Source organism: Myotis daubentonii, chromosome 3, assembly GCF_963259705.1.
Source record: "Myotis daubentonii chromosome 3, mMyoDau2.1, whole genome shotgun sequence".
In the NCBI taxonomy this organism is placed as follows: domain Eukaryota; kingdom Metazoa; phylum Chordata; class Mammalia; order Chiroptera; family Vespertilionidae; genus Myotis; species Myotis daubentonii.
The window spans coordinates 203343747-203483043 of record NC_081842.1 but is presented as its reverse complement, the minus strand read 5'-3'; the positions used below and the strand labels follow the sequence as shown (position 1 = coordinate 203483043).

Below are 139297 nucleotides of genomic sequence, written 5' to 3'. Positions count from 1 at the left end.
GTTGGTTCCATGGGCTTCATGACAACTTTTGCTTAAGATGAGCCATCTCATCTGAATATTTCATGTGAAATATAAGGCTGACCCCTCTGCTATTGCTTTTCAAATTTTAACACAAAGCTGTGCTGCTTGAGTTCTCTCAGTCTGCCAGATTTTATTGTTTATTTTCTCTACCCTTTCTATAGTCACCCCACATTATCTTACCACATTGTTTGCCTCTGGAATTGCAATATGGTACTACAATTTAATTTGTAAGATCCTAGTAGTACAGAATTCACAATATTGCTCTCTGGATGCTACTAAAGTTTTAGTGACACTAGGATATCCTAAGGGTGCCAAATGATACCCAAGCCGCTATTCAGGATAATATTGACAATGATGAAAAATGTTATCTATAAATATAAGGCTTAAATAATTGCTCACTGATAAATGTTGAAATACCAAATCTTAGAACTTCACGATGTTATTATCAGCTTTTCAACAACCTAATGAAGGTTATATTGTTCCCCCCCTTTTCACAGAGTCCAAGTGAATGAATGGCAGAACAAGGATGAAAGATACCTTAAACATTATATAGTCCATCCACCATATGCATTTTGAGTGCTTCTAGTGATGAATGTTACATTTAAGATAGTATTTCATATTTCTATGACTTCTTCCATGTTCTAAGCTAAAATGTATATCTCTGAAGCTCCTAACCTTCAGTTTTGGGGAGCTTTTCAGGACAAATCTAATTCTTTTTTTACACAATAGCCTTTCAGGTATTTCAAGAAGGCCCTTAGATTACTCGTGACTTCTTTAATTCTTTCTTATAAGCCAGGGTTTCAAGTCTCCTCACTATCTTGGTTGGTTGCTCTTAATTATTTTCCTCTAAAAGTGAACATGTGTCCGGCCAGCGTGGCTCAGTGCTTGAGTGTTGACCTATGAACCAGGAGGTTCTGGTTCGATTCCCGGTCAGGGCACATGCCTGGGTTGTAGGCTCAATCCCCAGTGTGGGGCGTGCAGGAGGCAGCCAATCAAAGAGTCTGTCTCATCATTGATGTTTCTCTCTCTTCCTTCCTCTCTGAAATCAATAAAAGTATATTTAAAATAAATAAAATGAAAGTGAACATGTTACTTAGATGTGGTCTAGCAGAATGAAGTAGAGCTCTTTCTTCCCTTGTTCCAGATGCTGTATTTCTATTAATCCAGCCTAAAATTGTATTTAATTAAACTAAAGCTCCATATGGGGGGAAAAAACCAACCGGATACCCCACCACCTCCCCTTGCTATGGTTTTCATGTTTAAGTTCCTTTTCTAGTTCTGTCATAATACACCCACATGTTTTCCTGCATGACCTTGATCATCGTTTTTTGTGGAGTTGTACTGATCTATGGGCACATATCTTACATTTATTTTTCTCTTGGCTTCCACCACCTTATTTCTTCCCACTTCAACTCCTGGTTTCTACCTAGTTCAATGTCAGAGAATCCAAATCTCTTTCTAATCATCTTGCTTCTTTATAATGTGACGTAGGCATATTCTGAATCTGGAGAGGTTGGATGTGTCTGTCCTGGTTAGCATTTACAGTGCATATGCTGACAGTTTGAGGCTGGCTTCCAATAATCTAATCTGTGAATGCTTTTCCTAAGCAAATCTCAACAAATTTCACTTTACTGAAGTTCCAGAGGGAAAAACATGGCCCAGGACTTGTTCATTTAGGGGACATCTTAAATGTAAAAGGTGGTGAATTAATGGTGACTCTTCACTGATAACCAGCCTGGATAATAAGAAGCAAAATAGAAGCAGCCTGGGTTCAAAATCCTAGTTCTATAGGTGCCAGTCTGGGTGATCTTGTGCTAGTTACTTAACTCCTATGTTGCCTCATTTTCCTCATCTATAAAGTAGTGGCAACAATTGTACCACATCTTAGGCCGGTCGTGAGGAATTAATTCATATCAAGAACTTAGAATAGTGCCTGGCTCACACATAGTAAAGGACACATATTATTATTTCTACATGTTGGAAGAGAATTTAAAGGTAAAACAGAAAAAAGATGATTTCTCTGAGGGACTTAACTTTTCTGCCTGCATCTTTACAAGCCTTAATTCATTGAGCCACAGTACTGAAGTTTTGGCTTTATAAGGAAGCAAACATTCAGGAGGCTCAAGAGTCATTTGTGAATGAATGCCCCTCAATCTGGGGCTGGTGAGAAACTGGGCAGAATTGTTATTTAAGAGGGAGAGTAAATGTTAGAAGAATTAGAATCTATAGGGGGATGAGATATTTTTCTCCCTATTGAGGGAAAAATAAAAAACTTTCAGACAAAAATGAGTAAATGTGGCTCCAAGTGAGGGCTGTAGTTACAAATCCTATCAAAAGAACTAAGTGGTCTACAATGGCCAATCTTTTTAAATCTCTGGATTTAAAAAAAAAGTGAAAACATGACTTCCTACTCCCCCCAAAACACCCCAATACCACTTTTTTAGTGTTGGCCATAAAGCAGTTTAGTACAGAATTCTACAAAATGTCAAAGATTCCACATAAACTTATGTTTGGTTATGTTGTGCGGTCTACATTGTAGACTCTAACAGAAGAATTTAGTTTAGGGTGTGTCAAATCGTGTTAAAATACAACACTAAATAAATGCAAAGAGCCCCAGAACAAAGAAAATAATTAAGCTGGTTTAACTGCATTCAACCCACTATGCTAAATCCCGGTAGGGGGGCTCGAATTAAACAACAAATTTGGTTTCTTGGCCTAAATCCTTTTCTTCAAAGGAGAAAATTTTCTTGTAATTCTGATAAGTTTGTTTTCATCTTCATTTCTTCGTCCCTAGAGAAGCTGGGGTGAAAAGAACCTCAGTGACTGAGTTGCATTTTAGGAAGAGAGGGACTGTGAACACTGGAATAGGGTGATTCCTTTTGCAGCTAAAGCTGGACCATCCGAGTCACGGGAGGTGTGTGATTGTTCAATCCCAGAAAAAGGCCAGCTAGTGACACCCCAGATTAAAGATTTTATCTGGCAGTGAATCAAATAAGGCTGCAAGGGGGATAATAAGGTGTAATTATAGCAGTGATGTGCCTGTTTATGGGGTCTGGCAGCAATGGTTGAACACCGCTCTCATTTTGAGAAATTTGTAATTTTGGCAGTAAGAATTCTTGCCTTAAAATTTGTACGAACCCTCACAGTTTAATATTGCAACATCTGGGAAATGTTGAAATGTGGCTGCTATTCTAATTGAACTTTTTCAGGCTCTTCCTATTTTTTTCCCCTCTGTTGGATTCAGAAACAAAAAAAAGTCACCAAGGTTTGCCCTGGCCGGTTTGGCTCAGTGGATAGAGCGTGGGCCTGCGGACCAAAGGATCCGGGTTCGATTCCGGTCAAGGGCACGAACCTGGGTTCCAGGTTCCTCCCCGGTCAGGGCCCGTGCCGGACACAACCAACAGATCTTTCCCGCTCTCTCTCAAGATCAATGGGAAAAAAAAAAAAAATCCTCGGGTGAGGATTTTAAATAAAACTTAAAAAATAATGAAGTGGCAACATTGAAAAGTTCACCAAGGTTTTTTAAGCCACGAACTCGTCAGCTTACAAGCAGATGCACTGCCGTAATAAACTCTCATGACTTAAATCTGTGTACATACGGAGAGGAAAAGAGCCGTAACTTGAAAAACCCAGGCTCCTTCTGTAAGTAGCTCCTTTAAAATCCCTCTCAATCAGTATTTTAATTTCCTTTGAGTCAGCGGTACAACGTGGTGTTGTTCTAGTCTGGGTCCTATCAGCCGACTGCTTCCCCCCAGTCGCTCCCCGTTGTTTTAAAGCAGAAGGGAGGTCACGGGCTGCCGCGAGCGTGGCCAACGCCGGCGGGACCCGCGCACTCCGCTAAAGTAACTGGAAGTTTTCTGACAGGAAACTAGTCAGTTGTTCTAAGTTTCGGCTCCGTTTCCCACGGCCCCAGCGGCGGCAGCGCCCCTGACGCCCCTCTGGGGGCCGGGCTGGGGCGCGGGGGCCTGCGGGCGGCAGGGGGCAGCAGCGGGAACCCGTTGTTCTCCAAGCGGGGGGTGGGGCGGGAACCCCCCCAACCCCCGTTTCCGCGCCCGTTCCCTCCCCCCCCTCACGCCTTCCCTCCCCTCCTCACCGGGAAGAGGGCGGGGGCGCGGAGCCCTCCCCCGGGAAGGGGGGCGTGCGCCTCCCCGCTCCCCTCCCCCGCCGGCCTCCCCTGGCTCCCCTAGGCGGGAGTTTCCAGGAAGAGCTCCGAGCGCGGCCGCACTACCGAGCGCACGGAGACGTCAAGTAGTCCCTCAGAGTGGCCTCGTCAGAGAACCCCCGCTGTCAGGGCTGCCGGAGTTGGACTCCTGAGGAGCTCGGGCATGGCGGCCCGGCCTGCGGAGCTCGGGGAAGAGGTGCGAGCTCTCACCCTCCCTTGGCGGGGAGAGGCGTGGGGGAGGTGAAACGAGTGCCGGCGGAGGGCTCGGGCGCGCCCGGGAGTGCAGCGCCGCGCCGCGCGGCCGAAGCGTTCACAGAGTTAAAGTGGGCGGGAAAACCCGGAGCGGACTCTTCCGGACACGCCCAGGACCTCCCGCTCCTCCTCCGTGGGGGAGGGGGACGAAAAGAGCCCGAGAGAGAAACGTGTTCCCGGTTCCTGCTTCGTAACCCCCCCCCCCTGAAGACACAAGTGGCAGCCCGCCACCTGGAGGGGCGCGCGGCGGGACGCGGTCCCAGCGGGGCGGGGAGGGCGGCCAGGCTCCGCCTCCTCGAACGTCCGCGCCGTCGGTGCTGGGTGCGTGGTCTGAAGCCCGGGCCTGGGAGCTGGGGGGGCGGGCGCGCGCATGCGTGCGGGGGGCGCGCGGTTCCCGCCCCTTCCAGAGCGCGTCCGCTTTCCCCTCCCCCCGTTCCTCCGCTGCCGCCTCCGAGCCTCCCCCGCGCCCAGCCCTCTCTTTTCGAGGGGGAGGGAGCCCGTCTCGCCCATCTACTGACAACCCCTTCACCCCAGCTTCGCCCCGCCTTCCCTGAGCTTCGGAACAAACTCCACAGTGAGAGCTCGGCTTTCACATTCCCGCCTCCGCCTCCTCTCTCCCCTCCCAACCCTAAAGCACTTCCTGCAAACTGCCCTGTTCTCGCTCCTCTCGGCGCCACCTCCCACTTCCCACTAACTAGGTGGCGGCTCTCACGTCGGCGGGGGCCGCGGGTTCTAGTCCTGGACTCTCCCCGCTGGAAGTAGTGGTCGTCTGCCCCATTTTGCGGATGGTGAAGTTAAGGCCCCGAGATCTGACGTGCTTGACTCTAATGGCCCCTCGAGTGGTTCCCAAGTTCGAACGCCCTGACGCTGGGAAGATGGGCCCTCGACCCCCTGAAATGTAAGCAGCCTTGCAGACCAAGTCTCCAGTCTTTCTCTTGGAACCCTCAGTCCTTCAAGCCAAACCGTACCCACCCAGTCAGCGAAAGTCACAGAAACGTGCCCTGGCCGGTATGGTCAGTGGTTAGAGCGTCGGCCTGCGGACGCCTGCGGACGCCTGCGGACTGAAGGGTCCTGGGTTCCATTCTGGTTAGGGCACGTGCCCAGGTTGTGGGCTCCATCCCCAGTAGGGGGCGTGTAGGAGGCTGCCATCAGTGATTCTCTCGTATCATTGATGTTTCTCTCCCTCTCCCTTCTTTTAAATCAATAAAAACATATTTTTAAGAAGTCACAATTTACTCCACATAAACTACATATTGGTTACCTTAGAAGAAGAAGGGCCTTGTGGCTCAGTTGTTTGGAGCCTGGTCTTGATACTAGTTTGATCCCCGATCAGGGCACATGCATGAATCAACCAAAGACTTGGCCAGTGTGGTTCAGTGGTTGATTATCCACCTATGAACTAGGAGGTCACGGTTAGGTTCTGGTCAGGGCACATGCCGGGGTTGCTGGCTCCATCCCCAGTGTGGGGTGTGCAGGAGCCATCCATCAACCAGTGGTTCTCTCATCATTGATGTTTCTATCACCATCTCCCTTCCTCTTTGAAACCAATAAAAATTCTTAAAAAAAAAAAATCAACCTATGAATGCATAAGTAAGTGGGACAACAAATCGATGTTTTTCCCTCTAATCAGTAAGTAAGATTTTAAAAAAAGAAGGGCCAATTGGAGATCTTAGTAAGCTTTTAGAGGTGGTACAGGTGATTTGTTCAATATAAAGTCATTTTTTTAAAGGAAGGTTTATTTCCTTAATTTTTAATTTATTGATTTTAGAAAGGAAAAGAGAGAGAAACATCAATTTGTTGTTCCATGTATTTCTGCATTCATTGGTTGCTCCTTGTATGTTCCCTGACTGGGACTGAATCCTAAATTTGGTGTATCAGGAAGATGCTCTAACCAATTGAGCTTATCTGGCCAGGACCAAAGTCATTTTTTAACATGATATATAATATTTTCTCCTAGGTTTTGTAATTCTCTTATTCCTTTCCCATTCAAGGTTATTCTTTCTGGGTTTTTTTTGTGTGTTTGTTGTTAATCCTTGCCCGAGGATATTTTTCCATTGATTTTTTTAGAGAGAGTGGAAGGAAGGGGGAGAGACAGAGAAAGAAACATTGGTTGCCTCCTGCAGGCACCTGCAACTGAGTTACGTGCCCTTGATGGGAATCGAACCTGGGACCCTCAGTCCATGGGCTGATGTGCTATCTACTGAGCCAAACCTGTTAGGACGATTCTTTACATTTTGAAAACATTTTGGCAGAATTTGTCTCCTTGATTTAAATGTATATTTATTTTAAAAGTTAACTTTGTTGATGATTGGTTATTTATTATTATTATTCTGAATTCCCCAGCTCCCCCCTCCCCCATCCCAAAGTCAATTCTTCCCTGGGCTTCTGCTCTGATTAAAATGATCTGGAGTCTATGAGAGACTTGCAAGAGAAGCCATACAAAATCTTAAAGCACTGACTCCAAACTTTTTGTGTACTTTAAAGCTATAACTGGGAATTAAAGGAAACAGAAGACTTGTGTAATTTCATGTACATCTAGAGAGTCATTATATGAGACTCAAATGTTTTCAGAGTCTTATTCCAAGCATTGTAAATATGGATCTGTTTTGTTTTAAATGACAGTTTTATCATGATTTTCCTCTATTGCACATATTTCTAGATTATTTATTGGGCTGGTGTCTTCTAAGCAGAGATGGTCTGAAGAACCAGTCCAGGTTTGTTACGAGACAGTTATATGCTAAATAGACTGACAGGGTTGCATGCTAACACTTTCTGAACATATGTTCAGTAAATGAATGCCTTCTGTGGGCATAGTACTATGTTAGGTCTTTTGTGGAATATAAAGTTGGACAAGACAGGGCTATTTTTATTTTTAATTTAAAAATATATTTTTTCATTGATTTCAGAGCGGTAGGGAGAGGGAGAGAGAGATGGAAACATCAATGATGAGAGAGAATCATTGATTGGCTACCTCTTGCATGCTGGCCGGGCAACAGGGCTATTTTTAAGAATCGATCTAGTAGTGGAGATAAAACTCTCCATCACAGGCTCAAATCAGTAAAAATTCATTTCCAGATTATTTTATTTCATTTTTTAAATCCTCACCCAAGGTTATGTATTTATTAACTTTAGAGAGGGGGGCAGGGAGAGAGAGAGAAACATCAATCAAAGGCCTCCAGTACATGCCCCAACCGGGTATTGGACCTGGAACCTTTTGGTGTCCAGGAGGACATTCCAACCAATTGAGCCACATCAGCCAGAGCTCAGATTATTTCATTTTTAAAATCACTTAAGTTATATATTATTTGCCCTGGCCAGTTTGGCTCAGTGGATAGAGTGTCGGCCTGTGTACTGAAGCTTCATGGGTTGGATTCTGGTCAAGGGCACATGCCCAGACTGCGGGCTGGATCACCAGTGTGGGGCATGCAGGAGGCAGCTGATCAATGATTCTCTCTCATCATTGATGTTTCTATCTCTCTTTTCTTCTCCCTTCCTCTCTGAATGCTGGGGTCCAACCCCAGCAGGTCCAGGGGTCCCCAAAGGTGTGGACGGAGTCGGCGAAGAAGGAATGACACGGAGACAGTGTTCAGTTGATCAGCAGCCTAGCCAGGATCTCCAGCCAGGATCTCCAGCCAAGTTCTGGTCTGGATCTCCAGAGAGGTTCTGCTTCGGATCTCCAGCCAGGTTCTGTGTCCATGTTCTCTTGCTAGGTTCTCCAGGTTCTCCAGCGAAGTTCTGCCAGTTTCTGTACAGGATCTTTTGCCATGTTCTCTCCAGCGAAGTTCTTCTGTCTCTAGGTAACGTTCTGTGTAGGTTCTGTGCCTAGGTTCTGTCTCTCTTGGTTCTGTCTTCTAAGTTCTGTGTTCTAAGTTCTGTCTCCTAAGTTCTGTGTCTTGCTGTCTTGTTACATCTGTATTTATACCAGTTGATTCAATCCTATCAATCTCTATTACAAAGGTTAGGGCGTTTCTTATCTCCATTCCAGGGAGTAAAGATTATGTAGCTTAAGCATGATTGTTCGTAGTTAAAGTGATTAATTACCCGCCTGGCACTTAGTTGAAGGGTTTTATTCCCTCCCTAACTTCAGGGGAAAATCCCTACCTGGGGAAACAACCTTTCTCAGAGACCTTGGTTAAAACACATAGTGCCAAGAAGGTGAGCAAACATATTAAGAACAGTATGCCATATATGCCAGGTCCCTTGAAAACAGCAAGCATGGACCGGCTCCCGGCATCTGAAGTCAATAAAAAATATTTTTTTAAAAGTTATATATTATTTGAGGTTTCCAAAAATGTTCGTCTGTTCATTATGCCGTTCTCAGGTTCTCAACATGTAGATCAAGAGATGGGAACAATGAATAGTTAAGCATCTCAACAGAAAGGAGCAGGCACAGACAGTGACTTAATGGCGATATGAGTAATGACAAGTCCAATATTGGAAAATAAGATTGTAGGAGTGTCAGGAAAGAGAACTTTAAGGATGTCCAGGTCTTCAGATTTTAAACACTGAAGAAAACTGGGATAGACTTAAGAATTATCTACTGTTTAACTTTACATGAGTGTTCAAAAACATAGCTTTTATTTCAGGAAGGATGAAATAACCTTGCATTTAAATACTTGCCTGCATGCATAGATTTGGTGAGGAGTTTTAAGGAAGATCAGTGGTAGAGAAGTAAAATCTCGTTTGCAGTGGAATTCAAACTTCCTAAAGTAGTAGGAGGGGAGAATCCTTTGATTTAATGTTAGATCAAAAACTCTTACCCACCCACCCCCAAAGAAAATCGCTTACAGCCAAGAGATTAAACATGTATCTTAAATTTAAATACTTTTTGACCAATTTAGAAAGCATTGCATTTAAACTTGATTGTTCAAACTTACCCTTCTACAATGATTTTATAGACGTTAGCTTCATTCAGCTATTCTTAATTGTTTTTGCTTGGCTTCTTCTTCTACTCGGAGAGTTCACTGCAACCTTCAACATTGCTGTTATGTCTTGATCTACAAATTGTTGCCTCTCATGCGGTTGGTGCTTTAAGATAATATAACTAGGTTTTTCAGCTCAATCCTGTTTTATTTCTGACATTTAAATCCAGAAGTTAAGTTGTAAGAACCCAACGAACATGGTCTTTCTTTTTATTTTATTTTATTATTTTTTTAAAAATATATTTTATTGATTTTTTTACAGAGAGGAAGGGAGAGAGATAGAGAGTTAGAAACATCGATGAGAGAGAAACATCGATCAGCTGCCTCCTGCACACCCCCTTCTGGGGATGTGCCCGCAACCCAGGTACATGCCCTTAACCGAAATCGAACCTGGGACCCTTCAGTCCGCAGGCCGACGCTCTATCCGCTGAGCCAAACCAGTTTCGGCGGTCTTTCTTAAGTATAATGAAAAAAATCACATGAGAAAGTGTATTATTTAGTAAATCTAGGGATAATTTTCAGAACTCTCTTATGTGACTGTATTCACATTCATTATAGTCAAACTGCTGTGGTTTATTATCACTGAACTGGGAGAACAATGACACTATCTGATTTCTTTTTTATTTTGTATTTTACAAATACAAAAAGATCAGGGAGAGAGAAACATCAATCGGTGCCTCCTGCAACCGATTGTGCCCTGACTTTTATGTGCCCTATGTGTGTGCCCTGACTGGAAATCGAACTCACTCCAACCAACTGAGTCATACCAGCCAAGAATATCTGATTTCTTAAGGGAAAATCATATTGCATTAAAAACTAGAAAAGTTGACACAACTCATCAGCTTTATAATCATGGAATTCAGGCCTTGTTTTCCCCTTTATTTTCAGTCTCTATGTCATATAGCATAAACAGAGCCTTACATCCAAGCTGGAATTCCTAAGGCTTCTATTTCTTCCGTCATTTTAGAATCCACAATTTGAATAGATGCCCATTAAGTCTTTTCATCACCAAGCCTTCTAAAGATGACTTTTCTGGCCATTGCCTATAGACTCTATTCTTCGTCAGATCCTGGGTAAGTTATTCCTTTTATATGGGTTTCAGTTTCGCTGGACCTATAACCGGTCCAGGCCAGTCTTCAGGGGGCTACTTCTTTGCCTTAGTGCTATAAGACCCTGGATTTTTTAAAAATATTTTTTTATTGATTTCAGAGAGGAAGGGAGGGGGAAGAGAGAGAGAGAGAGAGAGAGAGAGAGAGAGAGAGAGAGAGAGAGAGAGAGAGAGAGAGACAACATCAATGAAGAGAGAGAATAATTGATCGGCTGCCTCCTGCATACCCCACACTGGGGATTAAGCCCTCAACCCTGAATGTGCCCTGACTGGGAATTGAACCATAACCTTCTGGTTCATAGCTCAACCACTGAGTCAGGCAGGACCCTGGATTCCTAAAGCAGTTTTTTTTCTTTTACTCAAATTTGTGTCCTTTCAAATCTTATTTAGTTTTTATACATTGATGAGAGAACTTTTATATTGAGGGATTGAAATTTGGGGCCTGAAAAATGATGTGCTATTAAGGTAGACTTAGAGTCTTAGAGAGGTTAGGGGCACAAGGAGACTATATCAGGGATTCTCAGTCTGGCATCCAGGATAGAAGTCACTGGGTCCATGAAGGCAGATGGGGAAAATTCCATCTTTATTGTCACTAATTCGTAATTAAACTTCCACACTGCCTTTTAGTATAAATATTAGTAACAAAACCACAGCAGGATGAGCAGTACCTTACTTGTGACTGTCAGATAGAAAGCACAGATAATTTCATCACATTGCAGTTGTGGCAGACACACTGAGATAGCTTGCACTCATTTCTAGATCTTGTTATTTAATGTGTTGTTAAACAGATTTATTACTGTAACATAAATTTTTAATGTTTTGGTAACTATTTTGGTATAATAGGTTTTCATTGTAAACCTGTGTAATATCCTCATAATTATTTTGTACATTTAAAAACATTATTCTGAGAGGAAGTTTATAGGCTTCTCCACACTGCTAAATGGGTCCATGGTACAAAAAAAATATTAAGAACCCTGCTTTAATAAAAATAAATACTATTAGCAATGGGTTATAAACCATTGAGGATAAAATAAGAATCTATGAGTCCACACTGATATAAATAAGTAGATGAATCATTATATAAATGTAGGAAAAGTGAAAACCTTTCCTTTTAGTAGGATGACAACTAATGACTACCGATGGAATGATGGAGTAAGAAACTCATTTGTGGTGAGGGTATAGGAGGAATAAATGGTGATGGAAGGAGACTTGAGGTGAACACACAATACAATATACAGATGATATATTATAGAATTGTATACCTGAAACCTATATAATTTTATTAACCAATGTCACCCCAATACATTCAACTTAAAAAAAAGAAAGAAACTGTTAGCATCATGGATGCTAAAACTGGTGGGTGCAAGTTTGCTGAGCAGCAGGATACTTACATGGTGAAGTGTCTTTCCTTAAATTACTTAATACTTACAAAGGGAGAATAATGGAAGAATCTCATTAATCACCAGGTTAACCAAGTCACTGATATTTATTTTTATTTTTTTAAATTCTTTATTAAGGTATTACAAATGTGTCCTCAACTGCTACTGATTTTTGGAGAGAGTGGAAGGCAGGGTGGGGAGAGAGTAACATTGATGTGAAAGAGACGCAGTGATTGATTGCCTCCCACATGTGCCCCTACTGGGTCCAGGATCAAACCTGCAACCCAACCCAGGTACCTGTCCTGGACCAGGAATTGAACCCGAGACCCTTTGGTGCACAGACTGATGCTCTAATGTTTTTACGTTATCTGACAAAATTTAATATGGACTGTGAATTACATAATAAATGAATTACCAATATTAAATGTCCTAATTTTAGTATCTATGCCAGTGATGGCGAACCTATGACACGCGTGTCAGAGGTGACACGCGAACTCATTTTTTGGGTTGATTTTTCTTTGCTAAATGGCATTTAAATATATAAAATAAATATCAAAAATATAAATCTTTGTTTTACTATGGTTGCAAATATCAAAAAATTTCTATATGTGACACGGCACCAGAGTTAAGTTAGGGTTTTTCAAAATGCTGATACGCCGAGCTCGAAAGGTTCGCCATCACTGATCCATGCTATGTGTTTACATGAGAGAATGGCTTTGTTCTTTTTTAAAAATATATTTTTATTGATTTCAGAGAGGAAGAGAGAGATAGAAACATCAATGATGAGAGAGAATCATTGATTGGCTGCCTCCTGCATGCCCCACACTGGGGATCGAGCCCACAACCTGGGCATGTGCCCTTGGCCAGAATTGAAGCCGGGACCCTTCAGTCCGCAGGCCGATGCTCTACTCACTGAGCCAAATCGGCTAGGGCGGCTTTGTTCTTAATAAATAAAACACTGAAGTATTTAGGAGTAAAAGAATATGGTGACTCGAAGTCTCATGGTTCAGAAAAAAATGCACATATTTATACCTATGTAAAGAAAGAATAATAAAGCAAATGGAGCAAAATGTAAATAATTTTGAATTCAGAAAAAGGACTTAGGGGAGACTTCCTTCTACTATGCTTGAAAATTTTTTGTAAGTTTGAAATTATATTGCTTGAGATCATTTGTTCCGCCTCCTTACTTTGACGAGGTGACAATTCAGATTTTGGAAGGTGAAGACTTGTTCAAGGCCACATAACAAGTTAGTGACAGGGTTATGGCCAAACCTCAGATCTCCAGATATGGGTCCTCAAGTAAATCCGTTGTTGTTTGTGTTTGAATGACAAAGGTTGAGCCACTCCTTGTTACTTCTCTTTTTAATGTCTTGGTTCCTTAGAGCTAGTTCCTTCTACTAGAGAACCAGAGTAACAACGGAATGCTTCTTTCAGTTCCTTCATGATTAGGCAAGGATCAATTTGAAGTTTTTGAGCTATATGGTTGGGATATCTCTTTCCTCTTGTAGGTTCAACATTTTTCTTATTGCCAGCTTCTTTCCGTACATGATTGGCTTTCTTTTATATGGTATTATTTGTATTCCCTCTCCCAGAGACTAATGTTGCATTATTGTTTAAACTTCTTCCCATAGGCCACTCCATTTCAAGCTTTCTTCAATATTATCTAAAGAAAATTGTATGTTTTCATTTCTGTGATTCAGTTTCCTTAACTGATGGAAAATGAAGGCATAATACACTGAAAAGAAGGGAATATAGCATCTCAGAATTAGTTTTGAAATAAGGAGATTAATTACAACAATAGATGTGGGGCCGTTTAATAGTTTTACCAGTTACTGAGTAATATCAGCTTTATAAAAAAATTAAATAAAATCTATCATTTTCTATGCCAATCAGTATAAATCAGGTCATTGTTTTCAGTGTGAGATAATGGGAAAAAATTAATTTGAATCATGAAATTGTCATTTTTTGGGGTAACAATTGAATATCAATAATTTCATGTGGCTCAACCTAATAGAAGAAAGCATATTATTAGGTAGTAATGTATTTTCTCTTCTCTTATAGCAATGGTAGAAAAACAGAGATAGTTCATGTGGTATCTGCTTTTGACTCTTCAACTTCTCAGTTTCTTTTCCTATCCTGGCTGTTCTTCTGTCCTGATGCACTTTGTGAGAGTCTTCTAGGCTTCAGGTTCCTCCAACTTTCCATGTTGGCTTCTATTCGCTTCCCATGCCTGGGAGCCTTTCAGCAACTGATAGTCAGTTAGAAATGGAACATCAGAGGCATTTTGTTCAATCTTCTTATACTTCAGATGAGAAAACAGAGGCTAGCATCATAAGCTGATATCTCAGAGGTGCAGCAAGAATGCAGTTATTCTAATTCCCAGTACAGTGAGCAGTCTTTCTATCTCAGCACCCACATTCTATCTGGACCTGATATTTTCTACAGCCCAATTTTAAGGACTTGGGTCAATCTCTCTCTCTTTCCTCCTTTATCTTTTTCTTAGCTCTTACTTCTTCTCAGTCACCTGGCTCTTCCTTATTTCCTCATTTTTGCCTTTTTTCATTCAAGAGCAGCCTTAGCTTGTGCATTCTTTCTCTTTTCATCTATGCCATTGGTGAAATGTGAAGAAATAATTGTATTTTCTGATTTTTACTTCCTGGGGTGATACCATGGGGAAGTAGCTGGGATAATTTTATTTTAAGGTAATGAAAGATACCCTTGTACATTTGTATATCTATTGTACATTATTTTATACTTACAGGATATTTTGAAAATAATTTTTAAAAATATGTTTTTATTGATTTCATAGAGAGAGGGAGGAAAAGGGAGAGATAGAAACATCAATGAAAGAAAATCATCAATTGGTTGCCTGCTGCATGCCCCCTTACTGACGCTTGTGCCTACAACAGGGGTGGGCAAACTTTTTGACTCGATTGCCACAATGGGTTCTTAAACTGGACCGGAGGGCCGGAACAAAAGCATGGATGGAGTGTTTGTGTGAACTAATATAAATTCAAAGTAAACATCATTACATAAAAGGGTATGGTCTTTTTTTTTTTTTTTTTTTTTTTAGTTTTATTCATTTCAAAAGGGCCGGATCCGGCCTGCGGGCTGTAGTTTGCCCATGGCTGGCCTACAACCTGGGCATGTGCCCTGACCAGAATTGAACTAGCAACTTCTTGGTGCACTTGGAGCCATACCAGCCAGGCTGAAAATAATTTAAGAAAAAATAGTGGTTGATAATATTTGTCTTTACAATAAAAACTTTCATAGCCCAATGGGAACATTTGAAAGGAATCAGAATATTATTATTTTTTAATGAATGAGTGATCTTTTGTTAAGCCCCAAAGTGTAGAATCTTGAATTGCCTTTTGATTCTGTTGAAAATATGCCATATATTTTATTCCTAAAATATCGAATGGTTTATTTGAAAAAACCTTTGGGAATCGTGTTCAGGGAAGCAGAGTAAAATATAAAGAAAAAAGATTTAGCATGGGGGAAGTGGAAGATTTCAAGGGAAGGAACAAATCTTTGGGTCCAAAGAATATTCTAACAATTTTAAAAGGACAGAGCAGAGGTAATTGCTTTCTTATACTTTATGTGTTGTTAGTTTTTATCCTCACCAGAGGATATGTTCTTATTTATTTTTAGAGAAGAAGTAAGGGAGAGAGAGAGAAACATTGATGTAAGAGAGAAGCATCAATTGGTTGTCTCCCAAAGGAGTCCTGAACAAAGGGGATTATACCTGCAACCTTTTGGTGTATAGGAAGACACTCCAACCAACTGAGACACCCAGCTAGGGCATACTTTATGTATTTTTTAAAAAATAAATATTTTATTGATTTTTTACAGAGAAGAAGGGAGAGGGATAGAGATATATTTTTATTGATTTCAGAGAGGAAAGAAGAGGGAGAGAGAGATAGAAACATCAATGATGAGAGAGAATCATTGATCAGCTGCCTCCTGCAGGCCCACATTGGGTATTGAGCCTGCAACCCAGGCATATAACTTGACCGGGAATCAAACCATGACCTCCTGGTTCAGAAGTTGACACTCAACCACTGAGTCATGCCTGCGGAGCTTAAGTCTTTTTAAGATAGTTCAGCTAGAGACTCAGTTACTAAGTAGCAAACTTGGGAGTGAATGTTTGCTCTATCAATCTGGGACCTTGAGAAGTATCTCAGGTTTTCTCTACCTTTAAATACTTAGCTGTTGATAAGAAGTTCCCTGTAAACTGCTTATTTTGTCAGTATTTGCATTTTGCTGCCCAGGAATTTGGTTTTGTGCGCTTTTCTTGCTTTGGAACAAATTGGCCTTCTATTGATAGGTGTGCTGTATGTAAGATACTATTTCAGCCTCGAATTTGGATAAGCACTGGCTGATGCATATAAGAGTCAATGAAGCCTTTACTCTTAAAGAGAAAAGATCAGCGTTTGTATTCTCTTCTTTCTACCATGTAGCTCTTCTAGAAATAGTATTTGGGTTTGTTTGTTTCTTTATTTATTTATTCTTTTTTAAAATCTTCACCTAAGGATATTTTCCCATTGATTTTTAGAGAGAATGGGAGAGAAAGGGAAAGACAGAGAGAAGCATTGATGTGAGAGAAACACATCGATTGGTTGCCTCCTGCACAAGCCCTGGGCCCAGGCTGGGGAGGAGCCTGCAACCAAGGTACATGCCCTTGACCAGAATCGAACCCAGGACCCTTTGGTCCACAGGCCGATGCTCTATTCACTGACTCCTTCAGCTGGGGTAAATGGAGTTACTATCAATTATTGTAAATGGGTTTTAGAGACTTAATGATTCTGTCTTAGTAAAGTAACAACCTTTAATTCTCTAATTTTATCAACTATAAATTGCAGTTTTCTCCAGCTATCAATTGTTCCTATATGATAGCTAGAGCTGAAAAGATGTGGTATTTATTTCAGGGTACATTTACAATTATATAGTGAAACTGAGATGTGACAAGTGCATCACCAACTACCTTGTTAAAGGAATCAGTTGCTCATTACTCATGCCTCTATTCTGCAGGTATTTCCTACAAATACCGCAGGAAATACGTTTTTAAGTGTGTCACTTTAACTTATTTTACTAATAGTTATTTTCTTTTATTTGTTGAATTTGCTCCAGGACTCCAGAAAAAAATTAAAAAGAGCCTTAAAGATAGCCGAAACCGGTTTGGCTCAGTGGATAGAGCGTCAGCCTGCGGACTGAAAGGTCCCAGGTTCGATTCCGGTCAAGGGCATGTACCTGGGTTGCGGGCATATCCCCAGTAGGAGATGTGCAGGAGGCAGCTGATCGATGTTTCTCTCTCATCGATGTTTCTAACTCTCTATCTCTCTCCCTTCCTCTCTGTAAAAAATCAATAAAATATATTTAAAAAAAAAAAAGAGCCTTAAAGATAAAGTTTAAAGAACGATTTACCATTAATGACTAGCCTTTCTGATTTCTTCTTGACTACAGAGCTTAGCTGATAAACTTGACTTGGTCAAGAAGCTACCAAGATCTATTCTACTTGTTCAGGGTTTACCAGTTGCTTTAAATTTCTCTCAAATGCCCTAACCTTCATGCACACTTCCTAAAAAGTGGGCCAAGATGGTCTTAATCTCTTCTAGCCATCCATTAACACTCTATACATACCAGTGTTTCTGAAGCCAGCAGGATTCCTTAAGATACTACCAGGTGTTCAGGGTGAAATAAATTTGGGAAACACTGGATATTATATTCCTCTCTTGGATATATTCATAATTCATGTTATGAATATAATATGAATGAATATATTAAAGTCTCTGAGGTCTCCAATAAAAGAAATCTGCTTAATTTTCTTTAGCCCAGCATATTTAGTAAATACCTTCTAAATTGCAAGTTGTAATTCAGATGTCACTTTCTACATGAAACCTTTCATGATTTCCACATACAGTATCCAATGTGTTCACCATTGAATTCACGTAGCTCAGAGTTATATTATAAAGTGCTATAAAAATTTAGTTTTTGTTAATATTCTGATGTAATCTTTTGATTGTAAGCAACAGAAAACTTACCTCAAACTGGTTTAAGCAATTAAGGGAATTTACTAGTCATCAACTGAAAATTTAGGTGAAGTTTGGTCCTCATTGTAGAGGCTCAGTGATGTTTCCGAAGAACTGGTTTCTTCTAAAATAGTTGATTTTATACAGTTTGCTCCTTTGTCTCAATATGGCTGTAACAGTTTCTAGGAAAGCTACATGTGCTTCCCTCATCTCTAGTAGGAAGAGAACATCTTTCAAGGAAGCTACTTCAGAACAACAAAGAAGCATCTTTTCCAGGAGCCTAGCAAAGGTCATTTCATATCTCATTGGCGTGAATTAAGGTCACTTGCCCATCGCTAAACTAATCAATATTCATGGAGGTAGGATATGCTGATCTTAACCTAAATAGAGTCTACCCTGGATTTGGTGTGAAGTCAGCTTTCTTGGAAGTGTCCTTATAAGAGAATATAGGTATTTCCCTGACCGGTGTAGCTCAGTTGGTTGGGCATTGTCCAGTGCACCAGAAGGTTGCTGGTTCAATTTTAGGGCACATGCCTGGGTTGCAGGCTCCATCTCTGGTAGGGGGTGTGCAGGAGACAGCTGATTGGTGTTTCGCTCTTACATTGATGTTTCTCTCTTTCTCTCCCTCTCCCTTCCTCTCTCTCTAAAAATCAATTAAAAATATTTAGAAAAAAAGAGAATATGGGTATTGTTACTAAGAAGAAGGAGGAATAGATGCTGGGCAGCCAAAACAAATAAAAATCCACTACATGATGCTTACCACATTCTATTACTTCTGTGTTAATTAATGCATAATTAGTACATTAATTAGTCATTCTGTATTAACTTTGTTTACACAAAAACTTGTAATGAATGTTTGTGGCATCAATATTCATAATATTCATAATAGCAAAAAAGTAGAAACAATCCAAGTGTCTGAACTGATGATAAACAAAATATGGTATATCCATACAATGGAATATTATTCAGAAATAAAAAGGAATAAAGGTGGCCATAATCAACTGAAAGTTGCTATAACATGGATGAAACTTGCAAACATTATGCTATGTGTAAGAAGCCAGTCACAAAAGGCCACATATTGTATGATTCCATGTATATGAAATGTCCTGAGTAAATCCATAGAGACAGAAAGTAAGTTAGTGGTCACCAGAGGCTAGGGGGAGGGAAACATGGAGCATAGTTGCTAACAGATACTAGGTTTCTTTTGGAAGTCGATGATGAAAATGTTCTGGAATTAGATAGTGGTTATGCTTGCACAACTTGGTGAATATACTCAAAACTACTGAATTGTACAGTTTAAATTTAAAAGGTAAAACTTGCCCAGCCAGTGTGGCTCAGGGGTTGAGCATTGACCCATGAACAAAGAGGTCACTGGCTCAACTCCCGGTCAGGACACATACCTGGGTTGGGGACGTGCAGGAGGCAGCTGATCAATGATTCTCTCTCATCATTGATGTTTCTATCTCTCTGCCCTTCTCCCTTCCTCTCTGAAATCAATAAAAATATATTAAAAAGAAAAAAGAAAAAGAGTCAGAATCTGAGAGTACGAAACATAGTAAAAGAAGTTAGGACATTGCCTCCAAAAAGCTATTTTCTACTCTTTCTCAAAACATACCTCTATTATTTATTCTTAGAAGGAAGGAGAAAAGTTTCTTGTAAGTGTTAAGGTCCAGTGAATGACAAACCACCAAAATAAGTTATTTTGGGGAGTTGGAATTTATAGAATCATGAACATAAGATCTGAGAAGGTCTGGCCAGTGTGGCTCAGTTAAATGGAGCATCATCCTATATACTGAAAGGTTGTGGGTTTGATTCCCAGTCAGGGCACATACCTAGGTTGCAGGTTCAATCCCCAGTTAGGGCACATATCACATCAATGTTTCTCTCTTTCTCCTATTCTTGTTCTTGGCACAATTTCTGTCCTAAAAGATAGAATAATTGCTATGAAGAGGTTTATGCACATTACAAAGAGCATGTCTGAGTTTTTTTATTTGTTTGCTTGTTTTTGAGATGCAGTAACAATACTTGAGTTAAGTCTTGAAAAAGAAATAGGAGTTTGCCTAGTGAACAGGAGGGGAAGAAATTTGGCTGAGGAGATAGCATATGAAAAATTACAGAAATATGATATGGGAGGGTAAATGTAGAGAACAGCAAGTAATTTGGTTTTTCTGAGATGCCAATAATTTCTCCTATGCTCACATTCTCTTCTTAGGAACCTGTCCTCTTCATGCCTATTATATATTGAATGACCTTGTATCCCTGGCCACAAGACCAGGAATGGACTCTTGACTGGAGCTGATGAGATTTTCTCTTGCAGGAATAAAATAAACCAAATGGACTTTCATTGTTAGTAATGCTAGACTATATAATTTAAGTCAACCCTCCTACTGAAGACAGCTAGACAAGCTGGATGAAATATTAAAAGCATTATCTAAAAGCATCTAATAACTAACAAATTAGTGAGGAATTACTGGGCCAAGATTTTTGGATAGGTAAGGAGTTTGGAGCGATGAGCTTGGCACTCAAGCTGCTTTTGTCTGGAGGCATATACTGATTCAGAAGAAGTGACTAGGAATGTAAGCTTCACTTTTGGCAGCATTGAGAGCCTATAGGGATAAAAGTTGGGGTTCAGGCCCTGGCCGGTTTGGCTCAGTGGATGAGTGTTGCCTGTGGACTAAAGGATCCCAGGTTCGATTCCAGTCAAGGGCACATGCCTGGGTTGCAGACTCGATCCCCAGTGGGGGGCGTGCAGGAGGCAGCTGATCAATGATTTTCTCTCATCATTGATGTTTCTACCACTCTCTCCTTCTCCCTTCCTCTCTGAAATCAGTAAAAAATAAAATAAAATATAATAATTATATATATATATATATATATATATATATATATATATATATATAATAAAATTGTTTTTTTAAAAAAAGAAAAAAAGTTGGGGCTCAGAACCCATAAAGAGTGATGACCCTGATATATTACCCTCTGCACTTTAGATGTAAGGGAGCACTAGAACTAAACTAAACCTCATACAGACTGCAGGCTGACTTTATATCATCTAAGTGGCCTAGAAAAATCTCAGGGTCTGAACTTGTACTAAATTGGCTTTAATTGTTCATGGCAAGAACAAATAAAAATCCTCTGTGAAGAAAAATATTCTGGGCCTCAAGTAATTTAGATAAAAAGTTTTTCAAGTACAGTGTCCCACACAAAAATAACCAGGCACCTGAGGGGACAAAACACCATGAGTAAGGAGGAGAAATAACAGATAATAGAAACAGATCCACAGGGATTCTGTATGCTGCAATCATTCGACACAGACTGTAAAACAATTCTGTGTACTATGTTCAAGGCAATAAGAGCCAAACTTGAAAACCTTGGTAGAGAACTAGAAACTATAAAAAGTGACATAAAAAACAACATCACAGATTTGTAAATGAACAAAATGGAAACTCTAGACTGAGACTGTGGTGAACACTGAAATTTGTAAGGTCAGAGAGACTCAAATCTGGTGACTTTGTTGATCTATATGCAAGTCCAGGAAGAAATACAGACAGAAACATGAGAAAGCGTGTGACTCCAGGAAGAGAAAAATGGAGAGAGAGTAGCTATCTAAGTATTTTTCAATTCAGCCTCTTCCCACTACAAATGATGCCATAATAAATATCTTTGTATACATATGCTTATGTACTAGTATTTTTATTTCTGTATAAAAGATCCCATATACCACATTAAAATGTGAAAGATACTGCCACATTACTTTCCAAAAATGTTATAGTAATTCTCATTTCCCCCAGTAATGTATGAGAGTTCTCATCTCCTCACGTTCATTCCACTACTAAATGTTATCAATGTTTTGATATATTGCCAATCTGGGGAGTTAAAAATGGTATCTTGAAAAGTCTATATTGCATAAAAACAAACATGACCAATAGAATAAAAGAGAGAATCCAGAAATAAACCCTTGTATATATGGTCAAATGATTTTAAATAAGCACATCAAAAAAATTCAATGGGAAAGGATATGCTTTTTAACAAATAGTATTGGGAAAACTGAATATCCATGTGCCGGGACTCTTCATATCATATACAAAAATTAACTGAAAATGGATCAGAGACCTGAATATAAGAACTAAAACCATAAAACTCTTAGAAGAAAAAAATAGAGGAAAAAAGTAATGTCATTGGATTTGACAATGATATTGATATGACACCAAAAGCTCAGGCAACAAAAGAAAAAACAGATTAATTAAACTTCATCAAAATTAAAAACTTTTGTGCATCAAAGAACACTATCAACAGAAAAAAAAAGGCAACCTACAGATGGGAGAAAATATTTGCAAAAAAAGAAAAAAAGAATTTGCAAATCATCCTATATAATAAAAGGCTAACAGGAGTTCAACTGACCGGGAGTTTGACCGCTCGCTATGACGTGCACTGACCACCATGGGGTGGCACAGAACAAAGGAAGGCCCTGGCCAGCAGCTGGGGAAGGAAGTCCCCGATTGGCCCTGATGGCCAACCAGGCCTAGAGACCCTACCCGTGCATGAATTTTGTGCACTGGGCCTCTAGTATTATCTGATAAGAGATTAAAATCCAGAACACATAAAGAAGTCCTACAATTCAACAAGGGCAAAAAAATAATCTAATTAAAAATGGGTAAAGGATTTGAATAGACATTTCTCCAAAGAAGATATATAAATGATTAGTAAGAACATGAATGATGCTCAGCATAACTGTTCATTAGGAAGATGCAAACCAAAGCCACAATGAGATGTCACTTCACATCCACTAGGATAGCTATGATGAAAAAGGCAGAGATTAACAAGTGTTGGTGAGAATGTGGAAAATTGAAACTCTCATATATAGCTGGTGGGAATGTAAAATGGAGCAATATTTTAGAAAACAGTTTAGTGGTTCCTCAAAAAATTAAACATAGAATTACCATTTGATTTAGCAATTGCACATCTGTGAATATTATATTTCAAAAGAATTGAAAGCAGAAACCCAAGCAGATATTTGTATACCAGTGTTCATGGCAGCAACACTCACAATAGCCAAAAGATGGAAGCACCCATGTGTCTACTGACAGATGAGTGGATAAACAATATGTAGTAGTATACACATGCAATGGAATATTTTTCATCCTTAACCCTTTTCGGTCCAGGTCGAGGCTGACTCAACAGACCAGTTTCAAAAGATACCACACTATGAAATGTTTTAAAGAATAAACTCTGTGATTGAACATGCTTAATAATATAACCAGTGAATTTTTGGTTTAAACTTTAAAATAAGAACATTAACATATATAATACTCTTTGTAATACTTTAAGCAATAAAAAAAAAAAAGACGGCAGGTATATATATATAAAAAAAGAACATTAAAAAGTTCAACATTCAATCCCGTCAATTAATTTGGACCAGACTGTTTGAATTCCAAAAATAAAATTGGACCGCAAAGGGTTAAAATGTGAACTACTGACACATACAACATGATGAACCTTGAAAACATTATGCTAAGTGAAATAATAAGATATATGCAGAAGGACAAATATTATATGATTCCACTGGTATGAGGTACCTAGAAGAGTCAAATTCATGGAGCAGAAGATAGAATAATGGCTACCAGGGCTGGGGGTGGAGAGGATGGGGAGTTGCACTTAATGGTTTCAGAGTTTCAATTTGGGATGATGACATAGTTCTGGGGGTGGATATTAGTAATGTTTGCACAACAATGTGAATGCACTTGTACTTAATGCCACTGAACTGTACACTTAAAGGTGGCTAAAATGATAAATTTTATGTCATGTATATTTTACTACAGTTAAAATATTTTGTATATCCCTGACTACTAGTGAAGTTACGCACCTTCTGTCTTTTTGGACATTTATATTTCATCATTTATAAATTTCCTGTTCTTATCCTTTGCCCATTGTTTCCCTAGCTGGGTTGTTTATCATTTTGTTAATTTATATGTGTGGGTTGTTTTTTTTTATGTTAAAGGTAGTAGCCTTTTGTATACAAGGGCTTTTCCTTTCATTTGATTTAGTTAATAGTGTCTTTTAATATTTAAAAAATTCACAAATTAGCTGCCAAGGGTCCACTACTATTATCGCGTGAATTTAGTGTGGTGAGAGATAAATAGATCAGTTCACAGAAAATAGGATGCTGGATAGAAAACCTATTGAGTACCTACTAAATGAGATTTTGTAAAGATGTAGCCTCTTCAGGAAAGAAATGCAAGAAAATGACAGGAGACACCGGATATTGGTGCTATTAGCTGAATCATGGTTTACTTGTCATGATTTACTCATTAATTTCTCCAATAACTTATTTACTCATTCAACAAATGTTAATTAAGCAGTATACCAAGCACTGTAATATAACAGAATACAAAAATAACTAAGATATGGGTACTGCTTTTTGCCACATGAATTTGACTATTCTAGGTACCTCATATCAGTGGAATCATATAATATTTGTCCTTTTGCATCTGTCCTATTATTTCACTTAGCATAATGTTTTCAAGGTTCATGTTGTATGTGTCAATACTTCACTTTTTAAAAATATATATTTTTATTGATTTCAGAGAGGAAGGGAAATAGAAACATCAATGATGACAGAGAATCACCAATCGGCTGCCTCCTGCATGCCCGACACTGGAGACTGAGCCCACAACCCAGGCATGTGCCCTGACCAGCAATCTAACCATGACCTCCTGGTTTAGGTGGATGCTCAACCACTGAGCCACGCTGGCCAAGCAGTATTTCACCTTTTAAGGATGAATAGTATTCCATTGTATGTGTATACTGCTATATTTTGTTTACAATGTAGTAGTATTGTAGTTTTGTATTCTATAAATAATCCTATCTAATAAAGAGGGAATATGCTAATTGACTCTCATGCTGTCACGAAGATGGCGGCCCCCACAGCCAATAAGGAGGGAATATGCTAATTGACTGCCCCGTCCTCAAAGATGGCAGTGCCAGTCCTCTCAGCACCCCTAGCCCTCCAGGGCCAGCCCAAGGCACAGGTATCCGGGGCTGGCCGAGGCTTGCGCTGCCAGCAGTGGCAGCAGGAGAGGTGATGGGGCGTCACCTTCCCCTGATTGCCAGGTCACCTCCTGCCCCTGAGGACTCCCGGACTGTGAGGGGGGCAGGCCAGGCTGAGGGACCGCCCCCTCCAGTGCATGAATTTTCATGCACTGGACCTCTAGTACATTTATCTGATTGTATTGTTTACAGAATACAAAAATAACTAAGATATGGGTACTGTTTTTGAGATCTCATGGTATATTTGGGGAGGTAGAAATGTTAAATCACCAATAATAGCAAATAGATGAGTACCACACTAGAAAGATGATGATGCCTCAGACTAGGAAGCTGTGGGCATAAGCTGTGGGTTATATTTTATTTTATTTTATTTTATTTTATTAAATTTCTTTATTGGTTAAGGTATTACAAGTGTGTCTGTGGGTTATATTTTAAAGGTTAAAACTGAAAGAACTTGTTGATGTTTGCATATAGGTATCAGGGAAAGAGGAATCAAAGATGTCCTAGGTTTGGGACCTGAGAAATTATGAGTATTCAAAAGAACCTTTTACTCACTTGGAGAAGACTAAACTAGAGGTTTGAAGGAGAAAAATCAAGAGTTCTATCTTAGATATATTAAGTTTGAGATGCCTAGTAAATATCCCAGTAGATTCATCCAGTGTATAATATGAGTCTGGGAACTCAGGGAAGAGAAGTGAGGCTGGTCAATGGCAGTATTTAAAGCTATGGGACTAGATGGGATCACATAGGGCAAAGTCTGGATAGAATAGAAAGGAGCCAAAGGCAGAGCCAATCTTCAGAAATTAGGTAGAGGCAGAGAAGGATCCAACTAAGATGACTGAGGAGTGACCAAGGATTTTGAGAGCGAGAGAGGGAGAGAGAAACATCAATTTGTTGTTCCAGTTATTTATGCACTTATTGGTTAACTAGAGACCCGGTGCACAAAATTCATCATGGGTGTGTGTGTGTGTGTGTACCTCAGCCCAGCCTGTACCTTCTCCAATCTGGGACCCCTTGAGGGATGTCCGACTGCCCATTTAGGCCTGATCCCACTAGGACTCACAATCCAGGGCTGCTGGCTCCCAACTGCTCACCTGTCTGCCTGCCTGATCGCCCCTAACTGCTTCTGCCTGCCTGCCTGATCACACCCTAACCACTCCCCTGCCAGCCTGATCGATGCCTAACTGCCCCCCGTGCCAGCCCGATTTCCCCTAACTGCTCTCCCCTGCTGGCCTGGTCACCCCCAACAGCCCTCCCCTGCTGGCCTGGTCGCTCCCAACTGCCCTCCCTGCAGGCCTGGTCCCCCCCAACTGCCCTCCCCTGAAGGCCTGGTTCCCCCCAACTGCCCTCCTCTGCAGGCCTGGTTGCCCCCAGCTGCCCTCCTCTGCCAGCCATCTTGTGTCCACATGGGGGTGGCTATCTTTGACCACATGGGGGCGGCCATCTTGTGTGTTGGAGTGATGGTCAATTTGCATATTACCTCTTTATTAGATAGGATTCTTGTATGTGTCCTGACTGGGGATCAAACTTGCAAGATATATCAGGATGATGCTCTAACTGAGCTACCCGGCCAGGGCCCTGCTTTTTTATGGTTGTATTGTGTTGTTACACCGTAATTTACTTATTCAATCTCCTATTGATCTCTATTGATGAATATTTAAGTGGTTTCCAATCTTTTGCTATTATAAAGCTGCAATGAATAATTTTGTACAGAGGTCTTTTCACACATGTGACAATATATCTGTAGGATATTGCTGAGTCAAAGGGTAAGTATATTTGTAAATTTGATAGATATGGAAACAAAATGCTTCTCTAATTTGTATATCAATATGTCCTACAAGCAATGATGAGAAGGCCTGTTTCCCTATACAGTGTGTTATCACATTTCTTATCTTTACCAATCTAGTAAGTGAAAAATGGTCTCTTGATGTTGCACCCAAAATGGTCTCTTTTATTTTGTATTTTGCTTCTTTTAAGTGAGGTTGAATATATTCTCAAAAGTTTAAAAGCTATTTGTATTTATTTTTTTCTTTGAATTGTCTCTTCTTATCTTTTGATCATTTTTTCTAATGAATTGCTGGTCTTTTTATTGATTTTTGGAACTCTTAATATATCAAGCATGTTAGCCCTCTACTTGTGATATGAGTTGCAAATATGTCTTTTGACTTTGTTTATAGTGATTTTTTCCCTGCAGAAATTTTTTTTTTTACATAGTTGAGTTTATGTGGGTTGGTATCATACCTTTAAAACCGTTCCTTAAATACTCAAAAAGTATTTTTAAAAATTTTCCAGAATTTTTTAAGTATGGGAATGAGATACTAGAGCATGTTTGCACGTTTTCAATAAAAAGGGAGGAATTTCCCTGGCTGGCGTTACTCGGTGGTTGGAGCATTGGCCTGCCCAACGGACAGCTGCCGGTTTGGTCCCTGTCAAAGGGCACATAACTCAGTTGCAGGTTTGATCCCCTTCATCCAGGTTGGGTGCAGGAGGCAACCAATCGATGTGTCTCTCTCAGATCAATGGTTCTTTCTCTCTCGCCTCTCCGTCTTCATTCCCTCTCCTTTCCACTCTCTCTAAAAAGTCAATGGAAAAAAATATCCTCCTAATTGTTATTGTTCGACTGGGCTCAGTTCCACGGTGTCCGTTTGTCTGGCTTCTCAGCTCCTCTCTCCTGGCTGCTGTTTTCCACAGGCAGGCTTGGCATTTGGAGACCCAGAGCAGTCAGGTTGAGGGGCATGGAGGAAGAGGAGAAGCAGTAGCAGGAGGAGGAGCCGTGTGCCCTGGCACCCAGCAGCAAAGCCATGGGGTATGCATATCTCTTCAAGTACATCATCATCAGCAACACAGGTGTTGGTAAATCATGCTTATTGCTACAGTTTACAGACAAGAGGTTTCAACCTTACTGGTGGTAGAGCAAGCATGTCAAACTCGCAGCCCACAACTAACATTTTTGTGGCCCAGCCAATATAACAGTATGTAAGAAACATTTTAATATAAATTTCGTAACTTAATTTTTACAATATCCTGTTATACATAATTATTAATAACGAACTACAACGTTTGCTAATAACTGATTACTATAATCGTGTTGCATTCATTTACCTTACAGGTGCACCATTTCTCTCCACTAATACTAGCAGCAAATATTTTAGCAGCTGTATAGTCTTGTACTGACTTGTTTGGTGTGCACAACAGGAAATATTTCGCTTTCGGAGAACAAGAACAATAGGTTTATTTGTGTTACACTTATTAATTTGTGCAGTTATTCAGTGTCTGTTCAAGTTAATGTTCAAGAAAAATATTAATTTTTTAAAAAATATATTTTACTGATTTTTTACAGAGAGGAAGGAAGAGGGATAGAGAGTTAGAAACATTGATGAGAGAGAAACATCAATCAGGTGCCTCTTGCATACCCCCTACTGGGGATGTGCCCGCAACCAAGGTACATGCCCTTGACCAGAATCGAACTTGGGACCCTTCAGTCCGCAGACCGATGCTCTATCCACTGAGCCAAACCGGTCAGGGCAAGAAAAATATTAATTTTTATTAAAATGTTTTATTATTTTATGTTAACGATTACTCATTTATTTCAGCCCTTTGTATTCAGCATGTCTCTAATCGAAGTAAACCTACGTTTCTATGAAAATTGAAGCTTTTGTTTTCTTGCAGCCCACATAAACTTAAACCTTGTTTATTTGGCCCATGTTGGTCTTTGAGTTTGACATGCTCGGTGTAGAGTGGTGCTTGAATGATTACTATTAATTAATTAGTTTATTGATTAGAGAGAGAGAGAGAGAGAGAGAGAGAGAGAGAGAGAGAGAAACATCTATTGTTTCACTCATCTATGCATTCATTGGTTGCTTCTTGTATGTGTCCTGAAAGGAGATTGAACCCACAGTCTTGGTGCATCTGGAGGACACTCCACTCAACTGAGCTACCTGGCCAGGGCTCACCCCCTCCTTCTGGAAATGTTATGCTTTATTCACTAGGCTTCCAGGATACTACACTCTCCTGATCTTCTCGGACCTCATTCGCTGGCTACTCCTTCTCAGTCTCCTTTGATGCTTCTTCCTCATTGGAGTGCACCAGGATTCAGATCTTGGATTTGTTTCTCTTCTCTACATTTACTCTATTGGTGATTTCATCCAGCCCAATGGAGGGCTTTAAATATCATCCATAAACTGACAACTCCTTAACTTATATCTCTGCTCCACACTCTGCCTAAAATATTCTTCCCCCAGATATCTACGTTACTCACTCCCTGCTATAGACTGAAATATTTACATGTTGAAGGCCCAATGAAACTATTTGGAGAGAGGGCTTTTATAAAGATAATTAAGGTTGAATGAGGTTATAAGGGTGGGGCCTTGCTCTAGTAGAATTAGTGTCTATATGAGAAGAGACTAGGGAGCACTCTCTCTCTCCATGTACACTCATCAAGGAAAGGCCATGTGATTACACAAAACAAGAAGTTTATGGTCTACAAGCCAGAAAGAGAGCTCTCATTAGAACCTGAGCATGCTGACAGTCTGATCTCAGATTTCCAGCCTCTAGAACAGTGAGAAAATAGATGTCTGTTGTTTAAATCACCCAATTTATTGTGTTTTCTTATGGCAGCCTGAGCTGGCTAATACACTCCCTCACTTTCTTCTGCTCTTGCTCAGATATTCCCTTCTCACTGAGATATTTCCTCATTGTCCTGTATAAAGTTGTAACCCTGCTCAACCCTGGCATTCTCTTTCCCCTTTCCTGCTTTTGCTGCAGTGAATCATTTGACTTATTTTTTTTTTGTATATTTTTATTGATTTCAGAGAGGAAGGAAGAGGGAGAGAGATAGATGAGAGAGAGAATGATTGATCTGCTGCCTCCTGCACCGCCCTTACTGAGGATTGAGTCCACAACCCGGGCATGTGCCCTTGATGGGAATTGAACCCAAGACGCTTGAGTACGCAGGCCGATGCTCTCGCAGTGGTTCTCAACCTGTGGGTCGCGAACAATGAAAATACATTCTGCATATCAGATATTTACATTACGATTCATAACAGTAGCAAAATTACAGTTATGAAGTAGCAGCGAAAATAATTTTATGGTTGGGGGTCATTACAACATGAGGAACTGTATTAAAGGGTCGCGGCATTAGGAAGGTTGAGTACCACTGACTAGGGCTTTAATTATTTTTTAAAAATATTTTTATTTATTTCAGAGAGGAAGGGAGAGAGAGAGATAGAAACATCAACGATGACAGAGAATCATCAATCGGCTGCCTCCTGCATGTCCCCCACTGGGGATAGAGCCCACAATCTGGGCATGTGCCCTTGACCAGAATTGAACCTGGGACCTTTCAGTCCGCAGGCCGACACCCTATCCACTGAGCTAAACTGGCTAGGGCTTAATTATTTTTTTATTGTCTGTCTCCCAGCACTAAAATGTAAGTTTGTAAGCTTACTTTATTCACCTTTGTATCCTTAACACCTACAATAGTGTCAGACAAAACATAGATTTTTAAATTATATATGTTGAATGAATGATTACCATTGTATCTTGAGAATATATAATGAAATTGGGTATATGAAATTGAGACCTAATGATGTTGGCTACTTCTGTGAAGGGTAGAATTCAGGTCTTTATCGTTATTTCATAGGTATAGGAACTGTTAATTACCAGCTTTGTGGGCTTTGTCAGTAAACAGAGCTCCTTGCATAATGACCACTGCAATAAAAGACTCTTGGTGAGCAAGCCACAATTGGAGCTGAGCTGCTCTTTATATCAACTTCATATGAACAAAGCCCAGTCCTAGAGCATCATGCTTGAATGTTCCATTCGAATACCATGTTTACATTGGTGGCTCCTCTGACTTTGTTAGGAGACCATCTTCAAAGCTGTGTGGTCCATTGATGGCATTACTGTGTCCCCCCACCGCCCCCCCCCCCACCGCCTTCCCTTTTTTTGGCTAGATATGATCTAAATGGAAATGTTTGAACATGAGAGTACTTTCAAAGAGTCAGCTTAAATGCTATCTTTGCTTCTTTACCAGGATCTGTGTTTTATGCTGGTCATTGTACTTCAGCAATTTGAGATAAATTTGTTGTTGATATTGCTTTATGGCAATTCTTTTTTTAAAAAAATCTTTATTGTTGAAAGTATTACATATGTTCCTTCCCCCCTACTCCCCGACACCATCACATTGACCTCTTCTAACCTGCCTCTAACCCAGCCATGGGCAAACTATGGCCCGCGGGCCGGATCCGGCCCGTTTGAAATGATAAAACTAAAAAAAAAAAGACCGTACCCTTTTATGTAATGATGTTTACTTTGAATTTATATTAGTTCACACAAACACTCCATCCATGCTTTAGTTCCGGCCCTCCGGTCCAGTTTAAGAACCCATTGTGGCCCTCGAGTCAAAAAGTTTGCCCACCCCTGCTCTAACCCCTATGGCAATTCTTTTTGTTTGTTTGTTTGTTAATCCTCATCTGAGGATATTTTTCCATTGATCTTAAAGAGAGTGGAAGGGAGAGGGAGAGACAGAGACAGAGAGAAACACCGATGTGAGAGACACATCGATTGGCTGTCTCCTGCACATGCCCCGACCAGGGGAGGGATCAAGCTTGTAACCAAGATCTACGTGCCCTTGACCGGAATCGAACCCCGGACCCTTCAGTCTGCAGGCCGACCCTTTATCTACTGAGCCAAACCAGCTAGGGCTGTTCTGGTATACATTTAAAAATATATATTTTTATTGATTTCAGAGAGGAAGGGAGAAGGAGGGAGAGACATAGAAACATCAATGATGAGAGAAAATCACTGCTTGGTGCCTCTTCACACCTCCTGGAGTTGCAACCCAGGCAAGTGCCCTGACTGGGAATTGAACCTTGATCTCCTGGTTCATAGGTCAAGGCTCAACCACTGAGCAACACTAGCTGGGCTATACATGATATTTTAGATGTACTTTTTCCACTGAGAATTTTGTAAATGTTCACAGTAACATAAAATAAACATTAATTTAAAAACTATCTGCTGAGTTTTTGATATCACCACAATGATATTTGCACCCATGGTCATTTATGAGTATTACTGTAAAAACTACAGTCTTGAGGAATTTTGGTCTGGGCTTTACTGTACCGTGTATCATAAATCATCCAAATCCTGTGATCACTTGGACTTTCTAGTCTGTTAAATGGCATTAACTCTCATGGGAGCCTTTCTAATTGCAGAATCTGTACCTAGTATCCTTGAATTTGCCAGTTCAGCATAAACAGGGATAGATGAGACTAGCTCCACATATCTTATGGAACGTGCATTTCCTGTGTTCTCCACCTGCCAAACTGGAAGAGCATTTGGACTAGAAAATGCTACTATCCTTCTTCTGATTTACTGTGTCTCTGAGATGGACCTCCTATTTAAATTTGGTTTGGTCAAGAGCATTATCAGAGGAGTTTATTTTTAATTCAGTATCACTGATACCACAGCAAATCAAAGAATCCTCAAAACTGCAATATTGAGTGAGATGTTATAAATGCAAGTCTTGAATATATCATGGAAAGTCCATCTTCAGTCATTCCACAAATTGATTATGTCTTCATTTATCATTCAGTAGCATTTATTGAACGCCTTTGTGGTGGGCACTTGCAAATACTAGAAATACAAACCTGATATGCTAAGGTCCTTGCCCTCATGGAGCTCACAGATGGCCAACTATTACTTGGTGTGATAATGCTACAGTAGAGGAACATGAATGTTTTAATCCTATGTAAAGGATGATATTGGGAAACACACCACTGCAATATGTTTTAGGGATACAAAAGTTTGGAAGCAACTGACTCTTGGCTTTAGGATTTTTTATTTTGTTTCTTACTAAAAAATATTTGAGCCCTGGCCAGGCAGCTCAGTTGGTTGTAGCGTCATCCCTTACATCATATAGGTAGCAGGTTGGATTTCTAGTCAGGGCATATAAGGGAAGCAACTGATAGATGTTTCTCTCTCACATTGATGTTTCTCTCTCTCTCCTTTCCTCTCTCTAAAAAAAAAAAATCCTCAAGTGAGGATATATATATATATATATATATATATATATATATATATATCCTGGCCAGTATAGCTCAATGATTAAAGTATTGGCTGGCTCGATTCCTGGTCAATGGAGAAATAGAAAAATATCCTCCGGTGAGGACTTTAAAAATGTATTTTTTAATCTTCACCTGAGGATATTTTTTCCATTGATTTCTAGAGAGAATAGAAGAGAAAGGGAGAGAGAGAGAGAGAGAGAGAGAGAGAGAGAGAGAGAGAGAGAGAGAGAGAGAGAGAGAGAGAAACATCAATTTGAGAGAGACACATTGATTAGATTGGTTGCCTCCCGCACACACCCCTACCAGGGACTGGGGAACCTGCAACGGAGATATGTGCTCTTGACCCTCCCAGCTGCAGGCCAATCCTCTAACCACTGAGCCAAATCATCCAGGGCTATATATGTATATATTTGAATCCTGGGAGTTGTGTTTGATGAACAGTTAGGTATCATCTCTGTCCCAGAAAAGGAGATAAACAGACATTAAACAAATATAGAATTAGATATTTTAAATGCTAAGAAGAGAAGAACAAGGTGTACTTTTTTCTTTTTCTTTTTGGTGGTCCATGGTTTATTGACAATATTACAGTACACCAGAAAGATTCAAATGGCACCACGTAGTGTTTTGAAATTAATCCCAACTGTAGGCTGAGTGACCTGCAGGTTGGACAGACTGCCAAAGTCCAAGAGCTTCAGTATTTCCTTAGTGTCAGGATCAACTTCAATGATCTTCTGATCCAGTGCTAGCACATCAGGAACAAAACTATCTCTCCTCTCTCTCTCCTCATCCTGCAGCATGACGGAGATACCTCTCATGGGGCCTCTCTGAATCCACTTCATCAGATGTGACATAGCCTGATATCTTGTTTTGGAGCTTCTCCTCCTCCTCCTCCTCCTCCTCCTCCTCCTCCTCCTCCTCCTCCTCCTCCTCCTCCTCCTTCTCCTCCTCTTCACGCTTTGTTGGTTTTAGAGAGAGAAGAAGGGAAAGGGGGAGAGGGAGGGAGAGAGAAACATCCATGTGAGAGAGAAACTTCTATCTGTTGCCTCCATATGTACCCCAGCCAGGGATCAAACCCACAACCTGTATATGTGTATACGCCCTGTCCTGGATCCAACCATGACCTTTTGGTGTATGGGAGAGCGGTCAACCAACTGAGCCACATCAGCCAGGGCCCGGAGCTTCTTGCTGGGGATAATGGTGATCGCCTCACACACATGCTTGTTGGTGTGGAAGTTGTTGCCCAGGTGCATGTAGTATTTCTTGGTGATGACCTTGGCTGCCTTCTCCACGATCTTATTGTGAACACGGCCCATCTTGGCAGGTCCCTGGTTAAAGATGAACAAGGTGTTCTTAAAAACTGTAGGAAAGGCCCTAAGCAGTTTGGCTCAGTGGATAGAGCGTCGGCCTGCGGACTGAAGGGTCCCAGGTTTGATTCCAGTCAAGGACATGTACCTTGGTTGCGGGCACATACCCAGTGGGAGATGTGCAGGAGGCAGCTGATCGATGTTTCTCTCTCATCGATGTTTCTAACTCTCTATCCCTCTCCCTTCCTCTCTGTAAAAAATCAATAAAGTATATTTTAAAAAAAAATTTAAAAAACTGTAGGAAAGAAGGAAAGCCACTTAGCATATTGTGAATTATCTATTGCTATAAAACAAATAATTTCCAAAATTAGCAGTTTAAGACAATCATAAACATTTATTATCCCATATAGTTTCTATGGGTCAGGAGTTCAGGAGTATATAAGTTGTGTGGCTCAGAGTTTCTCATGAGTTTATAGTCAAAATGTCAGTCAGGACTGCACCATCTGCGGCTTAACTGAGAAAGGACAATCCAATTCCAGGATGGCTCACTCATATGCCTGTTGGCGAGAGGCATCAGTTCTTTGCCCCATGGACCACTCCATAGGGTTGCTTGTCTTCAAGACCTAGCAGCTAGTTTCCTCCAGAGAGGGTGATCCAAGAGAGAGCAAGGCAGAAGCCACATGTCCTGTATAACTGACCTCAGAAGTCATACATCTTTATTTCGACAATATTCTATTGGCCCTATTCAGCATGGGAAGGTACATGGAATTTCAGGAGGTAAGGATCATTGAGGGCCTTGGAGGCTGGCCATCGCATATATGAGTCTCCAAATGCAAAAGTATTGAAATCAAACTTTTCAGAAGAGCCCAATGCATTTTATAAACAGCATCTGTTCATGTTACTAAGGGAAAGTCGTATTCCATTGCATATCAGTAGAGGATTTACATAGTCCCGTTTCCTGCCTAATTAGGAACCCACCTCTTCCTATCTTTCTTCCCCACTTTCTCCCAGAAATGTTTATAGAGTAACTGTAGCCATTAGGAGCTCAATTTTGTTTAGTTCAGAAAGATGTAAAGACAGAATTCTTGCCCTCAAGTTGCTCATGGTAAACTTACAGTACAAATGTGATAATGGAGGCATGAACAGTGGAGAAGAAATATTTAAGTAGAGTAGGGGGATCAACAAACTAAAGATATGTGGCAAATCTAGCCCACTGCCTATTTTTGTAAACAACATTTTGTTGCACTACAACCACTCCCATTTGTCTATTATCTATGGTTGTTTTCGTACCATAACAGAATTGAATCTTGGGGACATGGACCTTCTGTAGCACTCTCATTGCTCTTGGCCTGTAAAGCCTAAAATATTTACTATTTAGTTCTTTACAGAAAATTTTTGCTAACCTCAGGAATTAAAGACTGCTTCCCAAAGAGGTGATGTTTGAGATGAGACTTGGGGGAGCCATAAAAATACTTCTGCTGAAGGGAGCAGCATGAGATGAAGGGATATGTCATAAAACATTGGAGAGGAGTCTTTATTGGAGCACAACTACACTAGGCTAACTCCATTCTCAAAAACTGCAGCTTACAACTATAGGAACTAAAGAGACAAGAAACGAGTAGGAAAATCTAAGACACAGCATCAACATGGTGTCGTAGCTCATGGCACACAGCTCCACTTCCTCCTCCTCTCACACAAAGATTCAAAGCAAAGCTTGAATGGTCAATTGTTGACCTTGGTTAACTTTTAGTTAAACTGAGTTTTGACTACAACTGAGTTTTGTCCCCAACTTTGATGTTGTAGAGAAGCTGAGGAAGGAAGAACCCCTAGAATACCAACCCTGTTTACTACAAGGAAAATGAGATCTAGGTAAAGAGGTATGAGGTGCATAGAAGGCCAAGTCACAGACATAATTGTAAATCTGAAAATATGAAGTAAAAATAAAAGTCATTAAAAAAGCAACATCCAAGGATGGAGTTGGCCAGAGAATCATGGAATAAGATAGCTCACTGGGTAGAAGCAGTTTGGGCAGAAACTCCAAAACAGTATAGATAAATAATTAAATAAATATAATATTTATATATACTAATTATAGCATAAAACTACTAAAGTAGAAGCAGAAAATGGAACAAAGAACATGAATTAATTGAGGTAAATCAGAATTGGTTTTTGTCAGAATTAAAGGAAGAAAAACTAAAGAATTGTTGAATTCAAATATCTGCTACCCTGGCCAGGTAGCACAGTTGGTTGGAGCATTGTTCCGATATGAGCAAGGTTGTGGGTTTGATCCCTAGTTAGGGCACACACAAGAATCAACCAATGAATGCATAAATAAGTGAAACAACAAATTGATGTTTCTCTCTCTCTCAAATCAATAAATGTTTAAAAATCTGCTATAAATATTGACCAAGAACTCAGAAAAGCGCAATTTTCATTGTCATTTACTCATTAGGGGACTATGCCACTGGCTAATAGAACTTGTGAATTACTCCTATGAGTCAAGTCAACTCATATATCTTCACAGAATACTCTATTCCCTTTTAGCCACTTTGGCCTCTCTATATATCTTGCAATCACAGGTGTTTTAGGAAATTGCCTAAGATTTCTTTTTATTGAAGTACTCCGCTACTTGTTCTCACCAAAGTCTCAACTTTATATTCTATCAATCCAGTATTTGCCTTTGCATTCTGGATGGAGGTGTTCATATTCCTGATGGCCATTTGGCTTTCATTAGGTGGCTTTAGATCTGCTCTTGTGGAATCCAACCCTGTCCTTTAAACCATTTGGCCACTCTGGGTCAAACCAGCTGGGTTAGTCCCAGTCACTCCCAAACTTCCGCCCTCAGGGGGAGATTCTAGCAGCTGGGAAAACCCACTTTTACTTTATACTTAATAATAATTGCTGATTATAGACACAGCTGGTTGGTTAGCAGTAAGTTCATGGTCAAGTTGGCCACATTACCAGAATACATGCTGTATACCTTCTTGTTACCTTTCAGTAATAGTATATGAAAGGCAACTTGATTTAATAGAAAGGATGCAATCTCTGGGAATAGATTTCTAGGTCTGGGCACCAGAGGAAGGGATGTAGGAAGAGGTGGGGAGATGGGCGCACTAGTCTTTAATCCTCCTCATTCATCCAGGAGCTCCCAGATCTCCTATTCCTCCTTTTGGTCAACACACAGGCACTTGAATGGTTTCTTGCCCACTCTTGTCTATCCTCTGCCACTCCAGAGCAAGCTGGGCCAGATGTGTCTGAGACTGAGCTTTGACCATGCATTGGAGGTGAAATCCTTAAGGAGGGCAAAGCAACAATGTGAGAGGAATCCAAGTTCTTGACTGACCAGTAGAGCAGAGCAGTCTGCTCTCCAGGATCTTCCTATTATTTGAGAAATAAATTTCTGTTTTCTATTTTAAAAACAGAAGAGAATTCACTCTCTTTTATTTAATGTAAATTCTTTATTGTTTAAAGTATTACATAAGTCTCCTTTTTCCCCCATTGACCTCTCCCTGGCTGCCCCCACCCCCCAAGAATGCAGATTTTTGATTCAGGGTTGAATTTGAATCTCGGCTCTTACACTCACTGTCCCTTTGACCCTTGTTAAGTCACTTAATGTCTATTAGCTTAAGTTTTCCACATATGTAAAGTAGGGTTGTTATTGCTTTGCGGCACTGTTCCAAGTATAGGAAAGAAAATATGTATATCTGGCATATAATGGACACTCAATTTTATTTATTAAAATATATTTTTATTGATTTCAGAGAGAAAGGGAGCGGGAGAGAGAGGTAGAAACCTCTCTCAATAATGAGAATCATCGATGGGCTGCCTACTGCAAGCCCCCCTCTAGGGATCAAGCCCACAACCCAGACATGTGCCCTGACCAGGAATCGAACCGTGACCTTCTGGTTCACAGGCCGACACTCAACCACTGAGCCACACCAGCCAGGCAACACTCAATTTTAAATGGTAGCTTTTACATTTTAAAAATTGAGTAAACTGGCTTTAACTTAAGACTACAACTTGGGTCTTTTTCCTATCAGAAAAAAAAAAATATTTGGAAGGCTCCCTATAATCTATAAGATCTTTAAGTCTCACCAGGTTTCTAAGTGATTTAGGTTTTCTTTATGCCCATATCATAAGGACTGACGGTTTGAAATCAGAAATCAAGGGGAACCAAAAAGAGTACTTTAGAAACAAAGGATAACTTTTGATGGAGAAAATCATATCTAGTTGAATTGTGTTAGCAGAAAAGTACTATGATAAAACCTCAGTTTCCTACAGAAGGCAATTTGTCCAACAATCTATGGCATCTGTAGGGGAACTGAAAATACTAAAGCAAGTGAAAAGAAACATCCCACTGCTTTTGAAAAGCCAACACTACTCGCTTCCAGGGAAGACTCTCATATTCAAAACCTATTTGCTCTTACTTTACACACAATTTAATAAACTTGGTTACCTGGTTTCCCAGAACACAGATTAGGAAGAGAACTGTTAAAGCCAAGTGCCCAGTAAGTAGCAAGAGGTACTATCTAATAGCTTAACAAAAGAGGGGGAGCCCTAGCTGGTTTTGCTCATTGGTTAAGCATTGGCCCCCTGCACTGAAGGGTTGCTTGTTTGATTCCGGAGGCAACCAATTGATGTGTCTCTCTCAAGGCGATGCTTCTCTCTCTCTCTATTTCTCTCATTCTCCCTTTCTTTCCCCCTCCCTTTCACTCTTTCTAAAAACCAATGGGAAAAATATCCCCTGGTGAGGATTAACAACAACAAAAAAAGAGGTGGGGAGCAGAAAGGAAATTATAAAAGAACAAAAATACACAGCAGCCTTGAATCATTTTGGGTAGAACAAAGAGCCTATCAATCTCTCTACTTGTCTATCTACCTATCTATCTATTTTTAGTTTTTTCTTTTTAATCCTCCCCAAGGACATGTTTTCATTAATTTCAGAGACAGAGGCAGGGAGAAGAAGAGAGAGAAATATCGACGTGAAAGAGAAAACATTGATTGGCTGCCTCTTGCAAGCAGCCTGACCAGAGATTGAACCCACAACATGGACATGTGCCCTGACTGGGAATGGAACCCGAGACCCTTTGATGCACAGAACAACACTCCAACCAACTGAGCCTCACTGGCTAGGGCAGAGCCTATTGTATTTTATTAATCCTCACCCGAGGATATTTTTCCATTGATTTTTAGGGAGAGTGGGAGAGAGAGGGAACGACAGAGAGAAACATCGATGTGAGAGAAACACATCAATTGGTTGCCTCCTGCAAGAGCCCTGACCAGGGCCCAGGCCAGGGAGGAGCCTGCAACTAAGGTATGTGCCTTTGATTGGAATTGAACCCAGGACTCTTTGGTCTGCACACAGGCCGACACTCTATCTGCTGAACCAAACTGGCTAGGGACCTATTATATTTTAATATTACCCAAAGATGCATTACTTTGTACGCTAGTTCTAAATGCTAATAATTAACAAAGAAAATAATAAGTTGAATTATATTTGCTATATTTTTCAAAAAGGCAGGGATCTATTTTATCTAAAATACTTTTTAAAACTTTTTGTATTTAAACAGATTAGTTTCAACTATGTAGAAAATTAATTCAGACTTTTCACATTCTCCAAAGGTGTTAGATAAATGAAGCTTTTCTAAATTGTAAAAGCGAAGTCGGAGTAAATACAAACCTGTTTACATCGACAGGTCTTCCAAATGTGTCTTTAGATCTGGTTGGTTGGTTTGATCCCCCCAAGCAAGAGAGAATAAATAATGTATTCCTCTACAAGCTGACTAACCGTAAAAGTTTAACAAGATTCCCTTGGTATGCCCAGCTCTTTGAAAGACAAAAAGAGTAGAAAATAGGAAAGTTATGTAACACCTTGTTCTGAGTTCCCAAGGCTGAAAGGATGATCATACAAACAAACCCACAATGTAAATTATTTATACTGCTAAATAATATGAAACTTAAATTAACAAAGATTATATATAAGAACAATTTCTAAATAATGCCTAATACACGGAAGCTATTGTTTATGCATTTAATAATGTCATGAAGTCCATCCATGTTATGATTCTCAGCCTTTGTGATACCTCTGCAGCTCTCAGGGAGTCATTCAAGGGCCAAAGGTCAGAGGCAGGAGGATCTGCAAGGCTACCAGCCAGGACTGCATGAGTCCATCTGCCTTTTCTTCCTTGCTGTCCAAGACAGCAAAGTCTTTCTTGCCTGCCTCACTCAAGAAGAGCAAGATTCATCAGGACACACTAAGAGAATTAGCCAAGCACAAGACAGGTCTATTAGGGTGGCAGTCTACCCATATATCCTCCCCCACCCTCCGGAACAAAACCTCATGAGAGCTGGAACCTTGTCTGCTTTGTGTACAGCATAGGGCTGGCATGTAATACTATCCAAACATTGGTTGGATGAATTTGGCAGAGTAGCTGTGAGAGCTTGAGGTACCTGAAATCTTAATTTGGAAAGCCTTTCCCCGGAATAAGGGCATAACCTTGGGATAAGGGGATATATGGGCTACTCAGGGAGTACAGGGTAGTTTATAATAGTCTGTAATGGAAATATAGGCTCCACAATGAACTCAGACAAGGCCCCAAATCCAGGCATGACCATCTAGGGAAAGTGCTTTTGTTACTATGCTAGTTTTTTTGTTTTAGTTTGTTTTGTTTTTTTAATTTATGTTTCATAAGAAAAATTTGGCTTTGTATAGCTTCATTTATTGAAGAAGACATCTTTATTTTGGGAGAATGTTTCCTTATTTTGCTGTTCAGTAGCAGAATGTTTAGACCGATTCTCTTTTTCACAGAAGTGACAGCATACTCAAATGTCTAAGTACACAACTGTTGTGCTACTGGAAGTGGCAAGAGCAAACAATCCAGGTAGAAATGAACAGGGAGAGAGATGCTTAGGTTCCCTGTTCTGTGAGGAATAACATAGGGAAATGAAAGTGAACTGAGGAAAGGAAGAGAAATGGGAGCTGAAAAAAACAGCCAAGAGACTCGGGGAGAGAGATTACAAAATCATGTCCCCCCTTAGCTCCCAGTGCATTTGCACTTGCTTCTTTCTCTGCTTCTTGGTTGTTTAAAAGTGCCAGGCATGCATTCCCACATAGCACACCCCGGACCTCTCCTGGTCACACTTGCATGAGTCACAACCTTGATTGCTGTGGAAACAGCAAAGAGCAGGGCTTTTAGGGAGGAAGACGGAGCCTGACCCAGTGTCCACTACTTCAAGAAATGGGCATAAGGTGGCAGCACTGGTAGTGCCTGCAGGTGTTGTGGAGAGAAACTTGGCCAAGGGCCAGCTGTACTTAAGCTGCTAAATCCCAGGGAGAAGGTGGAAAAAAAAGAACTCTGTTAAAGAAGTCCTTATTAGGGTAGTTAGTAATGAGAGGAGAAAGTCTTCTAGGAGAGTGGTGGTACTCAGGAGCTCTACAGAGAGGAGCGGGTGATGAGGTCACATTGCCTGGCACCCACACATCTGTTGAAAGAATAGCCACTTATAAGGAAGGATCAAGATGAATTGATGAACAATATAGATGAACCTTGAAACATAGTAAGTGAAAGAAGCCAATCACAAAAGACTGTTGTACAGTTTCATTTATATGAAATGCTCAGAATAGGCATATCTTTAGAGACAGAAAGTAGATTAGTGGTTGCCTAGGGCTTGGGGCAGGGGAGAATGGGGGGTGACTGCTAAAGGGTATGGGGTTTCTTTTGCAGGTGATGAAATGTTCTAAAATTGATTGTGGTGATAGTCTCACAACTCTGAATAAGCTAAAAAACCATTGAATTGTGCGCTTTAATGGTGAATTGTAATTATATCTCATTAAAGCTGTTACTAAAAATGGCTGAGATTGTGCATTTCTAAGAAGCTCCTAGGTTATCCTGAAGCGTCCAGTCCTGAAATCACAATTTGACTAGAGAGGCTTTAAGAGGTCCAATGAAATTATATTTTTCTTTGGGATCAGTATTGTGCCAGCTCTATACTGAAGTTAAAATATCAATTACATATAATTACTTATACCTGTCATACTTGCTATATAATGCTTCTAATAATAGTTAATACTGGTATCTTGAAAAAATACATTACTAACATTGTGGGATTTATTATACATTTTATTGAAAAGCTCAAAATTTGTAAGAGAGCTGAGTTTGAATCCTGGCTCTACCATTTACCAGTGTCATGGCCTTGAATTACTTAATCTATCTGAGCTTCAGTTTCTCTACTTATAGAACGAGCATAATAATACTCAGTGGATTTTTGTGAGTTCTAGCAACTATATGGCACACACATAATAGTTACTCATGAGATAACTACTATTAATGTTGTCAAATTTGTGTGAGATGAAAGAATTTAGCCCACTCCACTTTTCATGTATGCATCACTCCATATTTTCTTTTAAATCTCCTAAATCGTGAAATATTGGTTGTGAAGGAGATGTTTCTCTAAGATCATTTTTCTTCATCCATTTGAAGAAGGCATTGTTGTTGTTGTTTTAAGAAGATCCTTTTAAAAAAATTATTTGATTTTGAGAGAGAAACATTAATTTGTTGTTCCATTTATTTATGCATTCATTGGTTGGTTCTTGGATGTGCCCTGACTGGGGATCAAACCCAAAACCTTGGCATATCGGATGACGCTCTAACCAACTGAGCTACCTGGTCATTGCCAATGAAGAAGGCATTGTTGTTTAGAGATCTAGTAAAATCCACATGAAACACAACTTTGAATACATAGGTGTGTGCTTGGGGGGGATGGTATTCTGGTATTAAGGGATTCAAAGAAAAAGTTCAGGATATTCAATAAGGAATTTTGGTCTCCTTGATTCTTAAGTGCAAATCTGAAACGATTTTCATTTTGTTAAGAATTTTTTTTTTAAATATATTTTATTGATTTTTTACAGAGAGGAAGGGAGAGAGATAGACAGTTAGAAACATCGATGAGAGAGAAACATAGATCAGCTGCCTCCTGCACATCCCCTACCAGGGATGTGTCCGCAACCCAGGTACATGCCCTTGACCGGAATCGAACCTGGGACCTTTCAGTCCGCAGGCCGACGCTCTATCCACTGAGCCAAACCGGTTCTGGCTGTTAAGAATTTTTTTAAAAAACTGAGTTGCTTAATTTTGGTTTAGGGCCTCTGCTGTTTTCCTTTTCCTTTAAAGGTATAGCAGGCAAGTCCTCTTAATGCCTGGCCCTCTGGGAAGCCTACAGAGTAAGGCAATTTGGAACACCCTGCTTTGGAACGGAGCTGCTCCTCAATAGCTCCCCATGGAAGAGGGATTCCTGCTGCAAATTACATGACATCACAGGCACACAGCTTGGGCTGGAGTAAGGACTGCCTTCTGGAGGCGCTTTGACCTGGGGAAGGTCCATGGATTGCGGTAATAGGTGAGTACCGGGTGTCTAGTTCCCTTGTTATACTTGTACTTTATACTTGGGCTACTCTCTTAGTGTTACAGATATGCAAGAGGCTGCCCCAAGTGTTTGTTTCCTTTTTAAATTTTTAATATGTTTTTATTGATCTTAGAGGGAGAGAGAGAGAAACATCAATTGGCTGCCTCCTTCTCACACCCTGACCAGGGATTGAACCTGCAACCTGGGCATGTGCCCTGACAGGGAATTGAACCAGTGATCTTTAGGTGCACAAGATGATGCTCAACTAAGTAAGCCACACTGCCAGAGCTCCTTTTTTAAATATATATATTCTTCCCACTTTTAGGCTGACTTTATCTCCTTGGTTTTCCTGGTTTCTGGAAGAATATGCAGCAAATACTAATTGTCACTGGAAGCTCCTGGCATGCAGCATTAGTGAAATTTGTTTCTTCCTTTTTGTTAAATCATTCTTTTCTTTTATTTTGACACTTTTATAAATTTAACCCCTAGCCAACACCTTTCTATCATTGTGTACTCAGCATTACCTATATGAAGGCCTAAGCAGTATGGAGACTTCAACAATTTTTCTTCTTTATTTGGTTTTTAAATTATAGAAGAATTAAATGCTGTCAACTGGTACATGTTTAGAGTTTAGAGTAAACATCACTCCAACTTTTATAAGTACTTGAAAAGAAAACTGGTTTTGGAGATGCCATTTTTTAAAAACCTGTTTTATAGAGAATTCTGTTGAACACAAATTTTCAAATTTGAAAAAGAAAACAGGATTCTGCCTATTTACTGCAGCTTTGAATACTTAGGATTTCTTCTATAAACAATTCTGCTTTGTGTCATTGCTGCATGAGTTGCTCAAAAAGACTGAACTGGAGGTACCAGCCCTCTAGAAAGGATAGCCACAGGTTCATGGAGTGAGCAAGTGCTAGTGGCTAATCGGGGACTTCCAAGGTCACTAATTTTGAAACCCCTTAAGCACTGATCTAAAGATCAAATTCTCACCCTGGCTGGGTAGCTCAGTTGGTTAGAACATACACCAAGGTTTTGGGGTTCGATCCCCCATCAGGGCACATACAAGAATCAATGAATCCATAAATAAGTGGAGCTTAGATCTTTCTCGATCTCTGTCGCTCAACTCAATTTTTTAAAAAGATCAAATTTTCATCTTCAATAACAAGGATCAAAAGGTTGGAAGGCTGTATTCTGTTTCCTCATCTAGTACCATGGTTCTTTGGGAGAGTTGCAATTAAATGCACTCTGTCAGGCTTGTTCTTTCCTTTCTCATCTGTCCAATTAAGGACATTATTTGATTTCATGCATCTTAGCCATTCATTTTGGTGGGCATTTGTTTCTCTTGTTACAAAGACTAAAGACCATGCAAACCCCAGATTCAGACAAATAGGTTGAATAAATATCTCATAATTCCATGTAGCTGCCTTAGGAGCACTGGGTTCCAATCTATTCAGAAATCTCGGGCATGAGTGCTGTGATGCCTAGGAGCATGAGCTTTGAGAGCAGCTCATACAATTTGAGCAGCTCAATTTTTGTGGCATTAATTATACCTTGTGGACAAATTTCTGCCATTTAGTCCAAGTACATATTAACCCAACGTGAGAGCCTATGTGACACAAACCAAAAAAGAGGAGCAGGAGGAGAGAAGTTAGCTTAATTCTCTTCTCCTCTAGGGGAAAAATACAACTACAATATAACCTGAATGAAAGAGCATCAGTAATATTAATACTTGGGCCAATGAAAAAACAAAAATAAAATAAAAAAAAGAGATAATTGGGCCAGTGATCTCAAAGTACTTTTAACATCCATTATTTTCTTTGTACTCACCAAAATCTCTGTAAGGTCCCATATCGTTTTTCTTTTCTCTTTGTTTATCAGCTTTCTTGGAAAATGAGGGATCTTGACCTGAGTGCTAGGAACTTATAAATTTTGAATGAAAAAGGCCTACACTATTTGGGAGGTATATCTTTCCTTTTAGGTAGACATCAGCCTACAATGTACTTTATGGAAGGTATCAAGGTAGTGTATATCCAGTGTTGTACATCACAGAAGGGTAATTGTCAGAGGACCTCCCATTCATGGTAAAGTGGATGAGAGGATTAACATCCAAAATTTTAAAAATGGAAACTTCTAGACTGGTTCAAAGTATCATGGTGAAGAGATAATTATTTGACTCATGGAGAACCTCTGCTGTCATGCTTCTGAGCATATGTAGTCTATATAACCAGATTTTGTGAGTCTATTTGAAATTTTGAGTATCACAGTTTATAAATGAATACAGCTATTCAGAAGTTTAACTTAGGATGGAAGTCTGGACATTTGCCTCAAATGTTGAGATAACTTTCAAAGTATAGGCTCTTATGTATAGCCATATCATCCTGAATACCCCCACTCCCATCTCTTCAAAGTGTAGGATCTTTGCCCGGCCGGTGTTGCTCAGTGGTTGAGTGTCGACCTATGAACCAGGAGGTCACAGTTGGATTCCCAGTTGGGGCATATGCCTGGGTTGCAGTTGAGAGCTTGATCCCCAGTGTGGAGCATGCAGGAGGCAGCTGGTCAATGATTCTCTATCATCATTGATGTTTCTATCTCTTCCTCTTCCTTCCTCTCTGAAATCAATAAAAAAATATATTTTTTAAAAGTGTAGGATCTTTGCCTTGAATATCAGGTAGGTCATCGTCCTTTAACTCTTTTCTTCTCTTTAGTCATTCCCATCCCCCACTCACCAGCAAGAACACCTCTAACAGTTTTCATTTTTGTAGTACTCCATTCCTATAAATTCCTTGTCCATGTCTTCATTCTGTTTCATTAATTTGGAAAATGGCAGTGAATAATATGTGTGTGTGTGTGTGTGTGTGTGTGTGTGTGTGTGTGTGTTATTTGGGGTTGAAAGTATAGAAATGAAAATCTTGCCCTTGCTGGTGTGGCTTAGTTGGTTGGGTGGCATCCCATGCACTCTTGGTCAGGGCACATACCCAGGTTGTGGGCTCGATCCCTGATGGGGGCGTGCAGAAGGCAGCCGATTGACGTTCTGCTCTCCCATCGATGTTTCTCCTTCTCCTTCTCCTTAACTCTGTCCCTCTAAAACAAACAAACAAAATTAAAAAAAAGAAAGTATAGAAGTAAAAATCTTTACTAAAATAGAAAACACAGAGGGAAAGAGGGTGCAGGAGGTAGGAGAGGGTAAAGGGGTATAAGTAGAAACCTAACTTGGGGTGGTGAATACACAATACAATGTACAGGTGATGTATTACAGAATTGTATCCCTGAAGCCTATACGCATAATTTTATTAACCAATGCCACCCTAATAAATTCAATAAAAGTAAATAAAAAGACAACAAATGTCCCTTGTTGTCCAGGCCCCCTTCATAATTTCAGTCGTTTAAAAAATGTTTCTCCCACATCTTGGCCAAGTTGCAAGGTGAGGCCCCTTCCGAAACCCTTGTTGAGGCAGCCAAGGAAGCCAAGGGGAAGGCAAAGGAGACGGCACTGGCAGCTACAGAGAAGACCAAGGCCTTGCCAGCAAGGCAGCCACCAGGAAGCAGCAGCAGCAGCAGTTTGTGTAGCCAGCCCAGACCCAGGTGCGGCAGCACACCACACCACCTGCTGCACTCCCACTACTTCCCCCCTGTCATTTAATATTAAAAGTCAACTTTCAGCCTGATCTACTCTCTGGGTAGTGGGTTGGAGGTGGTATCTGTTTGGCATCTACAGGGCATCAGACATGTTATCCATGTCTGGGCCAGGCCTGCTTCTTCCTGCATTTGATAGCTGAGGAGAGATTTGCCTAGGGTAGCGGTCGGCAAACTCATTAGTCAACAGAGCCAAATATCTACAGTACAACGATTGAAATTTCTTTTGAGAGCCAAATTTTTTAAACTTAAACTATATAGGTAGGTACATTGTTATTAACTTAATTAGGGTACTCCTAAGCTGGCCTTTGCTAAAAACGTCCTCAATTTGATTGAGGTACATTCGCTGAGGTCGACCCCTTCCAACTCTCCCATCCACACTCGTCTTGTATACTTGTTTCGTCTATCTCCTTTCGTTCATCCTCTATATATGTCCAAACCATCTCAACATACCTAAAAAAAGTTTCATTTTATAATAATAAAGCCACCATCACAAAGTAATTACAATTCTATAATTGATGACAAAAATACCTGTAGGATTTGCAGCTAGTTGGAAAAATACAGGTAACTTTATGCTTCGAGTAGGTACTTTTGTCACTCGCGCACGATTTGCAGACGCGACTAGCACTAACCACTGCACATGAGACTGCTGACTGACTGGCTCACTCAACTCGTGCATAAATCGCGCGAGCCTCCCCTGCGCTGCGTATCCTGTGGCCCGCCCAACACCCCCCACTTCTTCTAACGCCACTTCTTCAAAATAGACTCACCCAGGCCGGAAAAACGACTTCTGCGCATGGGCCACGAAGTTCCAATCGCACTGTACGTGCGCGCCCGCACGTGGTATTTTGTGGAAAAGCCACACTCAAGGGGCCAAAGAGCCACATGTGGCTCGCGAGCCGCGGTTTGCCGACCACTGGCCTAGGGTAACGGACAGCATTCAGGCAAAGTGGTCATAAACACTAGACTGTAAACTCCATGAGGGCAGGGACCTTCGTTTTGTTCTCTGCTGTGTCCCAAGTATCTGGAACAACAGCTCATAATAGGCAATAAATATTTGTTGAATTAAAAAAAATGTTTCTCCTGTTATTCTTGTTAAATGTTTCTCATTTTTGGCATCACACACCAAAACATGATGTCAGAGGCATATGTATATGCATGTACGAGTCTGTGGTAGAGGAAAAGGAGAGACTAGGTCAGATAGCATAGTGTGTACAATGGTGAAGAATTCACTAAATTAATTAATCTTCAATTAGCAGATCATTGAGGATATGAATCACTCACAGGCAGTCAAAAGGTGATACCAGTGAATGGTTATGGCTCAGTGTGACAGCTCCTGTTTTCCTGTTGCACTTAGTACTAGTACTATTGCTGTTGCAGGGCTCTCCTGTGAATTTCATTGTTCTGGGACTTCAGAAATATCTGCTGCCAAGGATAGCATTAATAACTATTCTGGGAGATAGTTAAAGGAAGGAACAAGGTACTTCATGAAGTTTATAAATATGGCTTGGGAATGATCTTACTATTAGTAATAGCCATACTAGTTGAGAGAATAACATGCTTGTAAGATTTCTGAACCTCAATAGAAGATCCATTTCGGTGAAAATTGAGTCAGAACAATGCATGCAACTCAAGGATTGCTGAAGAAGGGCAGGTGCATAGGTATTTTCAGGTAGAGACTGTGTGCCCTTGGTCTGCAGTATTTGGTTAAGTTTATAAAATGGTTTCCATCGAACCTCTCCATAATCAGTTACAAATTGTGCTAATGATGGATTACTAAAGATCTTCGATCGTCAATCAGGTTGCGACCTTCTTACCTCTAAGATTCTTCCTAGAGTATACTTTCATTTTTCCGGGCTGGGGTGGCTCAGTGGTTGAGTGTTGACTCATGAACTAAGACAGTACCTTCATTTTGAAGATGGTGTAGTACCTGAATTCTCCTATGATTCCATCTTGAAAGCACTGACTGCTAGGTCATACAAAAACAGTAAGTATATGTGGAATCAACTAGAATCCTTTTCTAGAACAGTCTGGACTTTCAACTATAGCTGGGCTTAAGGGGAAACACATCAGCCCTAAACTTCAGTTTTTGAAGAACAGAGTGTCCATATTTTTAGGTAGCTGTGATTGATTGGGGAAAAAAATACTTAAATCATCTCTTGGAATTTATTCTGAGCTCAAAAGGAACTTCACATTAAAAAATATATAATCTATGCCCAGGCTGGTGTGCTCAGTGGTTAGAGCGCCAGCCCATAATCAATAGGCAACCAGTCGAAGTGTCTCTCTTACATCGGTTTCTCTTTCTCTCTCCCCTCTCCCTACCTCCCTTCCGTTCTCTCTGAAAAGCAATGGAAAAAAATATCCTCAGGTGAGGATTAACAACAACAAAATGTAACCTAGCCCTTGCCCGGTGTGGCTCGCTCAGTTGGTTGCATGGCGTTCCGTGCATCAAAATGTCACTGGTGTGATTCCCAGTCAGGGCACATGCCCAGGTTTCAAGTTCAGTCCCTGGTACCATGTTTCTCTCTCTCCCTTTCCCTTTCTCTCTAAAAAATCAATTAAAAAAAACATTTTAAAAAAATGTAATCTATATTCTGGTTTTGGTGTTTGGAGCAAAAATAGGGCCTAATGTGTATGGTGCTATGTACTCTTCGGTTTGAGTGTAGTTTGTGGATGGGCTCTGTTAATGAAAACACACTATGGAGGAGAGGAGTGTGTGTGTGTTTTAGTGCTGTTTTTAAAAGGCCTGTTGGGCCCTACCCTGTTTTGCTGAGTGGTTAGAGCCTCAACTCTTGGACTGAAAAGTCTCAGGTTCAATTCTGATCAAGGGCTTGTACTGGTACTTCGGTTGCAGTGAGTGTCTCTTCCCCTCCCTTCCACTCTCTCTAAAAATTAATGGAAAAAATATCCTCAGGTAAGGATTAACAAAAGAAAAAAAGGCCTGTTGGATAGGCTTGATGAAGTGTGTTGGGTTATTTCTCCTTTGTCTCCTGGTCTTTCATCCACAGCAAGACTGGAAAAAAAAAACACACACTTGTTGATAGGCCTGTAGCAGTCTCTTTGGAGGAGTAGGCCAATGAGAACCAATCTGCTAGTTCCCACCCAACAGCCCCTCTGCTGGCTTCTGAATTCAGTTTCAATGTTGTTAAATTTCAGGGCAGAAAGTGGTAATTTGGAAAAGTGCCAAAACCCACTGTAATTTTTCCTGGCAGTTTTCCCTTGGTGTCATTGGTAAGTTCTACATTTCACTGGAATGCCACATCACTATTACTACAGTATCCCACACTTCACTTATGTTTGGTCCAATTTTCTTTTATCTTGGGAAGAAGTTATTTTCTGTAGGGACAGATAGGTTTAAACTCTATTAAAGCCAGTCAGAATGCTTTCCCTTAAGGGCCATTCACTTCCTGTCCTATGCCTAATAGGTTTCTTTGGATTTTCTTTCTCTTTTTAAAAATATGTTTTTACTGATTTTTTAGAGAGGAAGGGAGAGGGAAAGAGAGATAAAAACATCAAAAACATCAACGAATCTGGCTGCCTTCTGCACAGGGGATTGAGCCGCAACCCCAGCCTCTTGGTTCCTGGTCCACACTCAACCGCTGAGCAACACAGGCCAGGCTGGGTTTTCTGTGACTCTTACATAAAAAGCCTGGGATGCTGCTGCTGGAGTAACCTCTTGAGTTGGTTGTGTTTGCAGAGAACAGGCAGTACATTTGCTGTTTTAGCCTCCTATCCGGCTTCACAGGATTGTATGCCTGCCTCCTTCCATTCTGTCAGTGCTCACACAAATTTTCCTTCTCTTTCCAAATCTCTTCTACAGAACTTTGTTGGAGCAAAAGACTCCATTCCAGATCCATTCCAGAGTTGCTATGAGAAACTTACCCACTCTGATTCCTTTTCCTATCAGTAAAATGGCAGTCAAAGCGCTTTATGCAATCAGGGTTAAAATAAATACCCAGTTAGAATATTTGATTTTCCTCTGATTTTCTTCTTTACCCTCAACTTTAAAAATTTTCCCTACAATGATTTTACATGTGTGAAAATTTTTCTAGATTGGTTAGCCTTCAGTATTAGGATTGATGGCTTTATTTTTCCATAGTAATATTGTTGGTGCTTAGCTCTCCAAATCCAAAAACAGTTTAGTGTGATAAGTACCCAATATAAAATTGTTCTCTTCTGATGGACTACAGAGTGACTTTCAATTAGTTTTTTTTTTTTAAATATATTTTATTGATTTTTCACAGAGAGGAAGGGAGAGGGACAGAGAGCTAGAAACATCGATGAGAGAGAAACATCGACTAGCTGCCTCCCGCACACTCCCCACTGAGGATGTGCCCGCAACCAAGGTACATGCCCTTGACCAGAATCGAACCTGGGACCCTTCAGTCCGCAGGCCGATGCTCTATCCACTGAGCCAAACCGGTTAGGGCTCAATTAGTTTTATTTACATATTATTTTTGTATCAGTTGGTGAATATAAAGAAACCTTCAATGAGGCTCAGTAGAAATGTTCAAATTTCTGATCTACTCAGTGATTTTACAAAACTCCAGTCCAGGCTTGTTTGGCTTTAAATTATTATTAAATTATTATTAGCAGTTTTACTCTGTCAGCAAGCTCACCAACGAGATTGGTAGATAAGGAAAATATACAAATTGGAGTATAAGAGAGTTGGTACTTTTCCCCTCATGTTAAATTGACCCTGTGTGTTATCTTATATTTGAAACTCGCCACACACCAGACCAGACTGAACCTTTATTTATTTTATTTTTGATTTTTAGCTTTTTGGGGAGGTGATGGTGAGGGTAATTATCTTATATCGCTCCAAAAAAAGTAAGTTGACTTAAATGTTTAAGGATATTTAGAGCACAGCTACTCTTATTGTGAAAAAAGAAGTATCATTCAGAAATTAACATTTCTCAAAATGTATTCATTATTCTGAAATGTAAATTCCCTCAAATTCTTTAAAACTTTTTTTTTTTTCCCTGCATGCCCCACACTGAGGATCAAGCCCACAACCCGGGCATGTGCCCTTGACTGGAATTGAACCCGGGACCCTTCAGCCCGCAGGCTGATGTTCTATCCACGGAGCCAAACCAGCCAGGGCCAGGCTAATTTTTTTTTTTTTTTGCTTAAAGTATTACAAAGGGTATTACATATGTGTCCATTTTTCCCCCCCGCCCTAGACAGTCCCCTAGCCTCCCCTATCCCCCAGTGTCTTAAAATTGTTTAAAACTTTGAGATGCGTGGAAGAAGCATCGAGACAAGCGGTTGTTGAGCGCCCACTAAGCTTGACTCCTCTGGAGTTGCTCCGCTGGGATTCTAGGTGCTGGCCAGGCACACTTTTATCGAGAGGAGCTGTGGAGCTCCATTCAGACTCCGATCCATTTTTCTCCGTGGTAATCCAGTTCGTATTTTATAGCTTCCGTCTGGGAGCCAGTCATATAATGAATTGCCTAGACTCTAGCTTCAATCCACTTTCCTCGCTTAATATGCAGCCCAAAGTTTTGCAGCTCGCTGTCAGATGGCAGTGCTCGACTTTCACACTGCTCCCAAGCCTCCGCCGGAGCTGTTTCTGAACACGGAGTTGCAAACTTTAAGAAACAGACAGCTCCAGACGGAAATCCACGCCAGGCTTTGAGCTCGGCTTCTGGCTTCCGTCAACTGACACAGTTGCCCTTTTGCTCAAACTCGCAGCACCAGTTCGCACTGGAGAAAGCTCCGCTGGGTGTCTGTTGCTTTTGCCGCGGCGGTGACACGTGTGGGGGCCACAACCCGAAGCTCCCCTGATTTCCCGCGCCCTAGTTCAGAATCGAGGCAAATCCTTAGTGGTTCCCTTGGGCTTAAAACTTGTCTCCCCCCCACCCCCACCCCCCCCCCCCCAGGAGTGAGAAAAGGAAGGAGCCAAACCCGATCTTCTGTTTGTTGAGTTTTGTATTTCTAACACTTAGGGGAAACACTGCGAGAGAGGAAGGGTTTGCCTCCCTGGAAACGTTTCCCTCTCTTGGTAAAGTCTCCAGGCTTCGGTTCCACATTTTGCAGTTGACTGCGTGGATTTTAATAGGTTGTTCCCTTGCTCTCGGACCCAATCCATGCACACTGTGCAGCCGGATACAATGAGAGCACACCCTCTGCCATTTTCAGTCGGTTTGTCCTGGCAGCCCTGCCCCCCATCTTGGCTGCCGCAGCCGCTGGAGTTAACGCTGCGAGTAGGAAATCCTCCTGATCCTCTAGGTTGGAAATCCAGTCCACGTTTGCCAAGTGCCGTGCGGCCGGGGATGGTGATAAGAACTCTCCTGTGAGGGAGCGAGCGAGACTTTAGTCCGGTTTCCATGTCAACGATTCAGTCCATATTTGCCATCAGGCTGTTGGTGGCAGAGGCGCTTTCGCGAGGGTACGCACTGTCCTAGTCCTAGTTCTCTAATCTGCGCCGGGATTCTGGAGCCGCCTGGTGAGGGGTTAAAAGGCAGCGGCCGCGGGGGAGAAAACTCCACCGGGGAAGACCCACGGCCCCAAACGCGGAGCTCGCAGCCCGGCCAGCCACGTGCCCGGCTCCGCCCCTCCCCCTTCCCCGCTGCCAGCGCCCCGAGGGAAAGCTGGTGGGCCAGTTTCTAAGAAAGTTCCTTTCAACTCCGCAGCCCCTGGGATGGTGGTGTGGGGCTCTAAAGATAGGGGTGGAAGAGGGCCCTAAACGTTTTGAGATTAAAAAAAAAAAAAAGTGGAAAAGGAGAAATCCCACATGACCTCCTCCAACCTGGGTGGATAGATTTTTGTGCACTTTATCTTATTGCTAGATAAAAAAAAAATGGTGGTTGTTTTCTAAACAACTTGACCACGAGTAGAAAAGGGATTTTGTCGTTTACTGAATTTTACAGCCATTGAAGAAAGGGGATGAGGGCTTCCTCTGGAGACAAATCCATTCTGGCTTTCAGATTTCCACTGGGCTCCAGGTTTCCCATGACACTCCAGCTCTGAGGAAAATGGCAGGGTAATTGCATGTAAAAAATTCCTCATTTGTGTGCAGGACTCAGGACTGTTTGCCAGCTCAGAGGCAGTTGATTAAATAGCCAAGCACCATGTATGAGGCAGCTTGTAATTTGGTTTCTAGGACCGAATGCACCAGGAGAATTGTTGTCCCAGAGGACTGTGCGTGGAAAGAGGCCACTGGCCCATTCCCATCCGTCAGGTCCTGGAAGGCTGGTTTGGTTCTTGGCTTGGGGGACAGGGGAGGGGGAACACACCACTTCCAGATGAACAGTAAGGTTTGCCTTTTTAGTGTAAGATGCTCTTAAGATTTCTTGAGGGGGTAGGGATGAGTTCAGGGTTTGGGAACTATTCACAGTGACCAGTAAGTGGCACAGCTGGAACTCCAGGGGCTTGCAGAACCTGGAAGTTCTAAGATAATGGTTCTGTGGCCTAGAAATCTCCATTTATAAAATCCGAGGGGAGAAGAGACTCTGGTGTTTAGTGACTACCAAGGCCTGGCCTTCTTTCTCCCAAGGCAGCCTGGGGCCTGGTGAGGAACTGGAAACCCCTCTGGCTTTTGTAGACTGTCATGTCCGAGCACTCCAAATCCGCCGGCGGAGGAAGAGGCTGCCTATAGATCTGGAGTTTTCTATGTAAGTCTCCAGCTCAGTATACATCTCTTGGGATGTAATAGTAAAACTTTGAATAATCTTTTCAATGGAGGCTAGAAAACAAATTTGGGTGGCATCATTTTCTAAGCGACCTGTTAGACTGTCCCTTTTCTCTTTTTAAGGAGAAAATGGTTTCCTTCTGGCCATCCCTCTTCTGCAGTGGTTCCTCCACCCCAGGAGCTTCTGTGGTCCGTTTATAGTCTTACAGGCACTATCTTTGGAGACTGGGGCTATTGGTCATTCTGGGTTCAGTCCTTTTAAGCGGCAAAGATGGGGCTTGGGTTATCCTGCTAGAAGGCTATCATATGCCCCTAGAGTAGCTTCAGTGACCATTTTAAGTCAACGTTGATTTGACCAGCTTTGATCTCAAACCTATTCTGGTATATTCTGATCCCATTGTTATATGACACGACTTCTGCCCTCTAACTTTAATGGGACAGTCCCCTCTCCTCTCAATTCTGTAAAGTGGGGATAACATGATCTCATGCCCCCAAAGCCTTGTGAGGACCAGCTACTGAGGTCAGGGGAGAGGGAACTCGGGGAGTCCTAACGCTGATCTGCCATTCCATTCGGCTTGAAAAGGGGGTAAAAAGTAAATCACCCTTTCCCCCCTCCCCAAGCTGGGTCTTTAGAGTGAGTTTGTAAAGGCTTTGAAGGAAAAAAGTGCCGTAGAGGTGCTAAGTAGCAGCCAAGAGACCAGGCCCGCTGCCAGGGGCTCAGGCCCGGGCCGAGGCGGCCGCGGTCTCGGTCTCAGGCCAGTTCTGCAGCCGCGAGTAAGTTCCCGCTGCCCGCTCCTCTCGGCGCGGCCAGGAGGGGACCGGCCGGGATCGGAGCGCCCGAGGGAGGCGGCGTGGGCTCCGGAGAGGCGCCAGCTCCGGGCCGGGTTTTCCCCGAAGCCTTCGGCGCTGGGGCTGCCGAGCGAAAGCGGCAGAGCGCCTGCCGCCGCGGCCGGTTCCCTCCCCTCCTCCTTTGTGAGGGGAAGGGAGCGAGTCCGTTCCACGGCCTGCGCCCGCTCCGCGCTCCGTTCCGGGTTTGCCAGGCGGCCGCGACGGCGCTGGGTAAAATGGCAGTGCTGAGCCTCGTGTCGGAGTGAGGGGGACTCGGAGGAGAGTGGGGCGCTCCAGCCGCTCAGCCCGGCCGCCCGCCCGCCCGCCCGCTCGCCCGCTGCCGCGCAGCAGCCTCAGCCCGCACCGCGGCCGGGGAGGGGAGGCAGGGCGCCGGCTCGCACTCCGACTCTGCCTCCCGGCGCCCGGGCGGCCGCCGCGCGCCCTCCAGCCCGCCCGTCCCGGGTCCCCCTCCCCCCGCTCCCTCCCCGCCCCCTCCCCCTCGCTTCCCTCCTCCCTCCCTCCCTCCTCCTTTCTCCGGCAGCAGAAAGCGGAGAGTCACAGCGGGGCCAGGCCCTGGGGAGCGGAGCCTCCACCGCCCCCCTCATTCCCAGGCAAGGGCTTGGGGGGAATGAGCCGGGTGAGCCGGGTCCCGAGCCGACAGAGCCGGGAGCAGCTGAGCCGCCGGCGCCTCAGCCGCCGCCGCCTCCTCCTCCTCCGCCGCCGCCGCCAGCCCGGAGCCTGAGCCGGCGGGGCGGGGGGGAGAGGAGCGAGCGAGCGAGAGCAGCTCAGCCGCGGAGCCCCGCGAGGCCCGCCCGGCGGGTGGGGAGGGCAGCCCGGGGGACTCGGCCCCGGGGCGGGGTGGGTGGGGGGGAGACGACGAAGACAGGGCCGGTCTCTCCGCGGACGAGACAGCGGGGATCATGGCCGCGCAGGTCGCCCCCGCCGCCGCCAGCAGCCTGGGCAACCCGCCGCCGCCGCCCTCGGAGCTGAAGAAAGCGGAGCAGCAGCAGCGGGAGGAGGCGGGGGGCGAGGCGGCGGCGGCAGCGGCCGAGCGCGGGGAAATGAAGGCAGCCGCCGGCCCGGAGAGCGAAGGCCCCGCCGTGGGGCCGCCGCCGCCGCTGGGAAAGGAGCTGCAGGACGGGGCCGAGAGCAACGGGGGCAGCGGCGGAGCCGGCGGCGGAGGGCCCGGCGCGGAGCCGGACCTGAAGAACTCGAACGGGAACGCGGGCCCGAGGCCCGCCCTGAACAATAACCTCCCGGAGCCGCCCGGCGGCGGCGGCGGCGGCAGCAGCGACGGGGTGGGGGCGCCTCCTCACTCAGCCGCGGCCGCCCTGCCGCCCCCCGCCTACGGCTTCGGGCAGCCCTACGGCCGGAGCCCGTCTGCCGTCGCCGCCGCGGCGGCCGCCGTCTTCCACCAACAACATGGCGGACAACAAAGCCCTGCCCTGGCAGCGCTGCAGAGCGGCGGCGGCGGGGGCCTGGAGCCCTACGCGGGGCCCCAGCAGAACTCGCACGACCACGGCTTCCCCAACCACCAGTACAACTCCTACTACCCCAACCGCAGCGCCTACCCCCCGCCCCCCCAGGCCTACGCGTTGAGCTCCCCGAGAGGTGGCACTCCGGGCTCCGGCGCGGCGGCCGCCGGCTCCAAGCCGCCTCCCTCCTCCAGCGCCTCCGCCTCCTCGTCGTCTTCGTCCTTCGCTCAGCAGCGCTTCGGGGCCATGGGGGGAGGCGGCTCCTCCGCGGCCGGCGGGGGAACCCCCCAGCCCACCGCCACCCCCACCCTCAACCAACTGCTCACGTCGCCCAGCTCGGCCCGGGGCTACCAGGGCTACCCCGGGGGCGACTACGGCGGCGGGCCCCCGGACGGCGGCGCCGGCAAGGGCCCGGCGGACATGGCCTCGCAGTGCTGGGGGGCTGCGGCGGCGGCGGCGGCGGCGGCCGCCTCGGGAGGGGCCCAACAAAGGAGCCACCACGCGCCCATGAGCCCTGGCAGCAGCGGCGGCGGGGGTCAGCCGCTCGCCCGGACCCCGCAGGTACACAGCTGAGTGGGGAGGGGGCTGGGCGAGGGGGATCCGGGGGTGGGTGGGTGGGTGGCGGCTGCGGGATCAGGCCTCCGCCGTCGGCTACCCCCAGTCCGGGGCCCCCACTGCTGGGGAGCTGCCATTGTCTGGCTCTTCTCTCTTAAAATGGCTGCCTGTCTGCCTTCCTTTCCTTCCCTCCTTTAGCCTTTGTGTGGGGCTCTCCCTGAGGTGTCTGCTCCCCTTCTTCCCCTCCCCTGGTCCCTTCGAATTCCGGGGGCCTCCAGCGGGGTGCGGGGCAGAATGTGCGGGGAAGGGCCCGGTCGGGGTGAGAGGGCGCTGGGGCTCAGGTTAGGGTGCCGGCAGTGTGAGGAGCTCGGGAGCTGAGTGAATAGCTCTTCGCTCACCTGCCGCTTCTCTCCGCCACCCCCTGCCTTCCTCCAGGCCGGCCCCCGTCTGTGCTTCCAAGGAGGGGCCCCTCGGGCCGGGGGGACCTCGAGGGAGGGCAGGGGCCTGCTTGGGGGCAGCTAGAGGCCGGCGGTGGCTCCCCCAGAGCAGCCCGGGCCGTGTCCTGTCTGAGCCTCTGTCGGCCCAGCGGCCTGGGCTTCTCCCTGTAAGTGCTGGTAAACAGCTGAGTGATTGGAGTAGTAAGTGCAGATTGCTTTGGTTTGGGATTTGAATTATGGAGGTAAAATCCTTCTGTCAAAGCCAGGAGACAGTTGGTCTTAGGTTGACATCCTATCTGTGATCTGATTGGCTCCCCATCTCCTGCTCTTGGCCATTTATAATTGCCTCTGATGTAATGGTACAACAATCCTGATGAGCTCATAAACTTTTACACTCTGCTTTTCTGCCAGTGATAACCCAAACCATCGCTGCCACTATCTGCCTTTTATTCCACAGCTGAAATTGGCTGTGACCTTGAGGAGGGAGGTTTAAGCGGCAATACTGTATCAGCAGGAGCAGAGCCCCAGACAGGCTGCCCTTGTTACATTGTGCCCGAAACAAAAGAGGAGCCAGTGGCATTTTGCTTGTACCTTGGATTTATTTTGCTTGTTATGTTTTATGCAGCCTGAAATAGTTTCTGTGTTGTTAGAACAGTAGCTGGGTTTTTTCTCTACAATGGGTTTGCTGTTTGTTTTGGTTTTGTGACTTTCCTGATGTTGCATAAATGACTTCTTTGATAGCTCTGAAGATGCATTTGTCTTGAGTAATTTTGACCCCGTTCACTTCAGAATTGAAATTATTTTATTGGCTTTTTATTATGTGGGGTCTTATGGGAGGGGGTAAGAGAAAACATTTTTTTTATTTTTTGAGAACCACGCTTTCTGAGAAAGAATTTCATATTCAAATGTTTTGTTTTAAGACAGGCTGGCTTCATTCTTTGTTTACATGTTGAATTTTGTTAACATTTTTCTTTTGTTGAACTTTAGGAAAGCAGCTCAATTTAAAGGGAAGCTGACATCTTTCATCATCTTGAGAGGGACTTTTTCTAAAGGCCTAGCTTGGTGAAATTTATTATTTGTTCTTGGAATATCAAAAAAGCCAGTTTTTATTTTGTCATCAATCATTTTAGAGCTTTAAGTAGAGATTGACCAGTTTTTTTCTTTGCATTATAAGATATGTTACACTTTTTGTCTGCCTTCCTAAGGTAATAATGTAGCAACCTATAATGATACTTAAGATTTGCTTAGAAATGACAACTCCTAGGTACTTTTTAAAGCATTTTATTTTGCTCTTCTCTCTTCATCATGTTCTGTTTTCAATACTTTGGTCAGAAATATTGGGTATTTTATGGAATCAAGTATCTTTTCAAAGAGGAATAAAAGCTCCTTCATATCTCCCCCTCTCCCAGCAGTACCCAGTTATACTTTTGTGGTATGAGATTTTGTTCACTTAAGTGACCTTATTAGCCGTATTCCCCTCCCCATCTAGAACTGCTTTTCTATTCTTCCATTGAGCTGGGAATTTTGAAAATAGTTGTGTTCCACGGCCAGTTTAGAGCTTTGACTCCCTGTCTTCCATGATGTTGTACATCTGGGCAAGAAATAGGGGAATTTTCAATTGGAATTCTAGTGTATGGAGGATAAGTTGTTTTTTGTCTTAGAAAAAAGAACATCCTGTTGTTTCTGGGTCATTCTATAGTCTACACTTCTTCCCCCTCATTCTTTTCTTTTCTTTTTGGTAGGGGGTGGTGAGAAATTTACCTTTCTTAAACTATTAGAGGAAATAATTTGGGGTAAGTCAGGGTCATTTAAAAGCAAAAATTAATTTGAATTCTCTTGGTTTGGCAAACACATGTTTGTTTTTGGATAAAATCAGGTTTTGTGATTTCTGTTTTTCAGCCAAACAGATATTTGGACATTTTCTTTGTACTTAATGCTATGCTCTGTGCTGGGTAAAAAGGTAGGAAAATAGATATAGTCTTTGGTTGGAAGCTTGTCTGTGCTGCCTTTACGTGAATTTTCTGATTCCCCTTTAATATCACCAGACCTGGCACTTCACACAACACAGATTCCTGTTCGATTTTAGTTCAAGTGTCTACTACCCTGAGACCTAAAGAGTGGGCTGGTGACATTCACTTTGTGGGAGATACTGAAACTTCCAGTTTTGTGGGCTGCTTCAGTTCAGGTGTGTAGTCTAGATGAGGGCTGTAGGTGGATTTTGTTCAGAATTTCTCTTTGATGCTTAAGGATAAACCTCTTGGAGGATCACAATAGGGTCTTGCTCTCTCTTTCTTTCCCTAACTCAGTGTTGGGTTGTAAGTATTTTGCAGAGACTTGATTAATACAGCTAAGGTGGTACTGTTCTCATTTGACTCTGCCTTTTTGAAGTAAAGATTAGGTAAGTGTATGTTGTGGCTATGTCTTTTTTAAATATATTTTTATTGATTTCAGAGAAGAAGGTAGGAGAGAGAGGTAGAAACATCAATGATGAAAAACAATCATTGATTGGCCGCCTCCTGCACGCCCCCAACTGGGGATCCAGCCCACAACCCAGGCATATACCCTTGACCAGAATGGAACCCTGGACCCTTTGGTCTGCAGGCCGATGTTCTATCCACTGAGCCAAGCCAGCTAGGGCTGTGGCTATGTCTTTTTCACAGGAGCTGGGGAGATCCCAGCAAACTTTTTCTTTATCCCTTTTTGTAAGTACTGTGTCTCAACCTGTTGAGATACTTTTTAGTCATCCATGTGATTGAACCTGATATAAAGCTTTTATTTTTATTCTTTATTGATTTCAGAGAGGAAAGGAGAGAGAGAGAGAGAGAGAGAGAGAGAGAGAGAGAGAGAGAGAGAGAGAAACATCAAAGATGAGAGAGAATCATTGATCAGCTACCTTCTACATGGTCCCTATTGGGGATTGAGCCCACAACCCTGGGCATGTGCCCTGACTGGGAATGGAACCGTGACCTCCTGATTCATAGGTCGAAGCTCAACCATTGAGCCACACCAGCTGGGCTAAAGCTTTTTACTTGGGATGCTCTTAGCTGTAGTACCTTGAGAATAGTACCAGCTTATCAAACTAAAAAGTGATATAGAATATGTAGTCCAGAATCAAGCTGGATTTGATTGTAGGAGTTTGGCTGTTAGTTCCTGCTACAGAAATACCAAATGATATTTCCGACTACTAGGAAACAAATACAGGAATTCTGGGCTTACTATGGGAATGCCTACTGGCAGAAACTCTGGGCTGGCTGAAATACAGGACTCTTGGCCTCTCTCAAGTAGGAGGGACCAGGATAACCACACTGAGATGGCACTTAGTTATGGAGGCTTCATGTTTCTGTACTGTCCACGAGAGAACTGGGGGTTGGAGGTTGGAATGGTGGTGAGAGAAAAGAGAAAGCAGCTAGGACCAAGGTTGGTGGCTTTGTATTGGGCCCTGCAAGGACTTTTCTTAGGTTCCTTCATGTATGACACAGAGTAACCATAATAAGTGACACCTACTGTAACAAGATGTCTTGGATTGCATTAAATATTCATATGTTGGCTTGACTCCTGTAAGGTGTGATGCCTACAGTAGGGCTTTAGCAAAGAGGTTAATGAAATTTTTTTAAAATATGAAAATAGGAACAAATAATGTTCAGGGCCCCTTCTCATTCCCACCTCCCAAAGGTTATATTGGTTGGCTTCACATTCCCAATTCTAGAAGCAACTGAAGCATGCAGATATGGTTAAAATATGGTATTCAAAATAAATTGGCAACGAATACTTTTTTCCTGCCAGTGAGCTGAGATACCTTAGTCTTTGATAAGGGAATCCTGATTTCCATGGCTTTATCTCTGGGTTTTACCTTGTTTAGATTGGTTATTATCATTGCTGATACACATTGAGTTGTGTGGCACAGCAGTGAGGGATAAAGAGCAAAGGACTCAGGAGGAAGAGGCGGCTTTGGTTCCACATACAGTTCTGGCTTAAGCTGTGTGACTTTGGGCAAGTCATTTGCCTTTTCTATTTCATTTTCTCTTTATCAGTAAGGTGAAGTTGGAGAACTGCATGACCTTCTCTCTACACATCTGTCTGTGCCTCTGTATTTGACTCGTTATAAGGTTGTGGCATCTTCCTGTACATTTAGAAGTAGGGTATCTTGAGACCATCTTTTTTACTCTGGGCTTAAGGAACTCATGGCTGTTTTCTCCTGAGAATTTATAGAAACAAGCTCTGAACAGCTAGCTTGGTGCAATCAATGGTGGTCTGGGGTCCTTTATAGAAAAAACCCTACCAGACTTTGCCTTGACACTTAACGTAATTGTCATTACTACCTGACTGTTGGTTTTTAAATAGTAATTGAAAAATTAGGCAGACTTCATTAAAGGAAGACTTGAAAAATAGTTGCTTCAAAATCTCCCAAGAGGGGATTTTGGGGGTATGTTAGGGGTGGGGAATGGATATTCATAAATTCAACATTAACACTGCTTACTTTAGGGGGATAGGAAGGTGGGGATAGGTGGTAATTAAGCTCCAGACTTTCTGGTGTTTGGGCAGGTCTAGGTCTGGTTTGGGCAGTTGGTTGTAATCTGAGTGCCTGAACTTGCCCTGTAAATTTTGCTGAGAGAGGAGCAAAAGTTCCTTAGATTGGAACAGGAAAAGCTAAGAGTTTCAGGGTCAATTTCGTAGGTGTATTGCCTTTTTTCATGCCCCTGGTTTTTGAAATTATGTTGGTAATGTTTGCAAGTGGTCCTGGAAATGCTGTTCTTTCTCTTATTTAGCACATCTGAATTTCCTTTTTTTTTTTTCTCCTCCTCCTGGCTTAGAAGTTTTGAAGTGTAATTTAGGCATATTAGAAGTGTGCTAGAAGGAAGCTTCCCTTTATAAAAGAGGGGAAAAGGTAGCAGGAAAGGTGTTTGATAATTCTCTGCTTGATGCAGCAGCTTCTTCCCCTCTGGAGGAGCCAAATGTTTCAGAGCTTTGTGTAAATACTTGCTGAGCTGTCAATATGTACCCAGGAGGTTTCTATAGTAAGGTGTAAACGACTCTATAGAATGTTTGACAGGCAAATTAATAAACAGTTTTCAAGCAAAGATAATGCTAGTCTCTTCTCATGTGGTGGAATAAAATAACATTGGAGGGAAAGACGAGAATAGGAAAGAGGGTAGGTGGTGCTGGGGGGCGAGGAGAGATGATCTAAAATAGATCTGAAATTAAGCCTAGCTGGCATGGCTCAATGGTTGAGTGTTGACTTAAGAACCAGGAGGTCACCGTTCAATTCCTGATCAGGATCAGGGTACACACCCAGGTTGCTGGTTTGATCCCCTCAGCATGCAGGAGGCAGCTGATCAATGACTCTCTTGTCATTGATGTTTCTATCCACCTTTCCATTCCTCTCTGAAATCAATTAAAAATCTATTTTAAAAAATAAAAGATATTTGAAATTAAAAGATGCTGCCCTGGAAGAGAAGCCTCCATAACCCTGGCTCCATGCCCAGTTTCATGGCATGTGGAGCTCTGCTCAAAAACAATTGCAATTTCAGAGTGAAAACAAATAGAGTTTGGAAGGAAGGTCCTAAGTTTCAATAGTGAAGTGTGTTCCAAAACCTTGGTTTATGAGACTTTGAGTTTTAAAGTCTTGTTCTTTCAGAAAGGTTTTGTAGTTTGGTGAGATGTTTTTAGGGTTGGGTTTGCATTTTTGAAATACCAGAAAATAGAAAAAAGATATTGTAACTTCAGTGTTATCTTCAGCCTCTGTTCTGCTGTGGCTGTCAGGATTATAAGCCAATTCCAAGGGCTGGGTTTATTTATACAGTTTTTACTGGACTTCTGTGTATCACTTATATGTATATTAAAATTAATGCCCCCGGGTTTCTGGGTCAGTGCAAAGTCCAAATGTTTGAGGACTCACTAAGTCCTGCCAGAAGGGTTATGTGGGTAGATTCAGTCTGTTTTTTTGTTTTTGTTTTCAAATTGCCATTTCAGGATTAAAAACATTTCTGGGCCCTAGCCTGTTTGGCTCACTGGATGGAGCATCAACCTGCGGACTAAAGGGTCCCAGGTTCGATTCTGGTCAAAGGCAGGTTGTAGGCTCGATCCCCAATGGGGAGGGTGCAGGAGGCAGCCAATCAATGACTCTCTCATCATTGAGGTTTCTATCTCCCCCTCTTCCTTCCTCTCTGAAATTAATAAAATATATTTTTTAAAAAATTTCTGGGTTCCTTCAGTCAAACACTTTTTATGGAAGTATTTTAAAAGTATAGTATCTAAGTTGCCTGCCTGTGGTATACTCAGCTTTGGTAGTTTTTTTTTTTTAATATATTTTTATTGATTTCAGAGAGGAAGGGAGAAGGAGAGAAAGATAGAAACATCAGTGATGAGAGAGAATCATTGATTGGCTGCCTCCTGCACGCCCCCTATTGAGCCTACAACCAGGGCACATGCCCTTGATCAGAATCGAACTCGGCACCCTTCAGTCCGCAGTCTGACGCTCTATCCACTGAACCAAAGTGGCTAGGGCTGGTAGTGTTTTTTAAATATATTTTTATTGATTTCAAGAGAGGAAAGGAGAGGGAGAGAGAGATGAAAACATCGATGATGAGAGAGAATCATTGATTGGCTGCCTCCTGCATGCCCCCTACTGGGGATCAAGCCTGCAACCCCGGCATGTGCCCAGACCTGAAATGGGAAATCAAACCATGACCTCCTGATTCATAGGTCTACGCTCAACCACTGAGACCTGCCAGCCAGACAGCTTTGGTAGTCTTGTGAGATGACCAGATATACCTCTCAAAGTTTCTTTTTAAACTAATCCCCTGACTCTTGACACCAGTTTTCTTCACATGAAGTATTTTCTAACCACGGTCCTGGAAGTACCTTTTTTACCTACTGTAGTAGTAGGGAATACTAGTATGAACGCAATTATGGCCCTGATAATAATTTTTAGGTTCAGCTAATTTACTAAAAGCTATCAGCTTGTTTAAAAACAGCGGTTCTCAACCTGCGGGTCGTGACCCCTTTGGGGGTGGAATGACCCTTTCACAGGGGTCACCTAAGACCATCGGAAAACACATATATAATTACATATTGTTTTTGTGATTAATCACTATGCTTTAATTATGTTCAGTTTGTAACAATGAAATTGGGGGTCACCACAACATGAGGAACTGTATTAAAGGGTCGTGGCATTAGGAAGGTTGAGAACCACTGTTTAAAAACAAAATGCAAAAACTTGGGTTGAGACTGACATTCGTTACCCAGGCCTTTCCCAGTGTGTTGGTGGTGAGGATATTAGAATGTCAGACTTATTGTTAAGAGCGTGATTTCTAACTCAGGGAGATAAGGCGATTTAAATGGGAAATTGCTCTATGAGAACAATCCAATTAGATACTAAGGAAGAACTTAAAAGATAGAAGCAATCTCTGCTTTGGAGGAGTTTAGTTTTCTTGGGGAAGCATGCTTATGTGCACACACCTGGAAAACTTGCAAAGTAAGGCTTTATAGATGGATATACCTGGTAGAACAAACTAAGTCTGTTGGCTGAAGGAATCCAAAAATAAGGAGCAATCAGAGTTAGACATATTACCTTGGGACAGTTTTTCAGAGACAATGATTTGTGAAGCTAAATGTTTAAGATGGGGGAAGTTACATTAATTTGCTTTTTCATGACACTACTCTGAGTTCCAAGGGCTCTATAAAATCCAAATTTCACATCCACCCACAGATGGTAGTTGTCTTATTCCAGTGACTTTGAGAATTTGGACTCTATAAAATTCCATGAAAGAGAGTGGTTCCAGGGTCTTAGTGGTTCCTGTGGTTATGTGCAGCCTTTAGTACAAACTGCCAAGTTCTTGGCCAGTTCAGTAATTTGGCCAGTTCAGTTGTAGTAATTTTGGCTTTGGAAGGTCATGTCACCTTCAGAGTTGTGTGCCCTGGACAAGTCTGCATTGACTAGTTCAATTTTTGTTGGAGAGCCAGGGTTTTTTATTTTTTGGCAGGGTTAATTGACCTTTCTTAAAATGAGCCTTGAAGTACCTGTTCAGACTGCTACTAATTTTGAAGGGCTGGGAGCTGAGCTTGAACTGAGTTGCTTAGGTTAAGCCTTACATTGAGGGTTGATGGGTAGGTAAGCCTGCACAAATGCAGTTTGCCCATCTGTTCACAGAAGTGGCCTTTTAAATGTTTTTTTATTAGGTTGGCTATGGCCAAGAAGCTCATAAATGCTGCAAATACATGCTTATTCCTTATAGGAGCCTCTGAAATGTAGTGGTTTTGGTTTCTCCTTACTTGCTAATCCATGTATGATTGGACCATACATGGCTTCTGGCACTTTTCAAGGGTTGTAAGTGGATGCTTAACAGCTGAGGATGAATGGAGTGTCCCGTGCCAGCTACAGTGCTTCCACCTGGATGAGAAGGATGGGTTACTCTGTTCCAGAAAAGAAATAGGAGGTCGTGAATACAGATTTTAGTTTAGAAATATTTCTTCTAACTTCTGCTTTATCATTCAGGCATTTTGCAGAAACGAGTTTCCAGTAACTCAGAATTGGGCACCATGATTCATCTGCCATAGACAGGGTGTGTAGGGGCTTGAGATAAATTTTTTTTTTAATGTATCTTTATTGATTTCAGAGAGGAAGGGAGAGGGAAAGAGAGATGGAAACATCAATGATGAGAGAGAATCACCGATGGCTGCCTCCTGCATGTCCCCTAATGGGGATCAAGCCGGCAACCCAGGCATGTGCCCTTGACCGGAATTGAACCTGGGACCCTTCAGTCCGCAGGCTGACGCTCTATCCAGCCAGGGCGAGATAAACTTCTTCGTCAATCCCAGGTTTTAGAGGAATCCAAGTTAGAGTGAATGTTGACTTAGTGGCCTTGACTATTCTCTGCAGTTGTTCCCCAACCCCCCATTTAAATGGATAGAATTAGTTTTTATTTAATGTGAAGGGACATCTGAGTGAACTTTTATTTGTTTTTGTTAGTCGTTTGTGCATACTAGAAGATGGTCTTGGGACAGATTGAGTCCTTATTTCCCAGTGGCTTCTGCTTTTTCTAAGGGTGTACTGCACTGGGAAGAAGTCTGATGCCAAGAATTCATTCCAACATGCTGCAGAGTAGGAAATTTGATCCCTAAAATGTTGACTTAGTGTTGGTTATGGTACATATTAGAAATCACTCAGTAATCCAGGACAGATTTTTGTCGCCCTCCAGGAAGTTAATGTTGATATGAAATATTAAAGGGCTTTGGGCACTGGGGCTATGTGCTCTGCAGGCCAAGAGTGCTGCTTGAATTGCCACCCATATGAAGAGGAAATGTGCCATGTGCTTTTTTCCCCTCTTGCATTTGGGCTTCCTTATAGCTTCATTCCTTCTGGGTCCCCGAGGCTTCAGTGTTAGATACTAGACTTCCTCCTCCCTTGGCACTGGTACATTCATGATTTTCTGTGGCTCATCACCAGCAGCCAAAATTTTTGTATGCTTTTCCCTCTTAAACTTGTTAGCTTTCAGCTTGCTTATTTATAGACAGCTCTGTTAGAAGGAACTCCCCCCTCAAGATCTGGCCACCAGCATAATGGCGGCAGCAGAGTTTAGGGATTGATGTGATACCCGTTATTTAAAAACCCATTTGCTCTGTGCTTGGTGTTTTTTATTTTGCCTCTTATTTTCCTTGAGGTCTTAACTTGCTTGCCAGGCCTGAGTGCATCTGGGTCCAGCTGTTTACTCTGAACTGACTTGTGCCTGGTGTACTTTGACTTTTAAGAAAAGTGAATTCAGGTGGAGAATTAAAGGCTATGTCATGCTGGGTGTTTCCTTTTAGAGGAAGCAGATATGTCTTTGGGCTCTTCTTGCCCAGTGATTTCCCCTCTCGGGTAGACCTTAGTATGGCTTGCTGTTGTCCTTAGAGAGCAAGTCATTTGAGCAGAAATACTGGGATTGTTACTGTTTGTCTTCTCTGGCAAATACGGTAGATGGCTTTCTCTCTTCCCCTTTGGACAATACCAGTTCTGCTCCTAAGGTGGTAGAGTTCATGAGTTGGTCCAATATTAGCTTAGGAGTGTGAATCTCTCTCTCTTTTAAACACACACACACACACACACACTCTCTCTCTCTCTATTATTATTATTATTATTATTATATTATTATTATTTCAGAGAGGAAGGGAGAAGGAGGGATAGAAACATCAATGATGAGAGAGAATCATTGATTGGCTGCCTCCTGCAGGCAGGCCCCATTCTGAGGTTCTGGCCTGTAACCTGGGCACTCTGACTGGGAATTGAATTGTGAACTCCTGGTTCATAGGTCGATGTTCAACCATTGAGCCACACCATCTGGACTCTCTATCTTTTTTAAAATATTTTTTTAAAAAATTGATTTTGATGCCCTAGCCGGCTTGGCTCAGTGGATAAAGCATCCGCCTGCGGACGGAAGGGTCCTGGGTTCGATTCCGGCCAGGGGCACATGTCCGGGTTGCGGGCTCAATCCCCAGTGGGAGGCAAGCAGGAGGCAGCCGATCAGTGATTCTCTCTCATCATTGATGTTTCTATCTCTTTCTCCTTCTCCCTTTCTCTCTGAAATCAATAAAGAAATATATTTTTTTTAAATTGATTTTGAGAGAGAGAGAGAGAGAGAGAGAGAGAGAGAGAGGGAGAGTAACATCGATGTGAGAGTGAAATATCAGTCTTCTGCCCCCTGCATGTCCCCTACTGGGGATTGAGCCCACAACCCAGGCATGTGCCCTGACCAGGAATCAAACCAGCAACCTTTCAGTGCACAGGATGACACTCAAACAACTGAACCACTCGGCCAGGGCAGGAGTGTGAAACTCTTGATAATTCAGATTTGGATAACCCGTCTTTCACTTTCAGACTTGTAACTTTTTACCTTTTAGGAGTCTGGGCTGCCAAAGATAACTATACTGTAAAGGACTTTGTGAACAATTCTTATTGTAGTTCATCCATGACTTTGTCCTAGGTCAGGGATAGATCAAGAAATTTGCCCTGGGGCAAGTAGCTAGCTAGTAAAAGGTAGAGTTTGGATTCGAATCAGGTTGTCTGATTTTTTTCAGAACTGTACACTATAGACTACTAAAATTGTTTCTCCAAAATGAAATATTTGAGCACTAAGGCTTATTGGCACATTAGTTTTGCAATACCCTGGAATTCTTAAATGTGGTGAAAGACTGAAAAGCCCTTAGTTTTACAACTTGACATTAAGCCTAGATTTCTGTCCTGCATGCCCCTTTCATTTAGGATTTTATTTAGGTTTCTGATGAATGGTCATGTGATCCCAATGGTGAGAATTGGGAGGGATGTTGGAGAGTGTGGTTGGGGATGAGATTCAGGTTCAAAATAGAGTCCTTCACTTTGCTCTAAGTGAGAGTAACTTGCATTATGAAAACATTTGCAGGGTGATTTTACTTTCTGTAACTTGGAGCACTCACTGGGAAGGCAGAGATTATTGTCTTAATTTTTCACTTGGGGAAAGTGAATACATAAAGGTTAAGTGCCTGTACATACAAAGTTTCATAGCACAGTCAGCTCTAAAACCAAGGTTTAAAGTTCCCTTAGGTTGACTTTAGGCAAGTCACTTTTCTGAATCTGTATCCTCAGTTAAATAGTGAGAAACAATTATCTACCTTGTAGGCTGTAGTAAATATCAAACGAGATATGTGAAAGTACTATTATCAAATAAAATTAAAACAGCCCAGCTGGTATGGCTTAATCATTGAGCATCAACCTGTGAACCAGGTCACAGTTCGGTTCCGGGTTGCGGGCTCAGTCCACAATAGGGAGCATGCAGGAGGCAGTGGATCAGTGATTCTCTCTAATCGTTGATGTTTCTATTTCTCTCTCCCTCTTCCCTTCCTCTCTGACATCAATAAAAATATGTATTTTCAAATATAGTGTAAAAAAAAAAAAACTTTCTAAAAAAAAAAAAATCAAACATGACTCATGTTTGGTAGAGGCCCCTGCTTGAGAGTGGGATAGAATTGAGCAGTTAAAGACATTGTTGGTCTTCACTAAATTAAAAGCTCTCCTATAGTTCATTATATTAATGCTTTAAAAAAACTTTTATTAAGCACCTGTTATAGTTTGAGAGCTAGAGTAGTATAGGGGTTCTCAGTGTAGTCCCTAATCATCAGCATCACCTGGGCCCTGTTTAGAAATGCAAATACTCAGTCAGACTTACCAAATCCAGAACTGTTGAAAACTCTGGCCAGTGTTTTATCTATCTCTCTAAAGGAACATTTTTATTTTTTAAATCCTCATCCAAGGACATGCTTAGAGAGAGTAAGGGGGAGAGAGAAACATCGATGTGAGAGAGAAACATCAACTGGTCAGGCAATGTGTATCCTAACCGGGGATTGAATGGGCAACCTTTCAGTGCACAGGATGACACTCAAACAACTGAGCCACTCTGGCTGGGCACTAGTGTGTTTTAACAAGCCACCTAAACAATTGTGATGCATGCTCAAGTTTGTGACTACTAGGTTTATGCATTTGTGTTAATAACTAGGCTACAAGAGTATATCCAAATTACCTCAGGGGCTTCTTTGAAATTATATCATAGGCTAATGTTTCATATGTACCTTCCCCTTCCATGATGTCTAAGTATTATTGAATGGAGGAAAGGTTAAAAGTGCTTGAAATTGGAAGAGAAAGAAAATACTTTTTTTAAAAAGTGTATTTTTATTGATTTCAGAGAGGAAGGGAGAGGGGGAGAGAGAGAGAGAGAGACATCAATGATGAGAGAGAATCATTGATCAGCTGCCTCATGCATGTTCCACACTGGGGATCGAGCCTGTAACCTGGGCATGTGCCCTTGACTGGAATTGAGCCCGGGACCCTTCAGTCTGTAGGCTGACATTCTATCCACTGAGCCAAACCAGTTAGGGCAAGAAAATACTTTTGAGATGGATCTTCTACTATGCAATAATGACTAACTAATGACAAAACATGTCTGTTTATTTATTGGACTTGGGGACTCCCTGCCTTCCATTTTATCTCTTTCTCTTAGCTCTTTGGTGATAGCATGAAGATAGTCTGGATCTGTGTTCCTGGTTGTTTGATGAAGATGGAGATCATTTTAGGGTGATTACTTAGGGTATTCTCCATGTATGATCAGTTGCCTAAGAAAGTGATTCTTGAAAAATGCTATTCAAAGGCCAGTATTGTAGCATTAATTAGATGCTACAATAACCATCTGCTTGTGATAATGGCTAACTGATCTGAGAACAGGGCTTTTGGGGATTTGGGGATCTCTCAGTAGGCCTCTCTCACCCCTCAATCTCTAGTGGTCACCCTGAGTTTTGCTGTGATTCCTTTCTTTGAGTCCATTGTGAAAGCCTAGCAAATAAATCCTCTAAGTCAGCAGTTCTCAACCTGTGGGTTGTGACCCCTTTGGCGGTTGACGACCCTTTCACAGGGGTCGCCTAAGACCATCCTGCATATCAGATATTTACATTATGATTCATAACAGTAACAACATTACAGTTATGAAGTAGCAATGAAAATAATTTTATGGTTGGGTCACAACATGAGGAACTGTATTTAAAGGGCCAGAAGGTTGAGAACCACTGCTCTAAGTAGATACCTGATAAGTCATCCCATCTCTGAAGTGGATGAAGTGTCTCTGAGGAGTGAACATTTGAGCCATGACCTGTCTCCAGTTTGTGACTTAAATAAGGATTGTGCTTGGCACAGAAATGGAAGTTACAGAAATGGTGAGACAATAAGCATTAACAATACAAAGATCAAGAGGAGAACAAGTGTTCCAGTTCACCTGAGTTTTCTGAAAACCCGATGTTGTTTCTGTATCCTTCCCATTAAAAACATATTTCCTTGTACCAGACCTCTTTTCCCTCCTGCCTGAGAAGTGAAGCTGTGATCACTCTGTCCTAGCTATGAGGAAGATAGAGGCTTCTAGGAGACAGTATGCTGACAGTTTGATTGTGATTTGATACTTGTATATACAGGCAATTTAAACCACTTTTAGATCAACATCATTCAGTGAAGATTCCTGGTTCTGCTGACCTCTGTTGGACTGGCCTGGGTAACCAGAGGCAGAAAGAAGTGCCTTTGTCTAATTCAGTATTAAACAGAAGTTTCCTAATGATCCCTACTTTTCTCTTTTCCCACTATTGTCTTTGGTCTGAAGACCGCTTCTTAGTCCCCCCTTAATTTGTTTTGAGGGTTCTGTTGGCTCGGGACAGATTTATAACATTCTTGTTTTTCTAATCTGTGATTTGAATCCTTTGCTTTCCTAGTGTAGCTTTGAATTGACATCTTTAAAACCCCTACATAAAACTTCAAGTGACCAATATGTGGTCTCATTATGGTATTTTGGGTTAAAATAAAATGAGATTGAGATAGCTGGGTTCACCCACCCAGACACATTCACCAAAGAGAACTTCTGTGTGTCTTGCATAGGACAAGCTCAAACAAGTATATGAGCCAAAACAGACGTGGGGGTGGAGTGGGTGGGGGTAGGAGTACATTTTAGCTAGATTTCCATAGGTTAGCATGCCAAGTATCCATCCCAATTTGATTATATTGGCCAGAGATAGCAAGTAAAGAGGAGAGACAAAAAAGCTTCAGAAAAGACAGCTGGTAACTTTGGTCTGGTCCCATGTGTTTCTGGTATAAATGATGAAGCCAGGGTCTCCTATACACATTTGTGTGGACAGTGGTACAGAGACGGTTGGTACCAATGTACTTTTGGAGCTTTAAAAAGAACTGGAAAATTTTACAGGACTCTAGCTTTTCAGGGTATTGTTAACCTTAAAAAAGCCTGAGGATATAAGGGTACCTATAATCTTAATAAGGTTGGCTGTGCCCTGGGCCATTCTTTAACTTATGTAATAGTGCCTGTTATAGTTCAGAGTCAACATTGGGGGATCAGGTGAAAGATTGGCATTTTTGGAAAGTGGTCCAAGGCAGCCCTAGGAATTAATGAAATAAACACAGTGGCAGCATTGCTGCTTCTCAGTGTTTTTATCAAAAGACAGGACTAATGATTGGATTGATGCAATCAATCAAAGCATGATAAATGGAATACCTAACTGCATGTAAATCAAGTTCCTACAGCTCAGTGATGTGTCATAGATACTTTTTAATATAGAAGAAAAACACTGTCATATGTAGAACTGCACTTAAGAGAAATTTAGGACCTTTTATATAACCACTGCAAGACCAGTCCAAGTTTGGAGTTATAGATAAAATAAAAAGAATGGGGAAATGAGAGCTTTTTAAAGAGAAAGCAAATGAGGCTTAAAGTTTTGTGGCTTTATGAGCAGTGTTTGCCTAGCCCTTTTTTTGTTTTTGTGCTGTGTCTACAGAGCAGTTTAATAGGAAAGAGAGAGAAGAATATTTTAGAAACTAGATTAGAAGAATTAGGAGGTATGATTTAGAAGTATTGTCTTTATTGAAAAGTTGGTATTGCACTCTGCTGGGTGAAGCTCTGTAAGGTTACATGGACCCTTGCCTCTACATGTATTCCTTAAGGCAGAAAATGTCTTTAAAAATTGTCCTCCTCATTTGGGCTTGTGGTCTATTCGCAGTAAGGTCCTCTCCCTAGTTGAAGCACCCAAGGATGGTTTGTAGGAGGAAGTAGCTTTTTCTGGTGTCAACTCATACCACTTCATGTAGTAACAAGGTCTATACATTATTTTTTTAATGAGCATGTACTACTAGATGCAGTATACAAACCTTTCTTTCTTGCATACCATCAAGATTTCCTAGACTTAGGTCAATTCTCAATTGCCTAATCCTGTTGCTCAAATGTCTGAGTTAAAGTATACCATACTTGGAACTTGTTAATGTCAGAAGTCTTACAGCAGAACTTTTTAAAAATATATATATTTTATTGATTTTTTACAGAGAGGAAGGGAGAGGGATAGAGAGTTAAAAACATCGATGAGAGAGAAACATCGATCAGCTGCCTCCTGCATACCCCCTACTGGGGATGTGCCTGCAACCAAGGTACATGCCCTTGACCTGAATCTAACCTGGGACCCTTTAGTCCCCAGGCCGGCACTCTATCCAGTGAGCCAAACTGGCTAGGGCTACAGCAGAACTCTTTAAAAAAACCTGTGGGTACTTATCAACAGTATGCCAGTTGCTGATAGTAATGCAACAAATACGTATTGAATTTCTATAATATATCAGGCAGGCACTGTGTTGTGAACACTGTAGGCTTCATAATTCCTGTCTCCAATAGAGTACTTTCTAGTGGAGAGAAATGTAAGCAAATAAACACAAATAACTTTAATTGTAATAAATGCACTGGAGAAGTATCACCTTCAATAAATTATCTTCCACCCTGTGCGCCAAGGTTGTGGGTTTGATCCCTGGTCAGGGCACATACATATAAGAAGCAGCCAATGAATACATCAATAAGTGGAACAACAAATCAATGTTTTTTTCTCTCTCTCTCTGAAAAAATTCTATAAAAAATAAATTATCTTCCAATTTTTTTAAGTAAATTTTTATTTATGATTACTTTGGTTAGTGGGTGGCTTTGTACTGCTAGACTCTTAGGATGGGTACTGGTCATTTATTTCCTTTAACTGCTCCAAGGTAAAATGTTATAGGAAATTCTCCATCTGAGACTGGTCTTGAGTCCATTAAGTTGGGGGAGAGATAAGCTAGATAGCATCCATTGTTTCTTAGCAAGGTTCTTCTTTGTGTGGCAGTGCATTGCAGGACATTTGACATCCTGCTCCCCAGGTAATAAATGCTAGTAACACCACAATGTGTGTATGATAACCAAAAGAGGCACCTTTCTTATTTCCAGACACTTCCTGAGGGGTTAGTATTGCCTTGGTTGAAAACTATTGGGATTTACTGCCAGAATTCTTAGAAGGAACTATCGAACAAATTCCTTTGGGAGAACAGACTGAAAAGTAGGTAGAGCTTGAGAATTGGGTTGGTCAACCCTTTTGGTATCTAACTTGTGTGTTCTTGTTTTTTAAGTAGGCGTTTTGAAACTGCTTTCAATCCCATTCTGCTTTTTCTCCTATTGAGGGTGGAGAGAGGGAAGTAATGTCTATTATAAATTGATACTGTAAAAAGCATTTTGCATACTTATCATTTGAACTGCCTCATATCTTACTTAGATTATTTTTAAATTCCCATTTTACATATGTTCTGGTGCCAAGGGATGAAGTGACTTGCTCAGAGTTGTCGAAGCTTGTGCTTTCTCTCTTAAAGAGCATAACTTTAACTTACTTGATTGGTAATCAACCTCTTATTGACCCCTCTTGAGTTTCTGATTTTGAGTATATGGGACTGGACTTTAACTGTTATGGTTTCTGAGTTTTATTGCTAGAAATTTGGGACTTGTGTAGGATAATAATAGCTAACATTTGGGGTGCTGGAAGATAAAGTAGTCAAACACACACAGACACATACCTACCTCTTGAGGCTTATATATTCTAGACTAGGATATTGACATTAAACAAGATAAATGAGTAAACCATATAGTATGCTAGTGATATATGCTCAGGGACCAGGTATAAGAAGTGTGCAGGACTGAAATTTTATTTTATTTTTAAAATATATTTTATTGATCTTTTACAGAGAGGAAGGGAGAGAGAGAGTTAGAAACATCGATCAGCCACCTCCTGCACATCTCCTACTGGGGATGTGCCCGCAACCTATGTACCTGCCCTTGACCGGAATCGAACCTGGGACCTTTCAGTCCACAGGCCGAAGCTCTATCCACTGAGCCAAACCGGTTTCAGCAAGGACTGAAATTTTAAATGGGTTCACCAGGGAAGGCCAAATTGAAGTGCTTGATACGAAAGGGTGAGTTGTATTAAAAACTGGGAAAAGAAAGTATTCCAGGTGGGAGGATCAGTGAATACAAAAGTTCTGAAGCCAGAGCATGTCCAGCTGGATTGAGGAAACAGTGTTTTGTTTTGTTTTACTGTATGAAAACATTTCATTCAACCCTGAAGGTACTACTGCTATTATCTTTTCTATTGATGTGGAAACTGAGGGACAGAGAAGTTGAAGGCATTGCTAGGGCACAGCTCTTAACCACTGCCTAGGGACTGGGCATGTAATCCTAGCCATTTTTTCAGGACTTGTAAGGTCTCAGAATTACACCATCTCTTCCATAGTCCCTTTTCCTTTTCTACTTTTAAGGTAGGAAAGTTTGTTTTACACACAATTTTCTACTTTCCTGGAGCTTATATTCTAGTCTAGGAGACAGATAGTGAACAAGATAAGTAAATACAGCATATAATATGTCAGTGATATGTTCTCAGGTGAACAAGATTATCAGGAACTAGGTATAGGAATTTGGGAAAGCTTGGCTTTGACTGAGAATGCTGTTTATTTGGGAATCTGAGGTGCATTCCTGGTTTTTCTCTTGGCCATGCACTACCCTCTTCAGTCATATCATTGTTTGGCTAAGGAAACTGAATGTTCATCTGTGTTCTAGAATCACTCTGTGCTGGAGATGTGAGGAGCTTTGGAGGGAAGGCCATGTAGCCCAAATGTTCTCAGACTGAACATGAGAATTGCCTGAGTAAATTCCTTGCCCCATTTTAGAGTTGTTGATTCAGAATCTGTAGGGCAGGGTTCAATTATATAGCTGGGAAAGTTAAGGTAAAACCTGGTTAGTTCCTCCTGTGGAGGTGGGGGTGGGGGGTGGTCAGAGAACTGGAATTGGAATTCAGGTGTTCTCTCAGTCTAGTACTCTTTCCACCATGATGTACTTCTGCCTTATTGTTGAGATTAAAAAGTTGTACAGAAGACATTTAATTCTATCAAATGGTATTTCAGTTCCTGTTTGATTATCTTTCTGGGGCCTTACTATTTTTATAACCCTGAATTTAAGAAGTACCTAAAGGAATTTTTTTCTCTAGTTGTGTGATTTCCTTAGAGGCTGTTGTAATTTGTTGGAAATTGGGAGATATTTGTTAGCTAAGTTTGGTCTTTAAAAAAGTTATCTTTATTTTTGAAAGAGCATTTTCACTGTTGAAAGGTGGCTAATGAAAGTGTTCTGGTTGAGGAGAAAGACTCTATCATTTGTTGGGGAATTCATTAGTTTGGTGCTCTAACTTTTATTTGAAGGGTTCTCTTTGGAACCCGGGGTGGGGCGGCGGGGGGGGGGGGGCGGGGGGGAGGACACGGAGGCGGGGGCGGGGCAACTAGCCACCTGGTTGTGGTTTTTCTCACATGCCTCTTTTGGGTGGACAGCTGTGAGGTAGTTATTACAGTTGGCTCTCATAACCTGAGTTTTGCTAGGTGATTCAATTACTCTTCCCCCTTTGGTTTCTCTTTTCTACCCTTGGTGAGTTTTCTCAGATCTTCTGATCTGTAAGGATGGAGCACAGTGACTTAAATATCTCTGAGCCTGGGAGAGAGCCAGGCTTCTTGTCTTGTTCTCTATTACTTTAGAGGCAGAGTCGGGGTTGAAAGGTCCTGAGTCTGATGTCTGGTTACATACAGCCCCTCCTAAGATGTTTGGTCAGTTTGGCTGGTGCTTTGGGTGATGTCTTTGAAATTGGCTCTTGCTTAGTCTATAAAGGGAAGAATGTGCTCTAACCTTGTAGAATCATTTTTGTAAGCAGAATGGGGTAGCTAGAGCTTTTCATTAACTTTGAAGTTTTTAATTATATTCAACTTGGACATTTACGAAGCTTTATTTTATTTATTTATAAAAAATATTTTTATTGATTTCAGAGAGGAAGGGAGAGGAAGAGAGAGATGGAAACATCAATGATGAGAGAGAATCGTGGATCGGCTGCCTCCTGCACGTCCCCTACTGGGGATCAAGCCTGCAACCCAGGCATGTGCCCTTGACCGGAATCAAACCTGTGACCCCTCAGTCCACAGGCTGACGCTCCATCCACGGAGCCAAACTGGCTAGGGCAGAAGCTTTTTTATTTTTAAAAATATTTTAGAGAGAGAGGAAGGGAGGGAGAGGGAGAGAGAGAGACAGAGAAAGAAAGAGAGAGAAAGAAAGAGAGAGAAACATCGATGTGGTTGATTGGCTGCCTCCTGCAGGACCCCAACTAGGGATCAAGCCTACAACCTGGGCATATGCCAGAATCAAACAGCAACCTTTCGGTGCATGGGACATCACCTAACCAACTGAGCCACACTGGCCAGGGCTGAAAGAATTTCTAAAAAATCTGTCTCTTTGATCTGGTAGTTGCAAACTAGTTGGTGATATCTCCCTCACCATAAGCAGATGACCAGTTTATTTAGACAGGGAATGTCTAGCCTGCGAGCCCAATAAGGCCCAAGAAATCATTTGGTCTGATCCTGTCAAGGTAACCACAGGCAGGACTCGGAAGTCAATAAATCTAGGAGCTTTTTTCATAGTAACATAAATTTATATTAAGTGAATTATATTACGTGAATGGTGTTATAAATATCCAAATGGTCCTTGGCAGAATAAAGGTTTCCCAACTAGAATGAAATAATTGTTTTTTTATCTCTTGTGAAGGAGAAAACTTGAGGGGGGTGGTGATTCTCCTGTTATAAGAATCATAGTCTGAGTGGGTTTGATTTCTTGGGTCTGGTGTTGTATATCTGATGAGAGATTTTTATTTTAATAATCAATTTAATTTCAGGAAATCTTTAATGATATCTCTAGTGAGTCCAAAATAGAAGGTTAAGAATAAGAATCTCTTATTGTTCTAGGTGGGGAAACATGTCGGCCTAAATGCAAAGCAAAAGGAAGGGAGTCTCCTTATTTTAGGAAGCTGGGTCTGGGGCTAGAACAGCCGTGGGCAAACTACGGCCCGCACGCCGGATCCGGCCTGTTTGAAATGAATAAAACTAAAAAAAAAGAAAAAGAAAAAAAAAAGACCGTACCCTTTTATGTAATGATGTTTACTTTGAATTTATATTAGTTCACACAAACACTCCATCCATGCTTTTGTTCCGGCCCTCCGGTCCAGTTTAAGAACCCATTGTGGTCCTCCAGTCAAAAAGTTTGCCCACCCCTGGTCTAGAACTAAACAAGCGGTTTATCCTCAATTGTGGTAGGAGTCCTAGATCAGTCTTCAGAGCCATTAAATACTGGAGGAATGAAAAAAGACAGGATGAGGAGACATTGACTACAGATTTGGGGGGGGGGGGACACAGTGAGAATGATTTACACTGGTCAGCTCATGTGTTCAGGTATAAAGAGTGGTTCTTTATGGAATTCTCTTCTGTCTGTCCTAAGATCTGAGTAGAGCCACGTGGAACTGGCACGTTAGTTGGGTGAGGCCTTAACTTTTACATTTGTCCCTGCCTGGAATGCACCTCCACATGGGAGGGTCCAGTAAGGGCACTGAATCAGCAGCTGCTGCCTGTCCCTGTCATCACAGGAAGCTGAGGCCGAGCGTCTTTGTACGGGAGCTCCCCAGCCAGACAATAGTTTGTGCTGGCAGGGCCATGTGGCGAGTCACGTGACTCGGGACTGTTTTCTGCCGGGGTCCTCACCCATCTGTTCTCTCGGCTCTTTCTGGGTTATCAGGCGCCAGTCCAAGTCCTCCCAGGCAGCCAGCTTCATGGCCAGAGATTACGAGCACTAACCTTCCTGGCAGGGGCGGTGTGGCTTCGCGTTTATGCAGATTAGCCATGTGTTTCTCACTTCAAGGCGTTCCACAGGAAAAGCCTTTTCCTGTGTTTGGCTCTCAGTGGGCGGTTCCCAGCTTACTGTACTGGGACTCGGCAAGCTGCAGGCCTGCACGAGAGGGATCACAGTACACTGGCCCCCTCCCATTCCACCTCCAGTGCTACGTCACCACAACACAACCGCTCGTGCTCTCATACTGTTGGTGTCATTCATTCGGTGCCAAGATTGCTTTAAAAAATTCCCTTGGCCCCAGTTCAAACAGGAGTACAGCTGGGATGTGTTAGATTTTAGGCAGTCTGCCCTCAATTTGAGATGAGTTATAAATAGCAGTGCCGACTTCCTTAACTACCGCTCTCTGAGGTAAAATGCAGGTTAATTACTGTGGGAATCAATTAGGGGGTTCTTTCGATTAAAGAGCCAGGGATGCTTTTTAAAATTGTTATTATTAAAAGTCATACAACAAATCTAGCCAGGAATAAATTGAAAGCACAAGGAGTAAGAAGTAATATCTAATTGTCCCAAATCCAAGATTAGGGCTCTTGGTTTATACTGGCCCCAACTAATTGGCATTTAGGGAGACAGAACAAATGGTAGTCAAGACTTCTTTCTGATGGACACCTTTTGGCAACCCCGGCCCATTCCTCTCTTCAGTATTCTTGCCAGTCCAAATCTGGCTCCATAGGGTTACTGCTGTTCACTTCCTTTCTGCATCTTTGGATTGGAACTTAGGTCTGGAGCTTTCCTTAGTTGGACGTTTAGTTCAAGAAAATTAAGAAGTTTCTCTTTTCCTTATGCACTGCCACTTGGTGTGGTGCATTTTGGTGGTTTCTGCTACTGTCTTCTTGGCTCTTCTCAGTCAGTCAGCGTCAGAGGTTGGAAAATTTGAAGTCTAGTCTGTTACATCTCACCAACTCCTGTGGGTCATTATGGCTTTCCTTGGGGCAATAAGAAGTAAGGGATTCCATTAGCCCACTGGTCTGGAGGGGTTGTAATTCCATTTACTTGGAACTGGGGAACTCTCTACGCAAGTGGTTAGTCTGCAAGCTGTTTGTTCTGAATATATTCAGAGGGACCAGCCTGCTAAGCATCCTTGCTTTTGATGCCCCTAAACTGCATCTTTTGATGCATTTTATTTGGCAGGCAGTTTGTAACACAGCCAGTGATCTGGAAAGAGATAAGTGGTAGATGGAGATGGGCGGGGGGGGGGGGTTCTTATGGCTCTTTTCCCCCCTTTTATTTTTTATGAATGCAGTGGGGTATATAGCAGGGGGCCTGACTTCGCTGACCTAGGGGGCAGCATTTTCTTCTCAATTATGTGTCTTTATGGCAGAGCTTTTGCTTTTGAAGTGTAATCACAGTAATCTACTCCTGTGGTTTCCCATTGAAAGGATTTCCTCTCTGTCTTTCCCAGAGAGCAATCTCTTGCTCTTTGCAGCCAGGGTTTGGTGTTTCCCTTCCATTGCCTGTTCTTGGTGCCTGCGGACTGCTGATACTGGCTTTTCTAGCTTGCATGTAGTAGGGATTTTTCTGGTCGGAAATTGCTACTATGGGATAAATGATTAGTGAAGATGTAAGCCCCCATCTCTGTTTTGAGAGATTGAAAGATGGCATTTCATCTATAACTACAAATCACAACTCTTTCACAGTGGTTTTAAATATCAGAAGTGTGAGTTAGGTCCCTGCCCACCTCCCCTTCTGATATGAGCAGATGTTTAACTTTGACTTGAGAACAGAGTTATCTGATGGTTAGAGCTGGATATATTTTAGTTTGCTAAGCGGCATATTCTTTTGAGAGAGAGAGAGAGAGAGAGAGAGAGAGAGAGAGAGAGAGATATCAGTTTGTTATTCTACTTATTTATGCATTCATTGGTTGATTCTTGTATGTGCCCTGACTGGGGATCGTCCTTGGCTTATCAGGACAAAGCACAAATCAATTGATCTACCCAGCCAGGACGCTAAGCTGCATATTCTGTTGATTGTAACACTTTGGTGAAGGGAGGGGGTCAGAAATCTGATGTCCAGGAAAGGGAAATGTCTAAATTTTATTTTTAGAATAAGACTTTCTTTGATTTGTATTTATTTTTAGTCTGCAAAGATTTCCTAAAAATGATGAAAGAATCCTTAAACCTTTTATTAATGAAACCCCAGGTAAGTAGCTGTCCTCTGTAGGGGAGTACAGTGCCCCTGTGAGAGAAGAAAAGGTAACTTGCCTTTAGCCTTTTGTTTTCAAGCAGGATATTGGGGAATGCCTGTATAGTTTGAGACCTTTCTGGTAGACGATGGCACATAAGATTCTTCTCAAAAGTGTGCTTGTTCTCCCTTGGCTGTTTATTCCATCCTCACCTATTTCGGTGCTATTCACTTTTTTTCTACTCTCAAAGTCATATCCTGGTTTAGGGAGTGCCCGTGGCCCTATGGATAGATGGTTTGATCTGGGCTTTCTCGCCATAGTATCACCTACCCACTTCTTGCAGTGGGGCAGCCTGGCATTGAAGTTACTGAGCCCTAGCTCTGCAGGTGGGGTCTTTGAAAAGAAAATGTCTGATTTCTGGCTTTCTAGAACCTAGTCTTGAGAGATTCAGTCAGTTAGCTGGACAACTAAAAGATAAACCTTACAATTCTAACTGAATCTACAATAGAAGATTGAGAAATGTGAGAGATCAGAGTGTGTTGAAGAAGTAGGAAGGACCTTCCTGTTGAAGGGTTGAGTTTCTGCTAGTGGAAGCCATCATGGAAAGGAGTGCAGGGCAAGAGGGTACCATTGCATAGAGCTGGGCATGCTCCATTATGTGGGGGACTTTGGTGTGAGACTAAAAAAAATGTGTAGAATTGGGGCATGCTGTGGTGGGCTTTAGAGTCACACAGAAGTGCACTATTTACCATCATAATTTTTAATCTTTATCCGAGGATGTGGCTTCTTTATTTTTTTTAATTGATTTAAGAGAGAAAAACATTGTTATGAAAAACACCAATTGTTTAATCAGTGCCTCCTGTACACACTCTGACCAGGGATTGAACCCGAAACCTAGGTATGTGCCCTGACTGGGAATCGAACCTGCAACCTTTTTGGTGTACTGGACAATGCTCCAACTAACTGAGCTACTAGCCAGGATAATTAGATGAAAGATTGATGTGTTCAAGGTCAGACAGTGATAGAGTTAGAATCTGAACTCATGTCTATGGATTTATTACACTCTTTGCTCTTACCATGAGAAACTGAACAGGATGTAGATAGGAAGAATGGAGCTGTTGTGAATCAAGGAGAGATAAAGATGATTTGTGAGCATTGCTCTAGGTCCAGTATGATAGCCACTAGCTACATATATGATTATTTGAATGTAATTAAAAGTAAATAAAAATAATTTAGTTCCTCAGTCGCACTAGCTATATTTTAAGTACTTAATAGTCACACATCCCAGAACAATTTATTGAGTAGTGTTTCTCTAATTCACTAGTTCTCAGCTAGTATACAGTCATCCAAGGATCTTCAGGGGTGGGGTGGGGGAGCCCAAGCCCTTTTGACCCACTAAATTGGAATCTCTATGGAGAGGCCCAGGCATTTGTAAAAATTCCCCCATCTGTAGCCCTGGTTAATAGCTACTGCTCTGGAAGCTCCATAGTAACCATGATAATGACTGCCCCTCACGTGTTGTGGGGAGACCTGGACTGGCAGAGATACCCGGAGTGGGCTTGTCTCTGTTCAGCAAATATAGTCTTCCCTGGGGCCACAAGGACAGCAGCTGCAGTGAGGGACGAGAAGAGGATCTCCTTGGTATGTGTGAATGATGTGGCTGTGTAAGCCCCTGAGCTCTTTACAGGAGAGAATGATGATGTTTTGGCTCCAGGTGTACCGATGAAGACCACATGCTGTTCATTACTTACTAGTCCAGTTGTAGTTAAGTTTGAACTTCCTAAAGAATCCAAAAAAAACATGTGTAGCTCCAAAATTATGATAGGGAACATTATTAGAGCTTCTGATACAGAGGCAGGACTTGGCAAAATTGTTTTAGTTATATTGGAAACAACACTTTAATATTGACATGTAGTAGTGATTTGGGACATGGTTTTACTATGATTGTAGTTTAGATGAGGCTACATCATCACTGTTACCTTTTTAGCTGAGATTTCAGCTGCAGCTTAAGAGAGAACTTCACTTTTTTCCTCTTGGTGTTTAGAATAGTCCCTGTGGCTTTTTGTCTTATCTATTTTCCTCATGACAGCTTGACTTAAACACTTAGATGTACTCTGTCCCCACCCCCAAAGACATGTACAGAGAACCAATTGTTTAAATGCCCCTCTTCTTTTTTTATGTGTATGTGTTCATTCCTACCAAGGATATTCTTTCCATTGATTTTTTGAGATAGTGCAGGGGAGGGAGGAAGAAGGAGAGAGGGAGAGAGAGAAAGACAGAGAGAGAGAAAAAATGGATGTGAGAGGGACACATCAATTGGTTGCCTCCCGCACTTACCCCAACAGGGGCCAGGAATCAAACCTGCAATCCAGGTATGTGCCCTTGACCTGTAATCGAGCCTGCAACCTGCATTGCTAGGGCCAACACTCTAATCACTGAACAACGCAGAGTTGCCCCCCTTATTTTAGAGGGGTTTTTGTTGTTGTTATTTTTAAGGTCTTACCTTTAATTGTAATTTATTAATTATAGAATAACAGAACTAGAAGGGACCCTACATATAATCTAGACCTGTGGTTCTTTTTCTTTAAAAAAAATTTTTTTTTTATTGATTGTTAGAGAGAAAGAGAGGAAGGGGGAGAGAGAGAAACATGATGTGAGAGCAAAACATTGATTGGCTGTCTCCTGCACACCCCTAACTGGGAATCGAACCCGAAATCTTTATTTGTACGGGACTGACGCCCAACCAACTGAGCCACATCAACCAGGGCTAGACCTGTGGTTAAAGTGGGGTCCCTCAACCAGCAGCATCAGCATCACCTGGGAACTGTTAACAAATGCATATCCTAAGCCTGACATGAAATTACATAATTAGAGGCTCTGGGGGTGGGTTCCAGCAGTGTGTGGTTTATTAAGCCGCCCAGGTGATATCTATATTCCTCACTCCAAATTTAAGATTTAATTTTCTGTTCTTTTTAAATATATTTTTATTGATTTCAGGGAGGAAGGGAGAGGGAGAAAGAAACATCAATAGTGAGAGAAACTATTGATTGGCTGCCTTCTGTACGCCCCACACTGGGGATCAAGCCTGAAACCCGGGTGCCTGGACTGGGAATCGAACTGTGACCTCCTGGTTCATAGGTCAATGCTCAACCACTAAGCCACATCGGCTGGGCAAGATTTAATTTTCAAGTTTTATGTCAGGCCCAAGCTTACTCTCCAACCTGGGTGTATCTGTAAGGTGCTTAGGGAAACTTTACAAACTTCCCCCTCCACACCACCAGTAAATACAGGTAGGCATCTCTGGCAGGGGAAAGTATTCTGGGGCTCTGTCCTCTATAGCTCCAAAAGGATAAAATTACATCAGTAAGTGAATGAGCTGATTGAAACTGTTGCCCCACAATGGGCTGAGAGAAAACTATGTTTGTAGCCAGACACCTGTGACTTGAACTTTGAGCTTTCATTATTGGTACTTTGCTATACCTTCATGTCTTTTTCTTTGAAGATAGAAGAAAAGTTCTACTCTCCCTATACCCTCAAACTCTTGAAGATTAAAGGAGATGAACTTTTCAGATAAGATGCACAAGGCTGTAAATTCAAAGTAACAGTTGCCTTAACAACTGTAACTTAACCATGTTACTCATTTGGAAGAAAGCATAAATTTAAGTGTGCCATAGTACAAACAGGTTACAGATATGCAAGGAAAAAAGATATCACTGTTTAAAAGAACAGAAATGTGTAGATGCTTGTGTATTCGAATTCCCAACCACAGTGTTGAAGCATCAGTTTTGGTGTTGAACAAGATCATGGCAGAATATAGCAGCACTGTTGGCTCTCAATTGCAGGGCTTTTGTTCTGGTTGTTTCAACATAGAGTACATATATTCATTGCTCCACACTTGGTCTGTCCCTTGGATCTCAAGTAATACCACCTTTACAAAGCAGTAGTATATAGCTTACAAGATGCTGTCACAGACTGGGGTATTTTCATTTCATATATGATAATTCAAGGTTCTGAGAAAGGTTAAATGACTTGCCCAAGGGTTGCTGGATCTGTACCATTATTTTTTCATAACTATTTTTCTATGTGGAATGCAGACCTATTTGTTTGGTTTGTGTTCATATTGGCCAGAGGCCATGAAAGCTTCAGGTTAATGGAATGTTCTTTATTTTGTAGCCATCCAGTCCGATGGATCAGATGGGCAAGATGAGACCTCAGCCATATGGTGGAACTAACCCATACTCACAACAACAGGGACCTCCGTCAGGACCGCAGCAAGGACATGGGTACCCAGGGCAGCCATATGGGACCCAAACCCCACAGCGGTACCCTATGACCATGCAGGGCCGGGCGCAGAATACCATGGGCGGCCTCTCTTATGCACAGCAGGTAGATGGTGACTCCTATTACCTTAACCCTTAATCTGTCCAGGACCTGGTCTTGAGCTATAGAATCAGAACATGTCTTCGGCCTTCCAGCTGGAACCACCATCTTCCATTAATTAGCCAAAATGAGTAACACAAAGGGAAAGAGGAGAGGCACCTGCTATATGTTCTGTAGGCTTTTTAGGAAACATGGAGTTCTTCCTTTGGCCACATACATGCAAATCTACTAGAAAGGTGATATTGTAGACATCAAGGGAATGCCCCACAAATGTTACCATAGCAAAACTAGAGGAGTCTACAGTGTCACCCAGCATGTAGTGGACGTTGTTGTAACAAACAAATTGAGGGCAAGATTCTTGCCGAGAGGATTAATGTACATATTGAGCATATTAAACACTGTAAGAACTGAGATAGCTTTTTGAACCGTGTGAAAGAACATGATCAGAAAAAAGAAGGAAGCCAAAGAGAAAGGTATTTGGGTTCAACTGAAACTTCAGCCTGCTCCACTTATGAGAACCAATGGAAAGGAGCCTGCGCTGCTAAAACCCATTCATTCCCTATGAATTCATGGCATGATAAGTGTAAAAAGACAAACAAAAAACATACAAACCCTGTACTGTTTTAAAAAAAAGAACATGTCTTTGGCTTCCAAACCCCCCTTGTAAGCATAGGCCAATTGACTGTTAGTTACAGTGTGCTACTTACAAGGCCATGGTTTTAAGGCACCATTCCATGTGTGCTGGAGGGTAAACTGCTCCCTAGCCACAGGCTGTACATATCTGTCTTCTTCTTTGACCTTCTGAATGAGGTTTCGGGAAGAAAGAAAGGCAGTCACTGAGCACCTATCCACTGCTACCAAGAAAAACCACTCGTAATGTGTCCTGTCTGGTTCACAATGATGAATTAGTTTAGAAGGGACTGGAGGTAGAAGAAAAAGGGAAGAGTGAACAATAAGGATGCTAACAGTGCTTTATAAATATAAAGATTCCCTCATCTTTTGTCTGGTCACCCACATCATTTTTAAAAAATATATTTTTTATTTCAGAGAGGGAGAGAGAGATAGAAACATCAATGATAAGAATCATTGATCGGCTGCCTCCTGCACGCTCCCTACTGGGGATCAAGGCCGCAACCTGAGCATGTGCCCTTGACCGGAATCAACTCGGGACCTTTCAGCCCACAGGCCGATGAATGCTGCTCTATCCACTGAGCCAAACAAGCTAGGGCTGCATCATTATCTTTTTATAGTCACTTTGTTTTGACAGCTTTTTCTATCATTTACATTTGAGTGATACTCATAATGAAAATGGTGAGGGACAGAATCTAAAACCTAACTTTACTCCTTAAACTTTAAAGCAAAGTATAAAAAATAGGGTACGGTCACTTTTGTTTCAATGAGAAAATGGAGGAGAGATGGGATAGATATCGTTGGTGTGTTTTTTGTGTGTGTGTGTTTTGGTAGGGGGTTAGTGCTTGCCCATTTACCAAATGTATTCCCAGTGTATAGAATTAGAGCCTGGTACAAGTAAGCAGGTAGGCTCTCAAATATTTTTTGAATGAAGGTTAAATGAAATAGAGAACCAGAGTAACTTAGTGATTTGCACACTGTCTGGATTATTAAATCCTAGGTTTTCAGTCGGCCGAGCCAGGCTGCTGTTGACTATTCATTGTGGCAAAGATACAGATTCCTAGTGCTTATAAAAAGCCTAGGCCATGATAAAAAGAGTAGGCCCATGGTGAAAACAGCTGCTCTTGAACTCTTGTAAATGGTCCAAATATTAAATAGTGTAAATTTCCTGTGGATGAATGCGGTCCACTTGTAAATAAACCAACTGGTAATCCAGCTTGGCCATCCTTCCTGACTCATTAAACAGGGATGGTGGACAAACTCTGGGCTTTCCAAGCTAAGTGTGAGGCTTGGCTTGCTGCTTTCTATACCCATTCATAGGGCATATCTCACTTCTCCTTTTCTTTTTAATCCTCTCCCAAGGACATGCTTTTATTGATTTGAGAGAGAAAACCATTGATGTGAAAGTGAAACATCGATTGGTTGCCTCCTGCATGTGCCTTGACAGTGATTGAACACACAATCTGGATATGTGCCTTGAATAGGGATCAAACCCGCAACCTTTCAATATACCGAAAAACACTCCAATCAACTGAGCCACACCGGCCAGGGCTACCTTACCTTTCTTCATCCAGAAGAGTCAGTGCTAAAAAATGTGTCCTTTCCTTTCCTACAGATTCCTCCTTATGGGCAACAAGGCCCCGGTGGATATGGTCAACAGGGCCAGACTCCATATTATAACCAGCAAAGTCCTCACCCCCAGCAGCAGCAGCAGCCACCCTACTCCCAGCAACCACCATCCCAGACACCTCATGCCCAACCTTCATATCAGCAGCAGCCACAGTCTCAGCCACCACAGCTCCAGTCCGCTCAGCCTCCATATTCCCAGCAGCCATCCCAGCCTCCACATCAGCAGTCTCCAACTCCATACCCCTCCCAACAGTCTACAACCCAGCAGCAGCCCCCCTACTCACAGCCACAGGCACAGTCTCCCTACCAGCAGCAGCAACCTCAGCAGCCAGCATCCTCGACACTCTCCCAGCAGGCTGCATACCCTCAGCCCCAGTCTCAGCAGTCACAGCAAACTGCCTATTCCCAGCAGCGCTTCCCTCCACCACAGGTAAGATGCCCCTTCCTCTTTCTCTTCTTTACATGTAACCACTGATAGCTTGGGGATTGGTATCATGAGAACTTTGCCATACAGATTGGTTCTCTAAAGTGCACTTAAAAGCCAATTAAATTCTGGATAAACATGCTAACTGGATTGATTGAACTAATAAAGGCATAACCTTCTTAACTGCATAAAAACCTTTACCTCTCATTGATGAAAAAAATAGGGCAATCGAAAGTTGCATAGAAAGATAAGTTGAAGATAATGGGACTGATTTTTTGGTCTTCTTTTAAAACAATAACTTTGGGATGCTGTACTGTACATTCATTCTAACTGCTATTCCATTCTGCTATTGCTCAAAATATTTTTAGACTCCTTCATATGAAATTTCCATCAAAGCTGACAGCACACTGTAGAATATTCTCAGTGGTGGTAAATCCTTTTATTTTTTTGAGGATGGATTTGATTTTGGGAAATAGCTAAAATTTATTTGTAGCTATGTCTGTGAACAAGTTAGGTGATGAAGCTGCCTTGGGTTTTATTCTTTAAAGAGCAGAAAGAGGAGAAATGATTGTGTGATGATAGGTACGTTAAAAATGTTTTGCATTGGTGGCATTGTTGGAAAAGTATCGCATCCCAAGGTGATGACTTTGAAGGAAGTAGTAGTCATTTTAATGCAGAGGTTCATGAGTTTTTTCTTGTCATTTTTAAATTAATTAGTCTCATTCCTTGATAAATATAACATGTAGTTAGCTAGACTTTAGAATTTAATCCCAAGGAACAGCTCTCTCTGTGAGGGGCGATAAATGATGAACAGTGCCATCAAAAAGAGTCTTATATCCACTGTTGACATTTTACCTGAGAGACACATGTTCTATTTTCTGCCTTTGGATGACATTGTGTGCATTGGGTAGCCTCCCCCACCCAGTTTCCCCTGTGTGAGAGTCCCGTAGCCCTTTCATCATAAAGCAAGCTTGTTTGGTTTGTCAGTGCCAGGCTATAACACAGCTTTTATTTTTCTTGTTTTAGGAGTTATCTCAAGATTCATTTGGGTCTCAGGCATCCTCAACCCCCTCAATGACCTCCAGTAAGGGAGGGCAAGAAGATATGAACTTGAGTCTTCAGTCAAGACCCTCAAGCTTGCCTGTGAGTATGCCTGCCACCCTCTAGAAGATGACGGGGGACAGAGAGGAAAGCAATGAAAACTGGTTTCTGGTTGGATGTTTTGGTGGTATTAAGCTAAATGAACAATGAGCTATTTCTTGATTACAGGTTCAAAATTCTGTATAGGAATTTATGGACTGACCTTGTAGATTGTCTTTTTTTACTATCTGCCCAGGGAATAGGTTTATGATCTCTGTTTAGAGTTTTCTGTTTTTAAATTTTGGCCTCTTAGGCATGGACCATATGAGAAACAGAGCAAGATGGAGATGTTGGAAGCACTATTTGCTCTCCATCAAAGTTCAGAGAAGTTTCAATGGATGTTTTGTGTGTGTGTAGTTTTCTTTACCTTACTTTTGAGGTCTTAATTTTTAGGTTTTTGTCTTAGCATTTAGCTAAAAGGTAGGATTTGGGATGCATTTAGCATAAATTGTCACATTGAACATGAGCAGAGTAAAAGCAGTTTTTCTGGTTTGTGTTTTGTGTGAATAGGTGTTTTTGTCTAGTAGGATGATGCTTGGTGCCCAAATGCTTGATTAGCGTTTATGGAATGGACTGGCTGTATCCTGAGAAAGGCAGTGTAGTCTGCTGATTAAGAGTTTGGGCTTTAGAACCAGAGTTCCTGGGTCTGCATTTATACTCTGCCACTAACTCTTTACCCTTGGGCAAGTCACTTAACCTGTCCATGCCTTCATTTTCACATCTGTAAAGTGAATCTAAAAATATCCACTTCATAGGAGGTGGTCATTAACATTAAAGAGATTAATATAGAGAGAGTGTTGGTACATTTTAGGCATCCATAAATGTTATTGTCATCATCCCAGAGGGCATGGTGGGGGGACTGTGCTTTTTACCTGAAAGGCAGTTTGCACCAACCGTTAAATAGTAGGCTGATTCTGGAAACACTTGTGCAAGTTGCTTAGGTTCTGAAAATTGATCTCAGAAATGAAATGGGCTACTCCAAAATCTAGTAAGACGGTAGGTAGCAAACCCTCCATTACAATTCTGTTTCAGTTAGGAAATGGAAATTCAGCCACACATGCCCAGACAAGAATCTTTTGAAATGTTGATTCAACTTGGAATTGAAGCCTATCTCTTCAATTAGTCTGACTTGGGGGAAAAAATGGTTTCTGGATCTTTGAGGAATAGGAAGGAGGCAGGAACTCTCTTTATCATTAAGCCTTCCCTGGTTTCCCCTGAAGATCTCTGAGCCATAACCTTAGTAGGATGAGGTCTGTGGAATCCCTCAGCACCTGTCATTCTGGCTTCTCAGGCCAAGATGAAGAGCCACTGTCAGATGGGACTTCTAAGACTTTCTCAACTGAGGATTTGGGGGAAGAAGTATCTGAATAAGGCAACCCCTCTTTGTTCCTTTCTCATTAATGTCTGTTGCAATTCTTTTCTGCATCCTGAACTTTATTTGGAATATGCTTTTCAGCCTGATTTAGTCAGTAATGTGTAACCACTCCCTCACCATCTATGGACTGTGGCTAAATCTGGGTGTGAGGTACTATTGTAGCAAGAATCCAAATTGGTGGATTTCTGCCAGTGCTGTAAAGTTGCTCCTTACCCCATCAAAAAGTTTCTGCTGGCTTCTAGTGATCTTTTAACAGAACTGTAGTTGGTACTTTTTTAGTCTTGAGAAGCCTAGCATATAATTACATTGCATGTCTTCTAAGGGTTGAGAACCCTGTACTATTGAGACCAAGAGCTTTTGATTTGACCTACTGAAGTGAAGGTGCTGGCAGCTTCTTGGGCCCAAGAGAGAGTTGTTCCTGGGCAGCCAATCACAAGGAGCATTCCCAAATCCAGGCGTCTACTATAGATTAATCCAAATGGGTCATTTGCTCTGTGGTAGAAACTCCATGTGGGAGGTGAGCTGGCTGGGTTATTGGCATCTTGTTTGTTGACTTGCTTTTTATCCCTCTGCTACTTGAAGCAAGAAACAAAAGAAGGTTTTTCTTTAAAATTTTGGTTTGATGCCAGATTTGCCTTACCAGGCTGGGAAACAGTCACATCTGAAGAAAGGAGAAGTTGGGATTCCCTACAAAGGGCCCTCTCCTTTCTTAAGCAGCTGTGTTAAGGGATTCTGAAGGTTTACCAGTTTCAGGCAGCCCCTCCACTTTCCACATCACCCTCTTCATTCACCTTACTACTTAGCCCTAAAGGCAATATGATTGTGACCCTAGAGCAGTGGTCGGCAAACTCATTAGTCAACAGAGCCAAATATCAACAGTACAGCGATTGAAATTTCTTTTGAGAGCCAAATTTTTTAAACTTAAACTATATAGGTAGGTACATTGTTATTAACTTAATTAGGGTACTCCTAAGCTGGCCTTTGCTAAAAACGTCCTCAATCTGATTGAGGTACATTCGCTGAGGTCAACCCCTTCCAACTCTCCCATCCACACTCGTCTCGTATACTTGTTCGTCTATCTCCTTTCGTTCATCCTCTCTATATGTCCAAACCATCTCAACATACCTTTCTCAATCCTCAACACTACATCTTCTTTCACTCCACAGCGTTCCCTGTACATGCGCGCCCGCACGTGGTATTTTGTGGAAGAGCCACACTCAAGGGGCCAAAGAGCCGCATGTGGCTCGCGAGCCGCGGTTTGCCGACCACTGCCCTAGAGTTAAACACTCAGTATGGTTTCTGATCCTTATTATTACAAAAATTAGATTTTGAGTTTTTGCTCAGCTATTAATGCAAACCATTTAGCCGCTATTCTTCTGATTATGTTATCCCTCTATTTAAAATCTCTCAATTATTTTTTATTAATCCTAGAATAAAATCCCAAATCCTTAATATTACCTTGGCTGTTTGTCGTGTGTCCACCCCCCATCCCTCACTCCCCTGGCTGTCCCACTTTCCGATTCAGTAAGCCTGGTGAGTGGCCTGAGAAATCGCATTTCTGACATTCTTCGATGGTGCTTGTCCAGGGATGGCACTTTGAGAAGCTTTACTTTGTCTTTTTTTTTTTTTTTTTTTTTTTACCTTGCTCTCAGCTTTCTCTCCATTTTTATAAGGCCCTATGCTTATTTCTGCTTCCAGACCTTTTTTTTTTTTTTTTTTTTTTTGCCTAATACACTTCTTCTAACTCCTCGAGTTCATATTTCAGACTACATCTTCAAGACCATTTCCTCAGAAAGCTTCTTCCTGAGCTTAGATTAAATTACTCCTATGATGCCCTCACTAAAAAAACAGTTTTAATTTTTTTTAAACCTGAAATATTTAAGACATAAGAAAGTGTTAAGAGTAATTCAGTGCCTGAGTACTCATCTATAGAAACTAAAACTTGTTGACATAGGTAAAAGCACCTTATATGCCCTCTGGAATCACTTCCACATCCTTCTACACAGAGAAGCACCATCTTGTATATGAAGTTGCTTTGCTCCATGATGCCAAGGGTATTTTGCTGATACATCTACTTACTTGGGTCTTTCTCACCAGATCAACGGTCCTCAACCTGTGGGTCGCAACCCCTTTGGAGGTCGAACGACCCTTTCACAGGGGTCGCCTAAGACCATCGGAAAACACATACTGAATATATAATTACATATTGTTTTTGTGATTAATCACTATGCTTTAATTATGTTCAATTTGTAACAATGAAAATACACCCTGCATATCAGGTATTTACATTACGATTCATAACAAGTAGCAAAATTACAGTTATGAAGTAGCAACGAAAATAATTTTATGGTTGGGGGGTCACCACAACATGAGGAACTGTATTAAAGGGTCGCGGCATTAGGAAGGTTGAGACCCACTGCACTAGATGGTAAGCTCCTGAAAGGCAGGAACTGTACTATTGACCTCTGTGCCCCCAACACCTATCGTGTGACTCCCAAGACTGGTGGTTCTCTGTCTTGGCTGCATGTTTGAATTACCTGGGGAGTGAGTGATTTTTAAAATCATTGGCCAGGGTTCACAGAGTTCTGATTTGTTTGATTTGGGGTTGGGCTTGGGCTTGGGCTTTGGTATGGTTAGAAGCTGTATTGGGTGATTCTGACTTGTAGCCCTGATAGAGAGCTACTAGTTTAAACTGTCAGGTTTCTTTGCTGTAATATACTCTTAGCACCCATGCTTCTTGTCAGTGCTTATCTCAATATTAATTTCACTAACTTAATGCAAACTCAGTCAGGGCCTGACTTGCTGTGTCTAGCTCATTATCATCATAGTACCTGGCATATAGTAGGCTCCAACTCATTGAACGAAGGAACCTGAGCAGTATCCATTACGTTGCTCATCCAGAAAATGTGTGTCTGACAGGGGACATCTTGACATATTATCAGATTGTTGTTTTCACTGCTAGGGCAAGGCAGGTATCACAGACTGCTATGCGACGGCCCAAACTCCATTTTGGAGAATTGATTAATTTATTTGTGATTCCTGGCAGTGGCTTAGGAAGAATTTGGGGTTAGGGTTTGTTATTTATCTTGTAAAATAGCTACCACTTCACCTTATGTTAAAGGGATGGATGAGCAAATATTCAGGTGTTTCATTAAGTCTTTAATTTTCTTTATTTTGGGGAAAACCTTTAAGGGACTCTGAAAATTGGTAACTGACTTTTGATTATAGTCATTTCTTTAGAATGACTTGCATCTTTAAAAGCTTCTATTTTAGTGATTCATCCAAGTGTATGTGGCTTCCCTAGAATAATGAATGCTTCCCAAATTTTTCTTACTGAGGCACATTTGTAAATTTACATTTTGGTCTTGTAAGTTTACTTGGGATAGGGTTTCTATTTAGTGATGGAAAATGGATATAGGATTGAAAGCCCTGAAGGTTAAGCTAGATTAGTGCTTCTCAAACTTTGGCATGCAGTAAGAATCACTTGGGGATAAATTAAAACACAGATTACTGACCTCTACTAGAAAGAGTCTGACTCAGAAGGTGTGGCGTGGGACTCAGGTGTTTGCATTTCTAGCAAGCTCCAGGTGGTGCTGACGTTACCCGTGCCATAGCTGAACCATGAGCTTAGGTAGTCCTTTCAAAGGGGAAGAAAAAAATTACTAGACTAGGAAGCCAGTCTAGAAATAATGGTGACTTACAGTATAGTTTTACTCATGATGATCTAGAGCAGTGGTTCTCAACCTTCCTAATGCCGCGACCCTTTAATACAGTTCCTCATGTGGTGACCCCCAACCATAAAATTATTTTCGTTGCTACTTCATAACTGTAATGTTGCTACTGTTATGAATTGTAACATAAATATCTGATATGCAGGATGTATTTAGGCGACCCCTGTGAAAGGGTCGTTCGACCCTCCATCCCCCCTGCCAAAGGGGTCTCGACCCACAGGTTGAGAACCGCTGATCTAGAGGTAAGACTGTCAGTAGTGGTAGACAATAGTGGTAGGAGAGACTTGGGAGAGAAAGGCTCCCTGCAGCTGTGGCCTCTGTGCAGTTTATCCGTGGGTTAAGACAGCCCTCGCACTGCTAGACCTCCACTCGAGCCCCCATCACTATATCCCTTCCATAAACTGGTCATCAAATCCTAGTTTACCTCAGAAATGGTTTTTCCTCCCTGTCCTTCCCCACTGCCTTTTTTTAGGCCTCCGTTATCCCTCTCCTGGTATCTTGCCTCCTGATGGTTCATTTTCTTTTCCTTCCAAGTCAGTCCTCAACCTAATTACCAGAATGATCACCTTAAAAAATCAAACCTGGCAAGTAACATTACTGCTTTAAAACCTCTGACTACGCGTTGCCTATAGGTTTAAGCCAAAATGTGACATACAAGTTCCTTTGTAATCTGGAGGATGAGGATTTTTTTTTTTTAATTCTTAAGTAGGTAAGTTTCCTGTCCTTGGAGTAAAACCTGGTGTACTGTTTGTTGTGGGTGTTATATTGAAGGCAGGTAAGCAATAGACATGGGTTGAACTTCAATGACTTCTGAGGTAAACTGAACTCTTAAATCTGTACTTATGAAGGTGACATGGTGGTTACCCTTAAGAATCCTCCTCTGAATATAGTAGGCATTTAATAAATTTTGAATTAGCCTTTTGAAAAAAAAAAAAAAAAAAAAGAATCCTCCTCTATTTCACTAGTGATATAGATAAAGAATATGTGCCTGAATGTTTTAGTGAGTGCTGTCAGAGTTTGGTGAAGTCAGTGATCCATGTATATCTAAATAGTTGAGGGAAGACATCAGTGGCAGAAATTTAGAATGAAGGAGATAATGGATGTACTTAGGTGGTTGGAAAGGAAAAGTACAGCCTGACCGGAGGCCTAATGGGGGTGGGGTGCAGTATAGATGACATTTGGGAGGCTGGTCAGAATCAGGCTTCTTGGGGTGGGGCATTACAGACAGGAAAGCTAGATCACAGGGGTTGGGGCCCTGCTGGGCTAATAAGTAAGGCATTTGGTTCTGATCTTACAGGCCTGGTGATATGTAATTAGGGCAATAACATGATAGAACTAATGTTTTACAAAATGATCCATTGGTGTATAGTTTAAAAGGGGAAGAGTCTGGAAAGGGGATAAATTGAAATATTTCTGGCAAGAAGTGTGGAGTTCTATGTGTGTGTCTCTTCCCCCTCTTCTCTCTCTCTCTCTCTCTCTCTCTCTCTCTCTCTCTCTCTCTCTCTCATTTGCATAGCTACCTAGTCCCAGTTATGAGATGTAGCAGGAAAGAATCTATAGAACTGAGAATAAGTAGATTCTTGTGGGTGAAAAATGTAATTAGCTTGATTGACTAGGGGAGATGAGGCGGGGAGAAAGAGAAATCTCATTGACAAGAATAGGAAGGTTAATAGGACAGCTCATTTTTTAGGATAAGTTTTCTATAGTGAGATGTGTTAAAAACAAATGCTTAGTGACTGTTTGGAGATAAGAGACTGAAACTTGATAAAAAGCTGTGTCTGAATAGAGTTTGAGAGTTGTCTGTGTCGTGGTTAATGGTTAAACCATGGAATGAAGTAGGCCTTCCAGGCCATGAAATCTGAAGAGAGGAGCCAGATAGAGGCCTAGACAATGTCTCTGGTCATTGTGCAGAAACACCCAACATATAGCTGGAGAGATTGGAGGGAGGACCAGGATTGTGTCGTATTTCTGGAAGCCACGGGAGGGAGGAAGATGATTCCCACCAAATTTATATTTCAAGGAGTATAAAGTTGGATTTGTCATAAAGAGGTTATTGGGATCCATTTTAGGTAGGAGAGCACCTGGTTTCTGAGGACTGGAGGAAAGGAAAGGAGCAAGGGAAAGGTGTCAAGGTAAAGAGCACTCTTGAAAATCATTGAAGAAGTCATTTCAAATGCCTCAGCTTCATCTCAAGACCATGTGTATAAGGCAGGGTGAAGATTGGCAGAATATTAGGAGAGTGTAAATGCGTACATCTTTTGGGAGTCATGAGAGAAAGGAATCAAGGGCACTCACTAAGTGATTGAAAAAATCCTAGAGGCTGCTGTTGAATATCTAAATCGTACTTGTTTCCTGTGGTCAGGCAGGTGTGGAGGTTATTGATGGTAGAAAACAGGATTAGGACTTTTAATGCCTGTTAAATTTAAATTCTTTTATCATTTTGGTTTCCAAGTCCTTCTTTAGATTCCACTTAACAACGTAACAACTATTACCATTCGTATTTTACTACTGTGATGCTCTCAGGCTCTGAGAGTTTGGGTTACAGAGAAAGAGGAAATGTAGGAAACTATGTTGTTCCTGTAGAATCTGAATCTTAGAGGGCAGGAGTAAGGCCAGGAAAGGAGCTACAGCTTATACCAATCCTCCTAGAAGGGCAGGAATTGAAATGTACTGAATAATCACTCCTGTTTTACATCATAAGAAACTAAGGGTCAGGCCTAGGGCTTAAATCCAGCTCTCTATATTTCAGATGAAATAGTTTCTGTAGCATCCTACCCAGCAGAGGAAAGACACGGACAATCGGAATTCTCTCTCATTTAGCCAAAAGCTTCAACCTCTTCGCCATTTAACCTTTGCTAGACTTGTCCTAACCTAAAATAAAGAGCGTAAATGGATTTCCATCACACTTTTGTTTTACCAGGCCTTGTGATGGAGGCACAGATGATTTGTAAAAAGGGCAACTGAGGGACAGGAAGGGATAAGAAAAGGAAGATGGGCAAGTCCATAGGGCAGGCCTGCTGGAGGAACTAGGCAACTAGGGAATCACCTCAAACAGTGGAAAGCTGAGTAGAGTTTGGTTCTTTGGCTTCCCTGTGTTGGATGGGCCAAGCCCTGTTCTGTGCCTTTCTTCTTAGAACACAGTGTCCTGCTTAATGCTAACTAATTGGTTATATTCTCATTACTAAAAACTGTGGTTCATTAGCTAGCAGCATAGACATCACCTGTAAATGCAGATCCTTGGGCCTCGCCCAAGCTTTATAGAACCCCAATACTGTTAACAAAATCCCTAGGCGATTTATTTGTCTAATGGTTTAGAAGCAAGGAGTTATATTCTGAGAACTGAGAGTAAAGTTTTCAAATATGGGGACTTCGGAATAAAATTTGCTGTATCTGGTAAAATTTAAAAATTCTCAGTCCGGTGGGTGAGAGTGGGAGACCACAACTAATGGTTTTGTGGGTGCTCTAGGGGCCCTTGCACCCCATGTCTATAGTCCAGATCCTATTGTTTGACCATTCACAGCTCCCAGCATACCTCTACAGCCTCATCTCTGGCTACTCAGGTATACATTAAGCTCCTTACAACTCCAGGTCCTTCCATCCTTCTTGCCATTTTCCTTTTGTTTAAGATGTCGTGTGCACCCCCACCCCCCACTTCTCTTTTGTTAATGCTCAGCAAACCTAGCTAAAATACCCTTTCTTGGGAATTCTTCCCCATTTTCTTTAAGCATTTTCTTCATGTTCACAAAGATTATGTTGGTACCTCTGCTTGAATACTTAGGTCTATATCTGACCTCCTGAATCAGGCAGATACTCAGTAATAAACCTTTGTTGTTGTTTTAATATATTTTTATTGATTTCAGAGAGGAAGAAAGAGGGAGAGAAAGATAGAAACATCAATGAGGGGAGAGAATCATTGATTGGCTGTCTCCTGCACGCCCCCTACTGGGGATTGAGCCTGCAACCCAGGCATGTGCCCTTAACCAGAATCAAACCCGGGACCCTTCAGTCCACAGGCTGATGCTCTATCCACTGAGCCAAATCAGCTAGAGCTGTTGTTGTTTTTTAAAATATATTTTTATTGATTTTAGAGAGGAAGGGAGAGAGAGAGATAGAAACATCAATGATGAGAGAGAATCATTGATTGGCTGCCTTCTGCATGCCCCCCCTCACCCCCCACTAGGTATGTAACTCACAACCCGGGTTTGTGCCCTGACGGGGAATCAATCTGTGACTTCCTGGTTCATAGGTTGATGTTCAACCACTGAACCACACCAGCCGGGCAATCTTTGTTGAATAGCCCCTAGGTTCTTGCTGCCTACCTGAGCTTGAGAGCCAGTTTTTTGTCATCTGGGTTTATTGAAGGGGGTTGGGGGGAGGGGGGGGGGTGAAAGAAATCTTCTAAAAGCTTAGAAAATTGGAATGTTTGAAGGATTTTAATTTTATACTGTTTGTGTTCCCTTTTGTCACTTATCATGGTAAAAGAAGGCAGGGCCAATGGTTTTTGGCAGCTTATTTTCAAAGGGGTAGCAGAAATACCACTAGTAATTTTGGTACCCAGAAGAGCTAGGCTGTTCTGTTTTCTTAATATCTGACTGTGTATCTATGCTTATTCCCCTTGAATTATAGCCCAGGTACTCTCACAAAGTCTGAAAAAGGAAATCCCTACCCACCCTGTCATATCTGCCCAGAATGTTCAGAGCAGCATGTACCCTGTGCAAGTAGCCATCCCTTCTCTAGAAAGCTAGTTCTCTGGCAGGGCTAGCCAGTCCGATTCTCTATCTTAATCACTCTGCTCCAGCCCCGATACTGCCTGGTGCCTGCTTGAACCTGTGGTGCTTGCCGCAGATTTCTATATGCTCGTTCCTGGGCCCATTTCCTGTTTCTATTCTAGTCACTGGTGGCTCAGCTCAGCTTCCTGCTTGTGTGTCTCACATAGATTCCTCTTGCTGGAACCCTTTGTTTTCTTTAGAACAACTTTAGTCTGAATACTAACTGCAGCTTACCTCTAGTATGATGGCTTCTGGGGTCAGTTACCTACTGAGGGTACAGTTACACAGACAACCCATTCCCCACCACGCATACCACTTGGATTTAACATTGTTTTTTAGTTTGTCCCAGCACTGCTATAGGGAGCTGGTGGTTGCCAAAAATTTATATAAGAAGATAAACTCGGATCTTGTGTAGGCCAACCTTGTCTTTACTCATTAGGACTCTTAGGAAGGTGTGCCCTGATTCTTTTGCACCTGGAACTAATAAACATATTTCCTGCTGCTGAGGAAGACACTTGGTACCCTTTCTAACCCAAGCCTCCCTGAAGAGCCCAGAGAATACTTACTTTGGGTTGGGCAGGTAATACCATCTCAGCAGAGTAAAAGCATTATAGAGAATATAGGGATGAAAAGGAAAGCATGTGCTGACTCAGTCTTCATCTTATGTGAGCAATTCAATCCTCCCAGTGCGTAGACTAGAGGGATAAGGTGCAGGGAATGTTGTATAAAGAAAGAAGTGAAGGTGAATGTCCTGGACAAACGTATTTTAAAGTTCTAAGACTCCTCCATCTTGCCTATTTTCCCCAAAAGATGCTAGCTTAGCAGAAAATATGTTTGTGGATAATTCTGCTCTCTCTGCAACTTCTCAGATTACCATTTGGTAATTCTGTTGTCACATACAGTGGTTTCTACCCTGAACCCTAGGCCAGGGCATGTTTAATAGGCATTTAATATTGGGAGTTGGTCTTACAAAATTGTTAGAAAGGAGCAACCTCTAGGCTTGTCCTTCAGGAACAGAACCTAGACCTAGATTTGACCCACCGAGGGAACTCCTGCTTGTGAGCCATTATCAGATTGATTGCTCTAAATCTGCTATCCGGGGATCAGTAAACTGGAATCAAGAAGTAGCAGCAGTTGCTGCCACCAGAACCAACACCCAGTTACCTGGAAGATGAAATGGAAATGCTCCAGCAGAAACAAGTGAAGGAGACAGAAACATGGTCTCTGCCATACTTTAATCGAATCTGGAATCTGCTTCTAATTAGTAGTGCCTGAATTGTGTCAGAAACTCATCTGCAAGGATTCTGGGATATGTAGTTTTCAGCTTTTTAAACCTCTACAATTATGAAAAGAGTAGGACGAGGGCAGCATCAGTTAGTCCACAGAATATTTACCACACTAATTCAAACACCACCACTCCTCCTTACCCCCCACTTTACATATGAGGGAGGGGTAAAGGACTTGCCCAAGGCCAATTCAGTAAATGAGAATATTGGGTACCCTGACTTTCAGTCCAGTGCTGTCACTGTTAGGACCAACTTCCTAAAGGATCAGCAAAAAGCTCCTTTAAGACAAGGAAGAATGCTATATTCAGAAACCAGACTTTGTCTTACATATTCTCTTCTCTTTGGAGAGAGGGAAAGGAGATATGGAGAGATGTGAGGTTGAGATTTCTTGGCAAAAGTAGTGATACTATAGTTTCTGGATTTGGGTCTACTCTCCAGAAAGATGTAGGAAGCATTTACTCTGGAAGGAAGAACCCCCAAAACTAGAATTTCCTGAAATTCCTGAGTCAACATATGGATTAACTCAGTTGCCTTGGCGACAGTGGCTTTCTTCCACCCCTCCCCCTTTCCCTCCTGTTGGTGCTGTCTACAAAGCTGCCATTGTTCTTCTCCAAAAAGACCAACCGAAATCAGAAAGCCAGCCTAACAGATGTGTGAATGCTAAGCTGTTTCTTATCCTGGGGTTGGGTGCGGGAGGGGGGGGCGAGGGGAGGATCTTGAGCTTTTTGAACAAGATATAAACCAAGACACCCCTCCCCCTGCCCCCTATAAATACTATCCTTACAGAAACCACTAGGGCTCTCTACACCAGAATAAGAATTTGTTCCTCTAAATTTGGTCGAGATGGGAGGACCCTTAGGCGTGGAACTATGTTAACATACCTGATAAATCAAGCATAGAATTAACTATTATCTTTTTCCCATGTTTCTAAAATATTTGGCGCTCTGTCTAAAAGCTGTGCTGACGCTGGTATGTGATCTAGTGTTGTCCATTTTGAAGGCCAGTGCTTGATCTTTTGCTTTATTCACTTCCGTGGCCTGAACCTATTCCATCCTCCCCACCTGGTGTTGGCATGGAATTGGCTTGTATTATGACATAATCACTGATTGCCATGCGGCAGAACTCACCTCCAAGCTGCTAGTTCACTTCCTTCCCATTTGACCTTTCCCAAGGAAGCTATAAGAAGCCATGCCTTGTTGAAGGTGGGAACTAGGGGTTGAAGGCTCAAGCTGAGAATCAGCAAACCTGTCCCTTAAGGCCAGCTTTGATGTGGGAGGAATATTACATATTGTCTACTGAGATAAGTGAAGGCAATTTCCTGACATTTGGGGGAAGGTAAGAGAAACCAAGTTCCAAATAAAACGGATCAGTGTTCAGATGAACTGTTATCAAGAATATTCATATCCCCTTGCCCCTCCATTTTCTACTTTTAGAACTTGACTGTGTCTCTCCCTATGTTCAGTATTGTTCTCTTTGGTTTAAGGTCATTGGCTATCTTTTCTGATTTAAGATCTATTCCTCACTCTCAGGTCTGTTTGTTCCACTCCCTCCCCCCAAATATTTAGATTTTTATCTAGACCAGTAGGCATATGGTAAAAAAGACCACTGGCAAATATAAATTTAGGGCTTTATTTTTTTTTTATTAATCCTCACCCGAGGATATTTTTCCATTGGTATTTTTAGAGAGAGTGGAAGAGAGGGGGAAAGAGAGAGAGAAACATTGTGAGAGAGTCACATCGATTGGTTGCCTCCCACACGTGCCCCGATTGGGACCAGGGATCAAGCCTGCAACCCAGGTCTGTGGCCTTGACTGGAATTGAACCTGGGACCCTTAAGTCTGCAGGCCAATGCTCTATCCACTGAGCCAAACTGGCTAGGGCTATTTTTTAATTTTTAAGTTTTTAATTTATTGATTTAAAGAGAAACATCAATTTGTTGTTCTACTTATTTAGGTATTCATTGGCTGGTTCTTGTATGTACCCTGACTGGGAATCGAGCCCGAAACCTTGGTGTATCTGGACAATACTCTAACCCAGTGGTAGGCAAACCGCAGCTCCCCAACCACATGCGGCTCTTTGGCCCCTTGAGTGTGACTCTTCCACAAAATACCACGTGCGTGTGCACACGTACAGTGCGATTGAAACTTCATGGCCCATGCGCAGAAGTCGGTTTTCGGCCTGAGCGAGTCTATTTTGAAGAAGTGGCATTAGAAGAAGTGGGGGGTGTCGGTCGGGCTGAGGGATACGCAGCACAGGGGAGGTGCCAAATATCAACAGTACTTAAACTATATAGGTAGGTTAATAACAATGTACCTACCTTTATAGTTTAAGTTTAAAAAATTTGGCTCTCAAAAGAAATTTCAATCGTTGTACTGTTGATATTTGGCTCTGTTGACTAATGAGTTTGCCGACCACTGCTCTAACCAACTGAGCTACTGGGTCAGGGCTAAAAATTAGGGCTTTAAATACCAAACCAAGGCGGCCATGCAGCCCCATAGACCAGTGATGGCAAACCTTTTGAGCTCGGCGTGTCAGCATTTTGAAAAACCCTAACTTAACTCTGGTGCCGTGTCACATATAGAAATTTTTTTATATTTGCAACCATAGTAAAACAAAGATGTATATTTTTGATATTTATTTTATATATTTAAATGCCATTTAACAAAGAAAAATCAACCAAAAAAATGAGTTCGCATGTCATAGGTTTGCCATCACTGCCCTAGACCTTGATCTAAGCTATATTGAGCACAGTGCCAACTTTGTCTTCCTCAAGTTGTACACATTTTTACATCTTTGCTTGCTTCTGGTTGCTATAATTTTGAGGGGCAGCCAGGTGAGGTGAAAGCATAAGGCAATGCCCCCTCCCCGTTATACTTGTCATACCTAGAATTCTGCCTCTTTTTTTTTTTTTTTCTGTGTTCATTTTTTCTCCCCTTTTTCCTGCCCTCCTTGCTCAAGTTCTAGGATTCAAGCTGATAGTGGAACAAGGTTAATGTGGTTGGCCTTCCTAAAGGGAAATGCTTGGTTTGGAGAAAGTAGGAAGTTCTTTACCTTCTCTAGCTTTACCATGTTCATTTCCTGCTGTGATTTGAACAGCCCAATTCCATTAATATGCACTGTTCTTGACTGCTCTAACTCAGGCCAGCTCTGACCCAGTTTTATTTTTTTCATATTTGGAATGAAGAGTCTGTTAGCTAGTGACCCTTGAAACACTACATTTTTGGCCAAATTTCTTGTGCAAATGAGAAGCCTTTGCAGAATGAGGAGTGTGTGTTGGAAGGCTGGTCAGGTTGGTAACATGGAAAGCAAGGTTTCAACTGATTAGTGCCCTGTGGAAGTTCTAGGATTTTTTTTTAAGTTGGGAACCTGGATTATTTATTTATTGATTGATTTTTAGAGAAAGAAACATTGATTTATGGTTCCACTTATTTATGCATTCATTGGTTCACTCTTACATGTGCCTTGATTGGGGGTCGAACCCACAACCTTGTCGTATTGGGATGACACCAACCAACTGAGCTACCTGGCTAGGACTTGACTTTTTTAATGCAAAATCTTGGAATTTTTAAAAGGGTCTTGTAGGACTGTTGGGCAAGGGGTTAAAGTGTTCTCTGGGGCTTGTGGATCTATCCCTGCAGCTTCTTGCGGACTACCCATGTAGCTTTGGCTCCTTTGGAGCTGGTGCTTAGAATTTCTCTGGTGGGGGCACCAGCTGTGGATAGCACCATCTATCCATGGCCAATTCTCATTGTGTTTGGTGTTTGTTTTATTGGTTTGGGGAGGGGGAAGTGCAGGGGAGATGTTGAGCAGAAAGAAGCACTCAATGTGATTAAACCTGTAGCAGAGCAGATCTGTGGTAGCAGAATATCGACCCCTGGAAAATCAATGGCTGCTGCAGTGGCCAAACTGCTGTTTGCAGGGGCTCCCACCACAGGAATGCAGGCAGCACAACAGTCTTTCTTCTTCCCTTTTTACACCTCAGCAACACCCTCAGCCTCCAAGAGTCAGACCCACCTCTAAGATTTTGCTGGGGTGGATTAGAACAGTAGGTTCTTGTATTTTTGTATTTAGATTGAAATTGTTCCAGTGACACAGCTCTGCCTCCTAACAGCCTCCTTTCCATATGGTTCTTCCCTGCACTGCAATTTTATCAAGAGCGCTTACCCAAGTGGCCAAGGCCCATTCAGGGTTGTATTTTACAGATTTAAACAGCATTTGGTTCCCTTGATGCCACCCAAGAGGGCCTTCCTGAATATGGAGGTCCACAGTTAAGGTATGGCGTTAAGGTGGGGGAAGGATGATTAAAGGAAAAGAGAGGACTAATTGAAATTGGGTCCAAAGAAGATGCTTTTGAGTAGCTTATAGGACCAGCAACATTTATCAGGCTTTTTGTCTTTTGTGTGCCTGACATTTTTCTGGTCAATAACAGGAGAATAGCCCTGGCTGGTTTGGCTCAGTGGATAGAGTGTCAGCTTGCAGACCAAAGGGTCCCAGGTTCGATTTGGTCAAGGGCACATGCCTGGGTTGCGAGCTCGGTCCAACATGCAGGAGGCAGCCAATCAATGATTCCCTCTCACCATTGATGTTTATATCTCTCTCTTCCTCTTTGAAATCACTAAAAATATATTTTAAAAAATAATAATAGCAGGAGAATATAGCCTGGTCCTGCTTTGGTGCCACAGGCTAGTGGGAGAAAGGGCAAATTCAGCATAGTACTGTTAGCCCTGTTACACGAGGTACAGAGGAGCCTTGAAGGGACTCTGGGTCCTGCCTGTGGGGTTAGGGGCAAGGGAAATTGTACTATGACTATGGAGGCTTTGTCCCCCACAAAGCTATTCTCGTCTTTGAAGTTTCCAAGGCAAAAAAACGATTTTATTTTTTATTATAGTTTATCTTTATTGTTGAAAGTATTACAGATGCCCGCTTTTTGCTCCCATTAACTCCCCTCCACCCCACCCCCACCCACCACAAAAAAAACAACAACGACTTAGTCTATAGTTGCTGTACCTAATGTGTGAGTTCAAGCAATTGTTTTTCCCACTAATTTCTCCTCTGGGTGGGTAATGGGTCACCCTACCGTGTTAGAGGAGAGTTCTGTTGCCCATTGTTGGAGCATGGCTATGGGCAGGGGATTAAAGCGTGTTTGGCTTTTGCCCCCACAGAGGAGCTTTCCCATCTTGTAGTTTGGGGAATAGGGTCCCTAAAAAAGCCCAATTGTCCTCCAGTTTGGAAGGGTGGCTACAGGGCTGGGTGAGGAGGAAAGGGTGAGGTTTTGAAATTGCCTGAGATGAGGCCACCCGGAGGCCAGATATGTTTGACTTTTCTCTTTGGGTCACACCCTTGTGCTCGACAATTTTCAGTATGAAAACCAGTAGATGCCTACCTTGATGGGACTTAATTTCTTGCTTGTCTCCTTAGATTCTAAGTCATTCTCTCCTCTCTTTCCCCCTGGTACATTAAGTACCCTTCTAAAGACCCAGAGGTGAAAAAAAGTATTATACTCTTGAGGTAAAAAAGGTAGGTTTAACTTAAGAGAGTTAAGGTGAAACAGCTGATTTGAAGTAAACCATGAAAGAAGGTTTAGAAAGCAAGAGTGGTTTATAGGAAGAGTAGCTAAGAAAAAGGGGAACATCATAGCATTGTTTTAGTCTTTCCTTCTACAGAAGATCTAAGTGAGGCGGGCTAATCGTTCAGCATGTTGGAGAAGAGTTGTTGCCTGACCTTGTTTGGAACATGGAGGCTTTGATAGTGGCCAGCTTCTACCTTACGATGGAAAGAGTGCAGGCTTTGGAATCAGGAATATGGGTTTGAACCCCAGTTCTTATGTTTAATAGTTCTCTGTTCTTGGGCATGTCATTTAACTTCTGAGCTTCCTGCTTCTTTGTTAAAATAGATTTGATACCTATATCAGAAGATGATTGTGAGAACAAAATGTGAGTTCATCACATATACCTTAGGGTTGAACACATGATAGTCACAGATTTATGTCAGTTCTGTCTCCCTTTGAGAGGGAAACACAAAGGGACTTGCTTTATTCCTCTTTTCAATATTCTTTGAATTCGGAGATTTGGTCTCCCAGAGCTTTATTTATGCATTCTGATGTGTATATAAAGGGGATTTTCTCCTAGAAGTGGGCCCCTAAAAAAAAAACATTCTGAAGACAAGAAGAGTCTGACCCTTTATCTATTGTGCCATCCTCACCAGGCAGCTGGAAGGTACCAGGAAGAAATGATCCATCATCCCCAGAACAATAACCAATTGTAGAAAAAGAGAAGAGGGAGTTTGGTGAGGGGTTTTGGAAACTTGGTGTAAGGGGATAGGAAATAGAATTCTCTGAGCCTTTCCTGGAGCAATTTCTATTCCAGACACTGAATGTAGTGAGGCAGGAGATGGTGCTTAATCTTAAGCTAAAAGGGATGGTGTCATCCTGTCACCCTTTGCATCTTTTCTTCCCCCTTCCTTACCACCTGCTTAGCCCTGATGTGGAAGTACTGCCACTAGCAAGAGGCAGCCTTTTCTGTGCCTTGATTTGTTCTTAGCATTTCAGCCAGCACCAGCCAATCTGCTTTCTAGGCAGGGATGGCAGTTAATCTGTTGGACTGAGACCACTCATTGGAACAGCAGGGCAGCAGTTCTATACTCTGGAACCCCTACCAGTCTAGGGTGAGTCAGATATTCCTTCCTTCCATTTAGCAAAAACTGAGGGGGGGAAACAACAGAGAGGTAGCATCTTCTCCTCCTTACCCTTGACAATATGTTGCTTAAGGAAGGCTTTATGGAAAAACCAGTCTTCCAAAAACTTATGTGCCTTAAGTAATTCCTATGTAGTTAAGTGTGTTTCGTTTTAAAGTTTGTCAAAGCTGTTGCCTCCTTTCCTACCACCTGCCTTTCTTCAAGGGTTAGATTTCCCAGCCTTTTCTATGTTCTTCAGGATTTCCTCCCATTCTCCAGCATGAGGGCAGCCTCCTGTCAGGCTAGGAAAATAATTGACAAATTACTAGTACAGATTTGCTCATTTCAAGCTATGCATTTGGACTTTTTTCATTCAAGGATTGTCATTTACATGAGTATGGTTGAGTTGTAAGGTTCCCATCACACAAACCCGCACAAACTTACTATAAGTATGTGTGTAGGATTTACCTGGCTCTCTTGGTGGATGGTTTCCCTGCCAGTAGTTAGCACAACTTGGCAAAAGCTCTTCACAACTGAAAGAATACAAGAACCTCATGTAACGGTTAACAAAAGCTCCATTTCTCAAAGATGCAGCCACATTTATGATAGAAACCTGAATCTGATTATTGTCACAACCCTGTTAGATTTGCCTGTTGACATTATTGAATTTGCCCAGCTAAGAACTGATATCCTCATGAGACTCTGTTAAACCCCCCTCATCTAACCCTGAGATGGTATCTTCCTGCTTGATTATTCTTCATCGGGCAGCCAATTCATGTTAGAACTTGCAGCCCTTCCTATGAGAGTACTAGCTAACCCCCCCCCCCCCCACACACACACACACACACACACTGAGGTATGGACTGTGTAATTTTGGGCATGGTTTTGTTGTGGTGTGAAGAGAAGGTGTTAGCTGCTGAGTTCTGTTTGTCAGCAGAGCCTAACAAACCCATGCTGGCACTCGCTGGGACTGGGCAACCAATCACAGCTGGAACAGTTATCGTCATGGAGTCCCTATGGGCTTTCTCTATCAGGTCACATCCCAAAATAACATTGGGCAGTGTTTCAAGTGAAGAAACGAAGGCTTTCAGGGCTGTAGCCAGCCTGGAGTGTGAGATTCTGTGTGAAATAGTTGGACCTGCTCCAGTGTTTTTGATCTGCATGGTAGATGAGCAATAAAATTCATGAAACACTTTGGAAACACATGAGAAAATTCTCCCTGGCCCTGCTGCTTCCTTGGAACTGGCAGGGCACTGAGTGGGCTGATCTCACCTCCCATCTCTTAGCAGGATTGTTCTTAGAGGAGACAAAATCCAGGAAAACCTCTTTCCATTTAAGAGGCAGTGCTGTAATTCTTACAGCGGTCCTCCTAGAACAGTGATGGCGAACCTATGACACGTGTGTCAGAGGTGACACGCGAACTCATTTTTTTGGTTGACTTTTCTTTGTTAAATGGCATTTAAATATATAAAATAAATATCAAAAATATAAGTCTTGGTTTTACTGTGGTTGTAAATATCTTAAAAATTCTATATGTGACACGGCACCAGAGTTAAGTTAGGGTTTTTCAAAATGCTGACACGCCGAGCTCAAAAGGTTCGCCGTCACTGTCCTAGAAGCTACTTGTTAGGTGAGCCCTTTTGGGAAGACTAAGAATCTGAGTCCTGAAATTCTAAAGGCAGCTCCCACTATGGAGAATTGGGGCTGGGATTGATTGAACTTTGTCTGTGAAAAGTATGTTGTGGAAAGCCAGACGAGTTAAGCACATTGAGGTCTGACTCAACAGCCATATATCCGGCTTTTTGTGGAACAAAAGACTTGAAAAACTGGCTTTTTGTAGGGTAGAAAGCAGAGGTGTGTCCTGTGCAGTAAAAGGACATGGAGTTCAGAGCAATATCTGTTCATGTAGATAAAGGTGGGGGAGACCTCTTTTTTTTTAAATTGTTTTATTGCTTAAAGTATTACAAAGAGTATTACATATGTCTCCTTTTTTCCCCCGCCCTTGACAATCCCCTGGCCTCCCCTACCCCCCAGTGTCTTATGTCCATTGCTTATGCTTATATGCATGCATACAAGTCCTTCGGTGGATCTCTTACCCCCCTCCACCCCCCGAGGGGGGAGACTTCTTTTGGAGTCTGCCCTTACAACTCCCTCTCATTTCCCAATAAAAACACTTACTTGTGATTAGCCACCAGGACTGAAGGGTATGTCTTATGATTTACTAGCGGCCCGGTGCACAAAATTTGTGCACCTGGTGGGGGGGGGTCCCCTCAGCCCAACCTGCACCCTTTTGTAGTCTAGGAACCCTCAGGGGATATCCGACTGACGGCTTAGGTCCGCTCCCCCCCCCAGGGACATCCTTAGTGCTGCTGCGGAGGCAGGAGAGGCTCCCACCACCGCTGCTGTACTCGCCAGCCATGAGCCCGGCTTCTGGCTGAGTGGTGCTCCCCTGTGGGAGTGCACTGCCCACCAGGGGGCAGCTCCTGCGTTGAGCATCTGCCCCCTGGTAGTCAGTGCGCGTCATAGCGACCAGTCATTCCGCTGTTCGGTTGATTTGCATATTAGCCTTTTATTATATAGGATACTTGCTTGTGTGTTGTCATATCTCTCATTCCAAGGTATTGCATATTTCATATGATCCTGACCATATTGTGCCAGTGGTGTTTCATGCATAAGCCCCATGGGTGTCACAAACTCAGATTTATCCAGTCCCCTCATTATATAATTGAGGGAAACCAAAGCCTGGTTTTGTTGCCAGCTTACCCAAGGTCACAACTGATAAGTACTAAGAGTTGGGCCTTAGTCTCCTAACTCAAGGGTATGGTACTTTTTCCTCAGTCCATATAATACCAGCTTAATGGAGAGCGCTGGGGTTCAGCAGACCTGGAATCAAAACCTAATTTCTGCCATTTACTTGCTGGATGACTTGGGCATGTAACCCAATGTCTCTGAGCATCAGCTTCCTCATCTTCATCATGTTAGTGGTAGAAGTATCTATTTCTAAGAATTAACTCCATAAGGTGCCTGGCATGTTGTAGATGCTCAAATGGTAATTATTATTTATATTAATGTAAATGGTCTTCCCTTCCTGTGCTGTATTTTGGTTCTTAATTTATATTTTTAATCACCTACTCTCATGCTGACCAGTTGCCATCTGATGAAAATGACAGTTTGAGAGACGGGCTTCAAATCAACCAAATCTGAGAAATAGGAATATTAATGCTGCTGCTTTCACACTATTGTTTATGCCTAGGACCCCAGACCATGTGGGGCTGCTGTTGACAGTGGTTTATTTAGCACTTTTTCTCCAAGGATCTCAGAGCACTTTACCAAAACTGGCAGATCTCCTCAAAGTGCCTTTGTGAAGGAAGCCACCACCTTGTCACCACACGTGTCTCCAGGGTCCTGAGAACCCAGCCTCGGGGGCTGCCAGTATTTCCTTCAAGCGACTGGGATTCCCTCAGCTGAACTGGGACATTCACTTGTGGAGAGCCTGGGTTTGCACAGAAGTGTGGCTGAAGGAGCATCCGCAAGCCCTGCCCTGACTCTGTAGTAGTGGTTGGTGGGTTGTGGTTGGGTTTTTTCTTTCCCCTCCTCTGATCCTCAGGTCTCCAAGAATACACACCAAATTGAACAGGGTTCCTCTGTAGAAGGCAGCAGAAAGAGAGCAAAGGGGGACTTTGGCTTTACCTATACTCTCTGAACTACTTTTAGCATGAGAATGTTCATGTTTTACTTAAAAGACACTTAATTTTTCAAAGCCATTTGAACAGAGCCAAGTTCTTGTCTTATGGATGGACCTTTGATTCCTATTGTGTTCCAAAATACACTGATTTCTTTTTCATGTTAGCAAGTAACTTTTATTAGCAAAAGCTGGTTGTTTGATAAGGAATAGAGACAGTAGGAAGGAATACTGAAGGAACTTCCTGGTCCCTAAAGCAGAGCATTGGGCTGTGGTTTCTGTTACAGACCAGAGATTAACAAGTGGCTTTTGAGGCCTTTCCTGGCATCCATGGTTGGCTTCTCTCATCATCTTGCTGTCTCTCTGAGTTTACTCTCCTTAGCTCAGATAGCTTAGCCCTCAACATGGAAATGGAATCGTCCTCTCTCGGGGTGAACCCAGGGCTCTTCATAGTCCAGGCACTTTAGTCCTTTGAGGGGAAGAGGCTCTTTGATGATACCTGGAAGAAAGGCTGCTTTTTTTTTAACATTGATTTCAGAGAGGAAGGGAGAGGGAAAGAGAGATAGAAACATCAATGATGAGAGAGAATCATTGATTGGCTGCCTCTTGTCTGCCCCCTACTGGGGATTGAGCCCACAACCCGGGCCTGTGCCCTTGACAGGAATCGAACTTGGGACCCTTCAGTCCACAGGCCGGCAATCTATCCACTGAGCCAAACAGGCTAGGGCTGGAGAAGGACTTCTTGAATTCCTTTCCATGCTGGGGCTAATTCTAATTGCATTTTTAAAGCATGCTATGGTGTACTCGTTCTACTTCTTTTTTAAAAAATATATTGATTTTTCACAGAGTGGGAGGGAGAGGGATAGAGAGTTAGAAACATCGATGAGAGAGAAACATCGATCAGCTGCCTCCTGCACACCCCCTACTGGGGATGTGCCCGCAACCAAGGTACATGCCCTTGACTGGAATCGAACCTGGGACCCTTCAGTCCGCAGGCCGATGCTCTATTCACTGAGCCAAACCAGTTAGGGCTAGTTCTACTTCTTACAGGAAAGTTAGGATTTTCTGACTTCTCAGCTAACACTGAAAGCTGGACATAGACACAACTACACACCCACCCACCTACCTACCTGCCTGTCTTGCCTTCCGGGCAAGCTTTGTTTCCATAGAACTCAGCAGAAATGCTTCCAGCCTAGTAAAGTAACCAACCTGGATACTTGGAAGAGAGCCTAAAGGTGCCCTCTGACCTCCAATATTATTTTGAGAGTCATCTTGAACTGACATTTCCACAGTGAGCTTGTTGTGGGAATAGGAATAAACTCAAATCAGGCCTCTTCAGGTGTGTCTCTTTAAGATAACTCTTTAACTCAGACCTGACCCCTTATCCAAAGCTCTCATCCTTTCTTCAAGGTACAATCAGTTTCTAGTCTGAAGTTAATGTGTGGTGGTGAGCTAGAGAATGAACATGGGGCAGGGAGTAGAGTTGAGGGTGCATTTCCTGGGGTGAATTTTTTTCATATTGAGCTCCTTATTGCTAATTTTGAAGTTTATCTAACCAAAATTGAACTCTACTGATTATTTCAAGACAAGCAAAGCCCCCAAGAAAATACCAACTCTTCATTTTACAACTTAAAGCTAGGGAGAAAACTGAATTTGTTCAGTCGATAAACATTTGTTAGGAATATAGTCCCAGACCTTTTTGTTCCTGTGCAGTATATCCCTTTTTCACCCCTTACCCCTTATACTAGTATATTAAAATATGGTAACTTTGAGAAAGTGAGTCCTTAGTAAATTCTATATAATAAAAGGCTAATATGCAAATTGATTGAACTTGAGCGACCTGCTGCTATGATGCACGCTTACCACCAGGGGGCAGGCGCTCAATGCAGGAGCTGCCCCCTGGTGGTCAGTGCACTCCCACAGGGGGAGCACTGCTTAGCCAGAAGCCGGGCTCACGGCTGGTGAGCGCAGCTGCGGGGTGGGAGAGGGGCAGCGCATGTCCAACTATCGGCTTAGGCCCACTCCCCGTGGGCTCCTGGACTGCGAGAGGGTGCAGGCTGGGCTGAGGGAACATCCCCCCCATCCACCACCCCCCCATTCCCGTGCAGGAATTTCATGCACCAGGCCTCTAGTACAGGTTATAATAATCTGAGGGGTGGGGATCTGTGATTACTGCCCAAACTTGTTAACATTCTCTTGTGGCTCCTGGTACTCTCCTGGCAGTGTTTTATAAAGCTTCCTCAACGGAAAAGAATTAAAGGCTCACTGAAATTGCTGTACTCTTAAAACTGTGGAAGTTGAGGCTGGAAAAGAAGAGAAAAGTACTAGATCTGCTTCTGATGGATAGGCCAGAGGTCAGCAAACTACAGATTGTAGGCCATTTACTTGTTTTTATAAATAATCAAATGGATGTGGCTGTTTCAATAAAACTTTATTATCTGTGACTGCTCTTTTGTACTACGATGGCAGAGTTGAGTAATTATACTTGAAGAAGACTATCTGGTTCACAGTCTAAAATATTTTTCTATCTGGCCCTTAATAGTTTGCCATACATAAGCTGTAGTATCACAAGAACATAATGTGTGGTGTGCTTGTCCTTGGTTGTTTAAGGGAAATGTTAATCATGAAGTAGAATTGTTGAAAGAAGAGTCTTTCCGCCTAATATTGCTAATTGAGAATTGTGGTATGTTTCAGGATCTGTCTGGTTCAATAGATGATCTCCCCATGGGGACAGAAGGAGCTCTGAGCCCTGGAGTGAGCACATCAGGGATTTCCAGCAGCCAAGGAGAGCAGAGTAATCCAGCTCAGTCTCCTTTTTCTCCTCATACCTCCCCTCACCTGCCTGGCATCCGAGGCCCATCCCCGTCCCCTGTTGGCTCTCCCGCCAGTGTTGCTCAATCTCGCTCAGGACCACTCTCGCCTGCTGCAGTGCCAGGTACCCTCAAGTGCTGGGTTTGAGGGAGAGGGGGACAGGGACTGGCTTACACCAATATCAGGGAGCCCCAGCCTTCACTGGCAGAGAAAGAATCTCTGGTCATGTCTTCAAAGTTTCTCTTCAGCATTTGAAGAAGGGAGATGGGAGCCCCTTTGTTGTAGCTCTCTGTGTGTGTGATACTGGGAGGTGCTCAATCTTGTCAGGAGCCATTTCCAGCTCTGAATTGATCTCCTAGCTAGAATTCTAGGCTTAGCCATGATTGGCTTACTTTCTCTATCTGGAGCAGGCAATCAGATGCCACCTCGACCACCCAGTGGCCAGTCGGACAGCATCATGCATCCTTCCATGAACCAATCAAGCATTGCCCAAGATCGAGGTAATGGGCTTGGGAGTGGAGGGGTGGGCGTAGGGGAGAGACTAAGGCTGAAACTTTTTTTTAATATATTTTTATTGATTTCAGAGAGGAAGGGAGAGGGAGAGAGAGATAGAAACATCAATGATGAGAATCATTGATTGGCTGCCTCTTGCACGCTCCCTACTGGAGATGGAGCCCACAACCCGGGCATGTGCCCTTGACCGGAATCGAACCTGGGACCCTTCAGTCCACAGGCTGACGCTCTATCCACTGAGCCAAACTGGCTAGGGCATAAGGATGAAACTTAACACATTGCAGACCAGTAGTTTTATTGCTAGCTTTACCCAGTGGCCAGATAGGTTTCTATTAAACAAGTACAAAAAACGTTTTACATAAATGTTAAAGGCACGCTTTAAAATTAAATGCCCATTGCATTTTGAAGTTATTTATTACATGTTCTTACAAGCTAATATCTTTTTAAAGTATGATACTTTGTAAAACACTGTGTAATATGAAGCGAGAATTCTTGTGATCCGTCCACAATGTGTTAATTATCCTGTGCAATATAGCTTTTGGAGAACTGTATGGCCATGAAGTATAGGACACTTGCAACAATAATTGTGAAGTTAAGAGTAGGCTAGCCATGTAGTTACTCCAGAACTGTGTTCTCCTACCACCATTTTTTGTTTCTCAGTGTTTGTGTTTTGATGTATTCCCCATTACATACATTGTGCCCAATTTGGTCAGCAAATGCTAAAACTCAGCATCGAATCTTTACTCTTTAAATCCTGCACCATTTTAGTTTTTCTGTAATTGCTATTTGTCTTTTCAACCCCCCATTTAGTAGAAAGAGTTCGTGTAATCTGGTTAATGGCTGTCATTTTGGAGGACACCTAAAATGGCACACAGTTATATAGCAAATAAGGTAGATACGTCATTCAATTAGTTGCTAAATAAAATGGAGATGGTGAAGTCCTAGGATAAGGGAAAGCATTTGTTCCCATTATACAGAGGTAATAACTAATATATATGGGCACTACCCACAAATAGGTTACATGCAGAGGAACCCCCAGATGCCCCAGTACAGTTCCCCCCAGCCCGGCTCGGCCTTATCTCCGCGTCAGCCTTCTGGAGGACAGATGCACACAGGCATGGGCTCCTACCAGCAGAACTCCATGGGGAGCTATGGTCCTCAGGGGAGTCAGTATGGCCCACAAGGTGAGTATACTACCCAGTTAGGAGTACATGGAGATGAGACGAGAAAACAGTTCCTTGTCTGATATGCTGCTGTCTGGGTGTAAAGAGTAGAACTGTTGTTGCCCTTAATTCACCAAAGCCAGGCCCTAAAGTAGGGCAGGACTGTCATCATGGGAAAATCCTTGAATGGGGATAAGGTGTTTAGCTCAGGACTGAGTACAGACACTCAATAAATGGTAATTATCCATTATTATACTTATTTTTAGTATATTAGTCCTAATAGAATGGATCTTTCTTCAAAATTAGCCCTAGACAGACAAAAGATGAATGTCTTTCATATAGCATGGGAAAGAAGGTAAGAATGTAGAAAGGAAACAATTCCTGGATAGCAGCAAAGCCAGCCTTGCCTGCCAGTCCCTCTTGCTCTGTGCTATCTTTAAGATGAGGGGACAACTGAGGCCCATCTTTATATGTTTCTACCCTCCTTTTAATCTTTTTTTTTTAAATATATTTTATTGATTTTTTTACAGAGAAGAAGGGAGAGGGATAGAGAGTTAGAAACATCGATGAGAGAGAAACATCAATCAGCTGCCTCCTGCACACTCCCTACTGGGGATGTGCCCGCAACCAAGGTACATGCCCTTGACCAGAATCAAACCTGGGACCCTTCAGTCTGCAGGCCAACGCTCTATCCACTGAGCCAAACCGGTTCGGCTAATCTTTTTTTTAATGGGGTAAAATTGGGCTCTTTCTAAACCAGTTCTCAAATGATTCCTATTGTTTTTCATCTTTGGAATTTTAGAGTTTGAGCATTAGTGAGTTGCTAATGAATCACTAATCAAGTCTCTGTGTGTGTCTTCTTTCCTCCTTCTTCTCCCAGGAGGCTACCCCAGGCAACCAAACTATAATGCCTTGCCCAATGCTAACTACCCCAGTGCAGGCATGGCTGGAAACATGAACCCTATGGGTGCTGGAGGTCAGATGCATGGGCAGCCTGGTATCCCGCCTTATGGCACACTCCCTCCAGGGAGAATGAGTCATGCCTCCATGGGCAACCGGCCTTATGGCCCTAACATGGCCAATATGCCACCTCAGGTTGGGTCAGGGATGTGTCCCCCACCAGGGGGCATGAACCGGAAAACACAAGAAACTGCTGTCGCCATGCATGTTGCTGCCAACTCTATCCAAAACAGGTAAGGCCTGGGAAGTGAAGAGGGCGTTAGCGTAAGGATATAAATTGTAGAATCATTCAGGTCATTGAGATACTTCTGGACCTAAATCATGTCATTATGGTAAATATGCATTTTATTAAGAGCTCTTTAAAAACTAGCCTTTCTTATAGTAAAAACACAACAAAAGTTCTGATTGTTAAATATCATAAATTGGTATCAAATTTCATATGACCAGATATCATATGTAAAGAACTTTATAAAGCACAGGTTATTTTGATTCATAAAAATTAAGTCTTCAGAGTTTCTTCATTTCTTCTGTCAATGTAGTTTCTTAGTTTCCAAAATAATACATATGATTTGAATCTGTGGTATGAGAAATAAAGGATGGTAGGGTTGTGATTTGTCATTTTTCCTACTGTTCTGTGTGGTCCTGTGCAGTTGACTCTAGTGCTAAAGTGCAGAAGGCTCATGTGATTTGGTTTAATGACTTGGAGATTCATCTCTTCTTTCTTGGCCATGGGCTTCAGTGAATATGATTCCTCTTTTTTTTGTTGTTGTTGTTGTTGTTAATATATTTTTATTGGTTTCAGGGAGAGGGAGATAGAAACATCAGTGATGACAGAGAATCATTGATCAGCTGCCTCCTGCACACCCCCTATTGAGGATTGAACCCGCAACCTGGGCATGTGCCCTGACCAGGAACCAAACCATGACCTCCTGGTTCATAGGTCAACACTCAACCACTGAACCACACCGGCCTGGCTAATTCCTCTATTTTTGAAGGCACTGTCCTGTCCTTATACTCCATTATTGGTGCCTATAGTTCTTAAAGTGATTAGTCTTATTAGGATGTTAATAAGCCAAGGTAGAATAGGGTGATTGACTGTAACTGTAAAGAGGTGGGTTTAGTTAGTACTTGAGAATGATGAAAGCACTAAGTGTGTAGTGGGCCCATCAAAAAAGAATGCCACGCCTTCCCCGCTTCCGCCAAGTGCTTCTGCTGAGGGCTCCAGTTTGGTTGAGGTTGAATGTGACAAAGAGGGTAAAATTGAGCAATACAGGCCTTTTGGCATAGAGAGGGCTCTCTAAATGGAAACATGCTTGACTTTGAAGGTGCCCTAGAGGCTGGGAGTACTTAAGAGACAGGGTAGGACTTCATCCTTCAAGGAGTGTTTCCTTTAAATTGAGCTATGGTTTCCCATTTGGGGCTTGAGCCCTTTTAGAAGCTTTTGTGGGAAGTGGAAGATAAAAATATCTAGGTCAGGTAGTGCGTGATTGTGGTTTGGGGGACCCATACACTTTTTCTTTGTTAGCCTAACTAGATGATCTTGACTCACACAACCCTATGTAGTGCAAGTCCAAATCTGAAAGATTAGTGTCCCTAACTCTGGTCTTTCTCGTGCTCTTTCTCTCTCTCTCTTCTCACCTTCTTTCTCAGGCCACCAGGCTACCCCAATATGAATCAAGGGGGTATAATGGGAACTGGACCTCCCTATGGACAAGGGATTAATAGTATGGCTGGCATGATCAACCCTCAGGGACCTCCATATCCAATGGGTGGAACCATGGCCAACAATTCAGCAGGTAAGTCCTAGTCATTGTTCAGCCCAGGAATTTCTTCCAGAGTGATCTTCATGTCACAAACCTATTGAAGAATATTTTTCTTTTTTATAGGGATGGCAGCCAGCCCAGAGATGATGGGCCTTGGAGATGTCAAGTTAACTCCAGCCACCAAAATGAACAACAAGGCTGATGGGACACCCAAGACAGAATCCAAGTCTAAAGTAATGATTTATATCTTGACTCTTCTCAACTTTCTGTCCATCCTTTCCAGTGATAGGAAGAGGGTGATTAGACTTTAGCCCAGCCGTGGGCAAACTACGGCCTGCAGGCCGGATCCGGCCCGTTTGAAATGAATAAAACTAAAAAAAAAAAAAAAGACCGTACCCTTTTATGTAATGATGTTTACTTTGAATTTATATTAGTTCACACAAACACTCCATCCATGCTTTTGTTCCGGCCCTCCGGTCCAGTTTAATAAGAACCCATTGTGGCCCTCGAGTCAAAAAGTTTGCCCACCCCTGCTTTAGCCTATTAAGACACCAAATAGATAGTCTCAGATAAGGTTGTTTCCCCTTCTTATGAAGGGTCCCAGGATAATAGCTCAGTAAATTAGGTTTGAGTTAGTCTATAATGATCTCACAGCTGTTATAGAGGAAATGCCAGATCTGCAGTGTAGATTCTCTGTGAAACTGTGCCCCCTGTCTTTGTGCATTGTTAGATGGTATATAACGTGGGCAACAAGTTGTTGTCTTCCTGTACAGTACTAAGAGCAGCAGGAATGGTTGGTGTCCTGTATTCTATAAAATGGGAAATGAGGCAGGTGGGGTTTGGTCCTTGACCTCCCTGTAGGCTGGTACTGAGTGTGCTGGCTGTTGGGTCATGTGGCAACCTGGGGACCTGTTCAGTGTTTGAGTCATTTAAAACATTTCTGCCCTTTGTCATACTTCATTTTTCCTATTTTATAAAGTAGGGGAAATTAAATATCATAGCAGATACCTTCTATGGACTTTCACCTCTGGCTCCCAGACCCTATTAGCCATCCTGTCTTAGACAGGATGCCATCCAAAGCCTTTCAAGCAGTTGAAAGTCCCTTTCTTGAGAGTAGGTAAAGTTTATTTTTCATTTTAGTCCATCCCATTGTCTCAAGATCATTATTTGAGTTTCTTAAGTTCTCTGAAACAGTCTATAAAAGTGTGTCTAGCCCCTGCCAGGGGCTCAGTTAGTTGGGTCGTCATCCTGTACACCAAAATGGTTGTGGGTTCGATCCCCAGTCAGGGTGCATACAGGAGGCAGCTGATCAATGTTTCTCTCTCTCTCTCTCTCTCTCTCCTCTCTTTTCTTACCCTTCCCCTCCCCCCTTTCTCCTCTCCCTTCCTCTCTCTGTGAAAATCAATAAAAACATCCTTGGGTGAGGATTTATTTAAAAAGAGTGTGGCCCTAGCCGGTTTGGCTCAGTGGATAGAGCGTCCGTCGGCATGCAGACTCAAGGGTCTCAGGTTCAATTCCGGTAAAGGGCATGTACCTTGGTTGCGGGCACATCCCCAGTAGGTAATGTGCAGGAGGCAGCTGATCGATGTTTCTCTCTCATCGATGTTTCTAAACTATCCCTCTCCCTTCGTCTCTGTAAAAAAAATCAATAAAATATATAAAAAATAAAATAAAATAAAAAGAGTGTGTACAGGTCCTGAATAAGTAGTGTGGGTAGTGGTAGTGATATTGATGTCAGCTGGACAAGGATTTGACACTCAGCCCTTCTACTTAAAAGCTATGAGATCGTAGACATGGCCTCCTTGTGCCTGCTTTTTTATCTTTTAAGAGGAAGATAATTTACAATGTCTAATATGTAAAGGCATCTAGCACAGCACCTAAAGCAGTGGTTCTCAACCTTCTGGCCCTTTAAATACAGTTCCTCATGTTGTGACCCAGCCATAAAATTATTTTCATTGCTACTTCATAACTGTAATGTTGCTACTGTTATGAATCGTAATGTAAATATCTGATATGCAGGATGGTCTTAGGCGACCCCTGTGAAAGGGTTGTTCAACCGCCAAAGGGGTCGTGACCCACAGGTTGAGAACTGCTGACCTAAAGGGTAATATATATAGTCAGTATTTTCCTTCCTTTACAGGACGAAGGTCTACCTATCTATCTTTTGGCCTTTCCGCCTTACAAAAGCAGGGCAGGTGATAGTAACCATCCCAGAATAAGAAGCTTTATCACTGCCCTAATTAAGGAACTTCTAAGACCCTTGGCATAGTCTTTGAATCTAACAAGTTCCTAAGAATCTTGACCTTCCCCTTCCAGAAATCCAGTTCTTCTACTACAACCAATGAGAAGATCACCAAGTTGTATGAGCTGGGTGGTGAGCCTGAGAGGAAGATGTGGGTGGACCGTTATCTGGCCTTCACGGAGGAGAAGGCCATGGGCATGACAAATCTGCCTGCTGTGGGTAGGAAACCTCTGGACCTCTATCGCCTGTATGTGTCTGTGAAGGAGATTGGTGGATTGACTCAGGTGAGTGCCTAGGACTTGGCTTCCCCTGTGTTTTCAATAAGCCTCTCTCAAGATACTCAGTGGTTTTACCTGGCTTTACCCTCTCCTGCTCTCTGAGTCACATACTGACAGACCTGGGAGCAAGGGCTTCTAGAAAATAAGGCTTCCAAAAGGCTGAGACTTCCCTGGGTAGGATGAAGTATTAGCATTACATTTACTATATGTCTGGGGTCCCACTGGGTTACAAAGATGGGGAAAGTCTGTGGGCAATTCTGATTCCATGGGAGGCAGTCTGGCATAGTAGATAATAGCAAGATTCAGAGAGGTAGGCCTGGTTTTGAAACCTGTCTTAACCACTTATATGTGACCTCAATAAAGGTTCATAACCACTCAGCCCTAACATTTCTTATTTACAAAATAGTGACAGTGTACCCTGCTAGACTGTCTAAAGCTAGAAGTAATAAAGCTTTCAGCAAGATTTCTGCCACATAAATTGGTCTGCAAGATGGTACAGGGGCAGTCAGAGTAGTTGCCGACCCTTTTCAGGAAACTTTGCAGTAAAGATGAGATTTCAGGAGCTATTTAATAGAAATTGTTTGTGAAGGGGGAAGTAGGTGGGAAATTGTGTTTAATTAGTTACTCTGCATGGGTGACTGAAGAGAATGAATTCATCTCTGCTACAAACAACTGAATACCACCCTAAGCCTTGCCTCTGCCCTGATACCTTACAGCTAGCTTTGTTTTACTCTCAGCCCAAGAGGCAAACAGGTGAGGCAATGCTGACAGCACACTCTGGCTTGCAAACTTTTCCTCCAGTGTGTGTTCTGTAGTCATCAGACCAGGAGCCTGCTGTTGGTCCTGAGTTTGTGGCTGAGCTCAGGGGAGTTGTGGCTGGGAGGGATGTATTCCAAACCTTCTAAATCAGAAGAGGAAAACAGCTGTCACCAGCAGAAAAGAAAGTGATTGGAATGAAGCCAACCAACAGTCAGTTATGAATTCCTTCTCCCTTCAGGCTTAATTTCCCTCCCCCACAAAGGAAAGCAAAACAAAACAAGACACGTGTGCACCGCCACATAAGTGGCGTGGGAAGCAAAGCCACAGAGGCTTCTGAAGTGACCCTGAGCTTATTCCTGCCGTTCTCCTTGGTGCTAGTTCTCACACACAAGCCTCTCCTGCCTGTAAAGAAAGGAGGGAGTTTTGGGTTAGGTTTGGCATACTTTTAATTGTGTGGGCGTCTGAATTTAAGATGAGTTAGTACAGAGAAAATCCCAAAGCCTAGGCCTGTGTTAGTTTACAAAAGGATGCCAACCTTTTAGATGCTATGTTGTAATTGAACTCTAAAGACAGTGCAGAGGAGAAACAGTGCTGTTAGAAGTTAGTTTGTGAAGGCTCCAGAAAGGCAAAAGGTAAGTTCTGAGCTTTTCTGCAACATTTGTAAGTAGGGTTTAGGTAGAGGGAGGAGCCATTCCAGTTGACTGGCCCAGGTGGCCTGGAGATGGGAAGTCTGGGATGTACACTACCAACACCATCTCCAACCTTCAAAGCTCAGCTCAGCTCAGTTGTTACCTTCTCTAGGAAGTTTTCCTGGTCACCTTCCCTCCATCTAGATCAGTGATGGCGAACCTTTTGAGCTCGGCGTGTCAGCATTTTGAAAAACCCTAACTTAACTCTGGTGCCGTGTCACATATAGAACTTTTTTGATATTTGCAACCATAGTAAAACAAAGATTTATATTTTTGATATTTATTTTATATATTTAAATGCCATTTAACAAAGAAAAGTCAACCAAAAAAATGAGTTCGTGTGTCACCTCTGACACGCGTGTCATAGGTTCGCCATCACTGATCTAGATGGTTCTTCTCTTTGCTTCCTTATCACTCTTCTCTCTGGTATCATTAGTACCAGGTCAACAGGTATCACAACATACTGAATTTCCTTTGTGGATTGGGACTGGAAAGCCAGTGTTCCCCACCCTTGAGAGGCAAATAAGCATCTATGATAATAAAAGCAGAATATGCTAATTAGACTGGATGTCCTTCTGGACAAAGCCGGGGCTGTGAGGGAAGCCTGCGTCCCGGGTGCCTGCCTGCGGCCGGAGGGAAGCCCAGGTGCCGGGTGCTTGAGGGAATCCACTGCCGGCAGCCGGGGGAAGGAAGGCCTACTCCTGCACGAATTTCGTGCATCAGGTCTCTAGTAGAATACATGAAGAAGGAGACCTGCCTGGCCACAGCAGAAAGGGTAACTAAAGGGATTGGAAATGGTGTGTCCTAAAGCTGAGGAAAGGAGGCAGGACTAGGCTGGCTTCTGGGAAGGCACAAAAGAAGTTACAGGGTCCCGAGCATCTGGGTAATCAGGACAGTGACTGGTGAGGGAAAGGGGCTTGTAGTTACACGTCACTGAGATGCAGGGGAGTAGAGAGGCACAAGAATGTCAAATTTACAAGGAGCCTCACACTGAAAAAAAAAAAATCAAATTTGAAAAGCCCCAGTTTGACAAAGTAAGTCAAGCAGGGTGATGTTGATTACTACACATCCCCATTTTATAAAATGTTCATTTTTATTGGTACATTTAAAATAGGATTCGGATTTGATGGTGATTGCACATACTTTTTCAGCAGTACACGTGTACAGATCATACCTTCTTAATTCTGTTCTCTAATAGTGATGTGAAATTTGCCCTGATAGTTGCAGTGACCTGTGGGATAGAACCTACTGAGAGTAGAGGAAAGCCAGCACGAATTTAATGTTTATTGTGGATTGTCCACCAAGTGGGGTTAATAACTTTTGTGGTTAACTGAGAATTGTGATTCTACAAAAGATGGGTACCTAGTAGTCTGATGAGGGTTGGGACTTGTGGGCAGGAAGATGTACCCTGGCTTTTCTGGTTGCTTATGCAGGTCAACAAGAACAAAAAATGGCGGGAACTTGCGACCAACCTCAATGTTGGCACTTCAAGTAGTGCTGCCAGCTCCTTGAAAAAGCAGTACATCCAGTGTCTCTATGCCTTTGAGTGTAAGATTGAACGTGGAGAAGACCCTCCCCCAGACATCTTTGCAGCTGCTGATTCCAAGAAGTCCCAGCCCAAGATCCAGCCTCCCTCTCCAGGTAGGGGTTGGGTGAGCTCCACCAAGGCTCACCCTTCAAAGGTAGTATTCAAGTGTCCAGTCTCCTTGTTCACCAGCACCTGCCACCAGGGTGTATGCTCTGCTCTGACCTGCCCTATCACACAGGACGTAATAGGTTGGCAGACTAAAGAACAGGCTGTGGCGACTCCCTTGGGAAGTAGGCTGCAGCAACCCTTAAGTTTCAATTTTCATTGTGTACCTGGCATCTTGCCAAGTGTTTGTAAACTAGAGAGTGGGAGGGATATTAGAGGAGTGGGAAAACTGACAATAGCAGTGAGGCAAGACCATCTGGGAGCTTTGGCCCATTGATGTCAGTGCCTTAGAATGCAGCTCAGACTAGAGCCCTGAATTCCCCGAAGAGCTGAGATGGTAATGAATGGGAAGGAAATGGTGGAGAGAGGATATGAATGGACCTCTGATGCGAGTGCCTCTGCCAGTGCTCCTTTCTGAGAGGAGTCTGGGCCCTGGGCAAGCATGGGAAAGCCAGGACTCCTAGAAGATTGTTGTAAACACATATGCTCCGGTGTTGACCTCCGAGGGTGTAATGAGTGCCTGAGATGACTCATCAGCTGGAGAGGCCCAAGCAGTGGGATATCTGCTTCTGGGAATGGTAACTAATAGAAACATTAATTACTGGTGATTCTGTGCTCTTCAGCTTAGAGGAACATTTGAACCTGAGTGATGACACTGCTAGATGCTTCCGAATAGGAGCTCCTAGGCTCCTAATGTGCACTGCTGGTTTGGGTCTTCCCTACCCACGATTCTGGGGGCTTTGGGAGCTTATCCGCCAGCATTACATGGTGCGACCTGGTCCTTGGAGGGAAGTAAAGTAGGGAAGCTGGCAGAGACTCAAGGAGTCAACAGCATGGTGATGGCTTCATCACACCACTCCTTTTCTCCAAATGTGAAACAGCAAGTACCATGATAGAGACCTCAAATTCCCTGACCTGGCCTTGAGATTCCCTGTGGAGAAAGGTGATTTAGGCTTTAAAGACCCTAACTTTAGCCTTATAACAATGTTTTCTGAAGAGATCCCCGGGTGTATATTTCTGTGAGAAAGAAACACTTTCCTGCTCACCCTTCATCTCTGTTCACAGCTGGATCAGGGTCTATGCAGGGGCCACAGACACCTCAGTCAACCAGCAGTTCCATGGCAGAAGGGGGAGACCTGAAGCCACCAACTCCAGCATCTACACCACATAGTCAGATCCCTCCCTTGCCAGGCATGAGGTAAGGCCACAAGCAGAGCAGATGGTTTGGGGAACCCTAGGCAGAAGTCCATGAGCTCCTATGCAGCCTGGTGACTCTGCTGTCCAGCCAGTGACTCTCATGTGTCCTGTGTTATCAGAGGAATTGCTTTATTTGGGATTTAATTGACTTTTCTTATTCTGGAGCAGGAGCAATTCAGTCGGGATCCAGGATGCTTTTCCTGATGGAAGTGACCCCACATTCCAGAAACGGAATTCCATGACTCCAAACCCTGGGTACCAGCCCAGTATGAATACCTCTGACATGATGGGTCGCATGTCCTATGAGCCAAATAAGGATCCTTATGGCAGCATGAGGAAAGGTGACCAGTTGCTGTTGGCCTTGTACTTTTGAGGACAGAGCCAGGGAAGTGGGATGATAGCTTGAGAGTAGTTCAGGGTTCTGGTCGAGCCATCCGCTGAGATAAGGCATTTTTAAACCTAACTATCCCTCTTTATCCCCGCCTCCGTGTCTTCCTCTCCCTGGTCTCATCATCTTATCCCTTAACAAGTGTGTGTTCTTTGCTGAATAAGGCCTCTGTAGATCTCTGTTTTAAACCTGTCGGGAAAACAAAAGGAACAACCTGGAGCTCTGAAGAGGGCATGGGTCTTTGGGGCAAGCAAAGTGTAGACTGCTAGGCTTGCTCACCTACCAGTTTGCTCACTGCCTGCCTTTCTACACCCAGCTCCAGGGAGCGATCCCTTCATGTCCTCAGGGCAGGGCCCCAACGGCGGGATGGGGGACCCCTACAGCCGAGCTGCCGGCCCTGGGCTGGCAAATGTGGCAATGGGACCACGACAGCACTATCCTTATGGAGGTCCTTATGACAGAGTGAGGTAAGCATGACCCCCACTCCTGTCTCACCCCAGAACCCCACGGCTATAGTGGGCTCCACATGCTTCTTTGCTTTTGTTTAGGACGGAGCCTGGAATAGGACCTGATGGAAACATGGGGAGCACTGGAGCCCCACAGCCGAATCTCATGCCTTCCAACCCAGACTCGGGGATGTATTCTCCTAGCCGCTACCCCCAACAGCAGCAGCAGCAGCAGCAACGGTGAGTGAAGCCTGGTCTCAGTGCCCCTGTGCCTCTGGCTTTGCCATTTCCTACACTGATCCTGTTTTTCTCTCTCCTGCAGACATGATTCCTATGGCAATCAGTTCTCCACGCAAGGCACCCCTTCCGGCAGCCCCTTCCCCAGCCAGCAGACCACAATGTATCAGCAGCAGCAGCAGGTGAGGAGGGTGGACTGACACACAGAGAGCCAGTTAGAAAACTGAGGTGGAAAGTCTAAGCAGCTCCCTAGATACTTTGGTGGTCTTCTCCCACCCAAATAGCCAGCTCTGCCTAAAGAGTCAAGTCCACAATCGCTTCTCTATTTGGAGTCCAGTCCAATTTCTAGTTCTCCAATGGGGCTAGAAACAGGCCTTATTTTGATTTTTGAACTTTTCTTTGTTTTTCTGCTTACAGCAAGGGAGAGCCGGAAGGGAATAGAAAATGACTCTTGGTTTCAGAGATAATTTGTAAACATTATTCCTTTGTTCTCTTGGAGTCTGTGTCTTCTCGAGGGGCAGAAGCAAGTCCAGTGTCTAGTATCGCCAGCCATCTTGGCAGCTGTGGTTCTTGAGTCCCTGAGTGCAAAGTATTAACTTCCCCTCTGATTGTTCCTGTTTTAGAATTACAAGCGGCCGATAGATAGCACATACGGCCCTACTGCCAAGCGGCACGAAGGGGAGATGTACAGTGTGCCATACAGCACTGGGCAGGGGCAGCCCCAGCAGCAGCAGTTGCCGCCAGCCCAGCCCCAGCCCACCAGCCAACAACAAGCTGCCCAGCCTTCCCCTCAGCAAGATGTGTACAACCAGTATGGCAATGCATATCCTACCACTGCCACCGCTGCTACTGAGCGCCGGCCAGCAAGTGGCCCCCAGAACCAGTTTCCATTCCAGTTTGGCCGAGACCGTGTCTCAGCACCCCCTGGCTCCAGTGCCCAGCAGAACATGCCACCACAGATGATGGGTGGCCCCATACAGGCACCTGCTGAGGTTGCTCAGCAAAGCACCATGTGGCAAGGGCGTAATGACATGACCTACAATTACGCCAACAGGCAGAGCACGGGCTCTGCCCCCCAGGGCCCTGCCTATCATGGTGTGAACCGAACAGATGAAATGCTGCATACAGATCAGAGGGCCAACCATGAAGGCTCATGGCCTTCCCATGGCACACGCCAGCCTCCATATGGTCCCTCTGCTCCCGTGCCCGCCATGACAAGGCCCCCTCCTTCCAACTACCAGCCCCCACCAAGCATGCAGAATCACATTCCTCAGGTATCCAGCCCTGCTCCCCTGCCCCGGCCAATGGAGAACCGCACCTCTCCTAGCAAGTCTCCATTCCTGCACTCTGGGATGAAGATGCAAAAGGCAGGCCCCCCCGTACCTGCCTCTCACATAGCACCTGCCCCTGTGCAGCCCCCCATGATTCGGCGGGATATCACCTTCCCACCTGGCTCTGTTGAAGCCACACAGCCTGTTTTGAAGCAGAGGAGGCGACTCACCATGAAAGACATCGGTAAGGAAACCTCTCTGGGTTGTGTAATCTGCCCCTTTCCATGTTATCCGTTGTTCTCTCTCTCCTGATATTCTGGCTGAGGTTAAATCTGGTTGTGTTGACTTAAACAGAACCAAAGAAATTTGAGTAAGGAAGAAATCAGCTGACTTCGGGCTTTTACTTGAAGGAATTGCTATGCAGTGGTGTCCTAAGAGGGCCTAGAAGCCACGAGGAGAAGATGTGTGTCCTCTTTCAGATAGGAACTGCCTACATTTGCTACCTTCATAGTAGCCTGGCTGATGGGCCAGCACTGGGATTGACCACCTCCAGCCAACCTAGGCTGGGTGGATGGATGACATAGTGGTTTTGTTTCAGGAACTCCAGAGGCATGGCGGGTAATGATGTCCCTCAAGTCTGGGCTGCTGGCAGAGAGCACGTGGGCATTAGACACCATTAACATCCTGCTGTACGACGACAGCAGCGTCATGACCTTCAGCCTCAGTCAGGTGAGTACAGGTGCCTGGGGAAGGTTGGCGGTCTGAGAGGGCCTAGGCCAGTGACGGCGAACCTGTGACACGCGTGTCAGAGGTGACGCACGAACTCATTTTTTTTTTGGTTGATTTTTCTTTGTTAAATGGCATTTAAATATATAAAATAAATATCAAAAATAGAAGTCTTTGTTTTACTACGGTTGCAAATATCAAAAGATTTCTATATGTGACACGGCACCAGAGTTAAGGGTTTTTCAGAATGCTGACAAACCAAGCTCAAAAAGTTTGCCATCACTAGCCTAGGCCCTAGGATCTTATTTAAGCCGATGATGCTAAGTGACACAGGGAATTAAGCTATCCCCAGCCAATATGGTCACCTCTATCTTGCTCCCTCTCTGATATCTTCCATGCCAATACGTTGCCACTGGCCATTGACTCAGAATACTGAGAACAATAATAATTTGTATGAGGTATCAGGATTGAAAGAGAATTTGAGAGAGACTCTTTGGTATCGGTAAGAAATGCAGATTCTGTTGTCAGCGAGGACACCCATGTTTTCTAGACTACCAGGAAGAACCTGTGGTCTTCATCAATGAGCAGAATAGTTTCTTTTCCCTTTTTTAATTTCATCCACTCTGAATAGAAGAGATCTTTGTTGATCCCGTTTTCCTAAGGTGTAGAATGGGAAGTGCTGGGGGCCAGGGAGCAGTGAAGGTTAATGATGTTCTTGCAGAGGTGATTCTCCAGGCCCTCTCTCAACAGGACATGAATCTTGAGTTTTCCCAGTAACTCTTTCTTTTGATCTTTCTTAGTACCTACCAACCAACCCATCTATCAAGGAGCTGACTAAGGGGGAATTGTTATTAATAGTTACTGTTCCAAAAAAATAATAGTTACTGTTTCTTGTGCCACCACTTTGTGCCAGGTTCTTCATATTTTCTTTCATGTCATACAACAGTCTTCTGAGGCAGATGTCACCACTTAGAGATGAGTACATAGGCTCAAAGTCTTATCTTTGCCTAGGTTCACACTGCTGTTAACTGAGTCTTTCTGATTCTAAAACTTGACTTTATGTCTTGCATAATTTTGCCTCCCATGAGAAAGTAAAAGAATATTGATTGAGCAATTTCCATATTCCAGGCATTTGATATATTCCATTTAGACCTCAGAACAATCCTGTAAAGTTTAGAAATTTCTGGAAAGATGGAAAAACTACAGTTTAGAAAGTTAAGTCACCGAGCTAGTTCCTGGAAAAGCCAGAATTCAGACCTAGATCTTTCTAATTCTAAAGTCCTTATTTTTTCCATTCTGTTAAACCCTTCGACCAGAAATTGATCTGAGTGGAAATTAGTGTTTTCTTCTAGAGATAAATGGCCTGCCGATACAGGATCCAAGCTGGAATTTGGGTCCCCCTAGTACTAGCTTGGAGCAATGTTTGGTGAACCAAAGCCTCATCCTACTCATTATGTTGCATGATCTATGTAGTACTTCATTCCCTCTCTCTGCTCATGTTGTGAGGGTCATCCCACCATGCCTAGATTTGGGCTCCACTTTTCTCTCTTAATTTATTTCCTGCTCTTTCTCTTTTAGCTCCCAGGGTTGCTAGAGCTCCTTGTGGAATATTTCCGGCGTTGCCTGATTGAGATCTTTGGCATTTTAAAGGAATATGAGGTGGGTGACCCAGGGCAGAGAACACTACTGGACCCTGGGAGATGCAGCAAGGTGTCTAGTCCAGCCCCTGTGGAGGGGGAGGATGAGGAAGACCTTCTAGGTCCTAAACTAGAAGAGAAAGAAGAAGAAGAAGTAGTTGAAAATGATGAGGAGATGGCCTTTTCAAGCAAAGACAAGGCAGCCTCAGAGAATAGTGAGGAGAAACTTATTAGTAAGTTTGACAAGCTTCCAGTAAAGATCGTGCAGAAGAATGACCCGTTTGTGGTGGACTGCTCAGATAAGCTTGGGCGTGTGCAGGAGTTTGACAGTGGCCTGCTGCACTGGCGGATTGGTGGGGGGGACACCACTGAGCATATCCAGACCCACTTTGAGAGCAAGACAGAGCTGCTGCCGACCCGGCCTCATGTGCCCTGCCTACCAGTCACCCGGAAGCATGTCACAGCAGCAGAGGGTACATCAGGGACAACAGAACAGAAGGGCCCCCCACCTGATGGCCCTCCAGAAAAACGGATCACAGCCACTATGGATGATATGTTGTCCACCCGATCTAGCACGTTGACTGAGGAGGGAGCTAAAAGTGCAGAGGCTCCCAAGGAGAGCAGCAAGTTTCCATTTGGCATCAGCCCAGCACAGAGCCACCGGAACATCAAGATCCTAGAGGACGAACCCCACAGTAAAGATGAGACCCCACTGTGTACCCTTCTGGACTGGCAGGATTCCCTTGCCAAGCGCTGCGTCTGTGTCTCCAATACCATCCGAAGCCTGTCATTTGTGCCAGGTAACGACTTTGAGATGTCCAAACACCCAGGGCTGCTGCTGATCCTGGGGAAGCTGATCCTTCTACACCATAAGCATCCAGAACGGAAGCAGGCACCACTAACTTATGAGAAGGAGGAGGAGCAGGACCAAGGGGTGAGCTGCAACAAAGTGGAATGGTGGTGGGACTGCTTGGAGATGCTCCGGGAAAACACCTTGGTCACACTAGCCAACATCTCGGGGCAGTTGGACCTCTCCCCGTACCCTGAGAGCATTTGTCTGCCTGTCCTGGATGGACTCCTACACTGGGCAGTCTGCCCCTCAGCTGAAGCCCAGGACCCCTTCTCCACCCTGGGCCCCAATGCCGTCCTCTCTCCCCAGAGACTGGTCTTGGAAACCCTCAGCAAACTCAGCATCCAGGACAACAATGTGGACCTGATCCTGGCCACGCCCCCCTTCAGCCGCCTGGAGAAGTTGTATAGCACCATGGTGCGCTTCCTCAGTGACCGAAAGAACCCAGTGTGCCGGGAGATGGCCGTGGTACTGCTGGCCAACCTGGCGCAGGGAGACAGCCTGGCAGCCCGTGCCATCGCCGTGCAGAAGGGCAGCATCGGCAACCTCCTGGGCTTCCTGGAGGACAGCCTTGCTGCCACGCAGTTCCAGCAGAGCCAGGCGAGCCTGCTCCACATGCAGAACCCCCCCTTTGAGCCAACTAGTGTGGACATGATGCGGCGGGCTGCCCGTGCGCTGCTGGCCCTGGCCAAGGTGGACGAGAACCACTCAGAGTTCACGCTGTATGAGTCACGGCTGTTGGACATCTCGGTCTCACCATTGATGAACTCATTGGTTTCACAAGTCATTTGTGATGTACTGTTTTTGATTGGCCAGTCATGACAGCCGTGGGACACCTCCCTCCCTGTGTGCGTGTGCGTGTGTGGAGAACTTAGAAACTGACTGTTGCCCTTTATTTATGCAAAACCACCTCAGAATCCAGTTTACCCTGTGCTGTCCAGCTTCTCCCTTGGGAAAAAAGTCTCCTATTTCTCTTTCTTCCCAGTTCCCCTCACCTTTCTACCTTTCTGTTCCTTGTCCTCACTCCCTCAGGACCCTATCCTATTTGAAAAGACAAAGCTCTGCCTACATAGAAGACTTTTTTATTTTAACCAAAGTTACTGTTGTTTACAGTGAGTTTGGGGAAAAAAAATAAAATAAAAATGGCTTTCCCGGTCCTTGCATCAACGGGATGCCACATTTCATAACTGTTTTTAATGGTTAAAAAAAAAAGGAAAAAAATACAAAAAAAACCCTCTGAAGGACAAAAAAGGTGACTGCTGAACTGTGTGTGGTTTATTGTTGTACATTCACAATCTTGCAGAAGCCGAGAAGTTCGAAGTTGTGGACAGACCCTGTTCACTGGAGAGGCCTGTGCAGTAGAGTGTAGACCCTTTCATGTACTGTACTGTACACCTGATACTGTAAACATACTGTAATAATAATGTCTCACATGGAAAAAGAGAAAAAACCGCTGGGTCAGCAGCAAGCTGTAGTTTTTAAAAATGTTTTTAGTTAAACGTTGAGGAGAAAAAAAAAAAAGGCTTTTCCCCCAAAGTATCATGTGTGAACCTACAACACCCTGACCTCTTTCTCTCCTCCTTGATTGTATGAATAACCCTGAGATCACCTCTTAGAACTGGTTTTAACCTTTAGCTGCAGCCACTGTGCTGCCACGTGTGTATATATATGACGTTGTACATTGCACATACCCTTGGGTCCCCACAGTTTGGTCCCCCTCCCAGCTACCCCTTTATAGTATGACGAGTTAACAAGTTGGTGACCTGCACAAAGCGAGACACAGCTATTTAATCTCTTGCCAGACATCGCCCCTCCTGGCGCGATGCTGTACAGGTCTCTGTAAAAAGTCCTTGCTGTCTCAGCAGCCAATCAACTTATAGTTTATTTTTTTCCTGGGTTTTTGTTCTGTTTTGTTTTCTTTCTAATCGAGGTGTGAAAAAGTTCTAGGTTCAGTCAAAGTTCCTGATGAAGAAACACAATTGAGATTTTTTCAGTGATAAAATCTGCATATTTGTATTTCAAACAATGTAGCTAAAATGATGTAAATTCCTCCTTTTTTCCTTTTTTGGCTTAATGAATATCATTTATTCAGTATGAAATCTTTATACTATATGTTCCACGTGTTAAGAATAAATGTACATTAAATCTTGGTAAGACGTTTGTGACGCTTTTTGTTTTCAAACTATTCAAAAGTTTGACCCTTTGGGGGTGTGGTTCCTGATCTTGCAATTCTCCCTTGTTGTGTGCTCTCTAAAAGGTAGCATCCTGGACCCTGTCATTTCTGCTTCATATTTTACTTTACTTTCCATGGTGTAAGTTTAAATTTAAGAAAGCTGAGATTTCACCTGCAAGAGGAAGTTTTAGGCATTAAAAGCATGTTAGCTTCTTGAAATAAAGTGAGTTTATTTTTTATTTTTTTTATTTTTTTAAATATATTTTATTGATCTTTTACAGAGAGGAAGGGAGAGAGATAGAGAGTTAGAAACATCGATGAGAGAGAAACATCGATCAGCTGCCTCCTGCACATCTCCTACTGGGGATGTGCCCGCAACCCAGGTACATGCCCTTGACCGGAATCGAACCTGGGACCTCTCAGTCTGCAGGCCGATGCTCTATCCACTGAGCCAAACCTGTTTCGGCAAGTGAGTTTAAATAGCCAAAGAAACTGGTGGCCTGGCCGGTGTGGCTCAGTGCTTGAGCATTGACCCAGGAACCAAGAGGTCACTGGTTCGATTCCTAGTCAGGGCACTTTAAAAAGAAAAAATGAGTCCTCCAAAGAAATAGATGATACTCTAGAACAGCGATTTTCAACCTTTCTCTTCTCATGACACAAACTAATACTAAAATTCTGCAGCACACCAAAAAACATACATTTTATGCTGATCAAAAATAGGTATACTTCTTTTGTGTGTTAATCCTTACCTGTGGATATTTTTTCCATTGACTTTTAGAGGGGGAGAGAGAGACATCATTGTGAGAGGGACACATCAATTGGTTGCCTTCCACACATGGACCTGAGCTGGGAATGAACCTGCAACCCAGATACGTGCTCTTGACCAGGAATGAAACCCTCAACCCTTTGGTGCCCAGGCCAATGCTCTGCCACTGAGCCATATTGGCCAGGGCAAAAAATAGGTAAACTTTTGATTCATACCTAGTGATTATTGTGTTGGCTGTTGTCATTTTTTATTTAACAATCTAAGGGAAAAGGAAGTCAGACCCGGTATTGTGTGTTTTAAAAACTCTTGGCACACCGCCCTAACCGGTTTGGCTCAGTGGATAGAGCGTCAGCCTATGGACTCAAAGGTCCCAGGTTCGATTCCGGTCGAGGGCATGTACCTTGGTTGCGGGCACATCCCCAGTGGGGAGTGTGCAGGAGGTAGCTGTTCGATGTTTCTCTCATCGATGTTTCTGGCTCTCTATCCCTCTCCCTTCCTCTCTGTAGAAAACTAATAAAATATATTTTAAAAAATAATTCTTGGCACACCAGTTGAAAATCTGCTCTAGAAAGAAACTTTTGGAAATAGTTGCTTAAGGGAATGATCTCTATTTTTCTTAGAAATTGTTAACAGTAAGACAACCATTTATCTGGAAGCAGCCTCCAACTTAACCATTAATTTCTCCAGACTGGCTCTCTCCCCTGATTCCAGATGAGAACATTCAGCTCCTTTCTTGCTGTCTCTGAAAGTTTAGTTTGAACATACCCTAACTAAAATGCCACCTTCCCCTAGAAACCTGCCTTTCCCATAGTTTCCTCAGAAAATGGCAACTCCATCACTTGGCCAAAAAAATACTTTTAATTTCCACTGCCAGTCTGTTAGCACTCTTCCTCAGTCCAGTCACTAACACTGTAGTTTAAGACATTATCATACTTGTTGAAGATTCTTGAAATACCCTCCAGCCCTGGCTGGTTTGGCTCAGTGGATAGAGCATTGGCCTGTGGGCAAAAGTAAAGGGTCCCATGTTTGATTCTGGTCAAGGGCACATGCCCGGGCTGTGGACTTGGTCCCCAGTAGGGGGCATGCAGGAGGCAGCTGATCAGTGATTCTCATCATTGATGTTTCTATCTCCCTCTCCCTCTCCAAAATCAATAAAAATATATTTTTTAAAAAGAAAGAAATATCCTCCAAACTGTCCTTTCTGCTTCTGCTTGGCCTGGTAGAACCTAGTCTCAATATGTCAACCAGAATGCTCCTTTTAAAGCCAAGTCAGATCAAAATCCTTTAATGCTTCTCACTCTAAGTAAAAGTCCAGATCGTTATAATAACCTACCAGGCCCTCGGTTGTCTAGCATGCTGTCACCTCTCTGGTTTCCTCTCTTCCCATTGCTCACTGTACTGTACCGGGCTGTTTCCACCTTGGGGCCTTTGCACTTAACTGTTCCCTCTGTCCATAATACTGGCACCAGATAACTGCATGGTTCAAGTCCTCATCTCCTTCAAGTCTCTGTTCAAATACATCAGTGAATCTTTCCCTGGCCACCTCGTTTAAAATAGCCATCTGCTCCCCTGTCTTACTTTCCTTCTCTGCCTAAATTTTCTTTGTAGTACTTGTAGTTACCATCTGGCCTATTGTACATTGTACTTATCTGTAGCCTTACACTAGAACATCAGCTCTCTGAGGACAGGGGGTTTCTTTTATTCACTGCTATATCCCTGTCCTATATCCCTAGCACAGTCTGGCACAAAGTTAATGAAATGTAGATGTTGGCCAGATGCAATTACTTTTACAGGCTAATGTTACAATATATAGCTTCTCTGTTCATCTACTTCCTTAGGGAAACAGTGGAAAAACCAAAAGCAACTACAGAGAAATACTATTATTGTGGACACTTGGAAGTGGAATTTGAAAAAACAGTTTTCTCTTACCTACTTGGGTACCAGGCATAGTACATCAAATAATCCTACAACAGTCCCATGCCTGTGAGGTCAGGATTCTGGCTCACATTTCGTAGTTGAGGAAAGTGGCTTGTATGAGCTCACACCAACCAAGGTCTTTCTGACTCTAAGGTCCATAGTCTTCCTAATTCACCAGACTCTACCTTCTTCCTGGGTTGAAGGACAACCAGAGCTCTCGGTGAGATTTCCTTTTTGTTTTAGCATGAGGCAAAATGGTCCCAAGAATTTCAAACAAGTGTTTATCAAACTAAATATGGTTGTTAATATTTGGGTCAGGGACAAGAATGAATAATTATTTCTCTATTGAGAGAAGAAATAGAGATAATTAGCGAACCTTCATCCACCAAGATACCTTCCTAGGACTCTTCTGGGAAAAAACTAAATGGGGAGCTTTTCATATCTATATTTTGATGAACAATATTGCTAATGGCTATTTTTGCTCTGGGCCTCTTGAACTCCACTTTCTAGTGTAGAGAGTGCATTTCTGGGCTGTGTGTGGAGCATTGCCTAGGAGTTTGGTTTCCTGGGTTCCTTTCATCTGCTCTCCTGCAATGCAGGGGGAGCCAAGCCTAGACTCCAGGTTCTGGCTGGAGTTAGCACAGGCCAAGAGCTGCTAGCCACTGAGCTGTGAGTAATTTGCTTTTGAGAAGTAAATAGAACCTTGCCTGTAGAGAGCCCAGGAGTGTGGCCAGTAGTTCTTTTCCCAGGCTCCTCCCTCCCCACCCCCCAAATGACCTTAACCTTCTTTCATAGCTGGAGAGCATCCAAGTCTGGCCTAAACAATACTCTGAACCTCATTGGCTCTTTTGCTTTGCAGCCAGTGCCACCCCTAAGTGGCTAAGGCCCTTCCCACTAGGCCTCTCAGCGGGGTCAAGGTTTTCTAACTACGGAAAGGCAAACACCAAAGAAAGAGTGAAAAAATAACCTAGTGTCCATGGCCTTTAAAGGATCAGTGTTTGGGTTCTGCAATTGGGAGGAGGGCAGGGCCTTTGTCCTGGAGTGGATGGGCATCTTCAAGAGATACAGCAGAGCCGAATCCGGTTTGGCTCAGTGGATAGAGCGTCGGCCTGCGGACTGAGAGGTCCCGGGTTCGATTCCGGTCAAGGGCATGTGCCTGGGTTTCGGGCATATCCCCAGTGGGAGATGTGCAGGAGGCAGCTGATCGATGTCTCTCTCTCATCGATGTTTCTAACTCTCTATCTCTCTCCTTTCCTCTCTGTGAAAAGTCAATAAAATATATTTAAAAAAAAAAAAGAGAGATACAGCAGAAACCCAACTCAGTGTATGCTTTTGGCCACCCCAGGTTTCAGGATGGGTGTAAATGTCACCTAGCATTCTTGGAAACTGCCAATTAATGCCTTTTAATCCATAGTGAAAGGAAGTAGCAAAGTTCTGGTAAGGTACAGCTGCTTGTCATCAGCCATTAGCACTGCCTACTAACAGCTGGCAATGACAGGTATCAGAGGCGAATGTCCCAGAACAAAGCTTCTCCAATATTCAAATAGGACTGGGGTCATGGAAAGTTTAGTGTCTGGAAACTGAGCTAATAAACAGCACTGTTTCTCTGACCAGCCTGAGGCCAAGGTGATCTCCAGATGTGGCCAGAGGAAGGCACAGAGAAATGAGTTGTCAGGTTGCTTCAGGGAGGGGAATGGTCCAGAGAACTTCCTCCACACTTTCAGCAGAAAAATCACTTCTTTCATTCAGGAGGGTCTAACAGCCCATCTTTCCTGAGCACTTTATGCCACGCATATGAAGTCCATGAGGTAGATATTATTTCCATGAGGACAAGAACTGTCTGCCTTACTCAGTGTTCACCCTCTCAGAGTAGGCACTCCCATTTTGTTGAATAAATCAAACAGGTAAGAGAGGAATTTAGTGGAGGAAAGAGTAGTTAGGAGTTGGTGTGCCCTATGTGGTATTCTTGGTATATCCCATACAGACTTAGTGGAGTGGAAAAAAAGAAGAGAGGAAAAGAGGTAAACCTGAGAAAAATGTAAATAGTATAGAATGTTAGAAAAAAAACAACCTGGGAAGCTAGAGACCGAAATTTAAGTCTCACCTCTGCCACTAGCTGTGTAACCAGGCTAGTCACTTCCCCTGAGTCTTTGTTCCTGCATCCATAAACTATAGGTATCAGGTTAAACAAATTGATTTGTCCACCATATCTTTATTGAGTACATACAATGTGCAAAGAAAGTACAAGTGCTGGTAATACTTTGAACAAGGCCCCCACTCTCACAAAGCTTACTTTCCATAACAGGAAAACAGATGGTGAGTAAAATTCATGGACAGGACCATCAGGTGGTGATAAGTACTATGAAGAATACAGAACACACCCTAGCTGGTTTGGCTCAGTGGTTAGAGTGCCAGCCTGCAGACTAAAGGGTTGTGGGTTTGATTCCCAGCAAGAGCACATACCTCGGTTGCGGGCTCTTGGGGTGCATGTGGGAGGCAATTAATTGATGTGTCTCTCTCACATCTCTCTCTGCCTCCCTCTCTCTCTAAAAATCAATGGGGAAAAAATATCCTCAGGTGAGGATTAACAAACAAAACAAAAAACAGAACAGGGTGATGGGCTAGTACAGGGTGGTGATTGTGGCTGGATCGTCAGGGAAGGCCTCTGTGAGGCGGTGACACTCAGCTGACATCTGAACGCAGTGGGTTTGGCAAAGGGTAGTCTGGCAGGGAAGGGTTTCAGGCAGGGGAAAGGGCATGAGCAGAGCCAGGCAAGTTCAAAAAACAGAAATGTCACTTCCATCCTAGGATTCTAGAAGCAGTGATGTATTGTTTAGGTCAGGGGCGTGTATTATGAAGTTGTTTCTTGGTGGTGTAGGATCTCTGCTTCTTCATGGAAGTGGCTGGGTGGTGGTGTCATTCTGGAGCCCTGGGCTCCACCTCTGTCTCCCTGGCTCCCACAGTGCCGCTCGCTCAGCTGGTTCAGTGCAGATGCAGGCTCCATTTTAGCTGCTGACTCTGAAAGCAGACTAGATAGACTTGCCTCTTCCACTCCGTACTCACAGCCTTGGAGGCTGAGAACCCCCTCCCATCCCACCTAGTCTTCTATTCTGACAAGCCAGGGCTTTGAGAGCACGAGATT

General features: G+C 42.9%; 1 protein-coding gene and 1 long non-coding RNA gene across 5 annotated transcripts; both read left to right on the top strand.

Annotated features, from left to right (window-relative positions):
* The first annotated feature begins 4763 nt into the window (after positions 1-4763).
* On the top strand, positions 4764-17243 carry LOC132231483 (uncharacterized). The gene is made up of 3 exons (XR_009452066.1): positions 4764-5333; positions 10325-10430; positions 16975-17243. It is a non-coding gene; the product is annotated as an uncharacterized LOC132231483 (long non-coding RNA).
* A 38776-nt stretch (positions 17244-56019) lies between these two features.
* ARID1A (AT-rich interaction domain 1A) lies at positions 56020-133453 on the top strand. 4 transcript variants are annotated; one of them, XM_059690690.1, is made up of 20 exons: positions 56020-57825; positions 86133-86345; positions 88585-89028; positions 90049-90165; positions 114371-114611; positions 114898-114987; positions 116017-116184; positions 117044-117356; positions 118774-118919; positions 119010-119119; positions 121203-121412; positions 124288-124495; positions 125613-125745; positions 125913-126085; positions 126449-126599; positions 126681-126818; positions 126901-126997; positions 127439-128330; positions 128685-128815; positions 130391-133453. In XM_059690690.1, exons 1-20 carry the CDS (start codon positions 56710-56712, stop codon positions 132119-132121), a joined length of 6822 nt encoding a protein of 2273 aa, XP_059546673.1. In that variant the 5' UTR covers positions 56020-56709; the 3' UTR covers positions 132122-133453. The 4 variants fall into 4 exon arrangements, with proteins under 4 accessions (XP_059546673.1, XP_059546671.1, XP_059546672.1 ...); XM_059690688.1 differs by having other exon boundaries at positions 125910-126085; XM_059690689.1 differs by having other exon boundaries at positions 114895-114987.
* Positions 133454-139297: the final 5844 nt, after the last annotated feature.

What these genes read in the sequence shown, in the direction of transcription:
- ARID1A (XM_059690687.1), top strand. Translation starts at nt 56,710, where the DNA reads ATGGCCGCGCAGGTCGCCCCCGCCGCCGCCAGCAGCCTGGGCAACCCG. An exon ending in AGCGCTTCCCTCCACCACAG is followed by an intron (nt 89,029 to 90,048) that starts GTAAGATGCCCC and finishes TTCTTGTTTTAG; the next exon opens with GAGTTATCTCAAGATTCATT. An exon ending in TTATGGCAGCATGAGGAAAG is followed by an intron (nt 126,086 to 126,448) that starts GTGACCAGTTGC and finishes TTCTACACCCAG; the next exon opens with CTCCAGGGAGCGATCCCTTC.